Genomic DNA, 144,179 nt, shown 5'->3' on the forward strand with positions numbered 1-144,179 from the left:
AACGTGACTCCACTGCACATCTTGTAATCTGTCTACCAGGTTTTCTAGTAATGCTTGCTGTTACTTGATCAAATATATATTTAATATAAAGTATATTACACATAAAAATATGTTCAATATCATAAATAATGTCATAATATTTTTCTTAAAAGTTATATGTCCTTAATAAAAACAACAGCTAAGCTCAGCTAAATGTCCTTGTATGTTACAAGAACATTTAAATTGGCATAATATTTTCATATTAAAAACACTGAAGAAAAAAATTAAAAAGGGGAGGGGTCTTAAGAAGGCCGTTTTAAGCCATTTGTAGTCGGTACAGTTGTGACTTTGTTGCCTCATGAAAAGACGTTTAATGAATTATAGCTGATAAGTAACTTCTGTGCAAACAAATGCAACGCACCTCTGTACAGATTAATTTGTACAGTAATATATTCACTAATAACATTTCCAGGAACTTTTTATTTAATATTAACCTCATATAAACACGATCTTTGCATTAATCTGTGGGTTTAAAGAATAAAGAATAAAGCTGTGTACTGACATATACAGTTACATTTAGTTAGCTGGAGCTGAAAATATTTATATACAACACAGCTTGAGCTAATGTGGGAATTCTGGAACGTGCCAGCAGCTGGGTTACTTTGACAAACAAGAAAATGTTCAGTTTCCTTACCATAACACGTATCTCTGTATCTCTCTCTCTCTCTCTCTCTCTCTCTCTCTCTTGATAGACAGCTGTCCACTTTCTGGTGGTCGTATTGTATCAAACGACGTCAAGTCAGTCTATTCCCTTGTTGACTCGACGCAGCGTGCACGCGACTGTACACAAGTTTAACTGCGAGACACCCGTCGGGATTATAATAGTAACTTCAGTCAACCAATCATGTTCCTGAAGCAAGTTCCCACGTTTAACTTTTGACCAATAGTATTTTAGCTGTGGGCGGGTCTTGATAACTTCAGGACTTCAGGACAAGCACTGATAACAGGAGCTAGAAAGAATCACGTGAATTATCTTGACAATTTAATGACTAATAATAATAATAATAATAATAATAATAATAATAATAATAATAATAATAATAATAATATCTTCCATTAAAAAAGTAAATAGGCCTAATAGCAACAATAATGATGGTAATAATAATAATAATAATAATAATAATAATAATAATAATAATAATAATAATAATAATAATAAATAATAATAAATAATAATAATAATAATAATCATTATTATTATTTTTATTTATTTTTATTTATTTTTATTTATTTATTATTATTATTATTATTATTATTATTATTATTATTATTATTATTATTATTAGTAGTAGTAGTAGTAGTAGTAGTAGTAGTATTACCATCATTATTGTTGCTATTAGGCCTATTTACTTTTTTTTAATGGAAGATATTTAGATCTAGAAAGGTTCTAAAGGTGCTAAAGGTTCAACATACAGTGAAGCAGGTTCAACATGGTTAGCCAGGAAAGTTTTTCATTTGTAAACAGAACATTCTCTTTATCTTTAATATTTATAGGAAAAACCTCACTGATATATAAATGACTTTCTGCCTCTCTTGATGCCTCTAATTTGATTTCCCATTTTAAAGATGTTTTACTGATCAGACATATCTACCTTTTATTTGAAAGATTCCTGGGAGAAAGATTTAGGCATTCAAATTACCAATGAAGACTGGAAAAAGTCTATCAAGGTCATAAATACATGTTCTATTAAGTCAAGGCTTCATTAGGGTTAAGCATAACAAATTATACCTCTCCAGCTCCTCTAAATGTAACAAATGTGAATCTGCGGAAAGCTCATTGGGACATCTTTTTTGGTCATGCCCAAAATATTAGGTTTTCAAATTTTCAGATTCTACTCTAAGGCTTATTCTTGCCCCTGATCCAGCAATCGCTGTTTTTGGTTGGTCTGACTCACTTCATGGGTTCAGTCATGAAATTAAAAAAGCTGTCCAATGGTGATGGAATGGTGGTAGCTAAAAAAAAGTATTCTTTGGCTATGAAAGAAGGCATCAAAACCACTTTTTAAATCCTGGCTTTTAGAATTCTCCAGCACTTTAGATTTAGAGAGATTTAGAAACAATTTTTCTTATAGCATTGCTGGCTTCGAAGCCACCTGGAAACCTTTTTTTAATTATCTTTAAAATGTCAAGAATTTATAGGTTTAACAGTTTAAAGGTCATTGTTTGAAGATCACCATTGCCTGTGCCCACTGGCCAGGAAATATATTTGTAACATTGTAAACCTATGTAATAAAACTGGAGCAACTGATGTAACAATGGGTTTAAAATCTTTTTTCTGTCTTCTTTTTGTTTTGTTTGCCTTTTCTATTCTGACTTTATATATGTTGTTGTTGGTTTTTATATTGCTCTTAGTTGCTTTAAGGTCAAAATAAAAATATTATATTCAAAATACACTTGGAAAAAGTTTAAATTGTGAAATACAAAAATGTTCAAATAAAATGTTGCAATTTCCTTTTTATTACATTTTCCATGGCAGAAACTGACTTTCACAAATTCCTCTATGCAACTAATTAAGTCAAAAACATATTTTGGTGTGAGTAAATAAAGATTGCACAGACACTATGCTAAGTGAATAAAAAAGCAAATTACAAACTACATTGATATTAAGAATTCCCTCTTTATTAATATATATATTACAATTATTAATAGATCAAATTCCTCCATGCAAAGATTTAATTAAGGCAAAAGACAATTTTCGGGGGACGGGAAAACTCTACTGACATACAAAAATAAATAAATGTGTTCTGCATCATAAACTAATTGTTGACCTATATGTATAAAACAGGATGAACTGATGTAACAACAGTTTTAAAATCTTTTTTGGTTGTTTTGTTTTGTTTGCCTTTTCTTTTCTGGCTTTATAGTTGTTGTTGTTGCTTTTTGTATTGCTCTTAGTTGCTTTAAGGTCAAAATAAAAATATAATATTACAAAAAATTTAAAAGAAAAACCTCCCTGCAACGCTCTGGAGAGATTTTTTTTAATTGTTTTCTTCTGGTTCATGACAAAATAATACAAACACATTATTACAAATGATCACTGCTAGGCCTATTAAATGTAAAGCCAGGATGTATACAGAGGTTACTATGGACAAAAATACAATATTATAAAAATAACCTGGTGAGTAATTTTAAATTGTGTTACAAGACATCGTCATATAAACCAAAAGTCTTCCCACATTGGGATACATATAGACACACTTTGTAATTTGTAAAGTAAGCGTTCATACAAAGCTCTTTTTTCAGTAATAATATTGACCTATTCTTTTAACTCTGGAATTTTGGGAGTTTTCCAGTGTTTTAAGATGACTCTATAGCCTTCACTGAAATCATGATCATCGTGAACTTGGAACTTTCCTTTTGTAATATTTGGCATCTGTTCCCTATAGGTAAAATATATTTTAAGTCATTTGAAATATGTATATTACGAAAATGGTCAAAATGTAAGCCTATCTAGCTGGCCAATTGGTATTTGGTTTAAACCTGGAGTGATTTGCTCTTATTTACACCGTGAACTCTCAAGAACAGCAATCACGCGCTTCAAGGCAACAAAATATCAGTCAGAGCAATGAAATCAAATAAAAGATTCATTCTATCAGGCTAAATGACTCATTTATGAAGTAAACACTTTAAATTAGGAGATTATAAAAAAATCAGCTTTCGTCTGACTGCATTAGCTCATTAAGAAGATTACAGTGTATTATTGGTAACTAATTTACGCAAAACGTCATTATTCACGTGAAGTTATGATGTCAGCTTTTAAGCAGGCCTATTTCTCGCTTAATGTTTTGTGAAAAGTATTATGAGGATTATTGCAAGCCCATGGGGTTTTCACAGCTGGAAGTCACGGGTAGGTAAATGACTACAGCTACAGCATAGGTCAACTGCCAATTACTGGTAGCTGAACTATCAATGGCTGCGATTGTTCTGTTGGGCGATCAAGCTCATTGTTACGTTAATAGTGACATCTTGTGGTTAGTTTGAGCAAAAAGTCGATCAAGAAACTAAAACAAAGACACAAATGTGACTTCAGGTACACTCGCACTTCATTAGCACATGAAAACTGAATTCATTGAGTGATATTTTTTAATTTGAAGAAGCCTCAAGCGACCTTATTGTTAGTAAGTGTGTAAAGACTTGCAACTTTTTGCCTTAGGGAAACACTTATAATGAATGCTAGATAGTATAATGGGACGCATGAGAATATGATTGGTGCATGTTTATTGCTGTTTTGTTGTTTTACTAGCCTGTTTTTACTTTATGTTTAGCTTAATTTCGTAAATTTAGTTGTTTTTTATTTAAAAAACAACTATAGAATCAATTGACAAAAATTGTCAGTTTTAACTTATTTAATATTTATAGAAATAAGAAAGTTTGAAAGATATTGTACAACCAAACCTCAAAAGTTGTACTGAGCACTGATTTATTTATTATATTTTATTGAAATCTATACTTTACACTTTTATATTTAGCTCTATTACTATTTTATAGTGGCGACACGTTGGCTCAGTGGTTAGCACTATCGCCTCACAGCAAGAAGGTCACTAGTTCAAGTCTCAGCTGGGTCAGTTGGCATATTTATGTAGAGTTTGCATGTTCTCCCTGTGTTGGTGTGGGTTTTGTTGGACTATTTCTCACTTCCCTTAGTCCACCCCAATTCAATAATCAGTCAGGAGTCAATGAATTAAAATCAATGAATTTATATATCGAGCATAAGTGAATAAAGCGAAGATCAGGATCCTGGGCTTTTGAAGAACCGTCAGCGAAGCAGTCTGGATGTCCAAAAAGCTATCAAACTCTTTCGACTCCATACTTTTATCCATCAGCAGCTTTAGATCTCCTTGGCTACTCCTCCGATCAGTTAACCCCAGTCTCTGTCGTTGCCATCAGCGGTTCTCAGGCAGAATCATTTCTCAAAAGTCTATGTGGTCTGCACACAGAGTTACATACAGCAGTACAAAAGATGCTGCATCCGGGTGCTGCATCTACCCACATCTGTCTTTCCTCCTAGCCTTGTCTATGAACTCTTGACCTGTGTATGCACCCATCTAGGGGAAGCGCCTCTGCAGGTCTGTCTCCATCTAACACCCATGGACAGCTCTTGTGGTTTTAGCAGTTAGTTAGAAACACATTATAACAGGGGTTAAGTAGAAGTACGCTATATCAGGAGACATAATCATGTCAGACAAAAACACATATACACATACAGTATATATCAAAAGAAAAGGGTGAGGAGTAAGACAATAAAGCAATATTTTCTTCATCTTCTCCAGTTCTCTTTTCTGTGTAGAAGAGTCACACATCACAGCTGCAACCCAGACACGAACTTTCTGCAAGACCTGTTGTTACAGATTTAGTTTTCTGACATTATATAGGGGAGGAAAGTTCCTGTCTCATTCTAAGGTCAAACAGAATGTCCCATCATATCACTGCGTGGGCTCATTAGATTATCATGGTTCAAGAAAACACACATACAGTACATATGAATAATAAGCATGAGCACATATATATAATTTAAAAGAAGCATTAGACTGTAATTTTATTCCTTCAGTTTCTTCCGAGAGCTCCGGTTTCCCCCACAGTTGCCCCAAAAACATGTAGTATAGATGAATTGAATAAACTAAATTGGCCGTGGTGTATAAGTGAAAGAGTGTGTATGGATGTTTCCCAGTACTGGGTTGCAGCTGGAAGGGCATCTGCTATCTAAAACATATGCTGGATAAGTTGGCCGTTCATTCTGCTGTGGCGACCCTTGGTGAATAAAGGGACTAAGCTGAAGGAAAATGAATGAATAAATGAATGTTTTATAGTCTGATTAAATTTAAAATGTTACCTTAAATCCTCAGCCCATTAAAGGTCTCCTGGCCCACTTTTAAAATCCACACTTGAAAATTATAAATAATACATGTACATTACAGCTCCTAAGTATAATTTCAGGTGTAAACAAACAAAAAAGTTTTAATTAAAAATGTAATGAAAAACACCCCACTATTTTTATTAATTAGATTACTAATTTATTTTTCAAAAATTTTATAAAATTTTATTTTATTTATTTTGTACAATTTATTATTATTTTATTTTAGAAATATATTTTTATTATTTAAATTTATTTTAAATTAACAGTTTTTCTTAATTGCTTTGGCACATTTTACAAAACAGTCTTAAAATTCTCTAAACTGTGAGTGCAAATCTCAAAACTGGAACTTTACTGGAACTTCAGAACTTTATTGCATATCTGCAAAATGTAGTTACTCCCCCTAAACATTTCATTCAAGCTTCAAAACCTAGTTAATTTATATAATATGTTGCATATAGCTTGCCAGTATGAGTACAAGTTAAAACAAAAAATACTTATAAAAACAAAATGTTTTGAAAAATTTGGTGGTTAAAAAATGTTCTTAACTAGGTGAGGTCCACTATAGTGGCATCAGTAAGACATAAAATCATCTAACATGGGACCAAAAAAGCATAATAACCAGAGCAAACCCACACCAACATGGGGAGAACATGCAAACTCCACACAGAAATACCAATTCACCCACCTGGGATTCGAACCAGCGATTTTCTTGCTGTGAGGCAGCAGTGCTAAACACTGAGCAACCCTGTTGCTGTACAACTAAAGCTCAAAAGTTTAATGCGGCACTGATTTCTTTATTGTAACTTTTATTTTATTGAAATCTATTCATTACATGCTTATATTTAAGCCTATTATTATTTTAAGGTCTGATTAAATAAAATGTTTACTTAAACCTTTACCCTTTAACGGTCACCCCACTTTTTAAACTCACACTTGTAAATTATAATGTATGTACAGTATATGCTTGTACATTAGTTTGTAAGTTTAAGTTCAGGTTTTAAAAATAAACAAAAAATTGATTAAAAATGTAATAAAAAACATGAGTGGCGCAGTAGGTAGTGCTGTTGCCTCACAGCAAGAAGGTCGCTGGTCCGAGCCTCGGCTGGGTCAGTTGGCGTTTCTGTGTGGAGTTGCACAGAATTGAAGTTGTGATGGGTTGCAGTTGGAAGGGCATCCGCTGCGTAAAACATTTGCTGGATAAATTGGCGGCTCATTCCGCTGTGGCGACCCCAGATTAATCGGGACTAAACCGAAAAGAAAATGAAATAGTGGTAAAAAGAAATAGGCTACTGTAAATGTCCTACAATGTTCCCTAGATGAACTTCAACTTAAACGGCTTCTATCAACAGGAGGAGCTCGCGCTTCAGAGAGAGAGAGCGCTTTTATTAATAGTGGACCAACCGAGGGTCTCTCTCTCTCTTTCTCTCTCTCTCCTGGGTTGGCGCTTTGTATGGCATTATAAAAGCTCAACTAGAGAGCAGCACGTGAACGCAAGGTCCTGTGTTGGTGGAGTCGCAGAGGAGCACGAAGAGCCTCAGCACAGGGGTGAGTATAGATCACTTTTAGAGCTGCTTGATCCGCTGAATGAGTCTGTTCTTCCAGCGCTCCATGTGACTGGGGTCCTAATGTAAACGCAAGGAAGAGCTGGAGAGTCGCGCTGTTATTAAATCAGCACAATCCAACAAGTTGCTCGGGATATGATGGCATCTCCATTTGTATAACGGCGAGTCGCTCGTCCAACTTTACCGCAATTAAGCAGGGAATCAATGACTCGCTCCAGTGATGTGGGAATGTTGATGCTTTCTTGTTCTGTGGAGCGGTAACCACGTTTTGGCAGCCCGTGGCTACAAACACACATTGTATGATCTGAAAAGATGAGAGGATGGAATTGAAAAGAGAAGCTTTTTGTGTGTGCTTCACTGCACTATGGTACATTGTAGAGTGGAGAGGATCTAAGGGAAATGACTTTCATTGAAAAGACGTGGGTTTTATACACAAAGTGCATTAATAACACATAAGTATGTCAGAGATGAGATTTGTAAAACGGAATGTATTTATAAATCGAGTCGAGTGGTCTACTAGAACACTTAAACATGCACACACAACTGTCCTTTAAAGTATAATATTTGTGACGAGGAGTATGAGGAACTTTATAAGGGATATTCGTTTGATATATAATGTGCCTTTTTATTTAAAACTATTGATTATATATATCAATTATGACCTTGACAATGTCCTGAAGGTCTGAAGAGGTCCTCTGTTTTATGGTGTCCTTATCACATGACAGCAACATGGCTTCCTGCATGTTGGTAACACAAAATTTGGCTTTTTTAGGGGAGAAAAGTGTTTTCTTACATCAATGCTATTTAAAAGCATGCCTCATCATCGCCTTTCAAAGAATTCACATTGAAGGATTGTGTAAAAATAGATTTAGTCAATGAAATTGTTTTATCCCTTTAACTGACTGCTCTACCAAACAGTTTTTAAATAATGATTGAACATGATTTAAATGATTGTTAAAGTAATTTAAAGAATGACTGTTTTAAATAATGTTTACACACACAGCATTGTTGGTTTACAAAAAAAATCCAACAAAAAATTCTGTTGCACTACTATACTTGATTTTGGTTTTATTGTAAAAACAAACAAACAAACAAACAAACAAACAAACAAACAAACAAACAAGCATGTCAATTGAGAATCTGAAATATTTTATGGCAACCTTTAAAAATAAAGGTGATTTAGTTTTCAAAAATGTTTTATTTTGATTATGTTTTTAAATAAATTGGTCTTACACTTCATACTTTCAGATTTTTCATGTATATTGATTCCATTTACTTTTACCATAAACCAAGATTCCAACCATTTGGTAGGGGTCGATATTTTAAAAATTATGGAATGTGTTGACAAAAATGCATTGAGTGTGTTAACTAGCGAAATTAGGAGTTAAGAAATGCAATCCATTTTTTTTCTTGGAGGGGTAGTTAAAGAATTAAAAGAGGTGTGTGTTGAAGTCAGAATTATTAGCCCCCCCTTTAAATTTATTTTTTTATTTAAAATATTTCCCAAATGATGTTTAACAGAGCAAGGAAATGATCACAGTATGTCTGATAATATTTCTTCTGAAGAAGAAAGTCCTATTTGCTAGAATAAAAGCAGTTTTTAAATTTTAATAAACCCTTTTAAGGTCAAAATTATTAGCCCCTTTAAACTATATATTTTTTTCGATAGTCTACAGAATAAACCATCATCATACAATAACTTGCCTAATACTCTAACCTGCCTAGTTAACCTAATGAATCTAGTTAAACCTTTAAATGTCACTTTAAGCTGTATAGAAGTGTCTTGAAAAATATCTAGTCAAATATTATTTACTGTCTTCATGGCAAAGAAAAAATAAATCAGTTATTAGAAATTAGTTATTAAAACTATTATTTTTAGAAATGTGTTGAACAAATCTTCTCTCCGTTAAACAGAAATTGGGGAAAAAAAATCAACAGGGGGGCTAATAATTCTGACTTCAACTGCAAATGAATTGCATAAGAATATCAATCATTTTGGTTGAGGTTATGGGGAGTGCAGGGTTTCTGCAGGTTTTAAAAAGCCAGGATTGGCCCTTCCTCAAATTAAATCCTTAAAAAAGGTCTTAAATTAGAGCTGAAATGAGCTGAAAAGTCTTTAAGACATGGCAGTAAATGTTGAGAACACTGAGAACATATTTTTATTGTTTGTATTTTGGAGTGTGATTATCAGAAGGCACGGTCAAAAGACTTCCCATATTCTGGAGGTTGGCATTCAAACCGGAATGTTTTAGAAAACTGAATTGTAAAGGGACAGAGATCAGAATTCTGTATTTTCAGAATTTAAAGTATTGCTAATAACGATTTATTGTCTGATGATATGTATGCATTTATATTTAGATAACATATTGTGTTCATTCCTCAAATTCCTAAAGTAAAGGTCTTAAAAAGGTCTTATGTTTTACCTTCATAAAGCCTGCAGAAACTATGGAGAAATTCCTATGAATTATAACTATTCATGTATCCCCGAGTATTTATTACTTTCATAATTAGATTGGGTATGAATTTATGCAATTTTAGAGTACAAAATGTACTTTAGAGTACTCTCATGTTTACCCCAGTAAACCATAGCATTTTCTTGGCAGATCTAAACAAATGGAATCTCTTACGTAATTTGGACTTAATCCCAATTGGATCAAACAAAAGTTGTCTAAGAATCAAATGAGATCCTCTTGGAAAGAAGAGATCATTTTTGTTATTCAAGTAGGATCTTACATCATACTTCAAACAGAAACATGCACACACATCTGTATTTTAAAGCAGTGTTTCTCAACCACGTTCCTGGAGGACCAACAGCTCTCCACATTTTCAATGTCTCTTTAACCAAACACACCTGATTCAGATCATCGGCTAATTAGCAGAAACTGAAAGACCTGTAATGGGCATAACAGACGATGGAGACAACCAAAACATGCAGTGTTGGTGGTCCTCCAGGAACGTGGTTGAGAAATACTGCTTTAAAGTATAATATTTGTGACACTGAGTATAAAGAACTTTATAAGGGATATTCATTTGATATGAAATGTATTCATTTATGTAATTTTAGAGTACAAAAAGTACTCGAGAGTACTTTCATGTTTACCCCAGTAAACCATTCCACTTCATGGCAGATCTAAACAAACAGAATCTCTTTCGTAATTTAGACTCAATCCCAATTGGATCAAACAAAAGTCATTTAAGAATCAAATAAGATCCTTCTGGAAAGAAGAGAGAATTTTTGTTTATCAAGTAAGATCTTGACTCAGAGGATTTCTACTTGATCTCATTATATGATTGGTTCCAAATTAGGACTAAAATTACATTTAATTGCGTTGGCATGTTTGGATAAGGGATAAAACTGATGGCATTCTTTGTGAATAATAGATTCCAGGTTTGTGACTCACTCAAATTTGTGACCGTTTTCTTCTGTACCATCTGAGTAAGAAGTTGTATGACCTGAGTAAGAAGAAAGAAATATAAGAAGTGCGTAAAGGAAAAACAAACAATGCAATGCAAGGAAAGAACAGGAGTAAAGGATATTTTGTTGAACTTCCTATGTGCCTCCCAGACATTAGGAGTGTTCGTGCACTTTTAATTGATCATGTGCCCATCTGATTTGTATGCAGTGATTGCAATGTAGTTGCAGATGTAACAATAGCATAGAAATCGCTTCATTCAACTCTTCCATTTTAAATGATGTGTTGTTTGTTGGTCAGCTGAATGAGATTTAATTAGATTTGGTTTTGTCTTGCATTAGTGTTGTGTTTACTAAGATGTACAACCTAATAAAAACCATACGTCAGTGTTTGATGTTGCGAGATCGAAAGGCCGCGGATGTTAGGAGTTTAACTTAAATCCTGTTACACGAAGGGATCCTGATGTCCCAGTTTATTAGAGCTACGAAGTTACGGTTATGCCTTCAGGGGTTTAATTGTGTATAACAGGTTCTTATAAAACAACATAAGGGATGATGTATTGTGCAAAATAGGATGCCAGTCTGAGTAGACATGAAATTGCATGTTTTATAAGGCATCGATTTTGACAGTTTAAGGAACCATTTCCACTGTTGTTGCCTCTAAAATAATACAGAGTCTGTTTTGGAGGCGTGAAGGAAGATTTTCTCCATCAGTAATAATCCTAATCCTCATCATCCTGACCTGTGCACATAATTGCAGCTCTCATTCGCATTGTAGTTGAAGCCAGCAGGCTGAATAGAAGGATAGGTGGTTATTTTTGTTGCTGTTTTGGACGGCGAACATTGCATTTTGATATCATGAATCGAGAAGGAATTTGGGTTTTGTTGACAACTTTGCTCTCCGGCTTGTTGTTTCTTTGTGTTTTGGCACTGCTGTGCTTCTTCACCTGCAGACTGGCTTCAAGAGTTCTGCCTGCCGGAGCCCCACTGCGTTTTTGACAGAGCTTGTGAATGAGTCTCAATCATGGTAAAAAACCTCTCTGTAACAGAACTAGAGGGGGTAAAAATGTTCAGTGGTTCAGGTCAGAATGCTATCGATGGCATGTTGACTGCAATGCAGAAAACAAATGCAGTAAATGACTTGTGTTAAAGGTTGTTTGATGGCTTCATTTTGATTTAGTGAGTCCAAGATGAGTATTGTTGAGTACAATTTTGAAAATTATGTTTAAATAGTGACATGCAGTTGAAGTCAGAATTATTAGCCCCCCTGTTTATTTTTTATACCCATTTTCTGTTTAACGGAGATATTTTTTTCAGCACATTTCTAAACATAATAGTTTTAATAACTCATTTCTAATAACTGATTTATTTTATCTTTGTCATGATGACAGTAAATAATATTAGACTAGATATTTTTCAGGACACTTCTATACAGCTTAAAGTGACATTTAAAGGCTTAACTTGGTTAATTCGGTTAACTAGGCAGGTTAGGGTAATTAGGCAAGTTATTGTATAACGGTGGTTTGTTCTGTAGACTATCGAGAAAAAAATAGTTCAAAGGGGCTAATAGTTTTGTCCTTAAACAAAACAAATAAGACTTCTACCAGAAGAAAAAATATTATCAGACATACTGTGAACATTTCTTTGCTCTGTTAAACATCATTCGGGAAATATTTTAAAAAGAAAAAAATTCAAAGGGGGGCTAATAATTCTGACTCCAACTGTATATAAAAATGTTAAAAAATTGTATCTATAAATGAGTACACCCTATATATTTAAATTAATATTTTCTATGGGATGCTCTTCAATAAGATATCTGTGTATATACATTACACTAGTCGGTACCAAAGCCAAAACTGGAGTAAAATTAGTATGCCTCAATTTAATCAAAAATATAAAGAATCAAACAAAATATTACATTTACTTAGGGCTGCACAAAATTGGAAAAATCTAACATTGCGATATTTTTCTACTCTGCGATATATATTTTGATATGTATACAATTTCACTAGATGAGTTGAATAACCATTTGAAAAGAATTTTTAATTTTAGATTGATTGCAATGATTCTGTATAGGAGTGCATAAAATACAATAAACAATCTACAAGCATAGATAAATTCAATAATAAAAAATATACAAATTAAATAAACAGTGTTTTATTGTTTTCCAGAGGAGTCAAACTGTATTTAGGTATACAGTAATTGAATATTCAAATGTAAAATAATACTGCATAGTCTTTGTTGTTTAAACAATTTAATCAAATTAATCCTTATTAAATTAAATACGGTATGGTTTCAGATTTTAAACCCTCACACAGTACCAGGCCTCAAAAAACACTTGAGAAATGATCAACTTATAATCTAGACTCAACATTGCGCATTGCGAATGATTACATTGTGATATCGATGCTTGTGCAGCCCTACATTTAGTATAAATTTAGTAGTTTGTAACTGATTTTGCAACACCTTGTTTAAATGTAAAGATGTTAGGTTACATATTGCTGTGTTTCTTAACTCTGTTCCTGGAAGCACACCAACATTACCTCCCTTATCTGAACCATTCATTTCAGGTTTTCAAGTCTCTTTTAATGTCCTGATGATGATTTGATTAGGGTGTGTTTGAATAAGAACAGGTTGTAAATGTGTACTGTTGATGTGCCTTCAGGAACAGGGTTGGGAAACACTGATATATGAATAGCTTTTAAAGGTAAAAATATATGTAAATAGTGCAATATTTAATTTGATGGCAAAGCAGATTTTTTTTAAACCGCCACTCCAGTCTTCAGAAAATTACTCTAATATGCTAGTTTGGGGGTGGCACGGAGGGGGAAGATTGCTGGTTCAAGTCCCGGCTGCGCCAATTGGCATTTCTGTGTGGAGTTTGCATGCTCTCTCCATGTTGGCATGGGTTTCCTCCGGGTGCTCTGGTTTCCCCTACAGTCTAAAGTCAAGCACTATAAGTAAATTGAATAAACTAAATTGTCCGTAGTGTGTGTGTGAGAATGAGTGTGAATGGGTGTTTCCCAGTACTGGGTTGCGGCTGAATGGGCATCCACTGGGTAAAACATATAGTTGGAATAGTTGGCGGTTCATTCCACTGTGGCGACCTCTGAAGAAAAATTAATAAGGAAAAATAAGGAAAATTAATGAATGTGTCAATGTTTGGCAACATACAGAGATGAGTATGAATTTACAGTAGGCATTTTATATATATAAAAAAATCCTACTTAATAATAATAATAATAATAATAATTATTGTCATTATCATTTATTTATTTTTTAAAATTTAATTTCACATAAAAGTCCACTTTTATAATTTGACACATTCATACCATTGCAGAAATGTTCTAACCAACAGGCCCGTGTCACATAGTGATACATATCTTAATAAATATCCTACTATAAATAAAAGCATTAATGTATGCTATATTTTGGTTTTAACAAGCTTTGGAGACGTAACGTAAATTCCGCTTTTAAATAATAGGTCACCTATAGCTTTCGTCATGAGCCATGGCTGCGTTAAAAATAGCGTTTAATGTTTTTAATGTTTTAATGTGCACTGCGAAGGAAATGCAATTGTCAGTATGAAGATCGTTAAAATTGAACTGTAAATATAATTTGAAAGCAAATTATCCATGAAGAGATGACTTTAATTAAAAAAAAAATCTATATGAACATTCTAAATGAATAGGGCACCTCTTCAGCTCTAGAGGTGTAGTTGCAAGCGTACAAGTTTGCGATGCAATTTGCGAATGTTCATTGGAATGATGGATTTGGGAAATGCCAAATCAGCAAACTATGTTAGTACCAACAGAACTTGCGAACTTAGTTGGCTAACGATGGTTTTCCGAAACTCACCCCTGGTTGGTATTGTAGGATTAATCACAAACTAGCAGAGCTAAAAAGTAACTACAACCGGAAGTCATACATTTTAAATTAATATAATCCAGCTTAATGTCAAAGCAGTCTTTATATTGAAACCGAGCTTAAATGCACAAACAAAGGAAACCAAATGAGACACAGGTGCAAATCACCAGTAACCATGGAAACAACCAGGCATACAATCAGAACACAGTAATACAGTATATATAGTAATTTATGTATGGCCCTAAGAAATCACAAAGTAATTGATTAAACTTGAGTGTTCGCAGTTGGAGTGGCGCAGTAGGTAGCACGATCGCTCACAGCAAGAAGGTCGCTGGTTTGAGCCCCAGGCTGGGTCAGTTGCCATTTCTGTGTGGAGTTTGCATGTTCTCCTCGTGTTCACATGGGTTTCCTCTGGGTGCTCCTGTTTCCCTCACAGTCCAAAGACATGCGGTACAGGTGAATTGAATAAGCTAAATAGTCCGTAGTGTATGTGTGTTAATGCAAGAGTGTATGGGTGTTTCCCAGTGGTGGGCTGCAGCTGGAAGGGCGTCCGCTGTGTAAAACATATGCTGGATAAGTTGACAGTTCATTCCATTGTGGTGACCCCTGTTTAATGTAGGGACTAAGCCGAAAAGAAAATGAATGAGTGAATGTTCGAAGTTGAAAACAAGATGGGAAGTACTAGTAATTATTAACCACTCACGAACCTCAAAGCTGTTCATTAACTCAAGCATTTCTACAGAGATAAATACTTCAATGCATTACGTGACTAGCACAATGTCCTTTTTTCCCAGTTTTACAAATGTAAATAAGAAGTGATAGCTTCAACATGGGTAAGGTACACACTTCCTGAACGTGTGGCTTTGAAGCTGGCTGATGCTTTGTGCGCATTGACCATAGAACCCGTTAAAAGGATGTGAAGTAAGCTGACGAAGTGTGTTTTCATAATAGAAATCTTACAGTCCTGTGCCTTGGAACAGAAGTGTCCAGTTAATCAGCTTTGTCATGCCTATTAAAGCAGCGTATGCAGTGGCAGTCAATCCCATTAAAGTGACCTTGACTAAAGAGTAGAAGACTGAGAGGTTTCATACTAATGCAGGCACATTTTCAGTTGTCAACTTTCCAAATAATGGCCAATGTGCAACTAAATGATTGTTTAGGTCAGTTTTTGTGACATTTATCATCAACTTAAACACTCTGTCCTCATATCTCAGTTGTTATTCCACATAAATATCAGATTATGATTGAAAAAACAAGCCTTGTGCTGGTAAACAGTCGTTTTCCATGCTTGAAGTGTGTCATTTCTGCACCACTGAAGTAGAACCAAACGTAACAGTGACAATAATGATTGTTTTCAAATCAACGAGGTCTATAATACTCGGAAAAATGAAGCTCCGCCCCAAACTTGCATTATTGGCTGAGTCGGTGTTATTATGTAAAATAGAAAGAAGCGCACAGTAAAAATCAGCATATGATTGGCTTGCTTGGAGTTATCTCTCTGCATTGAACTGGACATTTTAACATTAACTTTTTTCATTACAGATCTTCCAGTTGTCTGACACCCTTGGTACGTGAGAATCAGTAAACGCAGGCTGATAGATAACAAAATGAAGGTCGCACAACTGCTTATCCTCAGCTGTCTGGTTTGGGAAGGAAAGACAAAAGTTCAGTTTCCAGGTCAGTTAAGATTCTTGTTTTGTTTATTGGCCTTTTGCCATGATAATCATACTGTTTCTTTAAAAATGACTTATTTGATACACTGTATAGCGGTGGTGCTAAATCCTGTGCCTGGAGATTTACCGTCTAAAATACACTCACAAAATGTTTTGTTGCTTGTTCTAACTACTTATTTAAAATGAGCTCAAAAAACACAAATCTTTGTTCACAATTCTGAGTTTTTTAAGGCAGCTTAATTGTTTTATTTTCAATCATCTTAAAATTGTAAAAAGCATTAAGTTAACTTAATTAATTTGCATTGGGATGACATGAAGAAATTGTGTGGAACCCAGCATTTTTTACAGTGTTTCTCAAATAGTTCTGAAATAGCTAATTGAGATCTTCAGGAAGAAAACTGGATAATTACTAATATTGAGTAATATTATAATATAATTCTAATATAATTATAATATATAATTATAACATAATAATCAATTATAACATAATAATTTCTATAGAATCTAATTTAAGTTGGGTTTAAAATAGCTGGAATAGGAATGTACCTTTACCTTATAGTATTCATTTTTTTTCCCCCCTAATTTTAGGTTTTCTATTACAATTTTTTAAAGTTTACAGTTTGTTTGAACTCTGCTTTAATAAAAAAAAATGAAATGTATCAAAAACATCTCTCTAATTAAAACCATGAAACCCAGCAGGCACACAACGTCATAAGACGTTAATATTAGGTTAGATTTAGGTCATGACGTCAGGTGACCAAAATTCAATGTCTAGCCAGCGTCTAAGGACGTTATGCTGATGTACAATAGTGACGTCAAATGATGGTAATAATTGGTTGATTTTAGGTTGTGTTGGAAAGTGAACAAAATCCAACATCAAGCCAACAACTTAAACCAACGTCATATTGATAACAAATACTGACACTTATTCGGCAGGTATGGCAACCAAAATCTAATGTCTGATAGACGTCATAGTGGTAACATCAAGCTGTAACATCATTAGATGTTGATATTTGGTTAATTTTAGGTTAGACGTTGGACACTGGTGTTGGGTTCTGACGCCAACCCTATTTTAATTTCCAAACAAAATGCAACGTCCCCATGACGTTGGGGTACAATGTCAATCTGACATCATGTTGACATCTTCTGTCTGCTGGTAAGTTATTCAGTTGAACAGCAATTTATTAAGACTGTAACAACCCCCCACTCCCCCACCACATTTATTTATTAAAATAACAGCATAGAAGAATAACTGTTTTTCCAATACTAGGTTGCGGCTGGAAGGTATAAAATAGTTGGGCACCAATAGTTGGTGGTTCATTCCACTGTGGCGACCACTGAAAAAGAGACTTAGTCAATGGAATGAATGAAGAACAACTGTAAATTTAATTAAATTTCTTAAAACTAATTTATTTTAAATAAAGCTGAATACCACTACTACTAATAATAATAAAAATAATAATAACAACAATAATAAGATTATTATTATTATTATTATTATTATCATAAATAACTATAATAATAACAACAGTTATAATAATTGTAGTAATAAATAATTAATGTAATTATGCTTATTAAGGATTGATCTTCTGTGTGTACATTTAACAGTAGTGTTGTTCAATGTAAAGCCATTTGAGTTCATAAATGGTACTATTTCCTATTTTTAACATTTTTTGTTAGGCATCTATTCATAAGTCCCTATTCATTTCTATATTCCTTGATTCTGTCCATGTTTTCAACAGCACATCATTCAAAGTGACCAATACCAGATAACTGCTTTCTTAACACTGCCACACCAGAGCTTTTCTAGCCTTCGGTTTGACCTTGCCTCAAGTATGGACATAGAAGAAAACTAATTTCAAATATACGTTAGCTTCCATAAGAAGATTGGACCTTCGGGGTCAGATGCTCCCAGACATGTTCATTGACATGATTGTGGATTTAAGAAGCTTAAGCAGACTGAATAAGACATGCATAAAATAGAAATTTAGTTGTTGTCCACCGTTTGATAAAGGCACCTCAGCTTAACCTAGCATGCTCATAATCTCTAAATGAAGACTTCCATTTAAGACCATGGTCATTATCTTGTTTTGCAGGAGCGTCTTTGCTGCTTGTGTGTTATAATTTGTGGGTAAAAGTGTAAACATGTTTTCTCACGGCTCGTAGAGCAAGAGAAGCGGCCTGATTTCTGGAAGGACTTTGCTCAACGCTCACTTAAAGATGCCTTGAAGCTTCAGGAACTCAACAAGAACATTGCCAAGAACATCATCCTATTTCTTGGAGATGGTAAGTCACACCGTTCATTGACTCCTGTTGATTTTTACCAAGAAATATTAGTGTGTGACATAAAAAATACTTGAAAACTGTTTGTGCAATAGCAAGTCTAACACAAGCCTTACAGAAAAACTCCATGAACTTGCAGTTATGTATTAAAAATTACATGTATAAAAAGTGAAACACAAGGTGAAGCAAAGTTAAATGTGTGGTTTTGGAACATTTTAAAGGGTTAGTTCACCAAAAATTAAACATTTGTCATTAATTACTGATGTTTGTTCATCTTCAACACACAAATTAAGATATTTTAGATGAAATCTAAGAGCTCTTTCATCTTCCATTAATAGCCAGAGTCCTGACTCATTAAAAATCCATAATAAATACCAAAACAAATCCTCAAACGAGATGACTTCAGTGCCCTCATGCTTTGAGGCTTCAAGAACTCAACAAGAACATTGCCAAGAACATCATCCTTTTTTTGGGGGATGTAAGTCAATGACCATTCAATGACTCCTGTTGGTTTTTACCATGAAATATTTGTGTTTTCAGTAGGATGACATAAAAAATACTTAAAACTGTGCAATAGCAAGTCTAACACAAGCCTTACAGGAAAACCCCATCAATTTCAAGATTTATGTTTTAAAAATGAATAGTGTAAAATTAAATGTATTAAATCAATGGTTTGAATAAATTAAACTCATGTGGAACAAGTTAAACGTGTGGTTTTGAAATATTTTAAAGTGTTAGTTCACCCAAAGATGAAAATTCTGTCATTAATTACTTGCTTACCAAACTCCTGAAACCTTTGTCCATCCTCAAAACACAAATTAAGATATTTTAGAGGAAATCTGAGAGCTCTCTCATCCTCCATTGACAGCAACAGTCCTGAGTAATGACATAAAATCCAAAATACGAAAAAACTAAAACTATTATCAAACTAGGAGATTACTTTGGTACACACATAAAACAAAAATAATGACTTTATTCATCAGTTTCTCCTTGCAGTGTCATTATTTTAGTGTGATGTGTGCACAAAACTATACTGTATACTATAACTATAACGAAACTGTAGCTTCATAATATGCCCATTGAACCACTGGGGACACTTTCTGACCATGTTTTTTGGTACCTTTCTGGACTTCTGAACCTCTTGGGATTGTTGTTGTTTATATGGAGGATCAGAAAGCTGTTGGCTTTCATTCAAAATATCTTAATTTGTGTTCTGAAGGTCTCAGGCGTTGGCACGACCAGAGGGTGAATAATTAATAACAGAACTTACATTTTTGGGTGAGCTAATGCTTTGATGTAAAAGTCATGTGATCTTTTCCCACACATTTACCTTAAAATATTCCAAAACCTTGCATGAATTTTACTCTTGCTTCACTTGTGGTCCATGTATTTTCTTAGTGATTTTAACATGTGTCAAGTTCATATGTCTAAAGGAAAGTGTTAATCATTTTTTAAATCTCTGTAAAATCTCTGTTACAATGGATGATGTAAAATTAAGCATTAACATACTGTATGAACATCATGTTAGTGAGTAGAAGACACATTGATCAGTGTCAGGTTTGAACTTCAGATTCCACAATGAGTTTGTTCTGGCCAAATTTGGAGAAAAAAAAAATTGGTTTAAAGATGAAGTTGGAAACAAAAGCAAGGGAAAAAGAAGGAAGGGCAGCTTGATTGTTCTTGCAGAAATAGAAAGGAAGAATTCGCTTTACCATTCACCACACCCGTGTGAAAGCGATAGAGCCACAAAGAACGAAAAAAATATATATCTTCTGAAGCCTCGGTTCAACCGCTGTCATGTAGATTTATTTTACTGCTCACTGTCCACCACATAAATACCACATACCACACACAGAAAAAAAAGGATGATTTCACAAACTACAGGATTATCTGAAAGCTGAAGCAGAAGATTTGGATCAGCTGACCTGCTGTTTCAAGCATTAAGATATTTTAAAAGGTCAACCAAATCAAGACCAGAATAGTCTTCTTTTGTAATTCTATGAACTTGATACAGTTCAAGTCATAATTATTAGCCCTCATGTGATTTTTTTTTTTCTTTCTTTTTGAAATATTTGCCAAATGGTTTTTAACAGAGCAAGGAAATTTTCACAGTGTTTCCTATAATATTTTTTTTTGGAGAAAACCTTATTTGTTTTATTTCGTCTAGAATAAAAGCAGTTTTTAATTTTTTAAAAACCATTTTAAGGTCAAAATTATTAGCTGCCTCAAGCAATATTTGTTTTCGATTGTCTACAGAACAAACCATTGTTATACAATGACTTGCCCAATTAACCTAATTAACCTAGTTAAGTCTTAAATTCACTTTAAGCTTAATACTAGTTGAAAAATATCTTGTAAAAATGTATGCATTGTCATCATGGCAAATATAAAAGAAATCAGCTATTAGGAATGAGTTATTGAAACTATTAACTATTTCTAAACTATTAGAAATGTGTTGAAAAAAATCTTTTCATTAAACAAAAATTGGTGGAAAAAATATTCAGGGGGGCTAATAATTCTGACTCAACTGTAAACATATTCAAAATATTCACTATGCATTCACACTATCATTTTTAAAAACAAACTTAAAGATACAAACCAAAAAAAATTATATTGTATATAGGCATGTAACGATTAACCGATTTCACTATTAACCGTGCTTTAATTCATCATGATTAACTAATTGTAAAGGCTTCTCAACACCGCGTTTCTACACGGAAACAAAACTGCTGCACCTATAAGTTATGCCAACTGTGCGCCAGTTTAAAGTTCTGAGCTTGTACACAATACCCACACACACTGGATTAAAGGCTGATTTTAACTATGGCTGAGGCTATTAACTAAGAGCCATTCACATATCGCGTATTTTGCACGCACAAGTTCTTTATTTGCAATGGAGGCGCACATATTGGCAGCGGCTCGTGGATGCTCATGCTTTCCAGGCGCACCTAGTTGAAAATCACGTGACAAGAACTTACTGTTCAGCTTCTTTGCTGTCTTTGACTACATTTGTTCTCTTTAAAAGGGAAACATATTGCTAATATGTAGCTTAGATTTATAGCAGACAAATACAGTTTATTTATTTATTCATTAATTGTTCTGTCATTTATTTTCAGTGTAATATTATTAGGTTTAAATTCCAAAACCTTTTTTTCACTTATTTTTAAGCCCAAAGAGAAATGGACTATTGTTTGTTTTTTTATTATTATTTTCTGCTGTATTATTTGGTTGTGGAGCAGCAATAAATAACAGTTTAAAATATAAGGAGTTTTCATGTGATTTACTAAACCTGTAGTGTTTTGAAATTAATGAATGCATAATAATCATAATAACCATGATTATTCCTTAGATTATAATCGTACAACCAAAATCTATAGTCGTTACATCTCTACCGAGCTTGTACACCCACGCTAATACCCACCCACATTTGATTATCTATGGCTGAGACTATTAACTAAGGGCCATTCACAAACTGCTTGTTTAGCACACGCGAGTTCGTTATTTCCAATGGAAGTACGCAAGAGAAATGGACTATTGTTTGTTTTTTATTATTATTTTGTGCTGTATTAATTGGGTTATTGAGCAGCATTAAATAACACTTTAAAATATAAGAAGTTTTCATGTGATTTTCTAAACTAGTAGTGTTTTGAAATTAACGAATGCATAATAATCGTAATAACCATGATTATTCCTCAGATTATAATCGTACAACCAAAATATATAATCATTGTATTCTTAATTGTTTATTTTGGGAAGTAACGTAAACAACAACCCAAACAATACTGTGTGCCAGTTTAAACGCATTAGTTGTATGCGGAAACATGATCTCATTTTAATCAGTTCATGAATAGCTTATAAAATCTATAAAGTCAAAGTAAATTCTGTCAAACCACCTTTTAAACAACTATACATTGTTTACATCAGTTTAAATTACTCCACTATCAATATTATATATTATTTACATTCATAGATATTTATACATATACATTTCATAGTTATACTTCTGTCACTTCTTTTTGTATATGGGTGTCGTGTATGATTTGTATATCATGTGTATGACTTCACTGTGGACGGCAAAGTAAGAATTTCATTGTACAGGGAAACTTGTTTTCTTACTGTGCACATGACTATAAACAAATTGAATTGAATTAAATTGAATTTTGTGACCCATCTTTTGTAATCGAAACAAATCTACCAAGTGTGAACACACCTTTAGCATCCACTCTTACAGTTTAACAATTGAGTTCAATGATACAACAAGCCTATTCAAATAGTACTGTAGCTATATTAAGTAGTTTTGTGTAACAGATTGAAAGAACTGTCTTTGAGGGTCAAGATGTACATCTGGAGTTGCATTGTGTGTTTGATTCTCTAAAAAAAGATTTAAAAGTTTCACCTGTTTGTAAATCTAACCACACAATGTGTATTTTTTTGTGAATCAGTCTACACTGAACATCAAACAATGTACTGTTACATCTTTAATATAAAAGTTTTTGACATTATTTTACAGTCTTTTCATCTCATCACATTCAATTTGGATTGCAAACATGAATAACATATTAGTCAGTCTACATTTGTAGCACTTTTATACATGTCTGTATAAAAAGATCTCCTACCATTATATTCTAGCACACTCTTTTGATTTCATTCAGTTCAGGCTGCAAACATGGCTATTATTTATTTTATTACTTGCTTTTGTGAATGAGTCTACATTACCGGCACTATTACATCTCAATATAAAGGTTTAGTTTTTTTTGTCGTCATTATTTCCCGGTTCACCTTCGTTTCATCTCATCACACTAAAGACTGCTTACAAAATGCTTTTCAAGTCAAAGTTAAAGGATAGAAGCATTCTTTATGAACAAACATGTGCATTTGTTACATTAAGAGCACTCGTACACTATTACATAATTACATGTTTTATATTCCAGAGTACTTCAATATGATTTAGTTTAGATAAATAAAAGGCAAAATTCTTATTTGACATTTTGTAGCACTTTTTGTAATATTTCACGATTTCATATAAGCATAAGGTATAAGCTGTTTCTTTTCCTTTTTTAAACTTAATATTTAGTAAATAGCAGTTTAGTAACAAATAACTAGACATTCCATGGCAGCAGTAGTAGTTACTAATAAATAAATAGTTTACTAGTTACTAATAAATAAAAAAAATTAGAATTGCATTCATTTTTAACATACACATTTTCAAAGAATACCGCTGGAAATAAGTGAATTGTTCTTACTGATCAGTAATTTTCAATGTTTCCAAATAGAAAGTAACAGGTGCCCATTTTTGTAAAATATGTCTAGTTTCAATTGAAGTTGGGCAGTCATATATTCCATTCTGTAAATGGATTCCAGTTTTTCTATCCACCAAGCTATCGTCCATGCCTTCATCCAATTAATTTTTATAGTTTTTCTTGCACTTAAAGTCTATGTAGTGTATATATTTGCCTTTTCATTACATGGATCCTGGGGTATCCGTTCCTATAAGAAAAACAAGGAAGTAAAAGCCAGATCTACATTCACCAGCCACTTTGTTAGGTACACTTTACTAGTATAGGTTTGGACCGTTTTGGCATCAGAACTGCTTTAATCTTTCCTGGCATAGATTCAACAAGGTACTGGAAATATTCCTCAGAGATTTTGGTCCATATTGACATGATAGCCTCACACAGTTGCTGCAGATTTGTCAGCTGCACATCCATGATGCAAATCCACCACATCCCAAAGGTGCTCTATTGGATTGAGATCTGGTGACTGTGTATGCCATTTGAGTACAGTGAACTCATTGTCATGTTCAATAAAATAGTCTGAGATTATTCGCGCTTTATGACATGGTGTGTTATCCTACTGGAAGCAGCCATCAGAAGATGGGTACACTGTGGTCATGGACACAAGGGATGGACATGGTTAGCAACAATACTCAGGTAGGCTGTGGCATTGACACGATGCTCAATTAGTACTAATAGGCCCAAAGTGTGCCAAGAAAATATGCCCCACACCATTACACCACAACCAACAGCCTGAACCGTTGATACAAGGCAGGATGGATTCATGCTTTCATGTTGTTGACGTCAAATTCTGACCCTACCATCCGAATGTCGCAGCAGAAATCGAGACTCATCAGACAAGGCAACGTTTTTTCCAATCTTTTACTTTCCAGTTTTTGTGAGCCTGTGCGAATTGTAGCCTCAGTTTACTGTTCTTAGCTGACGGGTGGCACCCGGTGTGGTCTATTGCTGCTGTAGCCCATCTACCTCAAGGTTTGATGTGTTTTGTGTTCAGAGATGCTCTTCTGAATACCTCAGTTGTAACGAGTGGTTATTTGAGTAACCAGTCTGGTCATTCTCCTCTGACCTCTGGCATCAACAAGGCATTTGCGCCCACAGAACTGCCATTCACTGGATATTTTCACTATTTCGGATCATTCTCTATAAACCCTAGAGATGGTTGTGCGTGAAAATCCCAGTAGATCAGCAGTTTCTGAAATACTTAGACCAGCCCGTCTGGCACCAACAACCATGCCATGTTCAAAGTCACTTAAATCACCTTTTTTCCAAATTATGATGCTCGGTTTGAACTGCAGCAGATCATCTTGACCATGTCTACATGCATAAATGCATTGAGTTGCTGCCATGTGATTGGCTGATTAGAAAATTGCGTGATTGAGCAGTTGGACAGCTGTACCTAATAAAGTGGCCGGTTACTGTATATGTAGAATTTTCATAATCTCAATCTTTACTCCTTGAGAGTTGTTTCTGTGCAATGCAATTGTTTTTGTTTATTATAGATCTGCAAGCTTGAACTTTTAATTGTACTTTAATTTACCTTGTGGTTTAACACAGTCACTTCATTTCACACTATTCAAGGTTTAATTTTAAAAACACTTGTTGAACATAACAATATAAATAGTATATCTCAATCACAGTCAAGGTTCAGGGACATCATGTTCTTCAATAAATCTTTCAGCAGTCTGCACTTGAAGGAAACATATCTTGTTAAAAATGGCCTGTGTTAATCTGGTCTTTTGTCTGTGTTTGTGTGTGTAGGAATGGGTGTTCCTACAGTCACAGCAGCCCGGATTTTAAAGGGTCAGTTGAGTGGACAGAACGGGGAGGAAACACAACTGGAAATGGACAAATTTCCCCATGTCGCCCTCTCTAAGGTACATCCTGCATGCTGTAATCCCATCATGCCGTTGCTTTGTGTTCATAATCCATGCAGTCGTCCACCCCGGCCACAGTGGACAGGTTTAAATCATAGTTTGATTACACTGTCAGCCACAGTGCTCACGACTTTCACATGTTTCACAAATGTCAGTCATTATTAAAGATGCCCAGTTATTGTTTTCTACATGTAGTCAGCTGTTTTTCCTTTGGCTTCATGTTCATTTTTCAGCAGAGATGTTTATTTAAAACATGCTGTATCATATTTAACACTTTTTCCAAATTACAGTACCAACATGATTTAAAATTAGCTGAGAAATTTAACAAACACAGTCTGCTACGTGCCTTCAGTCTTTTTAGTGATATATATATATATATATATATTATTTTTTTTTTTACAAAATAAAAGTAGTATATTTAGTATATTTCTATAAATGTTTGCCTTCAGGCTCATTTTTCTGTGAATTCTTCACAGACTTTTAACTTTAAATTGTGATTCTTGTCATCACTCACTGGACTGAAGCAATTGAGGTTTGCTTGATTATAGCGGTAGTAAAGTAAAGGGTTATTTATATAGCACCTTTTTACAGACATTAAGTCACAAAGTGCTTTAAAAGAAAACCAAAAAACAGGTAAAAGAACACATATCAATAAAAGAAAACATATTAAAACAAGTTAAAAATCCAAGTGTAGTAACACCAGTGTAAAACTATCTCGCAATACTGTTAATTAAAAGCTTGACCAAAAAGATCTTTAAATCTTTAAATACTCTTTAAAAGTCTTTAAATACTTTTTAAAAGGTTCAACTGATCCCAGAGTTCTCAGTGCTAGAGGGAGAGAGTTACAGAGCTTTGGGGCCACAGCACAGAAGGCACGGTCACCTTTAGGCCTAAAGATGAGTTCTGGGAATGGCTAAAAGGTCTTTGCCAGAGAACCTCAAAGACCGGTTACATGTGTGACTACATGAAAAATCTTGAATATAGAGAGGTGCCTGACCATGCAGAACTCTATATGTAATTACCAGAATCTTAAAATTGACTCTAAAACTAATAGGAAGCCAATGAAGTGCTGTAAGAACAGGAGTAATGTGCAACCTCCCACTAGTGTTGGTTAAAAGCCTCACAGCTGCATTCTGCACAACTTGAAATCGATCCATAGATGATTTGTTCAGACAAGTCAACAGAACATTACAATAATCCAACCGTGAAGCGATAAAGGCACGGACAAGCATCTCCATCTCTTCCTATGAAACAATATTTCATATTTTTGTGATGTTGCTCAGATGTAAAAAAGCATGTACGAACAAGACTTGACATGGCTATTAAAACACAAAACTCTATCAAAGATGAACAATCACAACACACTAGTCTCTGGCCAATCAGAGCAGAGTGGATTCTCATAGGGGAGGGATTTAGAGAGACCATATCCTTAAACAAACCATTTCAGACACTGATGAAAAAGCTGACGCTGCTATGTATATTATAAAAAAAATTAAAGGATTTTTACTTTTTTTTTTACTTTTAGCACTTGTTTGAATATTTATAAGATTTCCAAAACAAACTATGTAAATGTAATGATCAAAGCTAAATCAGGAACTCAACCATTGATGAAATTTCAAGTCTCAATTGAAGTTGGAATACATTTTTGTTGGAGACGGAAGCTTTAACCCCAGGAACTGCTTTGTTTTTTACGCTTATTAGTTGTTGACAACAGGACTAAGCACATCAGTTCCATTGATGAATGAGTACATCATTTACCATCACCATTTGTCTTTTATTCTCGGAGAACCAAGAAGTGAAAGACCACTTGAAAAACAGGGTATTTTTATTTGCTGAAAGGCACAGAAAAAGGACAATATCAGCATCACAGACTAACCCAATCAGTATCATTTGCCCTGCGTCACCGTCATGTGTACGATCAGCCTCAAACTCACTAAACTGGTTTTTGCCACTACTCAAAAGGAGATCATAAAGTACTTCACAAACTGGACACACAGGAACAAATCTACTCCATATCCATATGGTTATAAGTATGAGATACTATATGAGGTTTTGAGATACTCAATTGTATGCAACCTTGCTTGTTGATGTATATAAACGATTGCTTAGGTTAAGTCATACCTGTCAACATTGGGATGTGAAAATAAGGGATATGCCCACCATAATAAGGGATTTCCCTCCCCCCACCCTTTAAAAAATCCCCAAATTACTAAATGCTCATTTGGAGCTGTTTCATTGTGAATAAACAGTTAAATGGTCAGTAATATGTTTTGTTATTATTATTTACAAAAGAAAAAACAAATAGTATACATTAGCAGCAAATACATTAGCAAACAGTTCAGCTTATTAAAATTAATAGCTATTATAATGAAATAAAATCAAGCTATCAAATCTCATTCATGTTCACTATATAACTTGCACATTTTGACTAAAGAGCAACGAATGAATCTCTTATTTATTTAGATTCTTTTTTTGTTTGATTACATTAAATAACAGAGGTGTCACATTAAATTTGCACACATCTAACGTTATAATGAAAGCCTTCGATTGCTTTCCTAACTTGTTATGCTCATTTACGACGAAATTAGTTGTGTTTGAAAAAAACCCTACCAAGATCGACATCCTTAGATATTATTAGTATTATTATTATTATTAATTATGTTTATATGACTGTTCAAACACGCACCGAAAACCCATCGCTCCGCTTCAAATCGCGTATACAGAATCCGTTTGGGAAACAGCGTCTATTTATCACTATGGCGCTGACAGTCATGCACAGCTGACAGTCATGCACCGCTATTTGACTGTTTTGAGGATTGCACATGAAGGGGAGACGGCACCTGTAATGAAAAGGAAAGGAAATCCCGCCATTTTTATATTTATTTCAAAGTGTTTTCGAGCCTAAACAAAGCGAAAGCACAGAACAGACTCACATTTAAGAGCAAGGGGCGGCCCCTGGTGGTTCAGCGGTATGGGTTGCATATAGGGAGGGTTGGCTCTTTAATGTTTATTTGCCACCCTTCAGAGTAATACAGGAAAATACCTTTACAGGATGATAGCGGGATAAAACTGTAGAATGCGGGAGAATCCATGGAAAAACGGGAGGGTTGCCTCTCTATTGCTATACCACTAACTGTACTCTCTCTCAAAAAAAAAACATTACTATTTGTCTGCTTCTTAGACTTTACACACCTGAAACTTGTCTATAGCACTTATTCACTGCTGCTCTTATAGTTGTGTAAATTGCTTCCTTGTCCTCATTTGTAAGTCGCTTTGGATAAAAGCATCTGCTAAATGACTAAATGTAAATGTAAGTACAACATTATATAGTGATATTTGTTTTTTTTATTTAGCACAGTGACTATTTTAATCTGAAATAGGTTTGTAAAGTAAATTTTCCAAAGAAAAAATCCTAACACAATCGTAACTGTGGACTTGGACTTTGCAAATATCCTTTACACATTTATCCTTTATCTTTTGAGGGTGATTACCCAGTCAGTGGCCACATCCGATAGTGTCATCCAATCGCAGAGCATGGAGCTTAAATTTTTTTTTCATAAATACCTCCCTGCCCTGAAAGTATAAAAACATTCTCTCTAAATCAAAAAACAGTCATTGTGTAAGTTGCTGTATAAAGTCATTGCTTAAGTTGCCATAGAGAAGTTCATTGTGTAAGTTGTACAGAGTCTTTATACCTCTGAAAGTCTGCAAAAAGAAAAATGAAGTCAAGAACTTCCATCTTCAGAAGCTTCAGTAACTTTAAAAGATCATTCTGTTCCTGTTCATTATGTTCCAGAATGTTCAAGACGCTAAGCTCCAGAGACTCTTAGTTTTTCTGCATGCTTCAGAAAGGATCTTTATGGTGCTAAAAGAGTTTGAATTCACAGGACTTCATGTTCAAAGCCTCAGATTCTCACTTTCAAGGATTCAGTTTTCCTTGTGTGTTCCAGAACGGACATTCATGGTGTTACAAGAGATAGGATCCACATTTCTTTGAGTTCAAGACTGGTAAAGGAATCTAGTGGAAGACGCCTGCATTAATCTGTCACCAAGCAAAAGCATAAACATACCACTTTAACAAACATCTTACCAGAGACCTTGGCATAGTGTATGCAGTATATATGATGGTGTAATTTGCATTACATTTCTGTAAGTAGTATCATTTAATAACACAAACTCAAAGTTATTTGTTAAAATAAAAAATAAAGAAATTATTAAAGTGATTAGACAAGTTCATCTTAACATAACTTAGATAACTTATCATAATCACATTCATTATGTAATAATGTGCACTTTATTTATGGTCTAATAATTAATAGATGTGTTGGTTACCCTTGTCTTCTTTATTTAAAAAATAGCTTCATTTATTACGATTTTGCCTTCCTTGTGTTGATAATACAGTAAGAGGCTCTACAAGTTAAAAAGTCTCACAAATCCCTCAGATTGTCCAGACGATAAGCTATTTCAAATTAATCTAATTTTAAAGGCGCACACACACTAGGTACAGTTGTCTTGAACCATGCCGAAGTGTGATTGTCCTCCCTCCCCTCTCCCCTGACGGCTCGCACTCATACTGCATTTTGCCTTCCAAGCCAGATCATGCTTAAGTCATCGATGATGCGACTGTTCAGTTTAACAGAAGAGACACGCTCTCGCTCAGCACAGTGGAGATTGCTTTAGGTATATCGTTTTAGTCAACTTTTGACGCTCATGAATGTTCATGAAAGTTATCGTGCTACATGTATTAGGAGGTTTGCTGAAGGTGCAGCGAGTGATTTGCGTCTTTAATAAACTATGACAGTTCACATTCATTGAAAAGTAAGACTGACTAATAAATCCACATGAAACAGTCCCTTAAATGTGACAATTTCAGGCTCAGGGGTGATTTTCACTCACACTACAAGAGTACCGCCCAAAGCCCAACCAGCACACCTTTTACAATTGAGCCAGGGCTGGCCAGCTAAACCATGCCAGGGCCTGATTCAGAGCACTCACACTTGCCAAACGAACCTGTTAACGCATCCAGACACAGTTCCGATAGCATAGTGTGAGCACAGCCTAAATTTAATGCCAGAATGCAATTCTGTGACTGGTGCCCTGTTTTATACGAAGGAACTAATCATCTGACTCAACAGTCCCGTGAAGTGCTTTGAAATGTGCATTTTTTATTCAATATTTGGCATAATTTCAACTAAAAAAAGAAGAGAGAGTGGGACATAGAGTAGCTCCTCCCCTACAGCCAATAGCATTTTTGTTTTTACCACTACTCTGCCAGTGATAGTGCTTGAGAACAAGCGTGTCAAATGAAAAGCAAAGGAGAAGAAGAGGGCAGAACATGTCAGATCATATAGAGCATTTGATTGATCAGAGGATTTGATGAGACATTGAAGCATGAGGTGATGTCAGAAAACCGTTGATCCATTTAGGTGGAAGTGACAAACTGAAAGCTTTAGATGTTTGTATCAGTTTTATATTTTCTAAACGTGAATCTTGTCACTGTTTTGGAGCACACTAGCTAGTAGATATCCTTAAAACTAACAGACTGAAAATAAAATAAAAAACATGGAATAATACCAATATTAATGTGAATATTTGAGATCAAATTATAAATGCGGCTTGGTGGCACGTGAGAAAACCTAAATATCACTACAGAATAGGGCTGGGCGATATTGCTAAAATGCAATCTCGATAATTATTTTCCATATTGAATGATAACGATATATATTTTGATATTTCTTTTCAGATTTAAAAGAGTACACCTACAATTACTGAAGCCACAAAAATTAAAGGGTCCATTAAATGGCATACCATTATTTTTGGCTGATAAATTTTTGGTGGCTGAAAATTCGCTACATCTCTATTACCAACACACTTTTAGATTCCCATTTTTGCACAATTCTGCTGTGTGATTGGCTCTTAGATCAATATAGAGTAAAAAAGTCCAGAGCTTATCATTGTTATTGGCATTAATTTTAATGCGATTCAATATAATATCGTTGATTGGCCCAGCCCTACTACAGAATTCTACAATGGGAATCTAACAGGGGCTCTTACAATGGTTCATGTGTTTCCCCCCCAGACATATAACACCAATGCTCAGGTACCAGACAGCGCAGGCACTGCCACAGCGTTCCTCTGTGGTGTCAAAGCCAACGAGGGCACGGTGGGAGTGAGCGCAGCAGCTGTGAGATCCCAATGCAACACCACTCAGGGGAACGAGGTCACCTCCATTCTTAAATGGGCCAAAGACGCAGGTGAGATGCCTTGTCCAATCCTCTCACACAGCTGCTATAATGCCTTTCTGCCCGACTTCTACGGCAATTAGAATATAGATGAGATATTTGTTTCCAGGCTCATTTTCTTTGCTAGAAACCCATTAATGTATTTTTGCATGAGAGAAACAAAGGTGACACCGGCATAAAAACCAGGTTGAGCTGATAAAGGATTGCAGAAAACACATCCTTATCTGAAGAAAAGGAGTAAATGAGAAGAGCGACAGTTTGACTGATGAGCGCAACACGCAGACGGCGTCCTCATATTTTATTCTCACGTTGAAAATAAAAACAAATGAAGCGTTTTATAAGATGGAAGTCCTCCGCTGAAGGTAGAGGTGAATGAATGTAGCCGAGCGGAATTTGCACGACATGACCTGAATAAACATTTGAAATTCTAGCTGAGAGGTTTAAAAGGTCTAATCAGTGTCAAACTGATAACCTGAACTGATCTGAGCAGGCTTTTTGATGCATTAAAATGTGTACCGTATCACTTTGCGTGACCTTAGCTGCATCGCAAAAACTGATGTATGCTTTAGTTAGTCCAACAACTGCATAGACAGTATTTGTTTACTGGATAAATAAAGGAAAAAGTACATCATGTAGATAGTGTGGTTAACACAGACATGTCCCTACAGAAATAATTAACAGTTGCAACTGCTGTATTTTCCCCCAGGCAAATCAGTAGGAATCGTCACAACAACGCGAGTGAACCATGCCACCCCGAGTGCCGCTTATGCCCACTGTGTGGATCGAGACTGGTATTCTGATGCAGACATGCCCAATGAAGCACTGCAGAGCGGATGCAAAGACATCGCCAGACAACTCTTTGAAAACATCCCTGATATTAATGTAAGATTCTTATTGAATCTTTATCTTTTTGGTTTAATTTAGAATTGAGTATGACCATTCTTATTTCTGGTAATCTAATATTTGCTTCCCTGCTTTTATAGGAAGAAAATGGAAATTAAATGCCTTTGTTTTGGAATTATAGACCATTTTGAGGGATGTAAACAATAACATTGGTCCTAACGTATGTCCTGTTTTACATTTTCAATTTCTATAGCTTCCGAGAATACAAAAATGTACACATGTTGAAAAATAATCTCATGATGGCCGTTTTAACATTAAAATATGATTGAATTGCCTCTTGTTACAGTTATGAATTAACATGACAACAAGCAGGAAATGTTTATGGGCCAATGATATTACCTCATTGAAATGGTCTATAGTTAAATAGTTTATTCAAAAATAAATGTTATATGATTATGATGTTGAGGATTATTAATACATATTTTAATTGTATGAATAATTTATGATTTGATCAAATGAAATGATAAAAAGTAATTCAATTTATTAATGATATAATATTGGCATCATGGTGGCGCAGTGATAAGGTAGCACGATTGCCTCACAGCAAGAAGGTTGCTGGTTTAAGCCCCTGCTGGGTCAGTTGGCATTTGTAGTTTGCATGCTTTCCCTGTGTTTGCGTGGGTTTCCTCCAGGTGTTCCGGTTTCGCCCACAGTCCAAAGACATGCGGTACAGGTGAATTAAATAAACTAAATTGGCCGTAGTGTATGTGTGTAAATGCAAGTATGTATGTGTGTTTCCCAGTGTTGGGTTGCGGGCGGAAGGGCATCCGCTGCATAAAACCGAAAAATGTGTCAATGATTGAATTAATTTATGAAATAATAATAATAATAATAATAATAATAATATTCATTATTATTATTATTATTATATGTATAGTTTGATAATAATACTATTATACAATAAGCATTAACAATAATAAATATCAATACATGCTTGTTAGTGTTAATTGACTATTATTATTTTAATAATAATCCCTGTTAAATAAATTCTATAATACTGTGATGGTTATTTTAAGCTATTTTACATAACAACTACAAATAAATGTACTGTAATAATAAAATAATTATACCAAGTCATTACTAACATGTTTTATTATTTTTATTGAACGATATTATGATGATGTTTAATGAGGTTTAAAAGTATAGTTCACCCTAAAATTAAAACGTATATACTATTTAATTAATCTCAAGTGCTTCCAAACCTTTATGAGTTTCTTTCTTCTAGGGCTGCACAATATATTGTTTCAGCATCGACATTGCAATGTGTGAGTTCACAATAGTCACAGAGATCTGCAATGTAGTTGGGATTATAGTTGACCAGATATTACAGTTAACAACAAAGTGGAGTATATTCAAATTTTAACCTTCAAGTGAAAGTTTATTAATTGCATGTGTTTTTAAGGCATGACTGCAAGAATGTGAAGCAAACTTGAGCCATTTGGGAACAATAAACTAAACGTTTGTAGCGTACAGATTAATTGAACATTATTTAATTATTTACTCAATTAAAATTATAGTGTTATTATTATTATTATTATTAAAAAGTGATCATTTAATTTCTGCTTCTACATTCTATTTTGACTTCGCAGAAAATGATCAATTATAGTTTATTTGCATCATTTGTCTGTTGTATTTATCTATGCTTGTCATTTTTTAAAAATTATATTTTATGCTGATACGCTCCCCTACACAATCATCCAAATCGATCTAAAATTATGAATTCTTTCAAGCTATTCAAGTCATTTGATGAAAGTACATTTATATCACAATATATATCGCATTGAATGAAAATATTGCAATGTTAGCTTTTTCCAGTATCGTGTAGCCCTACTTTCTTCTGTTGAACACAAAAGAAGATATTTTGAAGAAAGCTGAAAACCTGTAACCATTGACTTCCATAGTTGGAGAAACAAATACTATGCAAGTCAATGGTCACAGGTTTCCAGCATTCTTCAGAATATCTTCTTTTGTGTTCAACAGAGTAATGACGTTGAGCAAATGATGACAGAATGTTCAGTTTTGGATGAGCATTCACTAACATTTTACTTTATTGAACATCATCCTAACTGTTAACTGGTTAAAATGAGCTTTTCTTTTGGAGCACACTGTGACGGCTGTCTCTCTTTTTTATTATTGTGATGGGCAGGTGATAATGGGGGGTGGACGGAAAAACATGTACCCCAAAAACACCCCAGACGTGGAATATCCAGGAGACAAGAAACAGAACGGTACACGCAAAGATGGCAGGAACCTTGTGGGGGAGTGGATTGACAGAGTGAAAGAGAAGGTGAAAGATGAAACGAGGGAAACGCAGAGCACTTCATTCCATCTTTTCATTTACAATGTCATGTTCAATTCAGTTCAGGAAAGGAAAAAAAAAACGCTTCCACGCTTTGCCTCTGCTGACAAATCTCTTTTTCATTTTCTGTCTGTGCTGGCCTGGCTCGGGCAGTGCATTTGTGCTCTTTTGATGATGCCCTGTTTATTGACTTCTCTGAATCTCATCCGATGCTCTTGAGACCCATAAAGCAGGCTTTACAGCTGTGCACTTAATAACACATCAAGACAAGCTGTACTTGTTGTTGTGAAAGCGCATTACAGATATTCCCTAGTGTTCTCCTAGTGACTTAGGAAGGGAATATTATTATAAATTACTGGCTCTTGATCTGCACGTTTCCACCCACAGCACCGATACAGCAGTTCCACATTTCTGCTCACTCACTGTACCAGCTGGAGATTTACAATGTTTACATCAGCTAAAGATAATACCAATGTTCTGCTGTTGGATGGTGCAACAAACACAAGAGTCTACATAGATGACATCTAAGCCACTGCACATTGTGGTTCATTTTTAAAGAATATGTGCTGATTAATATCCGAAAAGTGTATTATAGTTACAATACACTACCTGACAATAGTCTTTTCATTGATTCCAGTTGTAAGGGAAAGAAATAATAACTTGACTTCTAGTTGATCATTTGGAAAAGTGGCAGAAGGTCGATTTTTCCGATGAATCACCTGTTGAACTGCATCCCAATCATCACAAATACTGCAGAAGACCTATTGGAACCTGCATGGATCTATAATTCTTATAGATATCAGTCAAGTTTGGTGAAGAAAAAATCATGGTTTGGGGATATATTCAGTATGGGGTGTGCGAGAGATCTGCAGAGTGGATGGCAACATCAACAGCCTGAGGTATCAAGACATTTGTGCTGCCCATTACATTACAAACCACAGGAGAGGGCAAATTCTTCAGTAGGATAGCGCTCCTTCTCATACTTCAGCCTCCACATCAAAGTTCCTGAAAGCAAAGAAGGTCAAGCTGCTCCAGGATTGGTCAGTCCAGTCACCAGACATGAACATGATTGAGCATGTCTGGGGTAAGATCAAGGAGGAGGCATTGAAGATGAATTCAAAGATTCTTGATGAACTCTTGCAAGAGCATTTTCTGTTAAGTGACTAGACTTTTGTCTAAGTAAAGTTAGACATTACTGTGCTAATTAAATAACTAAAGGCATGATCATATTTTATTTTGGTAAAATAAGTGTAATCTAGAGGCCTTTGTCCTTCATATTAGCCACTTCTGATACCAAATGATCAACTAGAAGTCAAGTTATTATTTGTTGTTCCTAAACCTTGGATAGGCGACAAGACTTAGTGTAATATAGTGTAAGTTAGTGTAAAATATTTTACGCTAGACTGCTTCACTATCAATGCTGTTTTTGATGTTTTTATTTTAAATTTGGTATTGTCACTTCATATTTTGTGAATGTTTTCAAATTTTCTTTCTGAATGTGCTTGTTAACATGCTGTATAAATAATGCGACTAAAGTTAGCATTTTCTCTGACTGTATTCACAGAGTACAGAGTTACATTTTTAGATTTATCTTGAAAATCCTCATCACCAGAGCAATTCATAAATGCACATCCAGGCATGGGCCAGTATAAGTTTTTGATGGTATGATAACCTTGGATAAAAATATCATGGTTTCACGGTTTGACGGTATTGTGAGTACTGCTCTAAAATTTATTCGTTTTAAATGTCTGGGTAAAAAAATTAACTTTTTTCCCCTTTGAACACAATATATTTTATTTTGAGAATCATTTAAGATATTTTGGAACAGTAAACACGTCGGGCTACATAATTAAAATCATTCATTGACTTCTGCTCTCTTCATTAGTTTCAAAAACACAGATTTCTTTACAACTTAAAACAGCATCTTTGGATATTTTTTTCTGCTGGAGATACTGTTGTCCTAAAAAAAAAAAATAATAAAAAAGTAAATAAAAAAATCTTACACATACCTTAGGAACAGTATTACAGAAATGTTTAGCGGTTTTAAAACCTTGACTTTTCCAAACCTTGAAAACAGTTATCGTCCCATGCCTATGCACATCTATTATGTATTGTGAACAATGGTGTGTTCAAGTTATGTCTGAAAAATCATAGAACAAGTTTAAAGTATAGATGGCACCACAAAGACAGTATTACGAATGGGAACCTTGACCTTTTTTAATCCCAGAGTTCCCGAGTTGAGTGTGTGCCAATAAGAAACATTGCGGAATTGATGGATGCAATGTTTGCCATGCTAGTCAGGATTTTTATTTACAAAAAATGTTTTAAATCTGACAGGATTGTGTTATAATATAACAATTAATAAATTTTATGTGTTTATTGTGTTTATTTAGATCCCCATTAGACACTACTACTGTACTGTAGACTAACAAAATCATCATCAAACCAATACCAAAAAAGACATTCAAATAAAACAACAGAACAAATACCAAACCTAAAAAAGGATAAATTTACACTAAACCATATCAATAGACACCAATACCACAACCAAACAAAGGCAAATTTACATTAAACCACAATTATAAAACAATACAAAAAACCTAATTTTAAATTGGGCTGCATGGTGGCTCAGTGGTTAGCACTGTCAGTCACAGCAAGAAGGTCGCTGGCTCAAGTCTAACTTGGACCAGTTGACATTTCTGTGTGGAGTTTTCATGTTCTCCCAATGCTGACGTGGGTTTCCTCGGGGTGCTCCGGTTTCTATAGGTGCTATAGGTGAATTGGATGAACTAAAATGGCCGTATTGTATGTGTGGATGAGTGTGTAAAGGATTTTTCCCAGTGTTGGGTTGTGGCTGGAAGGGCATCCGCTGCATAAAACATATGCTGGAATAGTTGACGGTTCATTCCGCTGTGGCGACCTCTAAAGCCAAAGGAAAATAAATGAATGAATAATTTGAAATGTTTAAAACAGTATCAATTAACTAAATATTGTGCCATTAAGTGTTTCTTTAATAATTTTTCAAACCTTATTTTACTTATTAAAAGAAAAGTAATGTCTTTTAATCATTTATATGACTAGCTTTAAAGTAACTTCATAGATTATTTGGAAAAAAAGAAAATTCCTTAAAACACAAAACACACCCTATGCATATTATTTTCTCTGCATTTTCTATTAGCAAAGGTAACAAACCCTCTTGAATTTTCTTGTAATGTATCAAAAGACAGTACACCGTCCCCTTCTACTGAAGAAAATAACGGCATCTGAGATTAAAAAGCATCTGAGATTGTAACTACGACTTGTCAACTCGTATGTTCAACGAAATGGAGTGTTAAAGCTCCGCCTTTTTTCTGGAAAGCAGCAGCTCATTTGCATTTAAAGGGACACACAAAAAAAGCTGTGTTTTTGCTCACACCCAAATTGGGGCAAATTTGACAAGCTATAATACATGATATGAGGTGCTATTGGAGATGTAAGTTCTCTGAATCATTGTTTCTGTAATTTACATCTAATGAAAAGGAGTTTAAACTGTTTAAGTATACAATGTCATGGCATTTTCTATAACTTCTCTCTCGTTTGACTCTTAACCTTTGTGTTATTCAGAGAGGTTACTACGTTTGGAACAAAAAGGATCTCCTTTCCCTCAATCCTAATAACGTGGATTATCTGTTGGGTAAGTTTTGTGAACACTGTTTAAGTGAGCTTGTTTGAGGTGTTGTTGTGTTTAATTGTTGTTTGTGTGCTGCAGGTTTGTTCGAGCCAGGAGACCTGAACTATGAGCTGGAGAGAAATGCAGAAAATGACCCTTCGCTCACTGAGATGGTGGATGTGGCCATTAAGATCCTCAAAAAAAATGAGCGTGGATTCTACTTGCTGGTGGAAGGTAATAATATAGTGTACATCACTGTTCATTAAGGCACAGACGTGCACCGGGAGGTCAATTCAGCATCTAGTTAAGCTAGTATTAAGTGGTATTTTTCAGTGCTGGTGAAACTGCTTTGAATGGCAGTATTTTATATTTAGTATCAAAATTATTGGGGTTTTGTTTTTTAAATAAACAAACAAATAAATAAATATGTAAGTATATATGTATACATGTGTAGTGTACATTTATAATTTTGTTAATGTTAGTTGATTTATGCACTAACATGAATAAACAATGAACAACACATTTGTTACATTATCTTTGTTAATGTTAGTTCATTGTTAGTTTGTTAACTAATGTTCACTAGCACAACTTCGATTAGTAAATGTAGTAAACAATAAGCAATAAATGCTGCTCAAGTATTAATTATTGTAAATACATTAAATATGATTATTTTATTAAAGTAATTTAATAGTATTCATATTATTATTACAACATAATTTAATCCAATTAGAAAATAGAAAATAGAAAGTTTTTAATATGTTTATTGTTACCTCATTCATTCATTCATTCATTCATTCATTCATTCATTCATTCATTCATTCATTTTCTCTTCAGCTTAGTCCCTAGTCCCCTAAGTTCCTTTATTTTCAGTTTAGTCCCTTTAATAATAAGGGGTCGCCACTGTGGAATGAACCGGCAACTTATCCAGCATATGTTTTATGCCCTTCCAGCTGCAACCCATCACTTGGAAACACCCATACACACTCATTCACACACATACACTATGGCCAATTTAGCTTATCCAATTCACCTATAGCGCATGTCTTTGGACTTGTGGGGGAAACCGGAGCACCCAGAGGAAGCCCATTCGAACATGCGGAGAACATGCAAACTCCACACAGAAATGCCAACTGAATCAGCTGAGGGCTCCACCAGCGACCTTCTTGCTGTGAGGAGATTTTGCTACCCACTGCGACACCGTGACGGCCTAATATGTTAATTATTAATATTGATATTAATAAAATAATGATAATAGAATAGATGGTGATTTTAAAAAAGGTGTATAAATATTAATTTCACAAAACTTTTGGATGATGAGGATTGAGTTTAAAAATTCACTTCAAGCATTGATTAAAAATAATTGTATGATAATCTCAGTTTGCTCGTAGCAACACAATGTGACAAGAATAGCACTTTAAAACACTAATTAATTCCATTAAAATGCATGAATTAATGAATTTAAAAAGAGCAGTGCAACATCTCAGCAACTGTCACATTACATGAAAACATTCTGTTTAATTATATAACGGATAATCAAATGATTATATAATGGGTAATCAAATAATGTTTTAATAAAGTTTACCTGATTAAGTAAATGTAAGTGAATTAATTTGATATAAAAGTTGCACTACAGGATCTCAGCTTTAATCACATTACATTAAACAATCAAAATTGCTATTTAATTTTATATTATTGTATATTAATGGGAATCAAATCAAAGTACAAATTACAGGGGGTTTAACCCCCCTAATTAACACTTGATGCACCCCCCTGAAAGACAACAAAACAAGATGTAAGCAGGGGTCAGCCATTTAAACAATGTTTAATTGTTTAAAATAGTTTGCCCTGATCTGTATCTTAAAGGGGACCTATTATGTTCCTTCTTACAAGATAAAGTAAGTCTCTGATGTCCCTAGAGTGTGGATGTGAAGTTTCAGCTCAAAATACCACACAGTTTTTTTTAATAACTCTTTGAAACTGCCCCTTTTAGGCTTTCCATTTTGGTGTCTGTCGCTTTAAATTTAAATGAGATTGTGCTCTTTTCAAAAGGGGGCGGGGCTACAAACACTAATTATATATTATATATATATATATATATATATATATATATATATATATATATATATATATATAGAGAGAGAGAGAGAGAGAGAGAGAGAGAGAGAGAGAGAGAGAGAGAGAAAGAGAGAGAGAGAGAGAGAGAGAGAGAGAGAGAGAGAGAGAGAGAGAGAGAGAGAGAGAGAGAGAGAGAGAGAGAGCACCAATAGACACCCTAAATGTTCACAAAACACTTGTAAAAATATGCGTTTGTATCTACACATTGCCTAAACCAGGGGTGCCCAAACGCTGTCCTGTAGGGCTGGTGCCCCACATATTGTAGTTCTAACCCCAGTTAGACACACTTGAACCAGCTTATCAAGCTCTTTCTAGGTATACTACAAATTTCCACCAGATATGTTGAAGGAAGCTGGAGCAAAACTATGCAGCTAGACACCCAGTTTGGACACCCCTGGCCTGAACGGAAAGTAAAATTATATGCATTGTTTGCATTTAATAGACACCAGCAGTTTAAAAGAAAAATAATAAGTGCAATCTTTCATGATAATCCATTTACTAGTCCATTTACATATACTTGTGTCCATTTGTTTTATATCAAAAATGGGTCATCTTTGACAATCACATATCTGCTGAAATAGCCAATCGGAGGTTACTGTAGGTCAATATACACTCAATATCAACAATGGAAAGATATCACAAAGATGTTTTTAGAGCTAAAGTATATCTACATGACAGGTGGACGCATTGACCACGGACACCATGAGGGAAAAGCCAAGCAGGCCTTACATGAAGCTGTGGAAATGGACCGGGCCATTACTAGAGCTGGTCTCCTGACTAGCGATTATGACACGCTAACCGTGGTCACAGCCGATCACTCTCACGTCTTCAGTTTTGGAGGCTACACACCACGAGGAAACTCCATCTTTGGTAAATGATGAGCTCTTTAATTACAGAGTAGGCTGTAAATTTGGCCCATGTATTGACCTTTAAGTGTACTTTCTACAGGCTTGGCCCCTACGTTGAGTGACGTCGACCAGAAGCCTTTCACAGCTATTCTTTATGGAAATGGCCCAGGGTTTAAGTTGGTCAACGGTGCCAGAGAAAACGTCTCAACGGTGGACTACGGTAAGTAATTACAGGCTTTCTGGGGATCTACTTTTGGGAGGATTGGAATGCTGCTTTGGGTTTAATTGTTCCTGTTTGGTTGTTTTTTCCCTCTTTTAATGGCATGTCACGTAACCGCTAAGACATATAATGGAAAAAAAAAAGCCTACTGTATACTCTGTAGGGAGTACAGTACTTTAAGGGTGGGTGCTCAGATCTGATGGCACGCTTGATGGATTGGAATGCTTACAATCCATTTTGAGGATATAAGATGAGTAGGACTGCATGATCTCATTGCGATTTCTCTAATCAAAATTGTGATTTACTATCATTTCATAAAAAGAGCTACAAGTTTGATGTCGTGGTTTTAACAGAGCCAAAAAAAAGACTACACACATGCTAGACTATGCTTCTGTTTATTTAAAAGCTCTTAAACATTGTTGCCATTTATTTAAATCAAGATGTCAGTTGTCATGACAAATTAAAAAAATAACTACATTAATTCATTGATTTTCCCGTAGCTTAGCCCCTTTATTTGTTTAGGGGTCGCCACAGTGGAATGAACCGCCAACCTATCCAGCATATGTTTTATACAGCGGATGTCCTTCTAGCTGCCACCTCATCCATACACACTCATTCAAACGTACAGTATGGCCAATTTAGTTTATTTAATATACTTTTAAGACTCTAAACACACTGTAAACAATTTTACATCAGTAAAACACAGACGATAACCTACAATATGGTTAAAACAACAACGTTTTTGCCATTTAAAGTGCAAAGAACAGAAATAATTCTGAAGCCAAAAGGTCAACAAAAAACCCTTCACATTTAGATTGTTACATTTTCTCATTGTTAAAGATAATGTGCTTACGAATAGTCAATGTTAACTGTCGAAAAACTATGTTTATTACCATATTTGATAGCACATCGAAACAATCACAGTTTTTGCGATTTGAACATCACACCCTTTCAAATCACGATTCTGGTTTAGAAGCAATTCATAAGCTCAGTTGGCAAACCATACTAGGGCTGCACAATTATATCGTGTCAGTATTGATATTGCTATATTACATTGTCACATCTGCAGGATCTGCAATGTTGAGTCTGGATTATATTTGACAGGGATAACAATTCAGAACACATGAGAATTGTCATTGTAAAGTTGAATCATAATGGAGTGAACGTTTATTTTCTGCATGTGTTTTAAGGGCTGTATAGTGTGTGAGCATTTCAGGAGAGTTCAAAGCATTCATTTAATTGGATTATTTTTTACAATGACAGCTTGATTATTCAATTTCTGTACCTGAATACTTTTAGACTCCCCAGAAAACCACAATGCATGGTTTATATCTTTTTTCCCCTTTGTTCTATTGTATTTAATTATGCTTGTAATTTATTTATATACAGGGTATTTTATTCAAACCCCCTGGCATTTAGGACATGCCACTTGTTTGTTTGTTTGTTTATATATATATATATATATATATATATATATATATATATATATATATATATATATATATATATATATATATATATATATATATATATATATATATATATATATATATATATATTTTTTTTTTTTTTTTTTTCCTCAATGATACCTCTTGTATATTGTCTAATTATCTTTTGTGAAATGCTGGTATCATTTCTGGTAAAAAATAAATAAAAATTGCTGGTTGAATAAAAGTAACTTAAAGTCAGAATTTGCTGGTGGTATGAATCATTTCATGCTTGACTATACATAAATTATGCCCCTACAAAATTATCCCAGTAAATCAAATTCAATAAAATAGAGCTATTCACAATCTGGGGAAATTGTATTCATATCACAATATATATACAGTTAAGGTCAAATTTATTTGCCCTCCTGTATTTTTTTTTCTTTTTTTAAAATATTTCCTAAATGATGTTTAACTCAGCAAGGAATTTTTCACAGTATTTCTTATAATATTTTTTCTTATGGAGAAAGTCTTATTTGTTTTATTTCGACTAGAATAAAAGCAGTTTTTAATTATTTTAAAACAAATTTAAGCTTAATATCATTAGCATCTTAATATTTTTTCAATTGTTTACAAAATAAACCACTGTTATACTGTTATGATCACCAGCGATCTAGCAGCTGCAGATCACTGGTAAACACACAGTTCAATAAAGAACTACAAATTCGCCGTTATATGGACCACAAATCTTGTCATGCAGCGCTTACTCACATTCACACCTGAAGCTCATTCATTCATTACCCGGACTATAAACAGAGCACTCTCCCATACATCAGTGCTGAGTCTTGTTATACTGTATTGTGAACATTACAACGTGCTTGCCTTGCCTTGTTTTTGACCCTCGCCTTGTTTTGTTTGTTTATGTTGCCTGCCTGTACCGACCATTCCCCTGATATTTGACTATGACTCTGGATTTCCTGTGTACATCTGTTTGCCCCTGTGTTGACCATTGCTTGCCTGACCATCTCTGTTTAACAAACCTGCGTTTGGATCCGCACATTTTTTGTCAGCGTCCCGTTCACATTACATTACATTAATCTAATTAAGCCTTTAAATTGCACTTTAAGCTGTTTTAAAAAATCTTTTAAAATATTATTTACGGTCATCATGGCAAAGATAAAAGAAGACATTAGAAATATTAGAAATTAGTTATTAAAACTACTATGTTTAGAAAAGTCTTAAAAAAATCTTCTCTCCTTTAAACAGAAACTGGGGAAAAAATTATACAGGGTGGCTAATAATTCAGGAGGGCTAATAATTCTGACTTAAACTGTATATATTATACAAAAACAAAAATATCCCAATGTTAGATTTTTCCAATGTCTTCCAGCCTTAACCCATGAGGTCATTTAGAGTCAAATCAATCTTTTTCTGAAATATTTTATGTATTAAATCTGATTCAATAACTCATGCTTGGCTAAGCTAAAGTTAAAAGTGCCAGCGCCGGACCTGGATTAAAAAATGGTCAAACTCAACATGTGAACTCAAAAGCAGTTGTAGAACTATTTCCAAAAAAAGAAAGGTTGATTACTCCTTTAAGTCTTCATTGAATGGAATGGCTGGCCAGCTGTTCTCTGATTCAGTGTCAGCTCTGAATGTCAAACTCAGCAGCCGGTGAATGATGACATAGAGCATCTCTCTCTCGGTTTCACCACTCATCTTTCTTCCTCTCCCTCTAAATGTTTGACAAGTCATAGAATTATGGCTATTGTTCTGGTCGGCATCTCTGTTTCATTCTCTTCTTCATTGCTTTTCTTCCCCTCTTTATTTCATTATTATCCTGCAGCAAAGGTTTGTCTGCTTCAGTAGCTGTTTTTTTTTTACTGATAAAGCACATCAGTTCATATGGAAATGTCAAATGTACAACATAAATAACAACTGTAAAAATGTTAAACAGAGGAAGCACACTACTTTATTTCCCTATTTATTATTTTTTAGTTAAATAATTACAGAATTTAATGTAAGTATTAACTGGGTCAGTTGGCATTTCTGTGTGAAGTTTGCATGTTCTCCCCGTGTTCGCGTGGGTTTCCTCCGGGTGCTCCGGTTCCCCCCACAGTCCAAACACATACGCTATAGGTGAATTGGGTACGCTAAATTGTCCGTAGTGTATGAGTGTGAATGCAAGAGTATATGGATGTTTCCCAGTGTTGGGTTGTGGCTGGAAGGGCATCCGCTGCATAAAACATATGCTGGATAAGTTGGCGGTTCATTCCGCTGTGGCAACCCCAGATTAATAAAGGGACTAAGCCGAAAAGAAAATGAATGAATGAATGAATGTAAGTATTAAGTATATAAGTATATGTTCTGGCTGGATACTGTTGTTTTAAATTGTTCATTTATTATTTAACAGCATTACCTATTATTTAACAGTAATTTTAATAAATCTACAATAAACTATTTATTTCATCCTTTTAATAATAATTCAGAAATCTTTCACGCTTTCACACATGGTGTTATTTTTAAGTTAATAGTCATATTAATATTCAATTAGTGCTTATTAAATAATAATACAGCTTTGTAATTACTCATTTATATGTGTTAATTTTTTAGAAGTAGCTTAAAAGATCATGTTTTTAATATTAATTTGTTCATATTTAGATTAATATTTAATTAAAGCAGTGTTGTCTTAAATATAAATTTTAGATTAATTGTGATTTAGTTTCAAAATAACATTATAATTACTTGTTTATTTCTCCTATTTAACTTTTGACTACAAACCGTCAAATATAATATTGAACTAAAATTGTTCAATATTAACTTATTAATTGTCATTTAATTTTCATATAAAATTAAGTATTTATTTATTACTCTTAATTATTGAGTAACACTTTCAGACTACATACTACTGCTCCAAATTTTATTTGGTAATATTAATAATGTAGTGTTTTCTATTTTAAATTAATCTGAATTAAACTCAAATCTAACACTATAATTGTATATTTACTTCTCATAATTATTAATAAATGCTTTCAGGCTACATCCTTTTGTTGGTCAGACTTTATTCTGATGGTCCGTTTGTTGAATTTAAGTTACATTGCATCTACATTCCAACTAATTCTCATTAGATAATAAGTAGACTGTTGGGGTTAGGGTTAGTGTAAGTTGGCATGTACTTGCAAAGTTTCTTAAAGTCAGTTAAATGTCTGTTAAAGGAGCAGTATCAGCAGATATTAAGCACACAGTCTACTAATACTCAAATGGACCATCAAAATGAAGTGTTACCCTATTGTTTGTTTCATGTATTAACATTTATATTAAATATGAATTATATTTCTATATGTATAATACAACATTTTAATGATTCATTTATTCATTTCCATAAGAAACAAATGCATTGAGGATACTATCATTTGGATTTTACATTAATCTTTAAGCTTAGTAGGTTTATTAAATAATGGGATATTAATGGTAATCAAATTTTAATATAACATTATAATTATCACTTATTTCTCTAAATCCAGAAATATTAATTTAAATGATTAATATTATTATTATTTCACCAATGTAGTTTGTGTTATTTAATAAAAATCTTTATTAAAAAAAATTATCTCATCCAACTGATAAATAAATGCCATTTTGATATCCTAACATCTGGTCCATCTTCTGCCACCAGAGCAAAACAACTATCAGGCTCAGTCTGCGGTTCCTCTGCGCATGGAGACTCATGGAGGCGAAGACGTGGCCATCTTCTCTAAAGGCCCCATGGCTCATCTTCTTCACGGTGTTCAGGAGCAGCACTACATCCCTCACGTAATGGCCTACGCTGCCTGTATCGGCCAAAACAAAGACCACTGCCGGACAAACTCGGGCTCTTCTTCATCCTTCAGTCACATCTCTCCAGCGCTGCTCTTTCTTCTCTTAGTCAAATGGCTGCTCTGCTGACCCTTCTTCTCTTATTAAGATGTCTTCAGATCAAGAACTTTCCTTACTCTTTCTTTTAAGCAGAGATGATGTTGTTTTTGACAATACATGGTTTTAGTTTTTAAGCATTTATCAGCATCGGGACCAATGTGTGGGTGTTTTGGAGAACCTGAAGAGGCCAGTTTGAGATTCTGCTGCAATGATGTGAAGACAATGTCAAATGCGCTTTGTTTTTTAAAACACAAGTAAGAATGATTCAGTTAGAGTGATTCAGTGCATGAATGTGATGTTGGTGTTTAAAGGGTTAGTTCAGTCTAAAATGAAAATGTACGTATTATTTACCCAGCCTCAAGTGGTTCCAAACTTTGTTTCTTTCTTTTGTTGAACAAAATTGAAGATATTTTGACGAAAGCTTAAAAATGGTAATTATTAGCTGTTTCCATTTACTTATTTGTTGTGCGATTATTTCTTTAAAAAATGCTTAATGGAAATGTCAAGATGCGCATACATAAAAAAAAAAAACAATTGTGTGCGCAACTGAGTAGAAAAACTTTTTATCCCATAAGAAAAAATGTACATAAACTATGATTGAAACACATTTATTGAATAAATTTCATTATGCGTTTCAAAAAGTCATGTTATTTTTGTTTTAACAGTTATTTGATGACAATTGTTGTGATAGAAAGCCATTAATGGACAAACCAATAGACCAACAGATTCTGAAATGTGGTTTTGGCCATTCCAAAATCTCTCAGCCAAAGTTCAACATCAAAGTAGTTGAGTATTATTACCCCAAGAACCATGTGTTCTCTGCGTTTTGTCTTCGTCTTCTAAGGCGCAAGTCATATATTATAATATATAAGAAAAAAGGCCCATGATGGCTTCTTCTACCCCAGCAAAGTCCATTTTTCATTTTGAAGTTTGGTGCCATTTTATCAGGAAGTGAAGATTTTGGTTTTTTTGACTCATTGGAGGGAAACGGTGCTTTATTCGCAAATGTTTTATGCGTTATCCTTGTTAAATTTAAACTGTGCAGCACGGTGGCTCAGTGGTTAGCACTGTCGCCTCACAGCAAGAAGGTCGCTGGTTCGAGTCCTAGCTGGTCCAGTTTGTCCAACAGTACAAAGACATGCGCTATCAAGGTGAATTGAATGAACTAAATTGACCATAGTGAGTGTGTATGGGTGTTTCCCAGTACTGGGTTGCGGCTGGAAGGGCATACGCTGCGACCCCTGATAAATAAGGAACTAAGCTGAGGGAAAATGAATTAACGAAAGAATTTAAACAAATAATTTTAGTTAGCATATTTGGATGCAAACAGAGCTATTGAGATACATTTACAAAATACAAAGGCTACGTTTACATAACAACAAAAACTAAACTTGTTTCTTGCGTTTAGAAAAAGTTTTACATCTACATGAAAACGGTTTCAAAACAACCAGCATTTCTCAAAACGCTGTATTGCAGATATGCCAGGCCAGTATTTGGCACCTTGTTAGTAAACAGTGTCTGTAGTAAAAAGCCAATGTGCTGTCGGCGGATCGGCGCACGTGATGTGTGTATATGATCAATCTCTGCTTTTGGTTGTAATGTTGAGTAATCCTAAGTTTATGGCCACAAATACTATGGAAGTCAATGGTTACAAGTTTTCAACTTTTAAAAAAAATAGAATCTTTTGTATTAAACAGATGAAAGAAACTCAAACAGGTTTGCTGACAAGCAAAGGCTGAGTAAATGATGATAGAACTTCCAGTTTTGGGTGAACTATGCCTTTAAGAAAGAAAAACATTCAGATTAATAAATGCAAAATGTAGTCAGACGAAAACATGGCTTATGATGGAAATAAATGATGTTTTATGAAGTAATTTACAAATTGCAGGATCCAAACAAAGTGTTGTAAATAACAAGCTGAAAAGGCACAAATTTTAGATGTGAAATTTTGAAAACGTTTAAGCAAAGATACATTGAATTCATTAAAATTACTGTAAAAACATTTATGAAGTTACAATTTAAACCGTGATGAGTTATACTAACCCAGTATTGGGTCAAATACATTGGGCAAAATATTGAATTTAATGAATTTTTTAATTAACTGTTGGGTTTGTCCATATTTACCCCAAGATGGACAAACCCAACCTTTGGCTTTAAAAGTGTCATTTAAATTGAATTGAAAAAAACAACCCAAAGTTGGGTTATGACAAACCATCATTGTTTTAGAGTGTAATATTTCTACTGTATTTTTGATCAAATAAACAAGATTTCTCTGAAAAATAAGTTCATAAAATAGAACAGATCTGATTTTGCTTCTTTTGTGATCTTTGAGAAAATAATTACAACAAATAAATGCTTTTTAGATGTTTCAGAAGGTTTTATAGTGTGAATCTAACTGATATTTGTCCAAAAAATTTAAGAAAGAAGGAATTAAATGTCCACTACAACTAAACCAAACCAAACCACAGTCCGTGATTATTAGAGGATCATTTTATAATACACTACCACACCTAATACAAAAAAATACTCATCAAAAAAGTATCATCTTTTTCACACAGCATTTCTATTTTGTCTTACATTTGAAGTCAAATACAATCTACCTCTCTTCATATGGGCAAAACACCCCTCATAAAGACCAGTTCAAAACAACCATCAGCAACTACTCTTACTCTTTTAAAGGGACACTCCACTTTTTTTAATAGACTCATTTTACAAGTCACTTAGAGTTAAGCATTTGAGTTTTACCGTTTTATAATCCATTCAGCTGATTTCTGTGTCTGGTGACGCACTTTTAGCTTAGCTTAGCATAAATTATTGAATCGGATTAGACCATTAGCATCTTGCTCAAAAAATAATGAAAAGATCACAGACACCACTGTTACCTAGCTGGAAACTATTTTAAAGGCAGTTTTTTACATTTTCCATTGGTCTTAGTACATGATATAACTACAAAATAAACTCGTTAATCTGATTCAATGATTTATGCTAAGCTAAGCTAAAAGTGCAGATTGGCTGAATGGATTTTAAAAAATAGTAAAACACAACAGTTTAACTCTAGGGCAGTTGTAAAATGAGCCTATTTACAAAAAAAGTTAATGTTTCCCTTAATTGTTGATTTTTTGGCGGAATTCTTTGTATGCAAAACAAACTGCATTACCGTCTGAATTGTAAACATGCTTGATGCTGAAAGTAGAAGCAAATGTGGTTTATGTTTTTGTTATGTTTATCCATCATGTTTCCACGTAATTGTTTTGAGTGCAGAATCTGAACGCTAACTGTCCATTTGTTATTTGTGTCTAGCAGTCTGTGAGTCTCTCTATGAATGTCAGCAGTTCATGAATGATAACAAAAATATAGATTTGAAGTAAATGGCCGAGCATTTATTTTGATTGGATATTCAGTTAGAGTCCAATTCAAACATGCTGTTACTGCAAAACTCATTAAATATACAAAAAACTCTGGAGATGCAGAAATTACACAATAAAGAAAATATGTGTGGGAAGATGTGGTGTCATTCTGTTTCAGGCGGTTTTGTTCAGTGTTGTGGTTTAGCGAAAGAGATTAGACACTGTATAAAGGGCCTTAGTGAGCAATATGAGAAAAGAAAATGACTAATAATGACATTTAGATGCTTATGAAGCTTAACGTTTCGAATGGTTGCTGTTGTCAGGATTGAGGGATGGATATTTTATGGCACATTATGAGCATAGCGCGTAGGTGCATTTCCATAAAAATCACAATTGTGACAAATGTCTGGTCAAATAAGTCAGGAGCTTCAGCTTGCAATAGTCTATACTTTAGAGGTAGACTTTAGAGGCCTATGAAATCATTATACAGTGTGTAATGTAATTATTAAGAATTTTATATGATTAGATAATTATAACTATGTGTCTATTAGTTAAAACTAAGTCACTTAGATGTGGGCTACTGTTTGTGCATATTAGGAAGTTATAAAGGTAACTTATGAAGTTAATTGTAAAGTTTTAATGTCTTTGTAGATTGTTGAATCAATATAGTGGAGATAGTTTGTATAGATACTTCAATATAATAATAATAATAATAATAATAATAATAATAATAAGAATAGTAGTAGTGGTAATAAATGGCTACAAATTTTCTGGAATAATCACACAAATTTTCTTCAATTCAACAACAATTACGTAAACGTAAGGTATTTTGGGAAATATTTTTTGAAATTTGATTTTTTAAAAGGACTACAATATAAGAATTTAAGGGGAGATAAAAAGAATCATGATATAAATTAATTAGACAAGCATTTTTTCAGTTTTCAGTTAAAAGACAACAGGTATTTCACTGTATAACGAAAAAACTGGAAAATTCTGTAAAAAAATACAGACAAAAAATAACGTTTATTTTTTGTGTATATCATAGGCTTACCCTGTTCAGTGATATCAGTTCTAATACACAGTAAATAACTAGATAGAGGAAATATTGATTGCTTAATGCAAACTTTTTTAATTCATACGTTTTATTTATTTTATTTTGAGGTAATAGTGGGGAAATAAGAAAACTAAGACAGTCTGTAATTTTCCCTATGTTGTATTGTATACTACTACTGTATGTATGTTTTTGTTAAACATTAATAAAAATGCAACCAATAAAACTGTCCAGAAAAATAGAAAAAAGTCATCAAGACAATGGTAAATAATATAAATAAATAAATAAATAAATAAATAAATGTACAAAACTATTTCTTAAAGTTCTATTTTGTCCAGTCAGGTCTGTCCCAGAGCAGCGAGTAACCACCGCCGGCTGCTTTAATGAGGGAGTGTGATATTTGAAGTCACCTGAGTGACTCCTCTATGGAAATGAGCAGATATCAAGCCCTAAACTCATCTTCTTTTAGCTTCTTTGACCTCTGTTAGAGTCCCAGTCTACTTGTTTTTATCATCCTCCTCCCATTTTGCGTTACGTGACAATATGCCAGAGCTTCAGTCCTCTTCTTCAAGGCTGTGGGTTTATATCCGTCATCTGGATCTGCCTATATCACCCTGACATTCAAATGCCAGAGTCGTTCATTTCCATAGACTGCAGCGCCGGTGTCCTTCTGGCCTTCACAAACTGGTGATAAGACATAAAGCAGTGGGGGAAGCGGGAAACTACAGCAAGACAGGCTTTAAATGAACAAGGTATGAAGCCTGAAACACTGAAAAAAGTATTTATAAATATATTTAACAAAAATACCTGGAGATCAAAGTAAATCTAATGATCCAACATTAATTAATAAATATTTTCTTACAGAATTTTTGTATGATAATATTTCTTCTTATTATTATTATAAAATCACATTATAAGTGATTTTATTATGTAAATATTAAAGTTGTTTATACAGGGCTGCCGAATGCTTGATTCTGATTGGCTGATGGACACTGTATACAGTCAAAAATGTTTTTCAAGCTTGTTCTACAATTAACTAATTCTACAATAAACTACAATTAACTAATTTAAATTAGTTGTGACAACTCAATTATTGAGATTTTTTTGGACGACTTAATTGTTTTATGTTTATTGTTTTATGTCCACAATTTTTTAAGTTAATCGTAGTCTTAATGTAATTGTAGTCTGCATAAAATATACATTTACAGTTTATTTTTCTAGAAGTCTCTATAGTCTCTAGTAGTCTAGTCTTTCTAGCAGTCACAGTCTCTTATATATTTTGTAATTCATAGGTTTTCTAAATAAAGCATATGGCTCCTAGGCAATATAATTATGTTAATCATCTTTTAAACCGACTATATTATTCTATTTTATCTATTAATATATCTGTGCTGTGGATTTTTCATTTTCTTAAACTGTAAGGTGCAACAATCAGAAATAAAACATTCATTCATTCATTTTCCTTTGGCTTAGTCCCTATATTTATCAGGGGTCTCCACAGTGGAATGAACTGCCAAATTGCCCTTCCAGCTGCAACCCATCACTGGGAAACATCCATACTCACTCATTCACACACATACACTATGTCAATATCAATGTCAATTTTATTTATATAGCACTATTTACAACAACCAGAGGTTGACCAATGTGCTGCACAGTACAAATTAAGACCAAGAAAAAACAAATATATATATAAAATTATTGTTAAACAGACAATTTTCACTGATAAAATGCCAAATCAAAGAGGTAAGTATTCAATCTAGATTTAAAAACAGAAAGGGATGAAACAGATCTAATACAAAGGGGCAGAGCATTCCACAACCTAGGACCAGCTACTGCGAAGGCACAGTCATCTCTGCATTTCAGCCTCGACTTAGGGATGCATAACAGTCTCTGATTAGATGACCAAAGAGACCGACCAGGCTGATGCTCAATTAACATGTCTGACAGGTGCCAGGCCATTTAGAGATTTAAAAACCAAGAGAAGCATTTTAAAAGTGACTCGATAGTGCACAGGCAGCCATTGCAAAGAGCGTAAAACTGGTGTAATGTGGTCATGTTTCTTGGTACCTGTTAAAAGCCTTGCAGCAGCATTTTGAACTAATCATAACCGGGATAAGGTTTTCTGACTAATCCCAAAGTATAATGAGTTACAATAGGCCAATCTAGTGGTAATAAAAGCATGGATTATTTTTTCAACATTTTTTCTAGATAAAAAAGATTTGACTGTTTTTAAAAGTCGAAGCTGAAAGAAGCAGTATTTGACCACTGCATTTATCTGTTTGTCAAAGCTCAAGTCATCATCCACAATAACTATGGCCAATTAAGTTGATTCAATTCACCTATAGCGCATGTCTTTGGACTATGGGGGAAACCGGAGCACCTGGAGGAAACCCACGTTCCTTTTTCAAATGAAACTGCAAAAAAGAAAGTAGCCTTTCTGTGGCACAAAAACCGAAAGCATCACAGAAAGAGACGCCTCAATTCACTTCACTTCACTCTGTCAGTCAGTCAGTTCTAAAGTGAAAGGTAACCGTATACTGTCTTAAAACAACAACAGCCTAATAATACACTGTTTATACCAGTAATGTGTGTGTGTTTTCACATCACCATGAAAGTCCAATCTGAACCACAGTTAAGCAAAGAGAATCATTTGGCCCAACAGTGAAAGAGCAACTAAAGAGTTCACTGTTCAATTTTAGAAATATAAGAAACATTTGTATTACAAGTATATTCACTTATGCAAATTCATAACTTCAAATCAAATTAAGAAATCGAACGAGGTAGGACTGGGAGATATAACTACAATCTCTTATCAAGATGTACGAAACTAAAATGCCTGGTTTTAGACCACAATAATTCATTAGTATGGTGAAGGGCTTCCTTCTGCGGCCAATACAGCATCAATTTGTTCTGGGAATGAGGGATTTTGAGCCATTCTTCTAGCAAAATAGTGGCCAGATGTCTATGTGATGCTGGTGGAGGAAATGCTTCCTGACTTGCTCCTCCAAAACATTCCAAAGTGACTCAATATTATTTAGATCTGGTGACTGTGCAGGCCATTGGAGATGTTCAACTTGACTTTCATGTTCAGCAAACCACTCTGTCACCAGTCTTGCTGTGTGTATTGTCTGACACTGCACCACCTTCAGTATACAATGTTTGAACCATTGGGTGTACATGGTCTTCTAGAATGGTTTGGTAGTCTTAGGAGTGACGCATCCATCTAGCACAAGTATCGGGCTTAGGGAATACCACGATATTGCAGCCCCAACCATCACTGATCCACCCTCATGTTTCACTCTGGGTATACAAAAAGTCTGGGTGGTACGCTTCTTTGGGGCTTCTCCACACCATAACTCTCCCATATGTGAGAAAGACAGTAACAGTGGACTCATTTGAGAACAATACAAGTTTCACATTGTCCACAGCCCAAGAATTTCACTGCTGGCACCATTGAAACCATATTTGACATTGGCATTAGTGACCAACGGTTTGGCTAGCAGTCCGGCCAAGTATATTGACCCTGTGGAGTTCCTGACAAACAGTTTTGGTGGAAACAGGAGAGTTTGTACAAGAGGAGCTTGTATAAAATATGAACAAGTATAACCATCAATATTCTATTTTTAAAACCCACAATATAAACAATATAGCGGAATATGAAATCATGTGCTTTTTATTATGTCCATACAATTTATATTGTCATATTGCATAACCCTAGAATCAAGATTTTTAAATCAGTACTTTGTTTCCTCTGTCCTCTACAGTACTACACTCGTCCTCTGAAAGGAGCATGTCTGAAAGACAGAGCTAATCTGGAGATCTGTCTCCTTGAGAAATCTGACATCAGACATGTGTGAAGTGGGCTGAATAAACCAAGAGAAAGGGGCTTTAAACGGACTCTTGCTCTCTCAGATCAAACCTGCAGCGCAAGGCCAAGCTGACAGCCATCATAAAGAGAGCGCTGAGGCTGCAAGAAGACCCTAATGCTGGCTTTTACAAACACTATACCCTTCTTTAACCCTCTCTCACTGAACTCTTACACAAGACTTGAGCAAAACAAGCCTTCAGGAGCAGGAATAAAGTGACAATGAATGGAGAACAATGAATCTACTATTGTCAGATCCATCAACATCTTTGATTGGACGAGGGGTTCATTGTGGCTCAGAGAGACTAACGCAGTCATTTGGTGTTCATATGTCAGAGATATTTATATAATCACTGGATCATTTAGTCTGTTATGGATTATTTTATCGGTAATTGGGATATCCTGGTTGTCAAACGTTTGTCAAGACATTTTCAGTGCGTTGACAAAGCATTAGTACTCTACACACTATATGTGGGTGATTTTAATATACTGTAAGCTATATGGCTATATATATATATATATATATATATATATATATATATATATATATATATATATATATATATATATATATATATATATATATATATATATATAATTATAATTATAATATAATTGTTTTCAGTATATAATATCACTAATACACTACCTGAGAAAAGTCTTGTCGCCTATCTAAGTTTTAAGAACAAAAAATAATAACTTGACTTCTAGTTGATCCTTTGGTCTCAGAAGTGGCATATATGAAAGTTAAAGGCCTCTAGATCACGCTTATTTTTCCAAAATAAAATAAGATCATGCCTTGATTTTTAATTATTTAATTAGGACAGTAAGGTCTGACTTTGGTTAGACAAAAGTCTTGTCACTTAACAGAAATAATATACAGTATAGATTATAAAGTCATGCTGCAGTGGAAAAACAATTAATATTGTGTACTACTTCCATGAGCTTGTATGACTGCATCCATACATCTCTGCAATGACTCAAATAACTTATTAATAAAGTCATCTGGAATGACAAAGAAAGCGTTCCTGCAGGACTCCCAGAGTTCATCAAGATTCTTTGGATTCATCTTCAATGCCTCCTCCTTCATCTAACCCCAGACATGCTTGATAATGTTCATGTCTGGTGACTGGACCGGCCAATCCTGGAGCACCTTGACCTTATTTGCTTTCAGGAACTTTGATGTGGAAGCTGAAGTAGAAGGGGCGCTATCCTGCTGAAGAATTTGCCCTCTCCTGTGGTTTGTAATGTAATGGGCAGCACAAATGTCTTGATACCTCAGGCTGTTCATGTTGCCATCCACTCTGCAATCTCTAGCACACCTCCATACTGAATGTAACCCCAAATTTTTTCTTCACCAAATTGACTGATTTCTGTGAGAATTTTGGGTCCATGTGGGTTCCCTTAGGTCTATCGCAGTATTTGTGATGATTGGGTTACAGTTTAACAGATGAATCATCAGAAAAATTGACCTTCTGACACTTTTCTAAATTATCAACTTAGAAGACAAGTTATTATTTGTTGCTCTTACAACTGGCATCGACAGCAAGACTTTTGTCAGGTGTACATTAAATAAAAATACATAAAATACTGAAGTAACAAATTGAAGATAAATTATACTGTATATACTAAAAAAATAAACTTAAAAATGATGTGGATAAATTGAAATTTATAAATACATTTTCAATAAATTATCAATAAATCATTTCCTGATTAGATGCATACAGACATTAAAAAAACACTGGATATGTGAATTATGACTAGTCCACAAACACGCCAATATTCTTTAAAAAACATATTAGGGTGTCCAATAGCTTCAAAGTCAAAATACCATCCTCATCCAGTATCTTTTTCTGGGGAAAAAAAGGGGAAATATCTACAAATGCAATCCAACAGCATAACTATGGATTCCTCAATATATCACAGAACTGTTCTCCAGAAGATGGTATTATAAAATACCTACATGACTGAATATGACAGGGAATGGGCTTTAATAAATGTAAAGTCTATCAAGCCAGTTACCCAAGAACCTTTGGCATTGAATATCATAATCCACTGGCGCTCGCACCACTTTCCTTCACACACAGAGAATAACACAAGGCCACAGGGGTGATTTTTGCCTCAGTCTGTAAATTAATTGAGAAGGAGAAGAGTTTCTGCTTGGCCTCCGCCACATATTGCTTTGGTTTGTTCTTTATAGGCGCTCGACATAATGAGAATAATGAGAAGAAACGGGCACAAATGAGTCTGCAGATGAAAAGACACTAAATGAATTCAGCTGAACACGACGACCTATTCCAAAGGCACCATGTTGAGAAGTTTTTTTTCTTAAGGAAAACGCTATTAAAAGGCCAATTTAGTTATGTGGGTTTGTCAGGTTATGTAATGCAGTTTTACAATGCAAAAATAATATGTATAAATGATGGTGGGGGCTGAGATGGAAATGCAATGATTTTATCACAAAAAATATTGTGAGTTTAACATTTAGAGACACACTATTACATTAATACAGGATCAAATTAGGGTCCTTCAGCTCAACAGAAAAACCTTTTCGGTGCTAAATAAATTTATGCTTAAAGGGCACCTTTGATGCAAATCATCTTTACTAAGCTGTTTGGACAGAACTGTGTGAAGGAATAGAGTGTTCACAGTCATATTGGAGCGATAGAAACACAGTAAGTCTCTTTTTTAAATTTCCTGACATTAAAATAGGATCCAAATCCCTCCCATTTTGAGACCCACCGCAACGTGACATAGGAGTGCAGTTTCACCAAATTGATTGACAGCCTCCTATTAACATGTCTCAACAGTAACATGTATAAACATATCAACAAGACAGGACGTGCACAAAGCAACTGGGATTAAATGACCTGTTCAGCTCTCTGTGATCATCTGCAGTTCAAGAATGAGTTTTACAAGTTAAAAACGTTTTTAAAACAGTGCATGTTTGTAATAAAGACAGTAAAAATCGCTGTAATTCATCAACACAGCCGCATAGTGTCAGTACAATTATAAAAGAAGATGCTTATATCCTGGTTTGTGGATGTTAAATTAGGTTTATTTTGTACATTACCATAACAGATATCCATGCAGCAGTGGATATTAACGTGTATCCGGTCACATTTGCCGTGCAAACAGTGCAAAGTTAAATGTGTGTGTGTGTGTGTGTTCGGGCGAATTTTGTAACGACATTGTGTGACTCATTGTTGCAGAAAAGCTTTAATTAACTCCACAAAAAATACACCAAGTAACTATAAGTTCTTATATACTGTAATATTTCTTATTCTTGTCTGTCACTGTGCTGTTTATCTGACATGAGACGCAGCAGGAAATGGAGACAATAGACAATAGCGAGCAATGCCTATCCTCCTGAGACCTAAAGAAAAATTTTGTCTTTTTTTGTTGTTTTTATTGTGATTTCCTACATCCATAAATTATACAATTTAGAGTTTTTACGTTTTGTTTTATTTTTAATTTCACAGCATGTCCACTGTAGTGGACCACAGGACCATTTTAGTTTGAAACGACAGCCAAACTGAGACAACAAAACTGTACAGGATATGTCTGTAAAGGAATATTAATGAAACATTAATGTAACAAAAAAAAAAGCCATTTTTTTCCTTTTGTATTGAAATTCCTGGAACAGTTTAGACTAATAGAGAGCCGAACTAAAAAAAAAAATACAAAAACAAAAAAAAAGAAGTGATGTTAATCCAAAACAAACTCAACATAAAAACGATTTAAAACTGATTGTCATGTGTAAAGAATCCCCTTTGCTTCAGTTCTGCCTCCTACAACACGCATTCATTAATTACCATACCTGCCAACACTCCCGTTTTTCCTGGGAGTCTCCTGTATTTCTGACCCATCTCCCGTATTGTTCTGTCTCCCGGAAAACTCCCGGAATTTCACCCCACAACATATGCTTTTAATATACACCAGTGGTGTCAGAAACCCACACTGTTAAAAAATATATGGTAAAAAAGCAGCATCTGTGTTTAGAGATGAGCAGCACTTTACCATTAAAACTTCCGTGGTTCGTTAATCTATACTATTATATGCCAGTGTTTTGAAGACAAAAACACAAGCATAAGCAGGTGGTGATGAGAAAGTCATATGATGAGCCAAGCCTTTCTTTACAGTTGAAAATACAGTCAATTTTACAGTGTACATTTAATTAAAGTACATTTAAAAGGGAAATCAAGATTAATTATCTTGAACATATTTCTTATCTATATCCTAAATATCTTGATTTAAGAATATTTACATTTTGTCTGAAAAACAAGACAAAAAAACTGAGAAAGAACCATCTTTTGTGAATGCTAATATTAATTTTTAAACATTATTTCATCATTCTATTGTCCTCACTGTTCTCTTGTTGCCTCTACTAGATTTTTACATGGAAAAAACAAACAGATTGGTAGAAAAACATTTGCAATTTAAATTAATTTAATTAAATTGCAATAGAAAAGGTAAACTTCATATTTTGTGAGATTGACTTCTATTCAGGGCATTGTTCTCAGTAATAACATTAATGCTTCAAAACTGAACTATTACTGTGTAAAAAATCTTTATAAAACATAAAATTTTGAATGCTGATTGGCCAAAAACTGCGTTTTATTTACAATCATAGAAAGGCATAGTCTTATTTTACAAGTACATGCAGGACAAATGTTTCTATGTAGAAGCCCAGTTTGCTAAATACTTTTTTCGAAGAGAAATGTCTACGAAGTGGCATTTTTGGCCGTTACAGACTGGATTTCCTGTCCCAGTTTTGACTCCAAGACAGTATGTTCTGTTTTCTGTTCCTCCAAAACCCATTATCCCCAAACGCTGATCCTTCATGGCCTGTTACTTCTGCACCAAAAGCCTGCAGCTCATAATGGTCAGGACTTTGAAAGATGTGTGAGAAAAATCCCTCGCTCAGACTGGACTTTTTTTTTTGTAATTTATTCAGCGTGAAATACGTCCTGTGTTTCCTCAGACAGCGCCAGGGTCAAACGCTTTGAGTTTAATGTTTACTGAACATTCATTGCTTGTGTTAAAGTTTCTCTGTGGGCAAAGCTTACACTGCAATTTGTGACAATCAAACAGGGCAGTGGAAAATTTCAGTACAGCTGTTTGACATTGGTGTAATATGTAAACTGTTTGTGTCACAAGCTAACATTTCCCATAAGGAGAGAGACCTTTTGGATTGTATTTCGTTTTTTGTTGCACATTTTTCTCTGGTTTTCAGCTTGTGATTTACGAACGATCAAACAGAGAGAATATATTGAGGTTTCTGCATGAAAATATTTACTCGTGTCATTCTAAACACTGTATATTCGGCCGTTCAGCCTTTGAAAAATCAGATTTTGAGACATGATGTTATGTTCAAATCATTTCGTACTTAACTCATGATAGAAGCCTGTAAAAGCTGGGTTTCCATCACCCTATGTTTTTGAAGTGCATTTTGAAGTGCGAAAAGCAAGTGATTGTAATGGCAAATTCCTAATAAAAATTCCTTAATTTGCAAAAAAATTATCACTTGAGGTGTACTGTAAGTTTTTTTTAAAGTCAGTTCAACAAAAAAACATAATCCTTATTTCCTTTTGCTTTTTCTTATTGGAACTCGGGCCACCATGCGTCGACGCACTAACCACTTCACCATTGGCGCTGACGTGTTCTCAACTTTTCAAAACATCAGTTGCACTGACCTAAAATGTCTGAAGTTGAGTGATCAAAAAACTCTTTTGGAAATTGGTACTAAGAAATAATAAGTAATCAAAACAAACAAACATAGTTTGGGACTAACAAGGGACTAAGCCGAAGAAAAATGAATGAATGAATGAATAAATGAATGAATGCATAATATTTGCTTTATGCTAGTATAGAAACCCACATTGCCTGACATTGGTTTCTAATAGAAAATGATCAGTTTTGTAATGATCAATTTAGTGTCTATTATTGACAAATCACATGCAGTGTCAATGTGTGAGAAAAACAAACAATCCTGAACACTGAACACTACGTCATTTAACCCCCCAGAGGATAAAAAAATAAAATAAAATAATAACATATGTTTTTAATCTATATCTGTTTTTAAAAAACAGTTATACAAAATTCTGTTGTGATTCTCTATTAGGCACGCAGGTTTATAGGTCGTATCTAATCTGCTTCTGACCACATCATCAATGGTGTAGGTGATTGGCTGCTGTCACCTCAGCAGCCAATGAGCTTGCTCCTTGACATTTAAGTATCTCAGTGTTGTACCACATACAGTACAGTGGGGGTAATAAGTATTGAACATGTCATCATTTTCCTCAGAAAACATATTTCTAAAGGTGCGGTTGACTTGAAATTTTCACCGGATGTTGATAATAACCAAAGAAATCCATATATGCAAAGAAAACAAATCTAATTTACAAATGAAATTATGTGTAATAAAATAAAATGACACAGGGAAAAAGTATTGAACACATGAAGAAAGTTAGGTGTAGAAAAGCAGTGAAAGTGCAGACAGCAGCTGAAATCTCTCAGTAGTTATTCATCAACCCTCCGCCTAATTAATATTCGCTACTTCAGTCCAACATCTACATTATCAAGAGGATGAAGATGAAACTGGACATTTCAGCAAGACAATGGCCCCAAACACAGACAAGGAAGCTCGTAAATGGTTTCAGAGAAAGAAAATAAAGCTGTAGAAAGGCCCAGCCAATCACCTGACTGGAATCCAAGAGAAAATACAAAATAAAGATCTGATTTGATAGATGAGACAAACAGAATTTCACATAACTAATTTCTTTTTATGTTTGTATTGTTTGGGCTTTTACCAAAATCTGTTTCAATTCCATGTCAACAGCGCCTTTAAGAAATATTATTCCCAGGAAAAACATGATGCCTATTTCCTCCTTTGTATGTAGAATATTGCTTTCATAGATGCCATTTTTGCAGCAGAAGTGTTTTATATTCTCAGATAGCATGTGTAGAAGATCTATGCCGCCAAGACCGAACACATAAACATTGCCATAAACATATTGATTACCATACAAAATCTCACAGAGAATTGTCATGACAGAAATCTTTAAATTGAATTTGATTTAATTTGTGTTAAAAATACTTTCTATGTCGGTGCACTGACCACTAGGCAAACAGCAACGACATAGAAACTATTTTTAACACAATTACATTTGCGAACATTTCACAATCCTATCCCCCAATCTCTCCAACTTCACTTCCTGTCAGTATCTACTTTCCTATCATAATAAATGTCATAAAATAAAATAAATACATATATACAAAAAGATTCTATATGCTGATTTGACATAATAACAGATTAAAATACAATGAAACAAAACTCACTTAATCATGAACTTTTGGTCATTATAAGATTGTGAGTGATGATTTGTTTTGGCTGAATATAATACTGTTCTGCTCATCAAGGACAATGAAGCATGTCAGTAGTCTAAACAAGTGTCATGCTGACTGATAAAACACTCTAAGAGATAAAAAGACATCGAACGAGTCAAAGGAACTGGGGTTTGCAGTAAAACGACCACCAGACACTCAGCATGTACCGCAGCCTGCCGTGACTGAAAACAAATGTTCAAAAACAGAGCAGGGTATATAAAAAGTGTTCATTAGTCTCTCCCACAGTTCTCCAGTGACAGTACAGCTCAACCGAGAACTGAGAAATACAGAGGGAATCCATTTAATGCTTTTACAAACTTTATATATGGAGTAGACAATCGCAATCATGAATGGCCCATACTGGGAAACAAAACTAAAACAGAACAGAACAAAACAGAAAATACGCAGAGTCAATTCTTTGGTTTAGACTGAGATGGCATTTTGTTGTTTGTAGTGGTCATCATATTTAGTCCGTAACAACATTGGGTCCAATGTATAGGAACTTACATAAAGACGTAAGAGACTTTGAGACCTTTCAAAGGAAATCTGTTGAACATTAATATTTTTGACGAAGGGTGGGCTTTTGTTGACAAAAGTGAAGTCTTTTATTAACTTTTACTTATTCACTTGTGGATGACAGATGATATGTATGAATCTATTTATAAGAACAACAGCTAATCATTGTGAGATCTGGTTAAACTTCTAACAAAAATATGCAAATTGATGAAACAGTTCAGTTAAACAGTTTAGTGAACATATAGATTGTATTAGTACTAAAGCAAAGTCAGATAACATATCCTCTTTTTTTTATAAACAAACCACCATTACAAATTATTCTCCCTGAGCTGTTAATGCAGGCATAATCTTTCTCAGCTACCTTCTTAATAACTACATTTATTTTAATTGAATAAATTACAATCTTCTTCTGTAATCCAAATATAGCAATCGGCTCTGTTGTGCGTAAGCATCTCCTTCTAATTTAAAGATCTTTTCTAAAAAAATATTAATGATTGTTTTTCATTCTGTCGCAGTGCAAGCCGCATCTAAGCAATTTGGGGTTTCTCACATTGTAAGAAAAAAAAAATTCAAATGTAACAATCATAAATGCTATAAGCGAAAACTTCATTTTCTAAATTTTCATAAATGTATCCTATAAAGTACTTCACAAGACCATATGACTGTAAAAGGGTTTATCGCTTATAAGAAAAGAGACATTTAGTTAGAATCAAACTACAGAATTTTGCACCTTCGGGTCAAACTCCTGCTCGATGAATTTACCAAAACAGGACCATATACAACACACACATTAAATGACAGTCCTTCTATGAGCATGTTTCAATTAAATTGTGGCGTTCTTTAGACCGGTCTTCCAAATAAATCACAAGATGGCAGATGTAAAGTACCTGAGTAATTTTAGCTGATTACTGTACTTAAGTAATACTTTCACGGTTTTTACCTTACTTGATTACAATTAAAAATGAATATGCTTACTTTTACTTCATTGCATTTTAAAGAAAAAAAGTACTTTTTACAATTTTTTTTAAATTTACAGTGGAAAAGTCCATAGCTTCTAACACAAGAACAGAACGACCGGACGGCAGGTTAATTTAAGTGTTATTTATTCAGCAAATGACAATAATTTCAATATTCCATGAATCTGGTCAGATTTAGTCATTGATTCTTCAGAAGTCATAATGCATCGATTTCCACAATCCACATCATCCCCTTTAAGTCTGTTATAAGTATACTCCTATTAAGCTTAAAATAAGGAAATATACTTTCAAAGCTACTGTGACTACTGACTATGTGCATATCTATGAAATTTATAGATACGTCACAGAAATAAACTTATATTTCAGTTAAGTATACTTACAACTTCTTTTTGTTTGGTTGGACTATTTAACATGTCCCCATATTATTTTTCACATAATGTTACAGAGACAAGGTTTAAGACCATCAGTAAATGAAGAGCAGGGGCAAGTGAACAGTGGCAGGCCAGATTGACCATCAGGCCACCGGGACACATGCTCCCTACGGCCAGTCTGGCCCTGCACTGGAGTAACATTTTTGAGTACTTTCTAGACCTCTGAACACCAACGTGAAGTGTGAGACTTACTGCAGGTTTCATTAAGCCAGATTTAAGACTTTTTAAGACCCTTTTAAGACCATTAAGAATTAAATTTTACACCTATACAGGGTTAAACACTAAGGCTTTTTTTTAATGGCCCGATATTATCATGAGGAATCGTATAATTGTTTTCAGTTTTCTTTTCTTGACTAGGGAATTTACTGGGGAATTTGCTCTAACAGTTGTTTTCTCAGTTTTACTGAGATGTATTGTTGAGGATTGAATGGATGTCGGCCCAATTGGGTAGCTTTACTAGGACAAAGCAAAATTAAGTCCTGTTTAAAATTATTTAAGACCTACAACATAATATTTGAGTAAATCTAAGATTTTTTAAGGCCTAAAATTTTGATTTTGAAATTTAAAATATTTTAAGAATTTTTAAGATACAGCAAACACCCTGTACTGTTTTCTGCTACATATTCATCTATTACACTTAATATATGTCACACTTACAGTTAATAATAGGCAATTTTTGTCATAGACCTCATTCTCACTGTACATAATACAAGTAGTCAGTTATTTGAAAGCTGTACGTTTACATCCTCACTGAAAAATGTAAATATGATAGGTTTTAGGAAATAGGACATAGGCAATAATATATCAGGTTCAATTACAGAAATACGGATCCATGTCAATAAATGTACACAATAATGTATCAGGTACCTTTACAGAAATAGGGATGTTCACAGACATAAACAATAATATATCAGGTACAATTACACAAATACGGATGTTCATAGACATTTATCGGGTACCTTTACAGAAATATGGATGTTCATAGACATAAACAATAATATATCAGGTACAATTACAGATATACGGATGTTCATAGACATAGACAATAATATATCAGGTACAAAGTACAGGTGCATACGCACACACTCAATTGTCTATGATTATATATATAAATATATAGATATGCAATATCATCACGCTTTCTAATCCCATAACAACAAATACTATTTCGTAGGAAACACACTACGCCCAACAAATATGTGCTCCATATCTGATATGATTAAAACTCAAACAGTTGTCTAACGGTTAGTGAATGTTTTTCTCATCAATACACACACACTGGGAGAAACATACAGAATAGTGTAAGGCTAACCAGAACTATAAATGGTTATAGTGTTAGTTTATTAATTATAATATAATATAATATAATATAATATAATATAATATAATATAATATAATATAATATAATATAATATAATATATTTCCCAGTGATGGGTTGCAGCTGGAAGGGCATCAGCTGCGTAAAACATGTGTTGGATAAGTTGGTGGTTCATTCCGCTGTGGCAACCCTGGATTAATAAAGGGACTAAGCCGAAAAGAAAATGAATAAATGTGTAATATAATATAATATAATATAAATATAATATAATATAATATAATATAATATAATATAATATAATAAAATATAATATAATATAATATTCATTCATTTTCTTTTCGGCTTAGTCCCTTTATTAATCTGGGGTCGCCACAGCGGAATGAACCACCAACTTATTTAGCATATGTTTTACGCAGCTGATGCCCTTCCAGCTGCAATCCATTACAGGGAAACATCCATACACATTCATCCACACACATATGGCCAATTTACCTTATTTAATTCACTTATAGCGCATGTCTTTGGCCTTGTGTGGGAAACCGGAGCCCCTGAAGGAACCCCACGCGAACATAGGGAGAACATGCAAATTCCACACAGAAATGCCAACTGACCCAGCCAGAACTTAAACTAGTTTAGTCAAAATAATATAATTATAACAATTGTAATAATTAAATAATTAAGAATTTAAATAGTTTGATTACATATTAAATGATAAATTACCGGAATTATAAAATATATAGGATTTAATTGAATTGAAAATCCATCCCTAAAGATATGTGGTTTTAACTGGAAGTCCCACCCTTAAAGGGCGGGCCTAAAAAGTCATCAGTCATTTTAACAGTAGCGCCATCATAAATTCTCTCTGGAAGCCCAGCAAATATATCATTGCTGTTCATAAGCGCCACCTGTTGGCAGAGAGTGAATATGCATCTCATTCAGCTCGTCTGCTGTTTCTTTCAGACGTTTTATGTAGATGCCAATAGTTTCACAAAAATGAAATCAGATCATTATTTTTTCATGAAAATTTAGAAATTAAACAGTCCGATTAGTTTAAAAACATCATTAAATGTTATATTATATACACAGCAGTTTAATGCAATACTGTGAATGAAACGAATTTTCACTCATGCCTTACACTCACGCTCAGTGGCGTAGGCAGAATTTTATATTTGGTCAGGCCTGGGCAAATGTGAGCGGGCACTTCTAGTAACTCAGATTCAGCCCACTATTGTCCTCATTTAGTTTAAAATAAAATAATACTATCCAAGTCATTCATATTTGTGTCACATTTATGATTTTTCAAAAATTCCTTATATAATATAGCTGCTGACCATGTTGTGTAATGAGGCTTTATCTATTTCGAAAGCACCTTCAGTAGTAATATTTGTGTACTTTATCTTTCATGTTATTTCCCTATAACAAGTACAGGGTTCATAGTAGTCACATTACAGACTGATCACAAGAAAACCACTGTGTTTTTTATGTTAAGATCACAGAAAAAAAAAAGAATGCATGGCCTCTAAGACAAATTTGCCACGGCAGGCATAACAAAGCATTATTGATGTGCTCTTGATGTGGACTTATCAAGCATGAGACTGCAAAATGAGCCAGACACGCTTGGGCTTGGAAAAAGGTTTTTCAATACACAATTGCAAAAATACAACTCGATTGGTGCACACACAAACTCACGGTGGGAGTTATTGTCTAACACAGATGTCAAGCAAACGTTTATTAATGTAAAAATTTATAATATTATACTAATGTTATTTTAAAATAAATGAAAACGCAATTCTTTCAGCAATAAACTAGTATGAAAAACTTGGTGGCAATTATCATCATTAAAACAGTTTGGACTTTCATCTGCGAAAATTAAACCACACTGAACTGAACTAAACTAAACTGAACTAAACTGACACAGTTTCTATTTACTACAACCTCTATGTTAAGCTGATTTGACACAATTGTAAAAGCGCTATAGAAATAAACATGAATTGAACTGAACTAAATTGAAAAGTGATTAGTTGACTTAGGCCCTATCATACACCAGGCGAATGTAGAGCTACATTGCTTATGTGCTTCAGATGAAGCGTCAACTGAAGTTCAAAATGACTGTTCCCAAACTTTTTAGTACATCCAAAATATTTAATTGCATATTTCAATTGACTCACTCTCATGCCATTGTTGTGCATCCCTCACTACTGCAAATCTGTCATCATGTAACATAGCTATCATGTCCTGTCAGAAGGTATAGCATTTAGACTACTTAATTGGTTGTATTTATAATACCATTATGACATCTTTATGGATCATAAAAGCTAAAAAAAAAAGCTTATTTAGCTAAAAGCTAAACTGTTTCAATTTAAATGAATGAAAATCCTGAAAAAAGATAATTGTGAGTAGCCAACATAATCTCACTGCAATTTGTCACTTTTTGATTTAGTGGCTAATTCGTTTGAATTCGTATGATCTCATTCGTACAATTTAGTACGATTTGCTCATCCCCCAATGATGGTTGGCAGGGGCGTAGCAACCTTGGAGGGATGGGGGGGGATACGTCCCCCTCACTTTTAGAGAAAGACCATTTAGAAACAAGTGATTAATAATTATATGAACGTATGATCTCATACAGCCGTCTCCCCCACTTTTAAAATGTCCGCTATGCCCCTTCCTCCTTTTTAAAATCTTACATTTTCGTATGAGTTAGGGTTAGTGCAATTCTTACAAATTAGCCACTAAACTTTTATTATTATACTTGTTAATACAGTAAGCTGATTCTTGGATACTTTATTGTGAATCATCTCATTTGCATAGCAAATACATACAGTTTTATTTTTATATTGTGATATCATAACAATGTATTGTTATGACTGTAAAATTATTATTTATTGATTCTGTATTATTATATTATATTATATTCATTCATTCATTTTCCTTCGGCTTAGTCCCTTTATTCATCAGGGATCGCCACAGCAGAATGAACCGCCAACTTATCCAGAAAATGTTTTACGCAACAGATGCCCTTCAAGCTGCAACTCAGTACTCATTCACATACATACTGTGGCCAACTTAGCTTAATCAATTCACCTCTAGCAAATGTCTTTGGACAGTGGGGGAAACCAGAGCACCCGAAGGAAACCCACGTGAACACGGGGAGAACATGCGAACTACACACAGAAATGCCAGCTGGCCCAGCCAGGACTGGAACCAGCCACCTTCTTGCTGTGAGGTGACAGTGTTAACCACTGAGCCACTGTGTCACCCCATATTATATTATTAGATATTATATTATATTATATTATATTATATTATATTATATTATATTATATTATATTATATGCTATATTATATTATAACTGATTCTGATTATATTATATTATATTATATTATATTATATTATATTATATTATATTATATTATATTATATTATATTATATTATATTATATTATATTATATTATATTATATTATATTATATCTGGTTCCCACACAACCCTTTTAAAAAGGCTACTCCATAATATGAAACAATCATAAAAAATCAAGACTTGCCATAATAACCAGAAGTCAGAGTCTACTATGCATTTCCCCAAGCATCATTCACTCTCTCTCTGTCTCTCTCTCTCCCTTAGCCTTCACTATGAGCCCAGAACAGCTGCAAGCACTCACTCCACCGAGACTGAAGCTCCCATCCCCCCAAATGCCATGCAAAACTGTGCCAAGTCTCTCTCTCTCCTTACCAATTTAAACCAAAAGATGCTGGAGGCTTTTTACATTCCAAACTGGGGTTTTAGGACCTTGTCCTTCACAATTTTTTACAACTGCGATTCCTTTTTAACAGTTGAAAGAGAATCAGATTGTCAGACATAGCCTTTATTTAACAAGAAAAAAAAATCTGTCACAAATTTGGAAGCAGTTTTGGATGTCACGTTTAAAATATAATTGATTACATCATCAAATTGTTTTTAATTACTTTTCTATTTAATATGTCAGATAAGTTCGTTTATTTAATTACTCAATAAGGATTTAAATTACTTGACTCAATACTATACTAAAGAAATGAAATACAATAAAATAAAAAATAAACTCTTTTAATTATTTTAATGAGTCAAACATGACCTACAAATATAATATTTAACGATTTTTGATAACAGATATAGCATTATTTTATTAATTAATAAAATTACTCTCCAAAAAAAGAAAAGCCCTGAAAAAAACCATAAAACATTTCAAGCAATGACACAATATTTCACATCATGTTTCATACATACTACATATTGCCAACTAATTTTTTAATCAGTTCAAGGTTTCTTAAGTTTGTGCAATCGTTTTAACTGAAAAACTGAGTAATTCAGCAAAATATATTTGCTTTAGTTAATTGATTTATACAAAATTGTAGAATGTATTATTATTTCATTATTTAATATAATATTATAAGTAACTGTAATTAAATGACCTAATAATTACCTAATCATTTGAATATAAACTAGGGCTGCATGATATTGGAAAAATATGCGATATTGTTGTTGAATATTGCGATAAAGTTTTTCCGTATGATATAACATTTCCCTAAAAAAATTCTATTTTTATTAGCTATTGAATCATTTATTTATTTAATGATATTAAAATTAACAGGCAAACAATATTTTTCTGATCTATTTAATTCTAATTCAGACAAAAAAAAAAAAAAACTGTCAACAAACATTTAGGGCCCTATCATACACCTGGCGTAATAATACATGTTTGGCACGATTTGTTGCTATTTTTTATTTTAATGAACCAGACCGCATCATTGAATCATTGACCAGATGAAAGCTGGTCTAAACTCCAGGGCAGAGCACGTTAGCTATGCGCCTGTGCAGGTCCAAAACGCGTACACATTGTTTGATGCACACAGGATGTACAGCAATACACAAATATCTTTAAATATGAAAACAATTAAAAAGATTAAAATGCTACAAAAATGATTATTTTCTATATAAAAATAAAAACCACTGCCTCCATGGTTTTGGAGATGTATGCATCACAATATGGGGCATAGGAATTGGACGTACATTGAAAAAAATTTTTCATTTACTGGAAATTAGAACTGAATTTAGAAATAGTTTTGAAACAAGTCTTTGTGCTTAACAAATTAAATTAAATATGTAGGCTAATGGATGTGTTCAGTGGAGTGCATACAACACTGTTTGCTTATCCACAAAAGTAAAGGAGTAAAGAGTAAAAGTAAAGAGAAAGATAAAGAGAAAGTAAAGCCATTTTTCCAAGCAAACTGCATTTTTCCGTCCTTAAAATAGCAAAAGTGGATTCAGACACGCCCTTAATGCTTTTGCGCTTTAGACTTTGCGTCTAGATCATTAAAACAGGGCCCTTACTCTTCAAAACAATATGGATGACTGCCACCATAAGTATTTATTTGTAGCTCTGGATTCATCTCAGATCCCATCTGATTGGTCAAATTTAGATAAACAACCAATGTACCTATAAAATAAATATAATCTATCACACATGAATGCGATATATACATATTTATTCCATATACTATTATCGCAATAATTATATTTTTGCAATATATAGTGCAGCCTGAATATGAACTGAAATTTCTTCATTGGATAAATACACTGAAAAAAACAGTTAATTAGCATTTTCAATATTTTATGATTCACAGGTGTTTTTTTTATTACTTAAGGTTATGCATTGCATTATAACACCTTGATCTCTGCTCTTTCAACTTATGATGTTGAAAATTCAACTCCGCAGTTTTTACAATGTGACTTTTATTGACATTTTAGTAGTTTGAAACAATATATTGTATTAAAAATATCAAATATCAATAATAATAAGTCTGTAAAATAACATAAGTACTGGTAGTTTATTGCTAGGTTTTTGTACTGTAATTTGCAATACAATATATCACTTTAAACTATAAGAAGTGACGTTTTACAAACTAATTTCGAGAGAAGCACATGATCGCAGCTGGTCTCTCATCTGTAATCGGCAATAATCCAATCAGATTGATTCAAGCCTACAACAAATAGAACGATTTCACCCTACTGCCTTATCTTTGTTTTGGAAGAATCTCCATTCCATCCCATCTCCTTCTTTTCCTCCTTTTACCAGGGGGAGCTCTAGGGGCCTACCTGATCTTGGACCCCATTACAGGATAACTGACCCTGGGATCAATTATCTTCAAGCTCAGGGTTCTCTCCCGGGATAACATGCCAAACCTGCTAATAGAGTCAAGCAATATCCAAGTGTGAACTCTTCAAATGTCAATAAAAGTCACTTTTTGGTATTGCAGGAAAGATCAAGTGCCCATAATGCAATTTAAAAGCATAAATAAATAAAAAAGCCTAAAAAACAAACTATGGAAAACTGTTCATTTACGTATATTTTGTTTTACAGTGTACACTTTGTAATTCCTCACACCCAACACTGATTGGAAAAGCATGCTTTCATGTTTGAAGCCCTATGGGGGAGGGAGGATATGACTTTTTCAATATTATCTTCTTATTAAATTTCATTTATCTACAGCACAAGATATTATTATGAAGACGGAAGGTTGCATTTTCCTGATAAGTGAATCCCTGCGGGTGGGACGGATCAATGCTCTGTCTTTGCATCCCAGAATGTTGACATGATTCGGTAGAGCAGATTAAGCATTCCTCATTTATGATAAAGCACTCATTCCAAGGGCTGACACATAAAACCAGACCGAAATCTCTCAAACTGCCTGTTGTGGAGTCGGAGTTTGCATCATCTCTGTCACAACATTCTTCTAACAATGATGACGGCTGAAGTAAACACGATTTTTCTTCAGTTGACAGTTAATCATATTACACATTGCATGGAAAAAAACAGCCTCTCTGATTCACATTCACTGTCTTTGTTTCAAATGCATCGAGTAATTCCGTTAACATCCAATTAACCTGACTGGTGAACCTGAAAGATGCCCATTGAATGACTGCCACACAGCATAATGTAGCCATTTAAAGAGGACATTAGGGCAGACTTCATTATAGTATCTTTATCCAAGAGCAGCAGGTTACTCTACTTGCTACTATTCAGTCAAGATAGCTTTATTTTATGAAATTTCAAAGTGACATTAATGAATTTGTATGAATTGATTCAAATAATGTGCTGAAGTAACTGTAGTGGTATTACTTAAAGGGACAGTACAGCCAAAAATTAAAATTACAAAATGTGTATGAACAAACAAAGATTTAAATTTGTGTTGGAAAAATGTGCCTTGGTGATTTAAAAAGGTGGCATGGTGGCTCAGTGGTTAGCACTGTCGCCTCACAGCAAGAAGGTCACTGGTTTGAGTCTTACTGGATTAGTTGTCATTTCTGTGAGGAGTTTGCATGTTCAACCCATGTTTGCCTGGGTTTCCCCCTGGTACTTCACAGTCCAAAGACATGCGGTATAGGTGAACTGAATAAACTAAATTGGATGTAGTGTATGAGTGCGTGTGTAAATGAGTGTGTTTCCCAGCACTGGGTTGCGGCTGAAAGGGCATCCGTTCCTTAAAACATATGCTGGAATAGTGGTAACCCCTGATAAATAAGGGACTAAGAAAAAAAAAAAAAAAGAATAATTGATAATTGATAATTAAAAAATAATAATTAATTAAATTTGCTTTGGTTTCTAGCATAGCTATGAACAGCACATTAATTGTTTTAATGTAATTAAAATTTTATTTTGAAACTTCAGTGCTTCCCACACATAGACTTTACTTGGGTGGGCCCAAATATATTAACAGCCGCCCAAGTATATTTAGTGACAAATTTTTTTACTATTATCTTCATCATCATCATCATCATCATAATTATTCTATCATTATACTATTATTATCAGTTGCGAGAGTGAGAGAAAAATGATAGAATTAATGCTTTAATCTAAACGTCTAAATATATTCTTTACTATAAACTTGAAGAGGACAAAATGACTGGTATAAACTGGCTGCAAAATACACGTACACCGCAAGGGTTAATCAATGCATTTGTCTCATTTAAATAATCCACACGTTGTAATCTTGTAATTATTATAGTTTTTTTTTTTTACAGATATTGTCTGTTTTTATTCTTTTTTCTGTCATTTATTGCTCACTTGCTTTATATTTTATATACATAAAATGCATTGACACTCAAGTTTGCTTTGAACTTTAAAATTATGTTTTGTTTGTTGCTTTGATTTTTTTTTTGTTGACATTTTTACTTTGAAAGTGTCTTGAAATTGGCATGAAGTAGTTTAATATTATTTTGCAGACATTTCATTACACATTTCAGACACTTTTTTTGGAAGAGAAAACTACTGTTAGCAACGCTTTGGTGGTGTTGAGCCTGTAATGTGGTGCCAAAATGTACAGTGTAAAACAGTTTGGTGTTTGTTATGGCACACGCATTAATTTCACATGCTTTGGACAGTCACTGAAACAGCACAATGTACACTCTCAGAAATAATTTTACAAATCCTGTCACTGGGACAGTATCTTTTTGACTTTTGTACCTAAATTTGTACCTTTGAAGTACTAGGAGGTGCACATTTGTGCTTTTTAGCTATTATTATGTAGCTTTAGGGTACAAATGTGGACCTGCATGGTATAAAACTGTACCTTTTGAAACGGTGCTGCTCCTGTTAATATACTCTCAGTTTCTGAGAGTAAATAAACAGGGGGAAATTGAAAAATTACATGCAATTTTTACTGGCAAAAGGTGTCAAATGGTGACAGAACATGACATTTATAGCATGAATAGTCAATTTTGGAACGTTCAGCTAAACATTATTGTTAATGGTTACTGGTTTGAGTCCCGGTGGAACCATCTTTGCGTGGGTTTCTTCCGGGTGCTCGGTTTTCCCCACAGTCCAAAGACATGCCCTATAAGTGAATTGGATAAACTAAATTGGCCATAGTGTATGAGTGTGGGTGTGAATGTGAGAGTGTATGGGTGTTGTTCACAGTACTGGGTTGCGGCTGGAAGAGCATCCGCTGCATAAAACATACAAACATGCAACAAAACAAACATGATCTCTGTTTCATCAAAATTTTGATGCTGGAAAGTTTAACAAACTTTTACAGAATTTTTTTAGTAGTTTGCAACAATATATTGTCTGGACTCATCATACAGTGTAAATCACAGCACTAAAACCAGGTAATGTGGTGCCAGTACATTTTCTGGTAATATGAAGTTATTTCTTATACAATGATTTGTTTCAAACCATTGAAAAGAATATCAATAGAAGTCCCTTTGTTCAACTATATGGAATATATATATGAACAACTATTGATCAAAGTCATATAATGCAATTCAAAAGCCTTTACTAACAGAAAACGCACATATATTTCAAACTGATAAATAACAGTTATTTTTTATAGAGTAAAGTCTGTAGTCTACAATATGGGAATGCACATTGCTCGAGCCTTTAAGCAAACAGGTTGCTAGCTCACTAGTTTACTTAATAGAAGAAAAACATTACTGTGTTATAATCCATACAGGTTTTAAATTACTGTATGTGTGGGTGGAAATTTCCACTTTTGAACTACCGCTTTGACTAAATTTTCATAAGAAACAACAAGAACTGATGTAATCTATACAGTTGAAGTGAAAATGATTAGCCTTCCTGTGAATTTCTTTTACAAATATTTTACTAATGATGTTTAACAGAGCAAGGAATTTTTCACTGTATTTCCTATAATATGTTTTCTTCCTGAGAAAGCCTTTGTTTTATTTTGGCTAGAATAAAAGCAGTTTTTAAGGTCAATGTTATTAGCTAGTGGTGTAAAGGATCACGGTTGATCTGTGATTCACACGGATCCCAAACCACAGTTCGGAACACACATGACCCACGGATTAATAACAATCTCAGAGAGATCGCCTCTCGTTTCATTCAAATCATGAAAGCATTTAGGCTTTCCTGTAAAATATGATGATGGAAGAACTTGTGGTAGGTTATTCGAGATGTGGTGGGTTTCATTAAAGGCGTTTTCTGTCACTACCCAGCAAACAATTTTGTGTTTAATAGACATCTAAAAGACATCTAAACGTAGACAGCTTGGCTAAAACAAGGCTAAACTTGGGCTGTCAGTGAAAATCTAATAGACATCTAAGAATAGCCCAAAACTAGACTAGTCATTAAATAGACAGATTAGACAGACTTGCATATCGTTTATTAATTTTTCAAATCGCTGCATTCAAATCTGTGTTTGAAAAATGCAAAAATCAAGAAAGAGATTCGGTATTTAGTCTTTTGAGTTAATTATGAAATTACAGTCACATAGCGCAGAAGTACTGGGATAACAGTTTATAGTTTAGATATAACCACTGATGTTTATGGTAAAGATTAAAACCACAGTTTAATAACCATCATATGCAGCAATTACATCATTTAATCAATAGGTGATCAGTCCATTAAAAACATGCTACTGGATAATTCTTTAAAAATGACACATCTAGCAATGAAACATGTTTTATGAGTGAATAACTGAATCATTTATTGAAAATGAGACTAAAAATAAATATGGGTTGTACAAATGATAATGTTAGATTTATACATTTAGCGTTACAGTAGTAGTAACAGTGAATTTTTCACAGTACTGAATATTTTACAATTTATTTTTATTCAACTGATTAGTTTCTCATTTTATTTGTAATAAATTACAAGTTCTAAGTTCTGTTTGTTAAAACCAAAAGTTTCTTGCAGTACTTTTTTTGTAATAAATGGAAAGCAAATTATTTTTGTCTCCTCCCCTTTTTTGTTGCTCTGAAAATTGGTCCAATCCGTGACTAAAAAAACGTAATGTGGTCCAAACTGTGAGATTTGTGATTCATTACACTACTATTATTAGCCCTCTTAAGAAATATTGTTTTCGATTGTCTATAGAACAAACCACCGTTAAATAAATTAGGGTAGGGGTGGGGAAACTAATAACTCAGGAGGGCTTATAATTCTGACTTCAACTGTATATAAGGTTACTGAGAGATGAGCACTTTGAGAACTAATTGCAACCGAGGAGTTATGATCCACCTACATTCTCATCATCAGACCAATTGAGACAAACTCCAACACTGCTCATCCTCCAAACGTCATCCAGCAGAAGCTTCAGACAATCCAAGGACATTCTCTCTCAGTGTCTCTACATCCCTGGCTTCAAACAGTCCCTCGGTAAATCAGAAGATAATTAACAGTCTCTAATCCCCCCCCTGCGCCGCCATACTCTTCCATCTGCCCATGAAATAGGATTATTAAAGGAACTCAAGAGAACTTCCCAACTTTCTGACAGGGACTCTGAGGAATTGGAATATTTCCCGCTGATTTCCGAAAGCCAAAATCCAGAGAATTCAGATACAGTTCAAAGCAGTAAGAAAGGAAACACTGTCCTTCAAAACAAACAATGTCTCCGTCTTATGTTTATGTAGGAGGATATTCACAGTGTCCCAGGTTTCCTTCAGTCTCCCAACAGCCAGTCAAACAGTTTAGTTTAGACTGAGTGAGGAGTTCCTCTGTTCACATAGGAAATGGCATGGCATTTTAGTGTTTGGCAAGAATGAAGTTTGCCCCCACAGAGTCGTCTGTTTGTTTAAATATGTAGACTATACTAATGTTTTGGGCAAACTCATAGTTGTTTATTCACTATGTTCTTTCTCCCAGAAAGTACACTAATAGCATCTTGTCACTTTGCATGTTTTTCAGTTTGATACTTACAAAGAATGGGCCTGGTCGAATACAAGGGTCAATTCATGTCAGCAGTGGACTATAACAGATTGTTCTACACTGAAGCACAACTCAGCTCAATGCAAAGTATTGTATACTGTATAATGTATGTACTGAACTCTTTTTTACTGTCAATGTAGAGTAAAAGTCAAGTTCCACAATTAAAAACTCCACAAGAAAACAGATTTTTTTAAACAATAGCTGATAATAAACTTTAAAAAATAATCTAGTTTTGTGGTCTGCAATTAATAATTGATTGTATATGATTTTGTTTATCCCATCTGTTTCCATTAAAGGGATAGTTCACCCAATGGTGAAAACATACTCACCATTTACCCAACCTCAAGGTAGGGCTGGGCGATATGGGCAAAATATCATATCCCGATATTTTTAGGAGGAATATCGGTATATGATATATATCCGGTATTTTCCCATAAATGGTTACTTGAGAGTTAAAGCCTTTATTAAAACTTTATTAAACAATTTTTGAGACAGGGGTTTCCCTCCCTGTTAACAAAATAACAGCTGCACAAAACTTTTGATAAATAAAACACAGTACAGGTTCTTCTCCTGCTTAAAACTGTTGCACAACATTTCAAATTATAAACAAAATCTTTGATAAATAAATACATTACAGGGTTTTTTTGAGCTTAACACTATACACAGCTCTACTGTGCTGTTGTGCAAATAACAAAGTAAACAGAACCATAGAAAACATAGCTACATCGTCAGAGCAAAAAAGGAACACACTTAAATAGTAACATAACAAAATGTTTTGTAGGATAGAAAAGAAAAGAACCACATTGAATGTAAATATGAAACACACAGTATTTTATGTCACAATTACAGTTTTGTTATCAGTAATCCTGCATACCACAGTTGTGTGATTTACAAACAACAATTAAATCAGCTGTATATGTTTTTTTATAGTTACACATTTACATGTATGTATTGTGCACAATTATTAAACAGTGCACATATCGAAGATATCTAAAGATAAGTCTTTCACTCCATGTAAAAAATCCTACACTTTTTCTTTTGTTTTGACTAAACTTGTTTTACTAAATATTAAATAAGGAGATGAAAACGAATAGACTATAGATATGAGAAGTAACGAAATAGTTTCAGAGTACTGTGATGAAATGCTGGTTAAGCATATAAATGTAAACAGTCATTATAACAGACCAGTATGCAGAGCTAAATGTGTTATAACGTAAATGTAAAGAAGAGACCGTCGTGTAATAAATACTGAATTTATAATCAGTGAATATGATGTGGTTTCACTTTATAAAGAACCTGATGTACCGGCCAGCCCTACCTCAAGGTTTCAAATCCATTTGAGTTTCTTTCCTCTGGTGAACACACACTCAAAAGGTGGCCTTTGTTGTTTGTTCAAACTACTTATTTAAAATGAGCTGAAACAACACAATTATTGTTTAAATGTTTTTGAAATTGTTTTATGTTCAATCCAGTTAAATTTGTAAAAACTAATAAGTTAACTTAATTCCTTCATGTTGTCCCAACACAAAACGATTATGTGGAACCCATAATTTTTTTAAAATACAAAAGAAGATATTTTGAATAATGTTGGAAACCAGTAAAATATACTATGGAAGTAAATGGCTACCAGTTTCCAACATTCTTCCTTTGTATTTAACAGAAGAAGGAAAATCAAACATGTTTACAATAAGTGGAGGGAAACTAAATGATGACATTTGAAAAATGATTTTAAGTGAATCCTTTTAATACATATACTACATAACCGGTTTCAAGGTTTACCGCATTTTGCAAAAGTCAAGGTTTTTATACCGCTAAAATGTTCTGTTACTGTATATCGTTCCCAAGGCATTTATACGTTTTTTAATGTATTTTTTATGTGTTGTAAAGAAATTTGTGTTTTTGAAGAGAGCAGAAGTCAATGATTTACTTTCACTATTTAGCCTGGCATGTTTACTGCTTCAAAATACTTTAAAAGTTCCTTAAAATAAAATATATTGTGTTCAAAGGGGAAAAAAATGTCTTTTTTTTACCCAGACATTTAAAAAGGAGCCGTAGTCACAATACTGTGATATTGTGAAACTGTGGTATTTTTTTTCAAGGTTATCAAACCATCAAAAACTTATACCGGCCCATTCTTAGTAACATAAAACCAATTTTCACATCAAACTCTAATGTGACCGCTGCTGCTTAAACTTTTTTGTTAGTGGTAACAGTGGCTGTTAAGTGGCTAGCCACGTACATAGGCGGACTTGAGATGCAGAGAGGAGTTGACTACGACAACAGGTTTCAAGGGCGGTGAAGAATAGTTCCAGAAAGCAAGTAAAATAAAAATAATTTAAACAAGTAAACAACGGTGAGAATTAGGGATGGGTATCGTTAAGGTTTAATGGTATTACTACTCTTATCAGTACCACTTATCGATTCGGTAATTTAACGGTTCTCTTATCAGTTCAAACAAATTGAACAGAATTAACAACACTTTGTTTTATCATTATATTTTTAATGTTAAATAAAACAAAACCAATAATTGTAAAACAAATAAATAATTTTTTTCCTTTAAAAGAATGTACAATGGTTTGAAGGAAAATGACTGGAGAAAATTCAACATGTTTGACTTTTCTGGCAGAAGTCGGGTCCTATCTTGGTTTATTGTGCTCCCTGCAGTTGAAAATACTCTCTTTGAGTTGCAAAATGCAGTTAAATGATATAATGTTTATGATTTTTCATTAACGCATTCATATAAATGAGTTAATAGTGTTTTGGGAGTTAACTATTTTTAATACAGTTTTGGAGCATCTTGTAATATAAAAATATGCTTAATAAGCATAGTTTATTATTAGGCTGTTCATAGTCTATATTTGTAAATACAGCTGATGCAAACACATTTTTAATGTTTAAGATTTATTTAGGCTACTGCAGAAAAAAAATACTGCTTTCATTGTAACCGAATGTGTGCGTTTATTTAACTATTACTATACTAATTTAGGTGATTGACTGCTGGCATAACGATGTGGATGATGTAGTGTTACCGTTAGTAGCTAAGCAGTCAAAAACTTTTGTCTCATTTGTCTTTCTGCAGCTAATGCACTTTTGAAAGATTCTTTGCGCTTCCGCTTATACAAGAAAACAACTTGTTGCGTTTGTTGCAACGGGCATTATCGCTGTCCACTAGGGAAATACAACTCATTTGGTTCACTCCCCAAGCTTACGAGTTGTACATTCTGAAAACGTAGTCCCGAGGACGTTTTTGGAGACTGCGAAATACGTCCCGGGAGGTACGTATTTTTGCAGTTTTTGGTTTTCGCGAATCCGCGAGAGGCCGCTGTGTGCGCCTTTTTGGCTTCTCAGACGTCTCCCACGAGTGCCATTCGCGCCCGCGCTGTTCTCGCGTAAACCCACCAGAGGCCGCTGTCGAACGAACGTCTGTCTATCCGACTGGGTGAATGATTGACTGGGCGACCGACCAATCGGCCGGCCGACCCACCCTCCTCCTTCCCTGAACCCAACCGATTTTACCGATTGACCCGCCCGCCCTAAATCCAACCAACGATTTACAAAAGCCGTCCGGAAAAGGAAAAGCCCTCGTCCATTTTTTTTTCTACCACGTTTTCGGATTTTACCACATTCTCACTCTGTTATGAACCCCTTCGCTTTATTTCTTGGATTCTGTTTTAGTCTTACCTGATTTCTGGAACCGCTCTTCCCCGGACTCGAACCCGGTCGTCGTCGTCGTTGTCAGCTCCTCTCTGCGTGTCAAGTCCGCCAGCATACAGGACGAGCTAACCGGACAAACTGGTTGCCCTACACACAAAGGTACGCAGTCAGCCGGCATGCGCTAAAAGGAACGGCGTCATGCCCCACAGCGTTCACTTAAAATATAAAATGCAGCCATACGTACCTCCGGCAACATAATTCGCAGTCTCCAGAAATGTCCTCGGGACTACGTTTTCAGAATCAGCCTGGGTTGCTTTTATACTTGATGCGCTTCTCATGTGACACGAGCATTTCTCATGTGAGATTGCCAACTATGCAGATGAATATCATATATTGCAAATTAGAAAAGGTTGTTCAGTTAAATTATGCAACTGTAAGTAATGTTTACTCAGCAGTATTTGTCCAGTACCGAATCCGATAGCAGAACCGCTAACGTCAGAGCTTATCGATACTTCGGTCTTTTATAATTTAGCACCGAAACCGATAAAGTACCGAGTTTCGGTACCCATCCCTCGTGAGAATGTGGTAAAATCTGAAAACGTGGTTAAAAAAAAATCATTGGGCTTTACTTTTTTGGATCATTTTTAAAAACACTGTTGGTTGGATTTAGGGAACTGGGTTGGTGGGTCCCCTCCCGGTATTCAATTCGTACACCACCTGAACCCCCCGAGTCTTCAGTTCACACTGAGATCTTGTCTTTACATATTTCTTTACAGGCTGTCCACACACTGGCACTAAAATAAACCTTACATTTAGTCTCTTTAAAAAAGCTCATACTAGCGTCACCCATTTCATCTTAAAAATAACAAGTTAGCTTTCCAACTGAGTCGCTGAAAGGCTCAGTGGGGAAAAAATATTGAAGGATTTGTGTGGGAGGAGATGAATACATCAATCTACAAACTGCAGTAAAATAACACCTCGCACAAGAGGTTCAATATAAAGGGCTTAGCAAATACAGCACAGCAAAGAAGACCAGCAAAGGCAGATGACAATAAAACAGTAACACATCAGAAATACCAGAAGCCTAAACATGGTCTACATCTGTCAACACCCCCCACAGGGTTTTCAGTAATGCCCAGGACTTTTTTCCAACTCAGCTGTCACCATCAGCATGCCCAATTCCATTGTCAAATATAACAAAAGCTAGTGTATATGGAGCAGGTCGAGCATGAGAATGCGATTTCCTGTCAGATTTCAGGAACTGCATCATCTTATCACAGTCTTCCCGCTGACTTTAGTTTCTTTAACCTATTATTTTGCTGCTCAAGTTGATTTGACTGGCTTGTTCATTGCTTGCTTATATGCATACATTGTGCTGAGTTCAACCCAGGCTCATTCTGAAGACGTACCTCTATATAATTTTCTGGAGAGCGCCAAATATGTTCCAGGAGCTACGTCTTTTTTGCAGTTTTTGTTTTAGCAAATGCACCAGAGGCCGCTGTGTACGCTTTTTCAGATCTCAAATTTCTCTCTCGAGTGCCATTTGCACCTGCTGTTCTCACTTAAATCCACCAGAAGTCACTGTCAACTGACTGACTGACTGACTGATCAATCGACTGACCCACCCAGTGTTTTCAAAAGCACCGATTGACCGGAAGTCTGCTGACGTACATGGTAACCACAGAAAAGCTGTCAATACGGAGATAAGCGGTTAACATACCGCCCCGTAGTGTTTGTTTTAAAAACAAAATGCAGCCATACCTACCTCTGGCTACATAATTCGCGATCTCCAGAATTGTATATAGGGCTACGTTTTCAGAATGAGCCTATATTGGCTGAGCTTTAATATTGCAAACATTAATAAGTACTATGAGAATTTGATCATTTATTTTAATTAATCCATTAACCAAAGAGACTATATTGTAAATTGTGACAGAAAAAGCTATTAGAGACTTTCTACTAGGGCTGTACAATATATTGTTTCAGCATCGATATAGCAATATGCACATCTGCAATTGACACATCGCAGTAAACGCAATATTGAGTTGCAAAACAAAGAATATTTTTGGGTTACCTGAAGATAATATTGAATTGAAAGTTTACCATTTGCATGTTTTTTAAGGCCCAAGACTATGTAAGAGTTTAAAGCATATCCAGGCACATGAAATTATACTGTTTGTATAATTAATAAAGATGTATTTATTAAATAATTTATACAATAAAGACTATATAGTGTCATTTTACATTTTATTATTCAATTTCTGTACTTGAATACTGTGATGTAAAGTATTTCACTAATATCTTCTCAATACTTAGCAAGAATAAATCCCATAATTTGTCAGAACTATCCCAATCAGTCTAAAAGCTATCTGGTGAAATTGTAATGTCAAATTTTTCCAATATCGTGCAGCCCTACTTTCTACCATATCAGTATTTGAAAATAATCCTTTTTTTCAAGGTTTACTAGCAGTTTCTTTGTATTTATACAATATTTGTGAAATTTACTGGCAGTTTTTATGCATGCATGGTCACAAGCAACACGGTCTTAAAACGGTCCTAAAACGGTGCGGTCCTAAAAATGCGGTATAGGCGAATTGGATGATCTAAATTGGCTGTAGTGTATGAGTGTGTGCATGAATGTGAGTGTATGGGTGTTTCTCAGTTATTGGTTGAAGATGGAAGGTTCATTATGCTGTGGTGACCCCTGATAAATAAGGGACTAAGCCGAAAAGAAAATGAAAGAACGAATAATATATGGCGACACGGTGGCTCAGTGGTTAACACTGTCACCTGACAGCAAGAAGGTTGCTGGTTCAAGTCCCAGCTGGGTCAGTAGGCATTTCTGTGTGGAACTTATTTTAATAACTAATTTATTTTGTCTTTTCCATAATGACAGTTATTTAATATTTAGAAAGATATTAGTATTCAGCTTAAAGTGCAATTTAAAGGCTTGAATAGGTTAATTAGGTTAACTAAGGTTAATTAGGCAAGTCATTGGACAGCAGTGGTTTGTTCTGTAGCCAATCCAAAACAGCTAATAATACTGACCTTTGATAATGATATTGATTTTTATTTTTACATATTTTTTTAATTTCAGCCAATCCAAAAGAAATAAGACTTTCTCCAGAATCTTGTTTTAAAAAATTAGAAATAGTGTGAAAACATTGTTAAACATAAACTTGGCTAAAATTCCTTTCTTAAACTGCAGGTCTAAATTTAACATAAAATAACAAAAAAGGGGTCATTTAAAACTTTAAATTAATTAATTTACAAAGAAAACAGCTCTAAGCGACAACATTTTAATTTGAAATTGGGAAGGAAAGGAACTGCATCACCTTATCTCAGCCTACCCGCTGACTTTTGTCCCGGCTGTTTGTTTCGTTTTCTTTAACGTATTATTCCGCTGTTAAAGTTCATTTGCCTGGCTTGTTTGTATGCATACATTGTTCTGTTTTCGATTATTGCACAGAGCCAAGATCACAGCAGGTCAAGCTAAGAAACAGTTCAAAAGACGCTTTTCTGGATAGGCCACCCATTGAGATGGACAGAACGAGCTTGGGTTACAGTACATCATTGTGTGTTTGGATGCAGTGAACATGTTTTTCAAGTGAAAGGATGTCCTTAGGTAACTTATTCGCATCCAGGAAAAACCCCTCTGTAAATTCATCAAAGATAACATTTCTGAGATATAAAAAATATGTTTCCAAGATGTAAACCAAACATGGATTATTGGAGTGTGTTTTAGAAGAAAATACAGTGACACTGTATAATAATGTTTCTACATTATAAAAATGAACTAAGAAAACTACTTCTCAAGCATTGACTAATTTAATAATTATTAAAATTTAATTAATTACTTTGCCTAATACATTGTTTCAACTAAAGCTGGGTGTGCTAATATATTACTTAATGGAAGGAACTCAGATAACACTAACAATAATATTTGTATTTAAATGAACTAATATTTGCAATATTTTAACAAATGACTACCTAATGAGACCCGGTGTTCTGTCAATTTGTCCTACCATGTCAGATTGTCCTACCTCCCATTCAAAAAGTAGACCGCACTTTGCTACCAGTGTAAATTTTAAGGTCGAGTAGTGTGATATGAAGCTGTAATATTGCCCTAACCTTCCTAACCCAACCCCAGAACCATTCAAATACACTCAAAAAAAATACTGCTGCTCGTTCGAACTACCTGTTTAAAATGAGCTGAAACAACACAATTCCTGTAATTTCTTTGGCCAATTTATTCGTTTTTTTTTGTTCAGTCCACTTATATTTATAAGTTATTAAGTTAAATTAAGCGTTTTGTGTTAGGACAACATGAAGAAATTGTGTTAATCCAACTACCTGGTTAGGGGATTTGTAGTTCCCAGCGTGCTTTGTGTTGGATTGAATAAGGAGAGGGAAATCAGTCTCAATCACCTGTATATGTAATATGCTTAAAAGGTCTCTTTTAGTTCATTTAGCATTACTTCAAATAAAACAAAGAGACTTTGAAATATACAACACATAATAGAGCTTAAGCTAAATAAAAATACAAATGTATTTAAACTTTTATTTGATAAAATCAAGTTGGACCAACTCATTTTCATTTAATTGTGCAAATATTTTTTTTTTAGTTGGTGCTAAACAAATTTGTTGGATGGAAATCCTGTCCTCAGTTAAAGTTCATCCGATGAGTTATTTTTTGAGCGTACAGTGTTGGTAGCATAATCTGACTATTGTATTGTCTGTTAACCTTATCTGTTTTGTTATCCACATTTTATTAAAACATGTATTTTACCATGATAGAATAAATAATTTCCCATAAAAACTCTCAAATAAATTAATGTTCAATAATCTACATTGACTCTGAATAAAAACCGTTTTAAAGTAAACCTTGCGCCATTTTTTCAGTACAAAAATCCTGAAAAGCCTGTGATTTTGGGACGGGATTGGACAAGCTCTTATTCTGAATAAAAGAGGGAAAGATCTGTTGAATATAGAACCAAATAAAAAAATACAGTAAAAAAAACAAACACGCTGGTCTCGGCTTTTCCTACGCAAACACCACTTTGATATCCTTACATAACTGGCTCTCAAAACAACAGCAACACTTAAGCTGTTAGTATTCTACGTGGGATTTGTCTGAATCACACTCGTTTTGTGCTAGTGATAAAGATAAAAAGATTTTATTCTTAATGTTTTTTACTGAAAACATGTTTCTGCTAATCTTTATCTGTAACTAATGAATTGTCTACGCATAGTAAATTTAAAAAGCATATTTAGACGCTTCAAACGATCTAGATGAGTGAAATATCTTTTAAAACACATGTTTCTTATAAGTGCGTTATAAATTAGTTGTTTAAAAATGAGTAAACACTGAAATAATGAGACGTGAAAGCAAATACAGCACATCTGTTCCTCAGGTAACGTTAACTCACACATGGGCTTTTCCAAGAACATCTCAAGTATTATGTGTTCATAACCTACAGCTTAAGGTATTCAGTTGCTATAAGGGAGAAAAAAGTCGTACTTGCCTGAAGGAATTGTACTTCAAAGTTCTTCAATTTTCTACATAGAAACAGGACACGAAGTAAAAGGACACCTGTTTCTAATATTCCACAGTGCTGGACGACGATGAAAGAGCTAAACGTTATTTGGGACAGTGCTGACCTCTAGTGGAAGACAAAAGTCAATGCATTGCTGGTTATCGAGTCATTACTGTTTTATTTTTTAGATTTGTTCAAAATCGTTATTAGGTAGGCTATACGAAGTATAAACAAATTACAAAAACTTAGCTTTAAAACCAGATACATATACAATTAAATCTACCTTTAATGTCTGTTTTTACCTGAAGACAACTATAAATATACCAAATATAACACATTATATAAATAAAATTTGAAATAACATTTAGAACAACCATCTTGGTTTTTAATATTATGTACACTACCTGACAAAGTCTTGATGCCTATCCAAGTTTTAGGAACAACAATAATAACTTGTCTTCTAGTTGATAATTTAACATCAGAAGTGACTTATATAAAAGGCAAAGACCTCTAGATTACACTTATTTTACCAAAATAAAACATGATCATGCCTTGATTTTTTATGTAATTAGGACAGTAAGGTCTAACTGTGCTTAGACAAAAGTCTTGTCACTTACAGAAAGATGTATAGTACAGAATATAAAGTTATGGTGCAGTGGGGAAAAAAAAAATCATATTGTGTAAGACTCCCATGAGCTTGGAGGACTGCATCCATACATCTCTGCAATGACTCAAATAACTTATTAATAAAGTCATCTGTAATGTCAAAGAAAACGTTCTTGCAGGACTCTAAAGATTCTTTAGATTCATCTTCAATGCCTCCTCCTGCATCTTACCCTGCATGCTCAATAATGTTCATGTCTGGTAACTGGGTCGCCCAGTCCTGGAACACCTTGACCTTCTTTGCTTTCAGGAACTTTGATGTGGAGGCTGAAGTATGAGGAGCGCTATCCTGCTGAAGAATTTACCTTCTCCTGTGCTTTGTAATGTAATAGGCAGCACAAATGTCTTGATACCTCAGGCAGTTGATATTGCCATCCATTTTGCAGATCTGAATGTAACCCCAAATCATGATTTTTCCTTCACCAAACTTGACTGATTTCTGAGAGAATATTAGGTCCATGTGGGTTCCAATAGGTCATCTGCAGTATTTGTGATGATTGGGATGCAGTTCAACAGACGATTCATTGGAAAAATCGACCTTCTGCCACTTTTCCAAATGATCAACTAGAAGTCAAGTTATTATTTGTTGCTCTTACAACTGGGATCGACCTCAACATTATTGCCAGGTAGTGTATATATCTACAGGAAGATGTTTGCACAGCCATAAGTTTGTAAAAGATATAGTTTTGGTATATATGTGGATATAAATGAGATCAAATGTTTATATAATGAAACGATAAAATTTAACTATCTGCACCTTCCTCTCTCCTCTCATTCTGTGTGAACTTTTTTATTTGTTTTTATGAATGTCTGAAATTACATTAATTAAACCTTGAAAAAAGTGTTATTTTCAAATACTGATATAGTAAAAAGGAGGGCTGCAAGATATTGGAAAAGTTTGACAGGGCAATATTTTGTTTTGCTGCAATTTATATTGAAATGCATATACAGTTAAACAGATATCTTGAATAGCTCTATTGGAAAAGCGAATTTAATTGGTTTAGCACCAACTAAAAAAAACTATTAATAAACTATAACATAGACAAAATCATTTAATTAAAATCATTTCCAGACCACAGAATATTTTCTTCATTTCATAACCTGGATAATATACATTACACTACACAAAATTCTACCCCTTAGAACTTTGAAAATAATATACTGCAGTAAGTACAAGTAACATGTAACAAAGTAAAATCATAATATTAAATTATATTGTAAAGTAAAATGGGATACACTTTATGTCTTTGCTATAGTGTTTGCACTGCATTACTGTATTATGTTACAACATGTATCATATTAGGGTTAGATGCAATTAATTATGCACAAATGTATTGTTATTAGTGTAAGCATGTGTGATGTGTGTGTTATGCAATTTTCTAGTATGCTTGTTATAACTGTATGATAGAAGTTTAAATAAAGCGTCTCATTGTTTTACCATGTGCTTATTAAAGTGCAACGGCTGTAATTACAGCATTGTAGAGAGTTTTTGTTTACTCATAATAATAAGTAGATGTACAGTGTTACAAGGACACTATAAAATGAAGAGGTTATATTATTATAAAATTTGTTTGTTGCAGTGTAATTACCATGTTATGATACAGTAACAACATGTTACTACTGCAGGGTTAGTGTTCAGATGTTTGTAGTTATGCATATACATGTAGCCAAGCATTTTTAACAGTGTATTGTAACAAAATATACAATGCAACAACTTTCAATTGGGTTACATTATATTACAGTGTACTTGTTACAGTGTAATGATGACTTACAGGGTTAATCCTACCCTAAAATATTTGTCCTAAAAAGATCTCTCTGTAACACACATAATAGATTCACTAGGTGGCAGTATCTGTTAATCTTAAATGATTTGTACCATGCAGCCCAAACATTTGATCAAGCTCACTTCAATATATGTTTCTCTCTGTTGTACAAATTCACTTATAATATGTTGTGTCTAGTGATGGTGCATGTTTGACAGCACTGATATAGTCCTGAACTGGAGGTCGCCGTGTGCAGGATTAACAGCCGGTGCAGGCCACGTTGGCACAGATCTCACAGGGGTCTATAGGACTGATGATTCTCACTGTTGACAGAGCGTTAAAAAGGTCAGTCTCTGCCATCTAATGACCCTGTATTATGTTTGCTGATAATCATGCGACGCAACAAGTCTGAAAACGTCTGGAGTGCTCTCACATTCAGCAAATAAAACTGTCTAGTGTTTAAGATGGCAATAAAATATATGGCCTATTACAGAGAGGCCATGTTTACAAAGAGACAATTACACATGCGACAAGATCACCGTCTGCCTCCCTAAAGTACATTTTTACTGCTGTCCGAGCTCGAATTTTCACAGCTCATAGCGATTACTAGAGTTTATATTTTTTTATACAGGGATAATATTTTCCACTCACAAAATGGAATTTGCTATTTGTTCAAACTGCTTATTAAAAATAAGCTGAAATAAAACAATTCTGGAGGTAGTTTGGGGGACAAAAGAATTTTTTGTTCAATCCACTTGAATTTGTAAAAATTAGTATGTTAACTTAAAGGGCACCTATAATGAAAATAATCTTTTTAAGCTGTTTGGACAGAACTGTGTAGCTAAAGTGTCCACAGTCATATGAGTGTTAGAAACACAGTAAGTCTCTTTTTAAAATTTCCTGACAATAAAATAGGATCCAAATCCCTCCCATTTTGAGGCCGATCGCAACGTGACATAGGAAGGTGGTTTCCCCGCCCACCGAATTGATTGACAGCTGCGTATTAACAAGTCTCTGTAGTAATGCGTATAATCATATCAACAAGACAGGATGTGCGCAAAGCAATTGAGATTAAAAGATCTGTTCAGCTCTCTGTGATCATCAGTCATCATCAAATGTGATCAAGAATGAGTTTTACACGTTCAGAACGTTTTTAAAACTGCATGTTTGTAATGAATTACAGCGATTTTACCATCTTTACTTCATCACCACAGCCGCATGTCAATACAATTATAAAAGAAGTTGCTTCAATCCTAGATTGTGGACGTTTAATCGGGTTTATTTTGTACATTAACATAACGGATATCCATACAGCGGTGAATATTAACGTGTATCCTGTCACATTTGCTATGCAAAAACAGTCCAAAGTTAAACACGCATGCTGTGTGTGTGTGTGTGTGTGTGTGTGTGTGTGTGTGTGTGTGTGTGTGTGTGTGTGTGTGTGTGTGTGCGTGCGTGTGTGTGTGTGTGTGTGTGTGTGTGTGTGTGTGTGAACTTTGTAACAACATTGTGTGACTCATTGAAAGGCTTGAAATAACTCCACAACATCAAAATCACCATTGGAAAAGTTGTTACTGTATTATTTCCCACAAACGTTACGTGAGATCTGCTTCCTTCATGTCTGTCACTGTGCTGTTTATCAGACACAGTCGGAGATTGAGGCACACTCTGACAGACACATGGGAACGGTGGGCAGGGAGAACCAGCATTAAAGGCACAGTCCACAAAAACAGCTACATTGTGTTCAGAGCAGAAAACTCCAATATTCTGAAAGCTATAATAAATAAACTAATGGGCGTTTTGAGCTGAAACTTTACAGACACACTCTGGAGACGCAAAAGGCTTATCTTAAATCTTGAAAAAGGGGTAAAATAGGTGCCCTTTAATTCCTTCGTGTTGTCCTAACACAAACTGATTGTATAGAACAAAGCATTTTTACAGTGTATTAAAACTTTAACTTGACACTAGTTTCTTTTTATTACATAAACATGGAGAAGAAACTGAATTTGCTGTGATATATCAAGTATACAAAGCTAACATGTTTACAGCTCAAATAATTTGATTATAGAAAATTCGAAATAAGAATAAAAAATAAGAATTAAAAATTTAATTTAATACTGAAAGATTCTGCAATGATGCCACATCCTGTAAAACCATTTTGGGTTCCTTAAAGAATATTTTAATGAAGAGTTCTTGGAACCATTTTATTTTTCATTTTGGGTAAACTATCTCTTTAAATAAACCTCAAGTCATTTCATGTGTATTTTTATAGTTTACACAAACTTGATAACAGTATGGTTTTCTAAAATAAAATTATGATTTTGCAATAACACCATAGAAAAACCATTTTGGGTTCTTTAAAGAACCTTTCAATGAAGAGTTCCTAGTACCATTTTATTCTTGGTGTGAAAAACATTTACACAAACTTGATAACCATATGGTTTTCAAAAACTTGCCATTTAAAAGCTGTTTTCAAAAGTCTCCCAAAACAGCAATATTGAATGAATAAATAGCCAAGTGCATAAAATGTTTAGATCAAACTCGATTCCTGGAGGGCCACGCGCTGCACAGTTTTGCTCCTTAATTATCCATTAAGGTTAATGGTTTTAATTAAACACATACTAGAAACTATAAAGCAGGTGTGAGCTGGAGCTGGTTGGAGCTAAACTGTGCAAAGCTGTAGCCCTCCAGGAATTGAGTTTGAGACCAATGATGTAAACAGCCCCTAACAACTAAAAACAGACTTTTTATGTGCTCATACATGTGCACAATAACAGCATTTTGGGGGCCTAAGGGCATGTTTTTGAAAATTATATCCATATCTTCTCCATGTAAAAACAATTTTGGTTAAACATGCCAATGCATATTACATATTCAACCTATAAGTGACTTCCACCAACTTCCAGTGACTTCTATGCAAAGGTATTCTAAGACTAGAGAAATATGATCAGCAATTATTTATTTTTTTATTCAGGTCCAATATAGCGGATCTGTAATAGCGGCTGCAGCATTGCAGTTAAGGTGATTACACCCCAGCACTGTCTGCCTGCTGCAGATGGGGAAAACTAAAGCGTGCCTGGAAGACTGACAGGGAAATCAGGCTGCCCTTTGAAGCACGGTGAGAAAAACAATAAAAGTTCAACTGTAGTCGCTCAAAAGATTTGTGTGTGTGCATCAAACATGCCTACAGGAAATCACTTGCTTGTTGCACTGAAGTAGAGGAACACACTTTTAAGCTTCTGAAAGGGGCAAAGCAAGTGATTTTGGTGCTTGAATCAGAATTTAATAACTGAGTCATGAGCTGAAGTTCCTGAAACGGCACATTTTTTTAACTCATCATAGTACATAGCATCTGAGTGCACCAAAGTGAATGAAAATGATTGAGCTGATGTACTGTTTCACTCACATACTGTTTGACTTTATAAATTGTGTTTTTTGTTCATTTGTCATGTTTCTTATATTATGCGAAATCCAAGAAAATAAAAACACATCGTTGCCATGGCATTTTAAATTTGCAGTATATACTGGTGTTGATTTCTGTTTTTTTTTAAGTCTAATGCAAGGCTACATTTCTTTGATAAAAAATAAAGCAAAACAGTACAGACTGATACACTCTTAAAATGAAATATCCTGAAATACAGTTCTGTCAGTGATGCCACAGAACAACCATTTCAGGTTTTTTTTTTGTATATATATACGTTGAACAAAAATCAAGTTTGTTATTAAACTATTAATAATTAATATTTTATCCAAAACCTACAGAAGATAAATAGTATTTAATAGTTACATTTAAAACAACATGCAAATAAAAAGTAAATAGATTTTTTTTTCCTTTGGATTGCAACCCTTGGAGTGTTTATGTTATATTAGTGAAGCAGTAATACCGTCAGTTGCAGCAGGTTAATTTCACAGCACCATGGTAAACGTTGACAACTTTACAGAACTCGCATACATTACCTTTTTTTAAAATTTGTTTTGTAAAATTTTTAAAAATCATACTGAACATGGATGATGAACTCCAAGTGGTGGTCTCCAAAATTTAACCAAGAATAGACTTGTGCAGTAAACATTATGCCCAACACCAGTCTCATTAAATGAGGTTAATATTAAAGTAAACAAATGAATAAATTACAAAACAAAATTATATGGTTGTTAGACTTGTGTTTATATTGTGTTCTTAATATGGTTGTGTTTATATAGGTTTATTGGTGTGTGTGAACCGTTGTGTGCAATGTTTGTATGTTTATAACCAACTTCGAGGATAGTGGGGATTGCGAGTCACTGGAATTGTTACTATGGAGGTCGTGGGATGAAAAGTTTGGGAACCCCTGATATACTTTATATATCTACAAGAAAATGTTTGCACAGCTATAAGTTTGTAAAAGATATAGTTTTGGTATATGTGTTGATATAAATGAAATGAAATGTTGATAATGAAATGATAAAATCTAACTGGTGTCTGAATTTTTAGGGTTCTCTGTGGTAGACTCGTTACCCCCCCCTCTCTTGCTTGGATAGACAAATACACACACAACAATAAAAATAAAAAACCTGTCTTGGTGAGTACCATTATAAACACAGTTGGTTATGATTTACTGTAAGTCAGGGGTTCCCAAACTTTTCAGCCTGCGACCCCTAAAATAGCAATGCAAGTGACTCGTGACCCCCAAATTCTTCTTAGGTGGTTATACATGTGCAAACGTTACTCATACAACAATAGGTCTATATAAACACGAGCACATTGACAAAAAGTGCAACAGTCTAACAACCATATCATTTTTATAGTCATTTATTAATTTGTTCAATTTAATATTAACCTCAACTAAAGAGACTGGCGGACACTATGTTTTCAGCACAAGTCTATTCTTGGTTTAATTTTGGAGACCACTAATCAGAGATCATTCTCAATATTCAATTGTGGCCTGTATTTATTTTTACTGTATTTAATTGCCATAAAGGTGTCAGAAAGTTTAACCTGGTGCTATAAAAACAATTTGCTGCAGCTGACACTATTGTTGTGTTGTTATTCTAACATAAACACAATGATCCTATAAAAAAATAATTGAAAGGCTGATGGCTTTTCATTTGCATGTTGTTGTTTTTTTACTATTAAAAACGATTATTTTATCTTTTGTGGGTATTATTAAAATATTGTAATTATAAATTACATATTGTTAAAATGATAATATTATATAAAATTATAAAATTATAAAATTTATTTGACTTATTAAAATCACCAAGCGACGCCCTGTCTTTGTCCCGCGACCCCCCGGTTTGAGAACCACTGATTTAAGTGAACATAAACAGATGAGAAAGAAAATGCATGTGGGTCAGTATACTGGATCTGTGCATTAGCTCTTGAAGAACCTTTCAGCAAAGAGTTCTTAAATGAATTGTTTGTTACTTGGTGTGAAACAATTTCAATGAAAAAAACTAAAGAACCAAATGCATCCATTCTGTAATGCAAAGTTTCTATGAATGTTCAAGGTTCATCATGGGCCCTTCACTGCCAATAATTTATGTTTAAGAGTTTAATGTGAAATATTACTACAATTTCAGATTTTCATTTTCTGCATTATTACCTCAGAGTCACACAATCTTCTACACTGTAAAACAGTTGCCTTAAAAGCAACATGTTGACTGTACTTGAATAAAGTGAGTAAATTGATTGCAACATGGAACAGTCAAGTTGATTTAACTTGTTTTTTATAAGTACAAGCATAATTAATTTAGTTAGTAATTTTAAGACAATGGGTGTACTCACTTTTTTAAAGTAAAGCCTACTAATCACTGTAAAAGCAATGGGTTTACACATTTTTTTAAGTAAAGCAAACTAATCGTTTTTACAGAGCAGAAACCATTTTAATTTGCTCACATTTCTTTCCAGAAAGATTACGAATGCTAAAAAAAGTGTTGCCTAATATTTTACTGTATGTGTCATCCATTTTTGATGATTTATTATTACATTCATTAATAAATCGTTCAATAGAGTTTGATTTTATTCACCCTTTTTTAAAAAATGGTTTTAGTTTCTATCAAAAATAAATTATTGAAAAAACATTATTATTGTAGTTACTGCAATGTTAAGTTTCAAGATTATATCTTAATCTCAATAGGAATTTATTTTAGAGTTCTGTTTTCCAAGTGTGTACTGTGTGAAAGGGGTAATAAGTATATAATATCACCTTAACCCTTAAAGTTACCTGGTAATAACCAAGTAATTTTTTTGTTAAGTACATTCTAAGTACAAGTTAAATATATGTACTGTAAAACTAAGTGCAACTAGGTTTCTCAAGAGATTTACCCAGGTTTTGGAAGACTTGATTGATGTTGTGTTTTCCACACAGCTCTCTGAAGTCTCGTGGCAGGTCAGGGTCGGCACACAGGGACTCTGCATTGCCGTAGGTTTGTGACGGGTTTGTGCTGGTGTCAAACTCCATAAGCCTTTTCAGGGTCTTCACTGCCTCCAGGGAGAAACTGTACCCGCTGTCCTATAAAACAGACATTCAGGAAGAAGACAAGATGTGAATTATTGTCACACACTGCAGAAGAATCCACCCCCCTCTCCATTTGACAGTCATAAAACATACTTTTTGTACTTATTTAAACTGACAGACATTTGGATGCAGAAAGGATTTCTTTTAAATGAATGTACTGACAGTGGAGAGCTACCATTAGCCTCCATTTACATTGATTGATATCGAAAGTCTAAACCTGAATAATACAGCAAGCTAGATCAAACTACATCAACAAAATGTAATCAATGTCAGGTTAAATTAGAGAAATCAGACAAATCTACTTTAAAGGGCACCTATGGTAAAAAATCTACTTTTCAAGCTGTTTGGACAGCCATATGTGCATGTATGGTTTATAGACTGTCATATTTGGGTGATATAAGCACACCCAGTGCTTTTTTTTCAATTTAACAACATAAAAACAGTGGACCAATTGGAGCGGTTTTCAAACCGACCGCAACTTTACGTAGGAGAGCGGTCCCCCCGCCCACCAATATTGATTGACAGGCGCGTCGAAGCGTGAGTCGAAGCGTGAGTCGAAGCGATATCACTAAAGGAACACCCTAGCTCTTTTTTTAGATGCAAGGCTCATTGGGCTCAACACAAGAGCAATATTCTCCACATTATCGCTCTAATCAGAATTATTGGTTGTATCTTTAGGTAGGTTTGCAAACATGTGTACTTCTCACTCCAGCTCGTTCTCGCCGTCTGCCTGTCAGACTCTGTTGCAAACGCAGAGCGGGTGAGCTCATGGCCCCGCCCCCTTGTTACGTTGGGGGGAAGCCGAAACTAATCTACATGTGAAGCAACACACCCATAAATCAGCGAACTGTGGACACGCCCCCAACATGACACTTTTTAACACATTATAATAAAAACATCTGAATTGTGTTTTAAACTGAACCTAAACTGGCACACTCAGAACAACCATAATATTAATATTAAATCATAAAAAAGAGGTAAACTATGTGCCCTTTAAAATTAAGTTATAATTCTCTGTAAATAATACAACTCTGTAAATAATAATAAAGATCTTGATTTTGATATATTTTCTATTTTCACAGAACATTTCACAAATCTAAAGAATCCCTTTCACACTATAAAGAACATTTAAGCTTCTATCTCAAAATATTCCCATTTAAAAAAACATGTTAATGGCAGAAAATCACCTACCTTTTCTGTTAAACAGTCTGATTAACAGTGTTTTTTGATTGATTGACTGATATTGATTGATAGATTGATATACTGTACATTTTAAAAGAAATCATAATTAAAAAAACTCCCACTTTTGTCAAACACACAAATGCCAAGCACAACAGATTGCACCGCCACATTCTCACTGCCTCGACAATGGAGTCAATAATATCTTTCCACAAACAAACTTCCAATCCTATCCAGCCTCACGAAATGAGAGCGGTTTGTAAGAATGGACCAATTCTGACTTACCGAAACCCGCACAACACATTGTGAAATCTGAAGGACGCTTATGGTCAGAAGGATTACCAGCGCTCTCATTTTCAGCCTCAAAAATGTGTCTCTTCATGAAGGAAAAGCTGCTCTGAGTGAATTCAGATGTTCATCAGGTCAAGCTTTATAACCTAGGCTTATTTTGGTAATCGTTAACTATGTAACCTATTAAAAGCTGGTGGTCGTATACAACCTGTCGTTTACATTTTACTGTCTCTTCAATAAAAAAAAAAAGAGGATGTACAGTACGTGTTTTGTCTATAGATGAATCATATGTAGGCTCTGTCAGTAGTGATGAACGGTGTACTGGTTAATCTCATAAATCTGTCTGTTATGAGCACATACAGGACATAGATGTCAGCTGGCTGGCTGTCAAACTGGGATTTAGGAGTTTGATTGTAGACAAGGTCATTCCACCTTGAACTACAGTACATAGGGTTTGGTACATTAGTGCTATGGACAAATATGACATCAGTTCTGTAGTGTTCGGTAAGATGAGTCTTCATAAACAGTGTTGGGGATGCTAAAATGTATACTGAAAGAAAAGAAATTGCTAGTAAATGTCCTAAACAGACATGAAAGTTTGAGGCTGAGACAGTGAAATAGTGTTTTCTGTAAGATATGGTCAACACATGGCTCATTGGGAAAATGTGCCCAGGGATACATTTCTGAGAACTGAGAAATATATGACTCGGGGTACATTATGATTACATATTTTTTGTTAAATGAACCACTGACCTCTTACTTTCTTATGAACAGTTTTCTGATGTGACTTGGTAGCTAAAAAACAGGTAAATTGAACCCCACCCTCCTTCCCCCCAAGCTTCCTTGGTCTACACTGGACCTAAACTGTACACTGTGTGTGTGTGTATATATATATATATATATATATATATATATATATATATATATATATATATATATATATATATATATATATATATATATATATATATATAAATATATGTTAATAACATTAGATAATAATAACATAATAACAGATAAATGTCCACTATAAAACCTATAAAACACAGCCAAAACCTCCACAGAGGCCATATGAATCCAGTATTAAGATTAATAATAATATTAATAATAATAATAATGTTATTATTACATTACTCAGAAAGCCTTTCAAATAGTAAGCCAATATTTCTGCAATTACTATTATTGTATTGTATTTGACCATCCACCTGTTTATGCCTGAATGTTTGACCCTGGTGACCATTGCTTGCCTGACCATTCTTGTTAATAAACCTGAATAATAAACCCATTTGAATAAACCCACACTTCCTTGTCAGCGTCCCATCACATTACATTATCGGTTTGTGAATATTTACTCTGAAAAACTATTTTTAAAAATCTGTACATTCCATACAATTTTTCCTTTGTTTTTCTAGACACTGCCTTTTGCACTTGCTTCTTTTCCATAAAAAATACTTATTATGTCTTTACTAGAAAACGCATTTTTTGTGAATGCTCACAATTTATGCATTCTAGAGTCAAACATTACTTAGTATGTTTAAACATCCATAAAAAAAAATCTGTTAGACAGAACCTCTGAAAGCAGACACAAATTTTTAAGCACTTAAATCTAGTTTTAAAGCATTAAAATAAGCATTTAAGCTTTGCAAGTGAAGGTTTATAGTATATTTTAATCATAATGTGTTTGTAATCATAAGTATGTTTGAGAAGTGGGCATGTGTGATCTAATAATGCATGGCAATAAAATAGAAATCTACCAGATTAATCCTGACAAAAGTGGGCGGCGACATGACAAGAGATAGTATTTGCGTCAATCTTCAGCCAGCAATGCAATAAAACACAACTAAAGACAATAAGATGGGAAAAAAATTGCATCAGTGCATATTATATTGACACTCCTCACTCTTGGCCTTACAGACAACAGACAAGCCGCTTGAGCAGTGATAAACTTCAGAGAGACGTCATTCAAGATACAATAGGTTCTTTCTGATTTTTTATTTCAGACCTGGCAGCCTGTTGACTTTCTTCTAGTTTTAACGCTCTTTCAGTAAGCTCTATCAGTCTTGTACCTGTGATGCCCTTGAAACTCAGAATGAAGCATACAAACCATCCTGCCATCATTATGGTATATGGAGTGTTGTTGAGTCTTGAGCACATTTTTTCTACATATGTTCATTATATAAGCATGTTACTAGTTATGTGTATTTACTTCAGAGTCTACCATTCAGAATATAAGAACATTCCAGCAAACAATGCATTAAACATCACAGATGTTTGAAGACTGTTTTTATCTATCTATCTATCTATCTATCTATCTATCTATCTATCTATCTATCTATCTATCTATCTATCTATCTATCTATATATATATATATATATATATATATATATATATATATATATATATTTATATATATATATATATATATATATATATATATATATATATTTATATATATATTTATATTTATATATATATATATATATATATATATATATATATATATATATATATATATATAGAATTTCTTCAGCACCAAATGAGGATATTCAAATTATCGGAAGAATTGTGCAACACTGAAGCTTTGTCAGGAGATCCTTTAATTTGAACAATACTTTATAATACTCTAGAAACTCTTCATATTTGCCATATAAACTCTGAAACAGCCTTCCTAGCACAGTTCGGGATAAGAACAGACTGTATTAGTTTAAATACAGATTAAAGACGCATCTCTTTGCAATAGCACATGAAACAAATGCAGAAACCAGCAAATCCTATAAAGGATTGTTATGCTGCATTAATCAAGGCAACTGGAGCTGGGAACACTTCCCAAAAAAACTAGATACTTTGAACAGCATCTATGCTCATGTTAGGCCCAATCCCAATTCTACCCCTTACCCCAACCTACCCCTCATTTTGCTTGTTCACGTGAAGAGGTACATCCCAATTCTCTTTAGCTTGAAGGCATAGGGCTAAGGGGAAGGGCTAGATAGCCCTTAAAACTGAGATTTTTTTAGGACCACACTCGAAACCACGGGGTACGAAAATTTTCCAGGATAATGTTACACCATCTACAACAGCAGCATGGTAGCACACGGAAGTCAAGAGATGCACAAATTTGTATTTTTGTCATTTTTACACATTTCTACAGCAAACAAGCATATGTTTTAATACATTCATAACGGTGTTTGTGTTTTACCATTATGCTTTAAAAAAATGCTAAAATAAAAACAATAAATTTCGCTATCTACAATCCCTAATAATAACTCCTGTATTTAGTCCTGCAACATACTTTTACATCTGTCACACTCAATGACACTCGAATACCCTGTCAGAAAAGATTAGTGGCTGGGAATGAGCTTTTAACAGTGTCTGGTATAATATTAATGTTGCTTTTTTGTGTTTACATAGATGAATATGGCTACGATGTAAATGCACAGTACAGTTAGGATTTTATTTCCACATTATATTGTTATGATAACATGATATCGTTGCTTTCCTGAAGATAAATGCTCACAAATAACACAACTGGAATAACTACAGCAGTTGTGATTGTCGATCTCATTTGAAGCAAGAGATTGCGATGACATATGATGACATGTGCAGGTGTTGTGGTGGTGTCCCATTTCTTAGGGGTAAATTTTGAAGCCCTTCCCCTTCACACTCTGTTTCAAGGGGCAAGGGGAAGGGGAAGGGGAAGGAGTAGGGGTAGAGATACAAAAATAGAATTGGTATTGGGCATTGTCTGTTTATCCTCATTAGAATGGTTGCATAATCTTGGATCCGATCCGTATCATTCATTCATTCATTCATTCATTCATTCATTCATTCATTCATTCATCCATCCATCTGGAGCCAGAAACACCTTCCAAAAGCCTCTGTATAATTTGAAGGGCTTCAATACTCATGTTAGTCTCTCTGTTTTTTATAAGGTTTACATTATCTTGGTTGCAATCTGATCCATATCCAGATCCATCCATTTGTCTAGTTTTACTATGTAAACCACTAATAACATTTCCTCCTAATTTAATCCAGAGCATTTTTTTTTTACATAAAATAAAAAAAGGTTCCGTGTTTTCAGACATGTTTATATAAATTTTTGGACAACAGATTTTACACAGCTGCATATAACCAGGGTCTAAATAGCATTTTTTTCTTCTTTTGATCATATCTTATCTCTCCTATGGGCACTAAAACTAATAATAAAAGCCAATACCACTGGTAGCCCATCATAAAATAGGAGTAAGCAGCCATATATCTTTTGCTTTGAAGATTTCAATACTGTCACCTGAAATTCAAAAATAACTCTTTATTTAGGCCTGTCCATCTTGCAGAGACGTCTTCCCTAATGACCAAAACCATCAAAGGCAAAGAAATGGGCTCTCGGTTCTGTTGCTCACCATTTCACTAGAGCTTTCAAAAGAGGTAAATTGCAGTGCATCAGCAGCCCGCTTCTTTCTTTCCGATCCTGCGAGCAAACACAGAACTGCATGCATAAAGAACATTTCGCCAAATCAATTTTTACTCAGAGCTCAGGGTATCAAATCAAGGTGGATGTTTTTATCTATAAAAAATGTGCTGCGTATAGGTTTTTGGTTTTACTGCAAACGATGATGATTTTGTGCTATTCCTACACCATGCACACATCCTTTTCAGACTCTCAGGCTTGATGGATGTCATGTCAGGTAGTAATGAAAAACTGGGATATTTAAATAAGCGAAGTAGTTTCCTGCATACATCTAGCAGTGGATTCACTTTTAATGCTCCTGTCACTCGACGTTCAATGAATCTTTTATGAGAAACAGCCCACCAAACCTCATCAAGAACTCACGGAGTATGTTTCTTTCAAATCGACAGAATATAAACATGAGCTTGTCTGCTTCCCATGTCAATCAGAACACAGAGTGTGAGAAGCGATTGAGGAAGATTTGCACTCAGACATTCTGAGTGTCTCCTACACTTCAATAAAGCATTTGAAAACTCTTCCTTCTTAATATGCACTTTTAAACAGAAATGTTCTTTATAAGCATCAATGGTATCCTTGGAAACCTTTCATTTCACAAAGAAAAAAAAACATTCTTTATTAAAATGCTCTTAAACACAACACTCTTAAAAAATAAAGGTTCTTGCATTGATGGCTTCATCAAGAACCTTTATCACAAAAAAAGTGAAAAAAAGTTGTTCTTCAGACTAAGGACGAAATGGTTCTTGTAAGACCTGATTATAGAAAGGTTCTTGCATGGAATCACAAAATTTAAATCAATTATGAAATCCCTGTAAAAGTTCTCATAATTGTTTTTACAGCTTTTTCTAAGTCGCTTTGGTACATTTCTCAGATCAGAATTTAAATTATCCAAATTACCTGTTCAATCTTCACATCATTTACCTCTTTCACGCAGTGATACCGGTAAATATCCGAAAAATTTCCGGTGTCATGAGAAATCGAGTCCCCCCAGACAATTGGGTCCACCAAGGATCGGTTCACTGGGGTTGTAATAGGTATAAGTTGTAGCGCCTGATTAAAATATAAATATATATATATATAAATATATATATAAATATATATATATATATATATATATATATATATATAAATATATATATATATATATATATATATATATATATATATATATATATATATATATATATATATATATATATATATATATATATATATATATATATATATAAATATGCAGTGAAATGTTGTTTAAATGTATGTAATTTAAAAGAGCATTATAATGATATAAAACTATTTTAAATTATGTATTTCGTATACTGATGTACAATTAATGGCATATGTAAAGCTTTTATTTTAGATAGCTTACAACGTGCTACTACTTATGTAAATATATAAATACATAAAAACATCAAAAAGACATTTAATGTTTACAAACGTTTAAATTATTTTAACTATGCATATCTTTAACTTGTAGTTACCAATAATAATGTTACTAATATGATTAGTGTTAAAATGTCAAGACTGAGAATAGACTATTATAAAGCACAAAATATGATTGTAATTGCACTGTGGACAAGTACAAAAGTTTTTGATCAGGCATTCAACGCAGACGATCCATTGGGGATCTAAGCGGACTCGATTGCAGGGTGATTTCTCATGACACCGGAACGACTTTATGGGTAGATTCAAAAAAGCGCTGTTCACACAGGCGAAGATGTTGCGTAATTTTTCCGGAAAAGACCATTTCCACATCCATTCCAAAATAGCGTTAAATTATGACATCATTAACCAGAAATGACCTCTAAATGACTGGGCTTGTATTTGTAAGCATTTGACAACATTACAAACTCTGTGGATGGATAAGTATTGTGAACATCTTAGATGACAATATAGAGGCACATTTTCGCATGTCGAGATGTACAAAATACGTGCGTGTGTGTGTGCTGGTGCTCACGCTGCGCTCACGGGCTGCTTCACGGGCACGACGCATCAAGCAACTGATGGAAGCAGAGCTTGAAGGTAAACGAACAACGGCTTATCATAAGCATCCTATCGATAATTATTTACACAGTTGGCATTAAGAAGGAACATATAAACATTATCTGACTAACATCTAGCAGCTAAATGTGTCTGGGAAAATATTCAAAGGCTTCTATTTTCATAAACTACGCGGACGTGAATATGTCTGACTGTTCTGATTGGCTAAAGTAGACATCTCACGTCAGCATGTTCTAGACGTACATGGGCTCTTTCCGGCAATCTTCCTTCTGCGTTCACACAGCGCAGCATTCCAGCAAATTACCGGTAATTTTACAACTTCTCTTTTTGGAAAATAGCTGGAACGAATTTACCGGTATTTTTAAAACAGGCCTGTTTACATATACGGACCTTTCCGGAAAATTGCCGGTAATTTTCCGGAAAGGTCTTTATTTGTGAAAGGGGCTATTGTGTCAATTGTGCACATCAAAAAAAGCAGTTTCTCGTTCCTTTCAGCAAGTTGCAAATGCATCTGTTCATCCATGCAAATGATTATGTGCAATTCTCTGATGTTTCCAACATGGGCTCTTTTTGAAAATGTAGCCCTATATACGTTTCTGGAGATAATTATGTAGCCAGAAGAATTATGTAGCCAGAAGTACGTATGGCTGCATTTCATCTTTAAAACAAATGCTACAGGGTGGAGTGATGCCAATCCTTTTCACGCTTACCAGCTGACCACTTACCTGCGTATGGCTTTCCCACTGTTACTATTTTGTCTGGTAGCTCAACACATACGTGTTGAGCTACCAGACGACGGGGTTCAATCCGGGGATGAATGGTTCCAGAAAGAAGGTAAGACAAAACCAGAAGTAAAAAACATAAATAAACAAGTAAATAACAGGGTGAGAATGTGGTAAAATCTGAAAACGTATCTTTATCTTTAAAATACTATTGGTTGGGTTTAGGGAGGGGGAGGATGGGGGGTATCGGTTGGTCAGTCAGTCAACAGTGGCCTTTATTACGTAGATTTACGTGTGAACAGCATGCATGAATGACACCCGCGAGCGAAATTTGAGATCTGAAAAAGCGTACACAGCAGTCTCTCGTGGATTTGCGAAATCAAAAACTGCAAAAAACGTAGCTCCTGGGACATATTTTGCTCTCTCCAGAAATGTATCCAGGAGTACTTAATCAGAATGAGCCTGGTTGAATGTTTCCTACATTATCAATTGCTTATGTCATGTTGATCAAAATGTATTAATTTGGTCTCTGTCGAACGGCCTCACCCCGCACAACATTTAATCAATTGTTCATGGCAAACGTGTTTATATGCAAAATGGCTGAACAAAACAAGTCATAATGCATTTTTCTATACATTTCCATTATAATTTTTTTTTCTAAACCTGTCTAAGTGACGCGGTGGCACAGTGGGTAGCACTGTTGCCTTACAGCAAAAGGTCGCTGGTTTGAGCCTCGGCTGGGTCAGTTGGCATTTTTGTGTGGAGTTTGCATGTTCTCACCGTATTGGCGTGGGTTTTTTCTGGGTGCTCCGGTTTCCCCCACAAGTCCAAAGACATGTGCTATAGGTGAATTGGGTAAGCTAAATTGTCCATAGTGTATGTGTGTGAATGCAAGAGTGTATGGGTGTTTCCCAGTGATAGGTTGCAGCGGGAAGGGCATCCACTGCATAAAACATATGGATAAGTTGGCGGTTCATTCCAATGTGGCGACCGCTTATGAATAAAGGGACTAATCCGAAGAAAAATGAATGAATGAATAAATCTGTCTACAATTGGTAAATTTCTCCCTGGTAAATCTTGATTTTTTTCTAATGAATGTGCATCTTCATAGAGATTGTCCTATGTTTACGTTTCTACTTAAGTTTTGTTTTTTCTTTGTGCTATGCAGATGTCTTTTCCTTTCTGTATTACAATGACACGATGTCAACAAATTACAGTGCAAACAGCAAAAAAATTCCCATAGTTTACTTTAGAACACCCCTTCAGAGTACACTGTTATATTGACAACATGACCAAGTAATTTGACTGTTTAACTTTTATCCATACACAATGACACAAGGACTTGTCATTTTGAAGACACTGACTTGTTCATTGACACAAAAATGTAGTTTTTAAGGATGAACTAAGGATTTTGAACAAGAGACTGGCTTTTGCAGGTAATCCATGGTGTTTTGCTATTTGTACGCATTGTTTCGAGAAATGCGCTTACTGCAAATTTCAATTCTGATTTGAGAAACTTACCAAAGCGACTGAGAAAAACTTAAAATTTACTTAAAATTACTTAAAATTGACTGTAAAATCTTCTCTCTAACATCAATCATACTCTTCCAACAATATAAATAACACACACAAAGCAAAAAGAGATCAGATTTGATGTATTTTATTAAACACTGAGGCATCACCACACACAAAGGAGTACACAACCCAAAGAAATAGAAAAATAAAAAGACACTTTTTTTAAATAAATGAAATATGTGCTGTAACAAAAAAACATGGGAAAGGAAAAGAAGGGAAGGGCATTAAAGTAACAGTTCATCAACCGTCTGCTGCCATTTTTAGATAGCCATTCAGGCAATATTCAAACGTTCATATGGTCAACTCTGTGAACTTATGGCAATGATTGAAAATATGCAGATTTCTTTTAATGAAGGCGAGGGGGAGGACGGGAGGAATTAGCAGCCGGTGCAAGCCGCGAAAGCACATATTTCACAGACGTCCACAGGCACAGATGCTGAAACAAATGAAAACATATAACTCAAGTTAGATTGGCATTTTCTTTCAACAAGCAATGAAACATACATTCATTTATGAGTTTAGACGTTACCTAGCCTAGCAAAGGACATCGTAGCTCCTCTCTGCATACACAAGGGAACAAACTCTTGTGGCAGGCTTGGATTGGAACACACAGAATAGTAGCTCGTCTTGGCCAGCCGAGGGTTTTGTGTTTTTGGTTGCTCAGCCAACTGCTGGAGAATTCTCACCGACTCCAATGTAAAGGAAAAATCACCTTCCTGTTGAAATAAATAGATGAGTTCAATTTTCAATGCCTAGTGAATTAGAACTGACCTCTATAGTTAAACATGACATTTAGATGCACGATTCTTTATAATGACTCAAAGAAGTATTCAATAAAAGCATGAGTACACACAATTCAAAACAAGGTCAGTTGGCAATTGAAGGAAAGAGATTGCATCCATAAATCATTTGCAAATGTGTATAAGTAGTAATAAGTTTTTAATAACAGTAAAGCAGCAATGAAACGGATATAATCTTAAGCTTACCTTGACTTCCACAGCATCACACACCAGGCAAAGAGCCACGACGAGGAAAGCGACGGACAGAACGGTCTTCATGTTGGCTATTTCTTCTCAAAAAGGCTTCAGCTGTAGTATCTTTATCAGTTGCTCGACACAACAATCTCTGCTTTTCGCCTCTTTCTGTCGCTCTTATAAAGGACAGACCTCAGGCTGGCGACCTATCAGAAGCTGTCATTGTTTCTTTGCTGTTAATGAATAAGGGGGATAAATTTTATGATGTCGTAAAATCGAATTCATAAATCCTCCGTGACCTCATCTGCAGTTGAGACATGCACTTTTATGGATCTTTTAGTTAGGTTTGCCTAGTGGCCTGTTCTTCATTCTCTAGTTAAGGGTTAATTAATAACCACACAACTGGCAGACAATAGTGTCTTTGTGTTGGCAGCCAGATTAAATTCAAAGTGAATGCCAAATATCAAAACAAAGCTACATCTTACTTTGTGGTATTATGTCAGCTTTTCCTGATTACAATCAATAGCAAATATTTAGTCATTGATGGTTAAGTAGACTTGTTGTTTTGCTGATAATAGTAAATAAAAAACTAAATAAACTTTCTCTGGGTTCCATTTAAGTTACCTTATGAATACTTCCAAAGTATAGGGCACGTTTAGTGGGTCTTGATCCCCCCCAAAATGTTGAAACTAAAGAAATTGAAATAATAATAGATGAAGAATCTTTCCTTTTCTTCTCACGTTTCTAACAATTTCAATACATAAAAGCGTAGCTATTGTGTAGCTTGTTTAGATTAAATAAAATGTTTCCCACACAAATAAAAAAATTACACATACAGTTGAAGCCAGAAATTAGCCCCCCTGAATTATTACCCCCCCTGTTTATTTTTCTCCCTAATTTCTGTTTAATGGAAAGAAGATTTTTTTCAACACATTTCTAAACATAATAGTTTTAATAACTCATCTCTAATAACTGATTTGTTTTATCTTGGCCATGATGACAGTACATAATATTTGACTAGATATTTTTCAAGACACTTCTATTTAGCCTAAAGTGACATTTAAAGGCTTAACTAGGTTAATTAGGCTAACTAATGATAGTTTGTTCTGTAGACTGTAGACTGTAATTTTCGAGAAAAAAAAATTAGCTTAAAGGGGCTAATAATTTTGACCTTAAAATGGCTTTTTAAAATGTAAACCTGCTTTTATTCTTACTGAAATAAAACAAATAAGACTTTCTCCAGAAGAAAAAATAGTATCGGACATACTGTGAAAATTTCCTTGCTCTGTTAAACATCATTTGGGAAATATTTAAAAAAGAACAACAAAAATCAAAGGGGGGCTAATAATTCTGACATTAACTGTAAAATGTCCTTAAGGGCTTCTTTCAGAAAGATTCTTTTGATAAACACATTTCTTTGAGAAAAAAAGTTCTGTGGGATCATTATGTAAAACCTTTTGGAACAATGATTTTTGATTACAATGTTAACAGTGGCGGTGGCGTAGTGGGTAGCGCTGTTGCCTCGCAGCAAGAGGGTTGCTGGTTCAAGCCCCGGCTGGGTCAGTTGTTATTTCTGTGTGGAGTTTGCATGTTCTCCCTGTGTTCCTGTGGGTTTCCTTCGGGTAACCCAAGACATGCGGTATACGTAAATTGAGTAAGCTATACTATCCGTAGTGTTGTGTGTGAATGGGAGTGTATGGATATTTCCCGGCAATGGTTTGCAGATGGAAGGGCATCCGCTGCATAAAACATATGCTGGATAAGTTGGCGGTTCATTCTTTTTCCATCTGCTTCATTCTTAAAAACAAAGATTCCAAAATGGGGCTTTTTGAAGTGGTACTTCTGATGCATTTTTTTAGCTCCTTAAAGAATCTCTCCATTCTTAAATGAACAATACTTTTTTTGTGGAATGGACAGTTTTTTGAATATTAAATGTTCTTCATGAAGCCATCTAGACTAATAAACATGTTTTCCCCCCAAAATCCTTTCAGTAAAGAGTTATTTAAAAACCATGCCGGCCTTAGTGTGAAGAACATTTTAAATGATTGTTTTTCAACAGTGAAGAACTTTAGTGGAGAGAAATACTGTAGTTCTTTGTCAAACCAGATGCAAATAGAGCATTTTCACACTTCTGGGTTTCTCAGTAGTGGAAGCTGTCATAGTTGGGAAAACTTAGAGCGCAGTGAATAGAAGAATACTACAAATGTTTTTTTACAATCTTATTTGCTCAAATAATAAAAGAAAAACTGTGTGATGACGGCAGCCAGAAGAGAGAATAATGCCAAATTTACTGTCCTGTCGGTGCAATAGCCTAGTGGTTAGCGCGCCGACATATGGTGCAGTAGCACGCCAGGGTGTCCTGAGTTTTTTTCCTACCCTACCCCCCTCTCTCTCTCCAACTTCGCTTCCTGTCTCGATACTGTCCTATCTAATAAAGGCAAAATTACCAAAAATAAACCTTTAAAAAAAATTACTGTCCTGTCCCATAGAAACTGCATTAGAAAACACCTTGCACAAGCAGTAATTCGTTTTTTGTAATTTGAAGCAAAGTAATACATACATAAATACATATAAACGTTAATAGTTTTTTTTTTTATAAAAATATTAAAAACTTTAAAGGATTTAAGATGCTGATGATGTCAAAACAGGCTTGTGAAAAGGGTCCATAAAGAACCTTTCCTTTTATAAGGGCATTGCCTGCTAATTGTATAAACTTAAAACAATTTTCTTTGGCTGGAAAACATCTTTAAAAAACAGATTCATGATTACCAATAACTCTAATAAAAAAAAAAAAAATCTTGATGTCTCGATCTTAATCTTTTCTGAATGTGATAATCAATTTTTTTTATAGAGAAATAACATTAAAAACAACCCAGTTATCAGCCAATAATGTTCAAAATAACCCATTTATTGGCCAACAACGTTCAAAGGTTAGACATCATTTTTTTATCCATAAATTATAACTGGTATTCAGTAAAACATTGAATTGTTAAAACATTTTACAAAAATAAATAAATGTTGAAAAACAAGAAATCAGTGTATTTCTGAAGAATCACTGGAGTGATGGAAAATGAAAATTCAGCTTTGAACATTTTAAAAATAGAAGTTAACATAAAACAGTTATTTTATATTGTATTTTATATGTGTATATTGTAATTTATACAGTCTAATACAAACATCTTGTACATCTGCATATGTTCAACGTAAGATGTTCAATCTAGGCCTTCGTGCAAAAAACAGTAAAAAAACAGACCTATTGTAGAACATACCCTTGTTGCACATCCACAAGATAATTTCATACTTATCGTAATTATGCAATAAAATTAACATGCATTCAGGTCAAAAGACAAAGGACCAAAAGAGCAGTATATGAAAGTTCATATTAAACCAATAATCATAATTAACAGTTATTTATTTAGATGCGTCTAATGTATGAAGACAATTTGTCCAGTTGCTTGTGCTCATATCATGAACAATTGGACGGATGTACAGACTGATGTCTAGTCTGGTCCTGATAAACCCTTTAATCATTAATTAGAGTGTTTCTTCTTCAAAGCATCATTATGACCTTTTCAAGCCTTTAATGTATTATAATGAAAAATCTTTGGTTCAACACAAAAATGATAGACAAATATATACATAAGAAAACAGTTTACACAATTGGTGTATTATAAATATCAGCAGGTTTTTTTTTTTTTTAGAAAGGCTTAGATCTGAGACTGTAATGTCACCCACACTTGATGACGTAGCCTAATTTCATTTCACCACTGTGACTCCTTATCAACCAAGCCTCTTCCTTTGTCATTATACGTGATGGTTTGCACTGCAGACACACTCACAGGTGAACACAAACACTTGAGCGTGCTTTATACACAACACACGTATCACATGCTTATCATGACGACAGTCATGAAGAGGCCGAATCCAGCGCTGTGTTTGTTCAGGGGAAGCTTCCCATGCTTCACTTTGATATCGCTTATCATGGGGCTCCGAGACAATGATCATTTCGCTTGGTGTTTACTTAATTTTTTCAACACTCTCCTCCCTGTGAAGGCGCGTTCTGTTTTAAAACCGCTTTACGATTTAATGGCCCTAATCACAGCGGAACTGCTTTGACCTTTGCATCAGATGCACCGAGAGCTGTGAGAAAGAAATCAGGACAGTGGACATTTAAATGTGCTTAAAAATATGTAGATAGTCACCAATATTAGTACTTATAGATGGTATTATGTTTCCCTTTAATCTTCTTTTTTCCTTCCCTTCATCTATCTATTGATTTATTTACTTATTTTCTTATTACTATACTATTTTCGAATACTATAATTTCTATAACTCATTGCACATTTTTTTGTAAAACTTGCCCTTGATTATGTCAGTAAAAGCACATTGTACATTCATTTTCATAACCTTAAACATGCTACAAAAATATGCAGATAGTCAAATGTACAGTATAAAGATGTTATTTTGGTGTCTGGGTCAAATTAAATGTAATAAAAATGTATTTGTTTTTCCAGTTTTATTTTCAAATATCTGTAAAATAAATCATATTGTAAAAACAAAAACAGACATTGAAAAATGTATTTTAAGATGTGTTTTAAAATATTAATTTATAAAAAACATGTTTATGTAATTTAATGTTTCATCATTCAGTGTTTCATCAAACAGCAAACATTTATAAGTAACAACGTGTTTATTCTAATGTCTGCAAAATAAAAAGTAGAAAATAGTAAGTGTATAATATCACTTTTTATCATTACCGGGCAAAGATTAATCATAATTAATCGCATCCAAAATAAAAAAAGTTTGTTTTGACATATATATATGTGTGTATTGTATTTATTTATTATGTATATAAAACAGCTTGTTCTCCCCGTGTTCGCGTGGGTTTCCTCCGGGTGCTCCGGTTTCCCCCACGGTCCAAAGTCATGCGGTATAGGTGAATTGGGTAAACTAATTTGTCTGTAGGGTATGTGTGTGAACGAGAGTGTATGGGTGTTTCCCTGTGATGGGTTACAGCTGGAAGGGCATCCGCTGTGTAAAACATATGCTGGATAAGTTGGCGGTTCATTCCGCTGTGACCCCTGATTAATAAAGGGACTAACCCGAAGGAAAATGAATGAATGTTTATGTAATGTAATGTTTCATTGTTCAGTAAAAATGTATGAAAAACACTGGGTTTATTCTTGTGTTCATTATGTATGCAAAATATGTGTTCATTATGTATGCAAAACAAAAACGTATAAAATAATAAGTGTATAATACCACTTTATATTAGTGCCCGGCAAAGATTAATCATGATTAATCGCATCCAAAATAAAGGTTTATTTTGATTTATGTTATATGAGTGTTTTATATATATTTATCATGTATACATAACACACATATATAAAAACAAAACTACACAAAACTTCTTTGCATGGGTATTTGGATATTTAATTATATATATAGTTTGTTTTTATATGCATATATATATATATTTTATATCTAAGTATAAATAAACATTTTGTGAAATATATGCATGTGTGTATTTTTATATACATATGAAATATACAGTACACACATATACAGTGCTCAGCATATATAAGTAGACCCCACACAAATCTATTTTCTAAATTCATATTTTTAATAGGAAGCTATACAATATTATATTTGTGCATATACATTAGATACGTCAGTACTGAAGCCTAATCTGGAGCTTATCTAACAAAATAACTTACGCTAATGGTCCAAAAACTAGTACAGCCAAATTTATATGTTATAAAAAAATATTAAATACAAATTTAACAAAGAGGAAAAATCAGGAGAAGCAAAAAAATTGAAAAATTTAGTTGAAAATGTGTAGGTTGTAGTTGGATAAGCTAAATTGTCTGTAGTGTGTGTGTGAATGGGTGTTTGTGGATATTTCCCAGTGATGGGTTTGCAGCTGGAAGGGCATTCGCTGCGTAAAACATATGCTGGATAAGTTGGCGGTTCATTCCGCTGTGATGATCCCTGATTAAAAAAAGGACTAAGCCGAAAAGAAAATGAATGAATGATGAGTATTTGTTTGTGAAGTCTTGTTACACTAAATTATATTTTGTGTTTCTTCTATCGCGGTAAAAAGTATGATAGTTCTTTTTTTTCTTTTTTCTAACAGGACATGTTTTAATGTATGGGAGAAAATATCTTATTATTTTTTATTCATTATTCTTTTTCATTGTTTAAAACCCTGTGTTCATCTTTGACCCCTCAAAAAAAATCATAAATAATAAGCTTGAATTAATACAGAAACAGAGGAAAACAAACAGTTCAGATTTTCAATATAAAATAATTACAATAACAAACCAACATCCATTACTAATGTATTGCCCTAATGCCTTACATTGAATATTTTTCTTTTATTCATTTTATCAAAAAAGTGGAGAGGGGAGCAATGGGTTTGGGAAATGACACTTACATCATCGGTCAAATGAAAGCTTCCATTTATAAGAGCACATCATTTGTATCTAAATCAGACATAATGGACTGAAAACTAGGTTTTAAAAGGCACCACTTACAAGGAGAACGTCTTACATTTTAGTTTTATTTCCTTGTGGTGCTCATGGAAGCTTTTTGTGCATTTTTTTATTCAAGCATCATCCTTTGCAACTCTGAACATTTTGATGAATGTTACACAAGCTTGGCAATACATTTTATGGTAGATGACGCAGACAGAAGGGAAGAGCATGCCAAACGGCAGAAGATTTACAATGATTTTTTAGTGAAGTAAAACTTCTTCTCTAATTTTTCGAATAAATGGGGTGGAAAACGGAAGGCCAAATGAAGGCCATAAACCATATAAATCCATATGATTTAATCTGTCTCACCTGTCTCCATGATACTTCTTCAGGCCAGTCTGAACGAAGCAATTCTTGTGGCAAATGTGCCAAATGGCCTTCGTTTGGGACAGGACAATGGTAACATCAGAGGAACATCAAGTACATGAACAGCTTGGGAACAAATTCCACCTTTGAAAAACAACCAAAACAAAGTCATTATACAGAGTCGCAGGGGTGTACAAAACTAAACTTGGTTTAATGATACACCTACACTAAAGATTTTTTGTGTACCCTTATATAGGCTACTGAACCAATGCAGTGTTGTTTTAACCAACACATATGTTATATTCCAGTTTTACACATTTTCATTTTAAAGGGGTCATATGATAGCCTGCCACTTTTGGCAATATGCCAAATAAATCTCTGGTGTCCCACATATTATATATAAAAGCAGGTCAACTTTTCTACTTTTGCGTGGAAAAAAAAAAAGAGAAAAAAGGCTGTTTTTGTTTTTTGTGTTTACCTTTAAGGAGTATGATGAAAATCCTCTTTTGTAAGCTGTTTGGACAGAACTATGTGTAGGTATAGTTTGTCCACAGTCATATTGGGGTGATATAAAGACAATAAGTCTCTCTTTTTTTTTTTTTAATTTCCTGACCATAGAATAGGATTTGAAATTTTGAGGCCACCCATTTTGAGGCCAACCGCAGTGACGTAGGAGTGCGGTTTCCCCGCCCACCGAATTGATTGACAGCCGTGTATTAACATGTCTCCATAGTAAAGCGTATAATAATAACAACAAGACAGAACATGCACAAAGCAACTAAGATTAAAAGATCTGTTCAGCTCTCTGATCATCAATAATAATGTCAGTACAATTAAAAAAGATGATGCTTCAATCCCGGTTTTTGGACGTTAAATCAGGTTTATTTTGTACATTAACATAACAAATATCCATACAATGGACATTATCGTGTATCCTGTCACATTTGCTGTACAAAAACAATGCAAAGTTAAACGAGCGCGTTGTGTGTGTCTGCTGTGTGTGTGTGTCTGTGCGTGTGAACTTTGTAACAGCATTGTGTGTGACTTATCGTTGCAGAAAGGCTTGACTTAACTGCAAAACAAATTACATCAAATAATAATTGGAAACGTTCTTACTGTAGTATTTCTCGCAAACATTACTTGAGATCTGCTTCCTGCATGTCTGTCACTGTGCTGTTTATCTAACACAGTTGGAGACTGAGCCACACTCTGACAGGCATGTTTTACTAATGAACAAGCCTTAGACGTTCATTCTTTTCTTTAGCCTTAGATGTGTCATCACAAAATACAGTTACAGTTCAGTAAGTATTTCGTGCATATCTCCTAACTAAACTAAAGCAAAGCACAGGCTAGAAGTGAAGCTACAAAAGATTTCAACACAGGCAAGTTAGGGAGAGTCAAACATTAGCCGTAACTGTAAAAATGTATAAAACGAAAATACTTCTTTAAAAATATAGTTATTATGTTGGGAAAAAAAATTTAGTCAGCTTATTATTTCAATATGAATTATATTGTTGATATAACTGCATGAAATAAACTCAAAGCTATCATGGAGCATAAACCTAATTTTAACTGTGTGGTGGTTTTGCACTTTTGAGACACTCCCTAACTTTGCTAATGCGGGATCACCGTTTCGAGGTTTTCAATCTTCAGTGAGTACAATGAAAACATCTAATAATATCGTAATTTGATGTCGATGTTTGATTTGAATTAGATACAGCACAGACTGCCATTATTTTGCGATGGCACTTCATTTAACGTGTAAGAAAACTAAATATCTAAATAATGTTCCAAAAACAGCTGCTTACTTACTTGTTTTGGATATGAAGTTCGAGCAAAAACAGCTGGTATCTTCCTCCATTTTCTGAAGGCCAAATAAAGTGCTTTTGTTTACACACAGAAACTTTGTTGCAACAATGGTGGCGCGATATCTAGAACCACGCCCCCTCTTTGTGCGTAGACATGTGGGCTACATTAAGTATAAATCCACAGAGTAATTAATAATAATATTAAAAAAACGTTCCAACAAAATATTTTTTATTATTTTTACCAATTATCAAAATAAAAATCCATAAAGTGATGTAGATATAAAGCTTTGTAACAGATTACATAAATACATGAACACCTAGGCCACATGGTAAAGTGAATAAAGAAAATGAAAATGAAAACACGTCATATTTTAATTAATCAATGTCAATTCTTTCAACCCAAGATACATTGTTTGCATGAATAAAACTTCAATTACGCACCTCCTGACCAATAATAACAAGAGGCTTTGGAAACAAGGTCTGATCTTTTAACTTCTGTCCATTTTTCAGTAAATGGTGTTTTGATGTGATGATGTTGACAGTGAGTTAATAACCGTGATAATTAAAGTGAAAATTAAACCACACTGAACTGAACTAAACTGTACTTCAACTCTGAAAACTGGACTGACAGTTACAATTTACTATATTCTTCTACGTTACACAATCTACATTGTGAAAGCACTATAGAAATAAAGATTAACTGAATTTTTTAAATAATTTTATTTCTTTACTATTGTCTTTCTTGACATCTGTCTGTGATTGAAACCATGACTAAGCAATTAATGAGACATGAATGAACATCTCACATCTCATTTTAAATGCTTAGTCAGTGTTCAATCACAGATGTAAATAAAACAGCTTTTAAGCATGTCATGTAGGAATATTAATTGAATTGGATAAAAAAATAGACCCACAACTATTGTTTAATAAAAAAATGCAACAAAAGCATACCAAACAGTGATTTCAAAAAATAGATTTGTACAGGACCATAGTATTTTTGTGTACTGTTACACCACTAGTATGTGAAATGTAATTTTATACAAATATGTGTGGCTAAAAACATACCTAATTGAGGTAATTTTTCACCCAAAAATACAATTTTCTCATCATTTACTCACTCTCCACTTCTTTCCACACATGTCTGAGTTTCTTCATTTTGTTGAGCACAATTGTGGATGTGAGTTGCTGAAAGTTTCCAACATTCTTTAAAATGTTCAAATCATTCTTTAAAAACCTAATTGAAATTTGAACCCACTTGAGAATAAGAAAGTTTAAGTTTGTAAATTTTTATTTTTGAGTGAGTTGCGGAAGAAAGTGAAAGTGAACGGCACAAATGAAGCCCTGTATATATATATATATATATGTACACAACCTGACAAATGTCTTTCCCAGTTGTAAGAGCAGCAAATAATAACTTGACTTCTAGTTAATCATTTGGAAAAGTGGCAGAAGGTATTTTCCGATGAATCATTTGTTGCATCCCAATCATCACAAATATTCCAGAATATCTGCAGTAACCTATTGGACCCAAGATTCTCATAGAAATAAGTCAAGTTTGGTGAAGGAAAATTCATGATTTGGGGTTACATTTAGTATGGGGTGTGCGAGAGATCTGCAGAGTGGATGGCAACATCAACAGCCTGAGGTATCAAGATATTTGTGCTGCCCATTACAAACCACAGGAGAGGGCAAATTCTTCAGCAGGATAGCGCTCCTTCTCATACTTCAGCCTCCACATCAACGTTCCTGAAAGCAAAGAAGGTCAAGGTGCTCCAGGACTGACCAGCCCAGTAACCAGACATGAACATTATTGAGGATGTCTGGGGTAAGATGAAGGAGGAGGCATTTAAGATGAACCCAAAGAATCTTGATGAACTCTGGGAGTCCTGCAAGAACAGTTTCTTTGCTATTCCAGATGACTTTATTAGTAAGTTATTTGAGTCAGTGCAGAGATGTATGGATGCAGTTGTCCAAGCTCATGAGAGTCATACACAATATTAATTCTTTTTCCACTGCAGCATGACTTTATATTCTATACTGTACATTATTTATATTAAGTGACTAGACTTTTGTCTAAGTAAAGTCAGACCTTACTGTCCTAATTAAATGATAAAAAATAAGCATGATCTTATTTTATTTTGGTAAAATAAGTGTAATCTAGAGGCCTTTCATATAAGCCACTTCTGATACCTAATGATCAACTAGAAGTCAAGTTATTATTTGTTGTTCCTAAAACTTGGATAGGCGAAAAGACTTTTGTCAGGTATATATATATATATATATATATATATATATATATATATATATATATATATATATATATATATATATATATATATATATATATATATATATATATATATATTTATATATATATATATATGAGAAAATGATTTTACTGGCTAGTTATTGTAAAAGAATCAAATTTTTTATTATGTAAATTAAATAAATTAAATATGTATTCTGTGCTTAAAAATGTTTAGAATTATGTATTCATTGTATTTTTTTGTATTTGTATTAAATAGCAGTTGAGTAAAGTACAAAATAGTCACCGTAATTGTGTATTAAGTATAAATTAAGTGTGTTAAAGAGGTGCAATTAATCAGGTACTTTGCCCCAAAGCTTTTATTGTCATGATATCTAATGGGTCCAAATGTAGATAACAGGGTGTAATGGACTGTAAAAGCAGGACAGCAAAGAGAGAGTAAATAAATAAATAAATAAAATACCTCAAATAGATGCAGTGAAAAATACTAAGTAGCCTACTTCATTTACTCTATCCAAAAAATGCGGTATTATTTTATTTTCCTGAAGGGCTTTTTGGATTACACATTAAATAATTTTAGAACATAAAATGACACAGAAACTACCCAACAAGCAATGTTCATAGTGAAGAGTGTTACTGTTTTCTGTGGAAAAATTGAGCTGAAATAAATTTTCATTTAATAATTTTAACCATCATTGTACAAAAACATCCACATGTTGGGAGAACTTCACTCACTTCATCATGTTGCCATTTTACCCTTTCTATACAATGTATTTTTCTTACAGTCAGATAATCAAATCAGCCCATTCTCAGATCTTGTGAAATCTGCTATCAGGCACAGGGAGCGGAGACAACATGCCCACGATGGTGACTCAACAACACGGGCCAGTAATTCAGCTCGTCATCTTGATCTTTGCACCCGAAAAGGAAACATGGAACTTTAATTAATGCACGAGTCTGATTGATAAGGAAGTCAAAGCTACCTGGAAACTGAAGCTGCACATGTAAGGAAAGAATGAGGATATATTTAGACTGTTTTATGTTCATGCTTAACTTGAGGTTATGTAATTGACTTTTGTTATCCAGATTATTTAATTCCCAATTCATGTATGGAATATAAGAGATAAGTGTCACATTTTAATATTTTAAATTAATTTAATAATTTTAAGAACTAAAAGGGATAGTATAAACAATAATTAGTATTTTTAAGGTATGTTATGAGTTTTATTGTCTTCTGTTGATCACAAAAGAAGATATTTTGAAGAATGCTGGTTGGGTTTCCCTCACAGTCCAAAGACATAGGTGAATTAAAAAAAAAAAAAACGATTTTAGCCATAATTTAGATGTTTCTCAGTACTGGGTTGCAGCTGGAAGGGCATCCGCTGCATTCAAACTAGCAGCTACTTTGTGGCTGCCTGTCACTCTAGGTGGCGACCTGCTGCAATCCCAGATCTGTGTAGGTCTAAAGCATGGAGAATACAACCGGCCAGCTAGCTTAGAGAAAGGATCACGTGAGCTTTACTGGTGTTCTTATTGGCTGTCGCTCAAGAAAGTCACTCTTCATTTGCATAAAGTTGAAAGATCCTCAACTTTATAGCATGTCTCGACACGCCCACATGGTCGCCAACGGTTGCTGTTGCTCACATAGACAGAGGTCACCGGAATTTGCTCATTCTACATTGAAATGAATGGTCGCTTGTCACTTTGCCGCTGTGAGTCACTCGTAGTGTGAATGAGGCTTAAAACTTATGCTAGATTAGTTGGTGGTTCATTCTGCTGTTGCGACCCTTGATGAATAAAAGGACTAAGCCGAAGGAGAATGAATGAATGAATGAATGGCTGCTGGTGATCAGGAATGATCACCCTGCAGCCAAAGACTGGTTACTCACTGAAGCTAAGCAGGGCTGAGCCTGGTCAGTAACTGGATGGGAGACCACATGGGAAAGCTAGGTTGCTGTTGGAAGTGGTGTTAGAGAGGCCAGCAGGGGGTGCTCAACCTGCAGTCTGTGTGAGTCCTAATACCCCAGTAAAAGTGAAGAAGACGCCATACTGTCAGTGGGCGCTGTTAAACCGAGGTCCTGATTTTCTGTGGTCATTAACAATCCTATGCCACTTCTCATAAAGAGTAGGGGTATAACCCCAGTGTCCTGGCCAAATTCCCTCCATTGGCACTTTCCCATCATGGCCTCCCAATCATCCCCATCCACCGAATTGGCTCTATCACTCTCTCTCCCCTCCACCTATAGCTGGTGTGTGGTGAGCGCACTGGCGCCGTTGTCCTGTGGCTGTCGTTACACCATCCAAGTGGATGCTGCAGCTGCACACAGGTGGTGGTGTGGAGAGACCCCCCCCCCCTCATGACTGTGAAGCGCTTTGGGTGTATGACCACACACAATAAAATGCGCAATATAAATACACATTACATTACATGGTACACATTGACTTCCATAGTCTAAAACCAAAATACAGCAGTAATGCCGCTGTTGTTTTAAAACTAAACAATAAAATGTAACATTTTACTTGAGTGTAAAACTGATTTATAAAAGGAATTTAATATTCATTTAACTCTCCTTAATAATTTAAATAAAATGCACATTTTGCATTCACAATAGAAATCATCACAATAAAAATGCACAACATTCAATTAGCATTAACACAGCAAAAATTATATTTAAAAAATTAATTAAAAAGACAAACATGTACAGACAACTAAATACAAGTGGTATACTCAATATTTTTTGTATAAGTCTATCATTTTGAGTATAGAAAATAAAATTAAGATATTTGTAGTGGCGTAAAGGTTACTGGTGAAGTTATTGCGAATCTGGAAAGTGAATATTTGTATATATTTATTTTGTTGTGTTTTGTTTAAGATATTTTTTTGCATTATTATTTATGGGATTTTTTTTTTTGATTGGACACTTGCACTGTAAATAAAAGCACCTTTGCACCATACTGCTACGTCATCTGAGCCATCAGTTTTTTCAACATATTTTTTCAATATTCAATACTTTTTGATTTAGTGGCTAATTCGTATCAATTCGTACGATCATTTTAAAACAACAATACAAAGTAAAATATACTTCAAGTTCAAGCTCTGTATTTTTCCTCACAAAATAATTTTATATATTAACAGAACCCTGCCATTGTGTAACGAGGTATTTGGCGTAGTTTCAACATTACATTAATGTGTAACATTGATATGGAGTCCAAAATTGTTTTTAGGACCTTCACGTTTTTCCCTTGTATAAATAGTAATCAGTCTGTAATCAGCCACTTTATGGCTGAGGGAAAAAATGAATTAACATAGTAATTTGAAACGTGAGAGATAATATATCAGTCAATTCAGTGTCAGCAGACTGTGTAATTACATTGTGTTTTTTTCTGTTTGTTCCAAGAAGGAAACAGCGCATATAAAATGCTAATAAAGAAGTATTTGTTTGTAAATCTGACAGATTTTTATGACTAATATTACAGGCACATCACTGCATAATTTAATAACTATGCTAGTATTGACTTCTTGCAATGCTACAATATTTATTTTTTAGAGAATAAGTCTAATAAATCTTTCCAAAAAGAGATGTTTGTTTATTGGAGACACTAAAAAGTATTGGTTTATTTTATTTATTTATTTATTTAAAAATGTTTGGTTTTATCTATGCCAGGGTTGCCCAATCTTTTTCTTATGAAGGGGCAAAAATCACACTTGATTGAAGGTGGTGGGCTGAAGTTAAACAACTACATAAAAGCTGCAAAGGTAATGTCCTAATTTATTCATTAATTTTCTTCTTCGGTTTAGTCCCTTTATTAATCAGGGGTCGCCACAGCGGAATGAACCGCCAACTTATCCAGCACATGTTTCACACAGCGGATTCCCTTCCAGCTGCAACCCATCTCTGGGAAACATCGATACACACTCATTCACACACATACACTACGGACAATTTTAGTTTACCCAATTCACCTGTACCGCTTGTCTTTGGACTTGTGGGGGAAACCGGAGCACCCGGAGGAAACCCATGTAAACACGGGGAGAACATGCAAACACAGAAATGCCAACTGATCCAGCCAAGGCTCGAACCAGATACCTTTTTGCTGTGAGGTGACAGCACTACCTACTGCGCCACCACGTCACCCTAATTTATCAATATTTAAAAAAATAATTAAAACTACTTTATTTGCTCATCGAGGATCGTGACATTTATTTAAAAATCAGATTCATGCACGACACTTAATTTAAACATTTCATTTCATTTGCTTTTTTGTATCTCAACAACTAAACAAACAAACAAACAAAAGGTTATATTAAATTTAGAAATGATGACCTCTTTTGAAGGCATTGGCCCCAACCTTCTCATCATTCTCCGTCTCATCTCAGATGGAATGGCGGGCCCAATCAAAGGTTTCCATGCGTCAACTTTGGCCTGTACGTATGTAAATTACTGTACAAAAAACAGTAAAGAGTTGTAATTAATTTTTACTGTTATTCCTTCATACTATATAAAACATATTATTTCAAATGACTAAAAAAGTCACTTTGACAAATTGTGGTTACATTTTTCGAACCAAAGTGTTAATTGTAAAAAATGTCTGTGTATTTAACAGTAAAAAATGCTAAATGAGGCTGCAATTCACACATTCACCAAAATTAGACAATAGAAGATTGGAAAAACATTGCCTGGTTTGATGAGTCTCAATTTCTGCTGTGACATTCGGATGATAGGGTCAGAATTTGACATCAACAATATGAAAACATGGATCTATTCTGCCTTGGATCACCGATTTAGGCTGCTGCTGGTGGTGTAATGGTGTGTGGGATATTTTTTCTGTGCACACTTTGGGCCCATTAGTACCAATTGAGCATTGTGGCAATGCCACAGCCTACCTGAGTACTGTTGCTGACCATGTGCATCCCTTTATGACCACAGTGTACCCATCTTCTGAAGGTTACTTCCAGCAGAATAACGCACCATGTCATAAAGTGCGAATCATCTCAGTGTGGTTTCTTGAACATGACAATTCACAGTTCACAGTACTCAAATGACCTCCACAGTCACCAGACTCAATCCAATAGAGCACCTATGGGATGTGGTGGATCACTGCGTGATACTATCATTTCAATATGGACCAAACTCTCAGAGGAATATTTCCAGTACCTTATTGAATCTATGCCACGAAGGATTAACGCAGTTCTAGAAGACAAAAGGGGGTTTAACCCGGTACTAGTAAGGTGTACCTAATAAAGTGTGATGAGCATTTGCTCATCAAATGACTTTCTCACCCACACGTTCATGGTTGTGTTTTTTGTCTGTATAACAAAGTTAAGTTGAGTCGATGTTCAAAACTTCAGAACAATAGTATATGACCAAAAAATATGGTAATTTATTGTAGTTAGAAATTTCTTTTATGTTTCTACTGTATTTTTAACGGTTAAATTACAACAGCCATTTTTTACTGTAGATTTTACAGATTTTTCTTTTATTTCAGTATAAGCGTCAAGATGTAAAATATTTAAAAACATAGACTAATTTAAAGAAGAAGAAAAAACTGATGCTACAGTATAAACAATAAACTCGTTTTAGTGTCACTCATTACACGTTAACTGAACTATAAAAACAGGATATTTCAAAACACGTCTGTGTCTCTCACGGTCTCTGTATGGAAAAACACACAGTTTTACTTGCACCGATGCACGTCATGAGAAGTAATCTAAATAATGTTAGATACTAATATGTTGCATGTTCTTTGTGGTGTGTCTAGTTGATGTATTGCTGATTTTTTAAATGCAGGAGATCTTTTCTTATCTTTCGTATGTCCTCATCATTGTCAAACCAAAGCCGTAAAGGAGACAATCATTCGTGAATGAGGTTACAGTAGATCACATATTATATCTGCTTTTTACATCCTAAACGATGATGTCAATGATTTGTGCCTATAAACTTGCTAAACACTAAAAATGTTTGTGTTTTATGTCAGGTCATGACTTGAATTTTATTATAAATGCACCTTAATTTTATTATAAACTACCAAAGCATCTACAAAATACTGCTTTTTAAATATACGCCCCTTCTTTTGACCTTGTATAAACCTGTAGAAATTTCATCTGTGAGACATTAACTCCTTTGGGCCAGAGGTTTACAATAGTTTAACATTGCGGTGACAGTGCTTACATTATCTCTCGCTAAATTGAGTGCCTCATGAAGCAAGGAGTCATCGATTTTCCATAGTAAAGTGTTTGATTTGTCTTCCTCACGTACAGGAAATCGTAAATCTCATGTATGTTTCTATTGGTTTATGTTTCTTCGTATGTTGCCTTTTTGCTCTAAAGGGGTCATGAAATGAGGAATCAAATGGCCCCAATCTTTACTTGTACTATTAGAACTTCTGAAAGTTTCAAAACTCAACATTTCTTTGTAATTTGTTCAGTGAACAGCTTTAATTTAACCCTAATGGCATGGTGTTCCCCTCAAAAAAGCCTAATAATAAATTTATTTTGAGGAATTTTTGAGGTGTGTGTGGGTTTAACCTTTCTTCTTGGTGCAAAAGAGCCATTTTTGGGAGTAGCTGGTTTGAGCTGGTTCTGGTGTGTGTGTCTAATTGGGGCTAAAGCTACTGTATACTCTGCAGGACACTGGCCAACCAGGACCAAATTTGGGAAGCCGTGACCTAAAGCCAAGTAACGAAAATATGGTACCTACCTCTGCTTCACATCCACCAACAACAACTGCTTTCTGAGGTTCCACAAGGAAATAATAAAGATTAGTAAATAAGTTAATTCAATCTGTACCACACAGGAACACACACAATACACCATTATGGCTAGTGAAATATTACTTATTGATATTGTTTATGTTAACAATGGGGGTGGCGGGTTGGGGGGAGGGGAGGGGCTAGGGGAGAGCACATTTTATGATTGATTTATTATAAGGGACCCCCGAGCACCCAAAAATTAGGAACAATGAAAGAAAAATTCATGCCATAGAGGGTTAAACCAATCAGCCAAAATTGGTTGTTTCAGGTTGTGTCTCAGTTTAACATTATACTCACTCACTAACTCTCACACTCTAATTTTATTCTTATCAATTAACCACCAGTTATTCTGGCACATGTTTTACCAGTAAATGCCCTTCCTACTGCAATTCTCAGTGCTGAGAAACCCTCACACACACCAACTCACTAACTACGGCCAATTTACTTTGTCCAATTATCAGCAACCGTGCTAACCACTGAGTCACCATCAAGTTACATTGGGTCCTTTGCTTGTGTCAAAAAATTTTAACTTTTCAAGCACCATTTCTGTAGCATTTCTGTGTGGAGTTTGCATGTTCTCCCCGTGTTCTCCCGGTTTCCCCCACAAGTCCAAAGGAATGCGCTATAGGTGAACTGGGTAAGCTTAATTGTCTGTAGTGTATGTATGTGAATGAGGGTGTACGGGTGTTTCCAGTGATGGGTTGCAGCTGGGAGGGCATCCTCTGCGTAAAACATATGCTGGATAAGTTGGCGGTTCATTCTGCGGTGGTGACCCCTGATTAATTAAGGGACTAAGCCGAAAAGAAAATGAATGAATGAGTTGTAGACCTTGGTGAAGCACTGTTCCACAAAAAAAGATAAAAGTAATGTAAAATCAAGGTAAAATTAAGTAGTCACAGTGCACTTTTCTCTTGCTTTTGAAAACATTATTAGTTGGGTTTCAGGAAGGGTTTACTGTAGGTCAGTAATTCGCTTGATGAACTGTATGACAAGCCACACCTTTCCAAGGCACTCGAAAGATGTGGAAAATATTTAAAAGCCTTTATTCACATGGCTAATATTTAAAAAACCCTAAAACTAAATATAATTTAAAGATTAGCCATGTGAATAGCCAAGTTTTTTTAAAAATATTTTTTTCACATCTTTCGAGTGCCTTTCGAGTACAGATTCAAAACATACTGTGCTTGCTTGGGGATTGCGGATGAAAGTGAAGAGGGGGTGGGGGGTGGTTCTGCGCCCCTGCCTAAGCCCAACCCTAACCCCAACTTAACAGTCCACTTATTATCTAATGAGACTTAGATTGGTTGGCATTAGGTTGGCATGTACAGGCATTAGGTTGGCATTTAAATGTGATGTGTGACCCAACATCCCTACAATTTCTAAATTCTGGGTAAGATGGTTGAGAAGAAATGTAATGTTTTAATTTAATAATTGCTTTTATTTATATGTATCTGGAATACCCCACAAGAGATTTTTGATCTTCGATGTAACACTTAACAGAACTTTGTATGGCAAGATCTAATGAATAAATAGTTTAGGTTAGTACTCCTTACTCAAATTTAGCAAATGTATTCTTTATAAATGTTCCATTAAAAATAACTAGATACAATCACTGCTTGAGGTTTGTAGCTTTAGACAGTAGTTAGTCAAGATTACTCATGTTTTTTTATTATTTATAAACACTATTCATATAATCTATTCATAAATACTGACATGTTCAACACACAGCAACTCAGCGCATCAACGTCCTGCCGCTGGCTAAGGAACTCATGGCTTACATTCCATTAGCAACTGTTTAAACGTATACTTCGCAGGTTTAAATATTTAGACTTTCTATGTGTTTTTTTAGACCCCTGCCTGAGCTGCCTCACATCATCAAATCCTCCTCCCATCCTGCTGACATATTCATTAGAAACTTAATGAACACACAATTCATTCTGACCGCCTCATTGGACACATTGAGCCTCCAAACAGAAGAGCAGTCTGACTCATAAATGATTAAATGTGTTTGCAAATATGTCAGTAACTGAAGACTGACTCACGGTTTTTGGATTTAGGACTCATCTTCACTGTGGCAACAGTGCAAGAGTCGATAACGAACACAGAGCTCACTCAAGGATGACTTTGTTCAAGCGACTGTAGCATTTAACGACAGGCAACGGCAATGAAAATCGCCAAGCGTGACCAGGGAAGTTTTTATCAGGATGGGAATAACAACAGAAGCGCAGTGTCATAGTTGGTTTGTAGTTGTCAGGTGACGTGCTGTGAATTTCTCTAGGGTAAAGAATGAAGACACTTGTGACTCCTCATATGATACTATATTGTTTGGCTGGGCAATATAGTTTGCTTTGAAATCATGTATGCAAAGTAAAATGTCATGAGACTGTCCATGTTCGAGGTTTTGCTATGAGGATTGCGTCATGGCATTTGTAAAGCTAGAATACAAAAATGGTATTTGTTAAGCTAGAATACATAACGTTTGTCCCTCTAGGGGTTAAAAATAAAACATAAATAGTTTTAAATAGTTAAGGTTTACAAGCAATTAACGTTAAACACATTTAATTAACGAGAGAACCGACAGTTTCCTAAATTTCAAGGTCACTGTTTTGTCCCCTTTAAAGTCATTCTAACAGGAATACAAGAGTGTTTTAAAGGGATAGTTTACCCAAAAATGAAATGATTTACTATCCACTCATCCACAAGTGGTCCGAAAAACTTTATGAGTTTCTTTATTCTGTTGAACACACTTGTAACCTTTGACTTCCACTGTAAGAAAAACTAATTCTATGGATGTCAGTGTTACAGGTTTTCAGCTTTCTTCAAAATAGCTTTTTTGTTGAACACACACACATTATTGTTCATTAAAAATTAAATAGATATTTGAAAGAGAACACAAAAATAGTAGACATTTTCACATGCCCAAACCGGTTATGGGTGTTAATTCCTTAAAAATAAGACAAACTCTTTAATCGACAGCCAGATTTTCCAGTTTTCACTAACTTTGCAGGATAAAGCAAGGGAACCTGGTCATTCCAAATGTTTTTGTAGAATACTGCATCTTCACAATGTCACTCTCTCATTCAAGTTTCCCAAAAAGACTGGTCGTCCATAAAAGATGAATGAATGAAAGGACAAGATAATGCAGAGAATCTCTAAGGATAACTTGTTTAACACTCAGTTCTTTCCCTACTTTAATCAGCCAGCGGGTTTCATTTAGGACAATGAACACTTATACACAACAAAAAAGGTAAAGAAGTGCATTGAAGCTGAAAACATTAAAATGATGAAATGGCTGGCCCAGAGTCCTGACCTAAACCTGATTGAAAATCCTTGTTGACAATTGTACCTTTAAAACCTGCAATTAGTGACCCTAGTGGACCAAGAAGACACCAGAACATTGAGAGTAGTGATGTCCTATGCCTAATATATTACTGTAATATTTTATAGGCTTATTTTTGCATGTTGTAAAAAATTACTTTTCCCTTAATGTAAAAGATTATGCAGATAATATTATAACTGTTATTAAAATAATAATAAAACTATTATTTATTTACAGTCTACTTCGATTTTTTTGTAACACTTTAATTTAAACATCAATTGGCTGTTTGTTTGTACTTATAAACATACACTATTCTACATAATCATCTCCATAGATCTACAAAATACTTAACCTATCTACAATATATCCCTAACCTATCTATCAATTTCTAATAACTACTAATAAGCAGCAACTTCGATGTTTGAAGCAAAAGTCATTAATGGCTTATTAAATTGACAAAAAAGTGATAGATTTCTTCATTTTTATCATAAATAGTATATAATATAAAAATCTTTTAAATGAAAAAAAAGTCGGTACTTTTGACAAAATAAATCCCATTATCACAATGATAGCCCACCCACCCATGCAGAATTGATTGCTAAAGTACACAGCCTTCTGGATTCTTCTCATTTATGATTTTGTTGGGTTATGTGTGTTTCGTCGGTTGTCCTAGAAACATTCACAATAGAGATTCGTGCCCCTCCAGAAGGTTATAAGCAGGTGTTGCCCTTGCAAAAACGGAATAATCTTTTAGGACAAAACTATCTGCTAAACAATAACTTTGTCTTAAAGATGCCATTTGAAGATGATAGCTTGTCATTTAGGTCCATGTTAAATGTATTGCTGGGCACTGAAATGGCTTTAATCTGTATCGCCGTACCATGTTGTGCATGGGTTATCTTATCTAATCTTATCTTATGTAACCTTCATGTCCTCAATGGATCTAATTTGAATGGGGATAAATTGTGTTTTCTTTTTAAATATTGTATTAGTTAGTATGAATAATTTATTGGTAATTTATTTTATTAGTTTCTATTATTGATGTCGATTCAATATTGATGCTCATATTGCACCAGTAACCTAATAAAATAATCGGTCAAATAAATTAGACTTGACAGATTTGTTAGTGCATCTGTGCGCAGGGGAAAACAAGAAGAACATTATGATGAACGGACTTTCAATTTTATCTCTATCTCTCAGCTATTATTGCATTAAAAAGCTTTGCTTAGACATTCCCTATATTGTAATTAATCTTCAGGTAACCACATTGGTATTTGACAAGCCCGTTACAAATTACCATTGGTCCTGCTGTTGCATTGCAGTTAAATGCATTAACTTAGTTTAATTACACTTTTAACATATGCAAAAATATACTGAGCAACAAAATGTTTCGCTGTACAAAACTGAACACAGATTATTGTCAATCAAATCATGAGCCCTTTAATTCAAAGTGATTATATCACATATAGATATTTTCTATCGACTTCCTTGTTGTAAAGGGCTTGTTGAAGATACTTAATCTTTTACGCCTCCGTGATGTGGTTTATTGTTATTGTACAGCTGCACGTGCAAGCTAATGTGGTCAAAACAACAACATGACAGTCTGAACTTATTCACCCACTCACATGTAGAAAGGAAATATGCAGAACTGTAATTTGAAGAACGTCTGCATGAATACAGCTGAAGGGAATCCAAGCATAAAAATGTTCTGAATTAGTTTGACCCAAAGGTGTTTTTGAATTGACTGCATACTGTGCCGCATAACCAATCTCTTTAATGTTCTGAGCCTAGAAGCAAAGCAAGGAGACAGAGACAGCATCCAATAGTTAAAAAAAAAACATTTCTGAGGAAAGAGAAAGCAATTCATCATGGTGAATCAAGGTTTTTTTGAACAATTTAAAAGGATGGATTTTTTATTAGAAAAGTGAAGCACTGGAAATTAGATTTATACTGTATGCATATATAGAGTTTTGCCCTCTATATGGGACATTCTACCAGAAACGTACATTTTCACTTATAAAAAACGTGACAGGGACGGACTTAAGCTTGTCGTCCTCAAAAAATCATACAAAATTAAGCATAAAATCATACAATTGAATGATAGACAGCATCTTTGATCACTCACTGTCAGCTTCTTCTCCATCAAATGATGTCACAATCATAGTCTTAAACGTGTATTGCACACATTTTATTTTAAATTGAATGCAAATGTGACAGAACTGACAGAAACGTGGACAATTGTAAATTTATTTGTATTGTATATTTTTAGTATTTATAATTTCATGTTTTTTAACAATTGATGTGAATGATAACAACTTACGCTTGCTATTTCTGAAGTTTTTTTTCTAAATAACAGTTTTTAGCATTAGTAAAATGAATAAAGCTGTAGGTTCAATTGGGTTGAGGACAGACATTAATTTAATAAAGAAAAAAATCTGAGAAACAAATAAATGAAATATTCCTTTACAGAATAACTCACAGAAATCAACCATGAGTCCATTTTAGAAACTTTTGGGATGAAATACTTTTTATTCACTGTATTTATGTTTTTATTTCCAAGACAGATAATGGACATTTGTAGTAGAATGTCTCATATATGTCTAATCATGTTGGTGTACACATGAAATCAAACGTGATTTTGATCACATTTATTTAAAGGGGACAAAAATGTAATGTCCTTAGAGTGTGTATGTGAAGTTTCAGCTCAAAATACCACACACATTTTTTTTATAACTCTTTGAAAATGCCCCGTTTCAGGCTTTGATCCAAATTGTTGTTTTGGTGATAGTAGCTTTAAATTCAAATGAAAAAGAAAAATGTCTATGGCTGCATCTCTAGCCTGATCTCATGAGAAAACGTAAGTATTTTACGTTTTGTCAGTTTAGTGGCTAATTCGTACGAATTTGTACGAGTTCAGTTGTACGAAATTGTATGATTTTAAAAAGGAGGCGTGGCACCTAACCCCACCCCTAAACCCAACCGTCATTGGGGGATGAGCAAATCGTACGAAAATGTACAAATTAGATCGTACGAATTCATATGAATTAGCCACTAAATCAAAAAGTTACGAATTGCCGTGAGATTGTATTAGCATCTCCTACTACTTGAGTATGTACTACATTTGGATTAAAATTTAATCATGACCATTAGAAAAATATGTTATAGTATGAATGAGAGAAGTATGAGTTGAACTCCATTTGTTATAATCACGTGACCTACCCCCGTCAGTTGTGTTCAGGAGCGTAGCGGACATTTTAAAAGTGTGGGGGGGGGGAACGGCTGTATGAGATCATACGTTCATATAATTATTAATCACCTGTTTCTAAATGGTCTGTCTCTAAAAAAACCCCGGTTGCTATGCCCCTGGTTGTGTTGCTTCATTCCCATTCATGAATTCTCATGCGAAGCATTATAGGATAGCGTAGCGTCCATTGGATGCGCACTTCAGAATCTCTCTGGAAGTAGTATGTCTTCCGGGTACTTTTTCACCCTACTACTCAGTAGGTACTGCATTTGAATTTGGATTTACTACTCGACCGTTAGAAAAGTACAATCTATACAGTATGAATGTGAGCTCGGACGTACATCCACCATTTTGTCATGATCACATGACCTACACTCTCTCGTGGCATCATAGGATAGCGTAGTGTCCATCAGATGCTCACCGAAAGTAGTAGGTCATCCGATACTCCTCGAATACTGTTTTTCAAATTCTATGAATTAGGGCACACTACTTGGCTTGCATACTGTTTTTAGCGTACTATATAGTATGGAAGTATGCAGAATCAAAACTATTTTCTCACTGAAATTGTTAGTGGGACTTCCTCCCCTCTGATGACATGTTCAAAGGGAGAATGTCAATCAAAGTGTTTTTGCAGACTGTTTTTATCAAGTGTGATTATAAAAAAATGATTAAAACATATTACCATTAGAGGCTGGCTATAGCCTTTTCACACATTGTTGCCACACCACTGTTTAAACTATGATTTTTACATAATAGGTCCCCTTTAAAGTATGCAATTTTTACTATTAACAAACTAAGAAGACTTTTAGTTATATAAAGTATTAATTTGCTGCTTATTAATATATAGTACAATAGTATTAGGTTTAGGTATTGGGTATTTGGGATGAAGAAAAAGTAATCATACAATATCTTTATAATAAGCAGATAATAAGCCAGTATCAATGGCAGATGCAGTGGTGCAGTAGGTAGAGTTGTCGCCTTACAGCAAGAAGGTCACTGGTTTGAGCCCCTGCTGGGTCAGTTGGCGTTTCTGTGCGGAGTTTGCATGTTCTCCCTGCGTTCACATGGATTTCCTCCAGATGCTCCGGTTTCCCCCACAGTCCAAAGACATGTGGTACAGTTGAATTGGGTAAGCTAAATTGTCCGTAGTTGATGAGTGTGACTGAGTGTGTATGGATGTTTCCCAGAGATGGGTTGCAGCTGGAAGAGCATCTGCTGTGTAAAAACATATGCTGGATAACTTGGTGGTTCATTCCGCTGTGGCGACCCTGGATTAATAAAGGGACTAAGCTGAATAGAAAATGAATGAATGAAATATCAATTGTTTAAAATTTGTACAATAAATTTTGTGAAGAAAAATTATGCAAAATGTTAATGTAAAATATGAGTAAATTAATATTCCACCATCTTTCAGTGTTATATTTATTCATCATTAACTGTTATATTATAACAGTTATATTTATTTAAATATGAAATAACATACTCTGACCTGTAATATAGTTTATTTTTTACATTTAAATTACAGCAATAGAATGTGTCCTGATAACATCTTTACACGATGTTAACACCTTAACAATATGTTACTTAACTTTTCTTTTAACCTATATATTCTTAACAACTTTAAGTGGACCACAATATGGCAATATTATATCAGCATTTGAGACATAACGCGTTAAAGCTCAACCTGTTCCACCACTCTAATACTGAACGAGAAAGACTGAGGATGGACACGGACACGCGCGCGCACCTATCCATCATCAATTGCCTCCATCCAGCCTGGTGCACTGAATCCACTTGAAAACAACACACGCATAAACAATCAAAGGCAAAAGCCGTTTGATTTGCCGGTGAAACCCACGAGAAGCGAACAGTGAGAAGGATGAAAGCCCTCAGTCTGTCATCATCTCATTGGATGTTTGGGTGCGTCTTACCGCAAAGACCCATCATCCGAGCAACTCAGTGAAGGCACAGGCTCTGGAAGCACCTGTTATCACTGCACGATCTTAGTTTTGCAAATAGTGATTGCTTACATCGATTATTTGAACATATTTTCGTGCCCGGTGGTCATCATGAAGTTAAGCACAAGTCTGGATGCGGCGCGCGTGCACTGAAGACGCTGGAAAGGTGCGTGTTTTTCTGCATTTTCTAACTTTACAACACGAAATGCTTAATTTATGTATTGAATCATGAATCATTTATTTATGTTTGATTTGTAAACTCGAATTCAGTCCCGTGTGGCTAAAATATCCAAAATACACATCGAAATAATATCTTAAAAATTAAATATCTAAATGTTTTTAAAGGTTAGGCTATTTATAAACTGCGTATTTATTTATTTTTTGTTAGGGTTATATCGCCTCAATATTCAAAACAGAATTGATATTGCTTTATAATCCGCGTCGTGATACATTTGTTTCGAATGATCAAGTTTTTTTTTATTATTATCAATAGCAAATGAGGCTTATTAGAGGTATGTATTTACTGGCTCATGGCGATCCACTGTACAGTAAGCGTTTCAGATTGAGACTGATTACATTCAGATTGAGTCCAGTAAATGTGGTTCATCAGGTAAAGAGAGACAAATGAGTGTCAGGACCTCCTAAATATTGGGAAATTGGTCAGACAGAGTGGGGCATTTTTCAAACTCTTCTAATGAATTATGTTACCATGGGTTATGTTAGCCATCTGAGTTGTAATAACATGTTCCCTTTCAGATAAAAGCTGTTTTGACAAGGTCTTTTAGCTTCAAGCTAGTCAGCAGCTAGTTTGAATTTTATCAGCAAATGTAGATGATGGATATGACCAGGCAGACACTGTGTGGCTGTAGTAGCTAGAAGAGAACACTATAGGCTGGTTAATGAAACAGCTGTCATCTTCCTCAAACCAGTTAAATCAGGTGGAGAGCAGATGACATTGATTACCCTGATACAAATTGGGACAACAGCTTTCCATAATTATTAGTGTAAGAATTTTTTTTTTCTAAAAAATAGACTCCCCCCACCCCCCACCCCCAAAAAGAGAGTTTGTCAGTTCTAGTACAGTGCATTTTCTTTGACTGGGTTTAAATAAGACTTGTTTTAATCTTTTGTGATTGAGAATCTTAATTCAATTCCTCTGAAGTTAAAATCATTGGTGTTAAGTTAATGTAAACATGTTTGAAAATATTAAAAATGCCATCAGTAGGCTACAGTACACTCTACAAAAATGCAGGGTTGTTTTAACCAATGTTTAGTCAAATATGGACAAACCCAAAATTGGGCCAATTTTTTTCAATCAAATTTAAATGAACTTTTAAACCAGTGGTTGGGTTTGTCTGCATTTGACCCAACATTTGATTAAAACAACCCAGCATTTTTAGAGTGTACTTAATAGAATAAAAATAATTAAGTTTTTGCTTAAAAAACAAAACTATAAATCCTAAATCCAGAGAAACGGCATGTATGTGTTTATCTATACAATATACAGGTAGTATCTATATATGATGTATCAATTGCATCCTTCCATTCATGTCTAATGAATCCACTTTAACACCATTCATGCATAATCAAAGGCAAAATCTCTTTGATTTGCTGTTGAACCCCCTGAAAAGCAAACACTGAGAAGGATGAGCTGGAGAGAACATTCATTCATTCATTCATTCATTCATTTTCCTTTGGTTAATCCCTTTATTCATCAGAGGTTGCTACAGTGGAATGAACCGACAACTATTCCAGTATATGTTTTACACAGCAGATGCCCTTCCAGCTGCAACCCAGTACTGGGAAACATCCATTCACACTCATACACTACGAACAATTTTAGTTTATTCAATTCACCTATACCACATGTCTTGGGACTGTGGAGAAAACCACAGCACCCAGAGGAAACCCACGCCAACACAGGGAGAACATGCAAACTCCACACAGAACTTCCAACTCGAACCAGTGACTTTCTTGCTGTGAGGTGACATTGCTAACCACTGAGCCACCATGTCACCCTAGAGAACATTCAGTTACATATAAATAAATAGTTATATATAGAATATATGGTAAAATGCATAAAAAGAGATGGCATTTCTGTCTGCTATACCCCCACTGCAGTATACTCTTCATGTCTGTACTTATAGCTTGTACTTCCCTGTACTAATCTGTTTGACACAGGTCGTCCATCATGCAGAAGAAACAATGCAGGAGGTAGCAGTTTCAGTGCTGATTCAAGACAGGCTCATTTAACCTCATTTAATCACCCTTGGATTCTCATGATGGCCCTGATCTGCCTTTGCGAGTCTGTGAATGGATCAGACCAGGATTACGAGTTCTGCAATGGCACTACATTGAACTTCACCGGAAACGAAAGTGGACACTGTTACCTTCAGACCATGGACGAAGTTCTGTTTAAGCTTCTGGGCCCAAGACGATCTCCGTTCTTCTTCCCTGTAACCTGTACTTACATCCTTATCTTCATGACCGGGGTCTTAGGAAACCTCCTGACCTGCGCTGTGATCACTAAAGATCGTAAAATGCAAACTCCCACCAACTTGTATCTCTTTAGCCTGGCCATCTCCGATCTTCTAGTGCTACTCTTCGGGATGCCTCTGGAAATCTATGAACTTTGGCAGAACTACCCTTTCCCCTTCGGTGAGAGCATCTGCTGCTTTAAAATCTTCTTGTTTGAGACGGTTTGCTTTGCTTCTGTGCTAAATGTCACAGTGTTAAGTGTGGAGCGCTACATAGCTGTGATTCACCCACTCAAAACCCGTTACGCCATCACCAACAAGCACGCTCGAAGGGTCATCGCTGGGGTTTGGGCTATGTCTCTGCTCTGCGCCGTCCCGAACACCTCGCTTCACGGCCTGCAGTACCAGTATCTGCCGGAGAGGGTTCAGGAATCGGCTACCTGCAACCTGCTCAAGCCCAAATGGATGTACAACTTGGTGATCCAGATCACGACTGTACTCTTCTACTTTGTGCCCATGATGATGATCAGCGTGCTGTATCTGATGATCGGCCTGACGCTTGGCAGAGGGCAGAGGCAGAGGAAGGACAAGCTGGGAAGCAATCACAGCAACGACAGCTGGAAAATCCATCTGGACAGCAGACGGAGGAGACAGGTCACCAAGATGCACTGTAAGTGATGGCCTGATGTTAGTACATTAAATATGTAATAATATTTCAGTAGTACTCAAGCGTGTACAACTCAAACCCTATTGCAAATGTTAGGATTTTCACCAAAGATCATCATGTGGTCCTTAAACCAGCGTTTTCCCACCCTGTTCCTGGAGGCACACTAACAGTACATATTTTGGAGGTCTCCCTTATCTGACCCATTAACTTCAAGTTTTGGAGTCTCTTCTTATGTTCTGATGAGTTGATTCAGCTTTGTTTGATTCAAGCAGGTATCGCTGCAGCCCGGAGACCTCCAAGTGGGAGGGATTTACACCGCAAGTAGGTTGGGTTTAGGTCATGTGGGTGGAGCAGATATTAATAAAACAGATCAGGTTACTATGAAGTTGTGTTAAGGGTTGGGGTAGGTGTAGATGTTAATAAAACACAGCAGGTTACTGTGAGGTTGGGTTTAGGGTTGGGGTAGGTGTAGACATTAATAAAACACTACAGGTTACTGTGAGGTTGGGTTTAGGGTTGGGGTAGGTGTAGACGTTAATAAAACACATCAGGTTACTGTGAGGTTGGGTTTAGGGTTGGGGAAGGTGCAGACATTAATAAAACACCACAGGTTACTGTGAGGTTGGGTTTAGGGTTGGGGAAGGTGTAGACATTAATAAAACACTACAGGTTACTGTGAGGTTGGGTTTAGGGTTGGGGTAGGTGTAGACGTTAATAAAACACCACAGGTTACTGTGAGGTTGGGTTTAGGGTTGGGGTAGGTGTAGACGTTAATAAAACACATCAGGTTACTGTGAGGTTGGGTTTAGGATTGGGGAAGGTGTAGACATTAATAAAACACCACAGGTTACTGTGAGTTTGGGTTTAGGGTTGGAGTAGGTGTAGACATTAATAAAGCACACTATTGGACTCTGTGCCATGTACAAGCCATTAAACAAATAGAAACTCCAGGTTTGTACAGCCCACTTGGAGCTCAAATGCCCACCCAATTGGAGCTCAAGTCCCACCCACTTGGAGCTGGCTCCGACCACCGTTTAAATTAAAATTAAATTCACATTTACTTGTATAGCGCTTTTACAATGTAGATTGTGTCAAAGCAAGTTCACATAGAAGATCATAGTAAAGTGAAACAGCGTCAGTCCAGTTTTCAGTGTTTAATTTTAGTTCAGTTTAGCTCAGTTCATTGTGGTTTAATAATCACTACTGAGAGTCCAAACACTGAAGAGCAGTTTATACTCTTCTCGTTTGATTAGGGAGAGGTTGAAAATGTGTACTGTTGGTGTGTCTTCAGGAACAGGGTTGGAAAACATTGCTTTAAACTAATAGTGCCAAGCCCATCTGTAATATAACCTGATGGTGGCGCTACCATAATCAAAGGTGCAAAATCACTCATAATTCCTAAACCATTCACCACAGACTCAAATGTCTTATGTTATGGGCATCTTTGGGTGAAGGTGAAACAAATCCAAGAGTAAGATTAAACCACCTCTCAAGTCTCACCTTTCAACTTTTGCCCAGAATTTATGAGCTTTTCGTAAAATTAAAAACATGAACAACACTGTAAATAATGCTCAGTTCCACACAATTACTTCATACTGTTTGTCCTAACAAAATTGATTAAGTTAACTTCTTTTTTTTTTTGGAGTGGACTGAACATAAAACAAAAGAACTGTGTTGTTTCAACTTATTTTAAATAAAAGCAAAAGTCATTTTTGGAGAGGAGTCTGAATGCAGACCTGGTGCAGTGCAACCTGAGCTGCATCCAATGCTTTTTAATGCACTCATCTAACCCCATCCCTAACCCTGCCCCTCACAGTGAAGTCACTAGCTCCATTGAGTGCATTGTGTCTGACATTGCATCACAGAGATATGCAGTGTCCGCTTGCATCATCAAGGCTGCATCCAGATACCAAGGATTTTTTTTGAGTGCAATATTTCACACAAACACAAAATACTCATATTATATGTCAGAACCGATAATCCTGAAAATTTATGCCTCAAGAACCACTAATATGATTTTCACAACACAATCTAATAGGAAAGGTATCCATTTTACACACTGGACATTTTTATCTCAAAATATGAATCTTGATGATTACATTTATTTAAAAAAAAAATGCATGCAGGCCTAACCTTAAATACAAATATGTAATGCTCTGAATGACTAATACTCTGAATTTGTCATTTTAACTTTGAAAGAAAAGTTGTAAATTATAAATCAATAGAAGCTGAGCATTTTTACATGTTAAGCTGTATACTTTATGGCTGAACATCAAAAATAATGTGTGCTGAGCTACAGGTAAATATTTTTTATCTTATATAATTTTAGCTTAATGGCTGCACGGTGGCGCAGTGAGTAGCATGTTCCCCTCAAAGCAAAAAGGTTGCTGGTTCGAGCCTCAGCTGGGTCAATTGGTGTTTCTGTGTCGAGTTTGCATGTTCTGCCCATGTTGGCGTGGGTTTCCTTCAGGTGCTCCGGTTTCCTCCACAAGTAAAAAAAAAAAACAAGTGCTATAGGTGAATTGGGTAAGCTAAAGTGCATGAGTGTGTAAGGATGTGTCCCAGTGATGGGTTGCAGCTGAAAGGGCATCTGCTGTGTAAAACATATGCTGGATAAGTTTACTAAAGGGACTAAGCCGAAAAGAAAATATATTTAAGATACTTACTTTAGCAAACCAAAAATAAAAATAAAAATAGTGTTGCACTGGAGAAATCTCTTCATTACTTTTAAAACTAAATTTGCTTTTTAAAGTAATGAAGACGTTTGCTGTTTGTTTAATCTACTTATATAAAAGGAGCTGAAACAACACAATTCTTGGGTTTATTTGTGGAGACAGCTTAATTATTTTATGTTCAATCCACTAAAATTAGTAAAAGCTCATAAGTTAAGTAACTTAATTCCTTGAAGTTGCCCCAACTCAAATCAATTGTGTGGAACCCAGCATTTTCTACAGTGTGTTTTGTTTGATGTTTGATTTAATTTCAACTGAAGCTCCTCCCCTCTTTTACAGCATTTATATATCACATCTCTGCCAGTCAGAGTAGTTAAGCTCACTTTAATTTTGATTTCACTTGGACATTAATGCTCAATAATATATATTAAGATGCACGTCTAATCTTTCTCTCTAATCTTTCTCTCTAAAAATAAGAGTTAGTTGCAAAGTTAGAGTCAACACGATGTCTGAAGGTGAACATCCAATTAAAGTGTAACCTATTGGTTTTTTTCCAACACATTCTCATTCCCCTGTTGTCACGTACTGATGTGTGTGTAGCAGAGGGCAGCTAATGAGAGAGATGTAGGAAAACTTCACTCCCCAATCTCACAAGGTGCACTAGAATCACTGAAATCCTGCTTGAAACAGAGCAGAACCATAGGGGACAAGCTTGTTCTGGACCAAGGCCATACAAATATGCAAGCTGCGAAATATCTATTTAGGATATGCGTACTCTTTGTAATTTCAGAATAGAATCCTAATTCCCTTTGTTTATTTTTCACATAATTATGGCAAATCCAAATTAGCAGCATCCTTAATCCACTGACACAGCAATTCCCTATCCCAATGTAAAGCATGCTGAGCATTACTTCTGAAAAACATCCATCTGGATGGTGTTCATATTAGAGCGGTGAAATCTCTAGCCAAATACTCACTTTAAACCATACACACACACACACACACACACACACACACACACACACAATGTTTCACATCTTCTCTACGCCTTTCCCTAATAGAGATGGTGCTGTTCCCAGAGCATCTTTCAGTTTTTGGCAGGTGTTATCGTCACCATGGCCATCATAATGAATAGGACCTTGAAGCAAGACACTTTCATCTGCTTTTATAGAGCATGCGTGCACACAATTGCAAAGTGCACTATAGCACAAATTACTCACCATTAAAGCTATTCAATTAGAGACTCAAGTGTAAGCTCATGAGAGAGATGCTTAAGCCTTCTTTTAATCTCGAAAGGGAAATTGCCTCTTGATTTTAAAGCTTGCATCTTGATTTAACAAAAATGTGTCTTTTGCAAAAGTGAAAATCTGTCTTTTGTACTGATAGAAATGTAAAAATCAGAAGACCTGCTGTGTTCTCTGAATCACAGCCTGCATGACTCACTGTTTTACTGATAGATTGCAACCTAATAATTCCTACTGTTTTAATGTCACTGACAATAGGCGGAGGTCGGAAATGCTGGAAATGAAATGTACCGGAAGTGCTCCATTCATTCTTTGATGCACTTTTATCAATATCATGAATACGTTTAATTTAGCCTATGTTATAAATAGCTCATGGCTGGTTAAGAAGTCCTTTTTATGAATAGATTTAATGATTGGTTGAAAATGTAAAACTCTTCCCGACCAAAACTTTAGATTATGTTTCATGGCTAATGTAACTTTTGCACAGTTTGCTTCTTTGAAAAAATTTGTCCTGTGAAAAACTAATGTCATAGGATGCAATTAACCCACTCTGTGAACCAAACAAGCCATGAAATCTGTTAGAACGTATCAGAATCAGAGTCAGAAATCAGAAAGAGCTTTATTGCCAGGTATGTTCACACATACGAGGAATTTGTTTTCGTGACAGAGCTTCTACAGTGCAAAAGGATAACAGAGACAGGACAAAAAACAATTAATAAATATATTTAAAAAAAATAGTAGTAGTAAGTGCAAATATACAGATTGACAAGTGTATGTACATGTTTATTACTATGTACAACGTTATATGTGCAGCTGTTATGTACAAATTGGCATGTAAAGTGTGTTGTTAAATAAGTGTATATGTGTATAAAAGTGTATACAAGTAGTGATGTTGGTTCCACAATTATTATCATCAAGGGTTCATGAGATGGATTGCCTGAGGGAAGATACTGTTTCTGTGTCGGGCTGTTCTGGTGCGCAGTGCTCTGTAGCGTCGACCAGAAGGTAAAAGTTCAAAGAGGCAGTGTGCTGGGTGTGAGGGGTCCAGAGTGATTTTGGCAGCCCTTCTGCTCGTTCTGGATAAGTACAGTTCTTGGGGAGCAGGAAGGGTTGTACCAGTGATTCGCTCAGCAGTCCGAACTATTCGACGTAGTCTTTGGAGGTCATATTTAGTAGCTGAGCTAAACCACACAGTTATTGATGTGTTATTGACTGATTCAATGATGAGCCATGGCAAATTTAATATAAAGCCGTGGCAAAAGCTGTCCATCCTCTGAAGTGATTTTCACAACACGATCTCATATAATGTGACTGAAATGAACAAATAATTGGCACAAGTTAATCCACTGGAAAATAAATAGTTTGTTTTGTTAATCTTCAATCAAATCTGACCATTTGCTTCAGAGTTTGGAATGACGGTCCTTCTGTTGATGTCAGTTTGATGGACTCTGCCACTGACAGTAGGCTGATTTTGGAAATGCTGGAAATGAAATGTACAGGAAGTGCTCCATTCATTCTTTAAAGCACTTTAATTAATATCATAAATACCTTTCATTTAGCCCATGATATGAATAATTCATAGCTTGTTAAGTAGTCATTTTTATGAATAGATTTAATGATTGAATGAAAATGTAAACCTCTTCCTGACCAAAACTTCAGATAATGAATCTATTCATAAAAATGACTACCTAACCAGCCATGAACTATTTATGACATGGGCTAAATGAAAGGTATTTATGATATTTCTCAGTAGCGTGACGGCAGCGTCGCTACTATTGCTACTGTCCCTTGTACAGTGTGCTTCTTTGCAAAAATGTGTCCTTTTAAAAAAAGAGACATTAAAATGGTATTGAATGCCATTAACCCATTCTGTGAACCAAACAAGCCATGAAATAGTCTGTTAGTGAAGATTTTTATTTACTAAACCTATATGAAGACACATTTAATTGGGTGAGTGGAGGGCCCTACGAATCTTCCATTATATATCTTTGAAAACAGGTGATAGGTTAAGGCAAAGGGGTCATAAAAGAGCATGAGAGAGGACTTGGGGATGCATTGAGAACCATCTGTGTCAGAAAGGCATGAAATGTATACAACACATGTTGAAACTGTCATGTATATTTGAAAAGACACATACTGTATGGGAGAGAAGAGTCCAGTTTAGATGTTTGAAACATAGATACTAGTCATGATTACCAAATGTGAACTGTATGTGGAAAAACGGTGATGATTATATTAGATCTGTACATTATAAGGGGCAACAAGAAGAGGGGTCTTTAAATAGGGGTCGTAAAGGAGTAGGAGCTGGGAGAGGCCTGTTGAACTAGTAAACAGCTGTGAAAACACAAAGGTGGGAGGGAGCAAGGATAAAGGGGATAGCAAATTTAAGGGACACTGGATTTGTCCTGGAGTGAGACTAGAGATGGGTCTGCTCCAGGCTGTCTCTGCTTTTTTGGGAAATATTCCAATAAAGTATATTCTTCTGATATTCATAACCCCAGTCTGAGTTTGATTCATTAAGAGAAAAGCCAGAAACCACAACATTAGAATGTATAAAGCCATGGCAAAAGCTGTCTGAGGTGATTTTCACAACCCAATCTCATATTGATTTGACTGATATGAAAATGATTATGATAATTACAAAACAAGCATGCAGGCCAGACCTTAAAGTATGTATGAAGTCGAAATTTACTATGCAAATTTACTATAATTTTTTAGGAGAACAACTACTCTGCGCAAGTTAATCCACTGAAAAATAAAGAGTAGTTTGTAATAAAATAAATAGTTTGTTTTGTTAATCTTCCATCAAAATCTTTTGCTTCAGAGTTGAGGAATGACGGTCCTTCTGTTGACATCAGTTTGATTGTTTCAGTCACACTATTTTTAACTATGCAAAAAAAAAAAATGATAGGCAAAAAGAAAGCCCCACCCCCTACTCAATATTCAGTTTAAGTTCTACAACAACAAACTGAATTAAAAATCTCAACATAATCTGGTTCATGCAGACCTAAATGCACGACAATCCGTTGATTATGCTAACACATTTCATGCTCTAAATGACAACATTTATTATTTTAAATTTGGAAGAAATGTCAACAGTAGTTTACAGAATAAAACAATCATGTTTTACTCAAACAAAGAACTATAAATAATAATTCAATAGAAACTCTATCCATTTTCATTCAATAGGATGTTGCTATAGGCTGGCATGACTGTCTGTCATCATTGGCTCTACATCCAATGCTGGTGTGTACACTGGCGCCATTGTCCTGTAGCTGCCGTCACATCATCTAAGTGGATGATACGACCCTTCATAAACAGCTAAATCCTGCGTGCCGTGTGTGGACGTGGTATCCCAGCTTGGCAGGTCTGCCTTGCCTCCGGAAAGCTTGTGCTGTCATGAATTATTAAGAAGCAGGGTTCTCATAGGATAAGAAAACTCAGCTATGAAGAATAATGCTGGCAGCTAGCTCTCTGCAACTCTCACGTGCTCAGTAGTGTTAGTGAGACCAGCAGGGGGCACTCAACCTGTGGTC

General features: G+C 34.7%; 4 protein-coding genes across 5 annotated transcripts in view; 2 read left to right on the forward strand and 2 right to left on the reverse strand.

Annotated features, from left to right (window-relative positions):
• The first annotated feature begins 7,328 nt into the window (after window positions 1–7,328).
• On the forward strand, window positions 7,329–50,978 carry alpl (alkaline phosphatase, biomineralization associated). Its single transcript, XM_056467733.1, has 12 exons — window positions 7,329–7,438; window positions 16,277–16,411; window positions 18,574–18,693; window positions 25,743–25,858; window positions 31,938–32,112; window positions 32,807–32,982; window positions 35,150–35,290; window positions 38,906–38,975; window positions 39,051–39,185; window positions 41,745–41,936; window positions 42,015–42,134; window positions 47,238–50,978. The coding sequence occupies exons 2-12, from the start codon at window positions 16,342–16,344 to the stop codon at window positions 47,504–47,506; spliced, it is 1,584 nt and encodes a 527-aa protein (XP_056323708.1). The 5' UTR covers window positions 7,329–7,438; window positions 16,277–16,341; the 3' UTR covers window positions 47,507–50,978.
• On the reverse strand, window positions 8,130–97,794 carry LOC130236970 (guanylin). Of its 2 annotated transcripts, XM_056467734.1 has the most exons (4): window positions 97,659–97,794; window positions 96,002–96,188; window positions 10,857–10,908; window positions 8,130–8,192 (listed from the first exon to the last, which is right to left on the reverse strand). In XM_056467734.1, the coding sequence occupies exons 1-4, from the start codon at window positions 97,725–97,727 to the stop codon at window positions 8,156–8,158; spliced, it is 345 nt and encodes a 114-aa protein (XP_056323709.1). In that variant the 5' UTR covers window positions 97,728–97,794; the 3' UTR covers window positions 8,130–8,155. The 2 variants fall into 2 exon arrangements, with proteins under 2 accessions (XP_056323709.1, XP_056323712.1); XM_056467737.1 differs by lacking the exons at window positions 8,130–8,192; window positions 10,857–10,908 and adding an exon at window positions 88,969–90,020.
• An 8,697-nt stretch (window positions 97,795–106,491) lies between these two features.
• On the reverse strand, window positions 106,492–107,556 carry si:ch211-220m17.5 (guanylin family protein). The gene is made up of 3 exons (XM_056468304.1): window positions 107,409–107,556; window positions 106,952–107,138; window positions 106,492–106,858 (listed from the first exon to the last, which is right to left on the reverse strand). Exons 1-3 carry the CDS (start codon window positions 107,478–107,480, stop codon window positions 106,800–106,802), a joined length of 318 nt encoding a protein of 105 aa, XP_056324279.1. The 5' UTR covers window positions 107,481–107,556; the 3' UTR covers window positions 106,492–106,799.
• A 28,214-nt stretch (window positions 107,557–135,770) lies between these two features.
• nmur3 (neuromedin U receptor 3) overlaps window positions 135,771–144,179 on the forward strand; it is a 14,488-nt gene continuing 6,079 nt past the window's right edge. The window contains exon 1 of the mRNA XM_056468419.1: window positions 135,771–136,730. Coding sequence (XP_056324394.1) covers window positions 135,863–136,730 — 868 coding nt within the window. The 5' untranslated portion in view covers window positions 135,771–135,862. The remainder of the gene's footprint in view (window positions 136,731–144,179) is intronic.

The sequence above is a fragment of the Danio aesculapii genome, chromosome 11, assembly GCF_903798145.1.
Source record: "Danio aesculapii chromosome 11, fDanAes4.1, whole genome shotgun sequence".
Lineage (NCBI taxonomy): Eukaryota > Metazoa > Chordata > Actinopteri > Cypriniformes > Danionidae > Danio > Danio aesculapii.

Excerpts from the sequence above, each read along its gene's own strand:
- LOC130236970 (XM_056467734.1), bottom strand. The coding sequence starts at position 97,727 with ATGAGAGCGCTGGTAATCCTTCTGACCATAAGCGTCCTTCAGATTTCA. Across the intron at positions 96,189-97,658 it reads AATGTGTTGTGCGGGTTTCG|GACAGCGGGTACAGTTTCTC; the intron begins GTAAGTCAGAAT and ends TCTGTTTTATAG. Across the intron at positions 8,193-10,856 it reads GAAAACGGTCACAAATTTGA|GAAGCCATGTTGCTGTCATG; the intron begins GTGAGTCACAAA and ends ACCAACATGCAG.
- alpl (XM_056467733.1), top strand. The coding sequence starts at position 16,342 with ATGAAGGTCGCACAACTGCTTATCCTCAGCTGTCTGGTTTGGGAAGGA. Across the intron at positions 35,291-38,905 it reads TTGACAGAGTGAAAGAGAAG|AGAGGTTACTACGTTTGGAA; the intron begins GTGAAAGATGAA and ends TGTGTTATTCAG. Across the intron at positions 38,976-39,050 it reads TAACGTGGATTATCTGTTGG|GTTTGTTCGAGCCAGGAGAC; the intron begins GTAAGTTTTGTG and ends TGTGTGCTGCAG.
- si:ch211-220m17.5 (XM_056468304.1), bottom strand. The coding sequence starts at position 107,480 with ATGAAGACCGTTCTGTCCGTCGCTTTCCTCGTCGTGGCTCTTTGCCTG. Across the intron at positions 107,139-107,408 it reads GTGATGCTGTGGAAGTCAAG|GAAGGTGATTTTTCCTTTAC; the intron begins GTAAGCTTAAGA and ends TTATTTCAACAG. Across the intron at positions 106,859-106,951 it reads GATGTCCTTTGCTAGGCTAG|CATCTGTGCCTGTGGACGTC; the intron begins GTAACGTCTAAA and ends CATTTGTTTCAG.